The sequence below is a fragment of the Pongo abelii genome, chromosome 5 (assembly GCF_028885655.2).
Source record: "Pongo abelii isolate AG06213 chromosome 5, NHGRI_mPonAbe1-v2.0_pri, whole genome shotgun sequence".
Lineage (NCBI taxonomy): Eukaryota > Metazoa > Chordata > Mammalia > Primates > Hominidae > Pongo > Pongo abelii.
This window is the reverse complement of record NC_071990.2, coordinates 133,808,996-133,953,174: the sequence shown is the minus strand read 5'-3', so window position 1 is coordinate 133,953,174 and position 144,179 is coordinate 133,808,996. Positions and strand designations below refer to the sequence as shown.

At 37.1% G+C, this 144,179-nt stretch overlaps 1 protein-coding gene and 1 long non-coding RNA gene across 2 annotated transcripts in view; one reads left to right on the top strand and one right to left on the bottom strand.

Annotated features, from left to right (window-relative positions):
• Positions 1-2,913, bottom strand: part of LOC129060068 (uncharacterized) — a 9,647-nt gene extending 6,734 nt beyond the window's left edge. Inside the window, exons 1-2 of the long non-coding RNA XR_008526447.2 lie at positions 1,754-2,913; positions 915-1,057 (exon numbers count right to left, since the gene is read on the bottom strand). This is a non-coding gene — a long non-coding RNA (uncharacterized LOC129060068). The remainder of the gene's footprint in view (positions 1-914; positions 1,058-1,753) is intronic.
• Positions 2,914-33,949: 31,036 nt separating this feature from the next.
• On the top strand, positions 33,950-138,420 carry MOXD1 (monooxygenase DBH like 1). Its single transcript, XM_002817366.5, has 12 exons — positions 33,950-34,319; positions 60,236-60,382; positions 62,033-62,200; positions 62,339-62,422; positions 106,007-106,186; positions 106,486-106,588; positions 110,481-110,647; positions 111,706-111,897; positions 113,895-113,954; positions 118,829-118,971; positions 136,518-136,686; positions 137,157-138,420. Exons 1-12 carry the CDS (start codon positions 34,056-34,058, stop codon positions 137,319-137,321), a joined length of 1,842 nt encoding a protein of 613 aa, XP_002817412.3. The 5' UTR covers positions 33,950-34,055; the 3' UTR covers positions 137,322-138,420.
• Positions 138,421-144,179: the final 5,759 nt, after the last annotated feature.

The following is a 144,179-nucleotide window of genomic DNA, read 5'->3' as shown; positions in this document are numbered from 1 at the left end:
CCCAGAGTCTGGACCCACACACCTCTCAAAAGATAGAAATTGATCATGAATAAGGACTAGGACAGAAACTTTTCCCACTCCTTGAACAAATATTTAAGTGTACACCTTGTTGCCAGAAGACCAAGGCCATATTGCCTCTGATCCCTTAAGCTAGGGTTTCTTGAGACAGTTGGTAGACCCTCAATTGAAATAACCTCCTGTGCTTGTTAAAATGCAGGTTTCTGGCTGGGTGTGGTGGCTCATGCTTGTAGTTGCAGCACTTTGGAAGGTCGAGGCGGGTGGATCACCTGAGGTCAGGAATTCAAGACCAGCCTGGGCTACATGGTGAAACCCCTTCTCTACTAAAAATACAAAAATTAGCTGGGCGTAGTGCTGCACACCTGTAGTCCCAGCTACTACTCAGGAGGCTGAGGCAGGAGAATCCCTTGAACCTGGGAGGCAGAGTTGCAGGAAAAAAAAAAAACATGTTCCTGACATTGTAGGAAACCTACAGCATCAGAAATCCCTGTGTTTATGGTCCAGGAATCTTATTTTGCCAAACTTCCCAGAAAATTTCACAGACAGAACTGTGCTACCCTATCATATTCTCTCCTTGCCAGGCTTCGCCCCCCTCCCTTCCTCCTGCATTACTAGTGCTTTGGCTGGCTCTTGCCTCCCTGGCTCTGCATCCCTCCCTGGTTTTGCATCAGGTTTGCCATCTAAGGCCCGTGATCACTAGGATCACTAGGAACCTAGGACCAGAATTTTACACTTTTGCTTTTCCATGTGCTTTACGGCACTGGTTGACTTAAAAAAAAAACTATTAAGAAGCATTCTGCTGCAGTTCTGCAGCTCTGCAGCTCTGCAGTTCAGCAACTAGACCCCATATCCTATGTTTCTCAAACATTCCCCACATTTATCCTCTGCTCACTTACCTTTGGAAGAGGCATGAGGAATTGGGGATGATCGGTAACATTCACTAATGACTTCCCTGCCAAAATATCACCATTCTGTACGTCACGATCCTCTCATGACATATGGTTATGGTCTCTTCCTCTTGACCTGTATTTGTGGCACCCTGCCCCAATTCAATATAGAAAAACAAAAACAAGCAAATAAATTATATGTTAAAGTTATCTTTTTATTTTAATTTACCAAAATACTAAAAAGATTTGCATAACCTCCAGAAAAGGGCATGTTTCTTATTTCTTGATTGAATCATTCATCCAACAATAGTATTTATTTGAAAGAGACTGTCAATTATATTTCACAAATTCCAAATTGGCCTGCCTTTTAAAGTCTCTCTATGAAAAATCATCATCTGTTAACTTTTCCATTAAAACAAACAAAAAATAAGAGAAAAATTTGGCATTGATTTTCTGCATGTACCCACCATGTTCTGGGAAGATAAAAATCAGCATGAAAAATCAAGATTAACACCATATATCTGGGCATGGAAGTACATATTTATATAGTAGGGGTGCTCTAATATACACCTTTCAAATTCAGATGCAGACTGGTGCACAATATGGGCACAATTTATTTTCACTTTCACCAAAAGTTGGCCCAGGACTCCAGAAACTAAATGATCAGAGATTTGATTTTCTCGTCTCCATCTATTAATATATTTAGAAAAGCACTTTACTTGATAACAGAAGATTAGATGAATTGTGATTTGTCTCCTGCCCCCAAAATATTTTTGGGCATCCTAGTCTCTGTGACTGAGGGTAAGCAGCTCCAATACTCCCCTGCCCCAGGGACAAAGGGGACTCACCTGGGTCCCATGACTTGTGCTCTCCCATCTACACATCTTGTGAACATTCCTGTGTGAACATGTGCTCTCTTATGACATCCTCCTTATGTCTTGGTGCTTGGTTGGTGTATTGGTCTGTTCTCATGCTGCTAATAAAGACATACCCAAGACTGGGTAATTTATAAAGAAAAAGAAGCTTAATGGACTCACAGTTCCACATGGCCGGGGAGGCCTCATAATCATGGTGGAAGGTAAAGGAGGAGCAAAGTCACGTCTTACATGGCAGCAGGCAAGAGAGAATGAGCCAAGTGAAAGGAGAAACCCCTTGTAAAACCATCAGATCTCATGAGACTCATTCACTACCATGAGAACAGTACAGGGGAAACTGCCACCATGATTCAATTCATCCCCTGAGTCCCTCCTACACACCTGGCAATTACGGGAGCTGTGATTCAAGCCGAGATTTGGGTGGGGACACAGCCAAACCATATCAACTGGCATTATGGGTTAAATAAGTTTATCATCTCTCAAATAATAATGGTAATAATAAGAAGACAACAGCTTTAAAAAGTGAATCAAACACATTGACCTGGAAGTAGCCCTTGGTTCCCTTTACTTCAAAACTGAAATTTCTTCTCTGGAATATGCTGTCCCACTTGAGAGAAGATTGCTGTGTGTTTAGCAGAGATAAAGACGCTTTCTCTTCTCAGCTTCAATAGGGAGTCTCCCAGGAATTTAGCAGGTTATTGGTTCAATAGAAAGCTTCAATGAGTAAATTGACTCTTCTTTCAATCCAGACACCGGACTTGTGATGTAGTTCGCTAGCCTGTTGTGTGTCAGGCGGGCCCACCTTTGTATTAACCCCTTTGAGGTATGCTTTCTGGCTCCTGTGGAGGTACATGACTGTGGATATGTCTAGCCATGCTTATGGAGATTCATTTATAATCTTAGCATTGGTGTATCAGAAAATTGTTATAACTGGTTTATAGTTTTGAGGGTATTTGTGGCATTATCATTTTTAAACATACTTATGTTCATATTTATGTTCAAAGAATCAACCCCATGCAGAATGGAGTAAACCTAACACATAATTAATACACATTTTAATTTCAACTATAATGCCATGATTTTTCTCTAAAGCAGAACTTGAAACGTTGAATGGCATGCTTATTTGTTTATTCCCAAGCAAAATATTTAAATGTCTTAAATTTTTTTGTATCTCACTCACATTACTTGATATCTAATTTGATTCAATTGAATACAGGAAAAAATGGATATATATACATATATATATATATATATATATATATATAAAATTTCACAGAAAAAAATACAATCAACTAGTCCAGCAAATAGCATATCTAAATATTGAAAAGCATGTTTTAAACCAGTAAATGACAGAATTAAGAGACATTGAATATCTAGAATAAGGACTACAAAGAAGAAAATATTAGGAAACACCAAATTTGCTTTCTAAACCTCTTGACACTTAACTTTTAAAGAAGAATAGAAATAAAGAGACATTTTCTGTTTGCAGCCTCAGATTTTGTTTAAAATTATATTGTACAATGGTGATGACTACACCATTTGGCTCCATCTGAAGAAAGAATATGATTGAGTGAGCAACTTTTGACATTTGAAAATCAACATTGTTTACATTTAAGAAAATTCACTATAGATTGTTTTCAATGAGTTTAGAGATGTCTATAAAGACTTAAGTAAACTGTATTCTATGTTCATATTACTTCTCTTCAATTATATTTTCCCAAAAGTTCAATAAGTATAAACATGCTAAATGAAGCCATATGTCCAAAGCAGACAACAATCTTAACTCTCATTTGCATATACTTAAGTTCAAAACATTTCCCCACTTAAAAATGGTTTTAAAACAAAAAGGTGAACACTTGATAGGTTCATAATTGGGAAATAAGTTATCAATAGAGTAACAAATTGTGAATTTATAGCCAGAATACACAAAGAAAGGAAACACATAAAAATATTTTACCCAGTTAATCTATTGAATTTCTAATGTAAAATAGGGTATTAAATCTTGTGTACAACAAGATACATTATGGATATAGATGTGTGACCTCAGAATTTAAAAAAATTCAAAACAAGCAAAGATATGGAATCAACCTAAATGCCCATCACCAAATGAATGGATAAAGGAAATGTGGTATATATACACAATGGAATACTATTCAGCCATAAAAAGGATGGAATCCTGTCATTTGTGACAACATGGATGAGCCTGGAGGACATTGTTAAGTGAGATAAGCCAGGCACAGATAGACAAATATTGTATCATCTTACTTGTATGTAGAACCTAAAAAAATTTGATTTCATAGAAGTTGAGTAGAATAGTGGTTACCAGAGACTGGGAGAAGGGGGAGAGGGGAGATGAAGAGAGGTTGGTCAATGAGTGCAATGTTACAGTTAGATAGGAGGAATAAGTTCTGATACCCTATTGCACAGTAGGGGTACCACGGCTAACAATAATGTATTTTATATCTCAAATAGCTAGAAGAGAGGATTTTTTTTAGTGTTCTTGCAACAAAGAAACAATAAATTGGTGATGGATATGCTAATTACCACGGTTTGGTTTGATCATTACACAATGTATGCATGTATTGAAACCTCACACTGTACCACATAAATATGTGCAATTACTATGTGTCAATAAAAATAAATTTAAAAAATTCATAGCAGAATGAGGTTGTTCAGTTAGGGACTGAGTTCCTTGTTTATATTTTTACCCTTCACTCTTTACATTCAAAAAGTATTTATTGAGTGAGTAATATGTAGGCAGGCAATACATATTTATTTTTTCCATTTGGAGATAGCAGCAGAGTGTGTATGATGCATATAGTGTCTCAGGCACCCATATTCCAGGACCCACAGTTTAGGAGATAGAGCTAGGAGTGAAGATATGTTGGATGCAATATGAGTAGGTATATGGAGCTACCATCCCTTGGAGTAGGAAATTAACTCTTTTATCCTATATTTCAAAAGATATCCTAAGAAATTAACATACTGAGTTCCTCTCAGGCTTCTGTGTGGAGGAAGCAGGGGCCCAGAGGGATAAATACTCAGTTATTTGCATGTGAAGGCATAGGGTCCTACTTGTCTCTGGTCTTGTCTTGTAGACCTTCCCTTTTCACTTGCAATACTCTACCCCTTCCACAACTTTACTATCTCCAATGGTATAAAAATAAAGAGAATCAGCCCAAATTCATGTTCATCACTCAAGTTTAGGGATTCTCTAAAGGTTAGCACAGTCTTCTCCTCCTCACCTTCCACTGAGACCTGAGTCTCTTTGTCTTCTCAGTGGCTGTTGTCCCTGTGACCTCAAAACAACTGCTTATTACTCTATTATCTGTATATACATTCTTGCATTAATTACTATTAAATTAATATAATTCATATTTCCTAGAAGACAATAGCCTGAGTACTGGAATAGCATATGCAGGCACAGGTGTCCTGGGAAACTTTTCTCCAAGAAATTACATGTACTTAGGTTTTCACAAACTCAACAAAATGTGTTCCATGTGCTAAGAAGATACAAGCTTGCCAGCTCCGTCTCAGGGCTGCATGTTAGAAGGACGGATGAAAGGCAGGCTCATCTGTGCTCCTTCCCTGCCTCCAAGCAGGTTCACATACATGCTGCTGTTTGCCCCTGTACACACCCTGAAAAACTTTCTCCCTAGTGAATTGCAGACTCTAAACTCATTTCAGAGTTGGTCTCAAAAAGACAACATATGTCTATCTCAAAGAAAAGAGAATTTAGTATTTTCACATGTAATTGTGAATTGTAAAAACTATTAACTGTTCTATTTAACTTGAAAATATGATAGTAGTGGCCTCATCATTAGAATACACTATAAAAATTGGTACATGTTTTCTTCTTAAATTTTCTATATTATGAAAAGCATCCTGGAAAACTACAAATGTATTCAATTTTGGTAAGTAGACCATGAATTTCAAGTGATTTTTGAATGTTTCATTGCTCTACCACCCTGACAGCTGAATTCATCTCAAAGCACCAAGCAGTTTCTGTGTAACTGGCAGGGTTCAGTTGCCGTGTGGAGATCTGACTAGTCTGCCAAATGATAGGCTCGTGGCATATTTAAAACATCCATATGTTCTAGGAACCAGAAATAACCTCCTCCTCCATGCTGTGTGTCCAAGTAAGTATTTCTTTTTTTTTTTTTTTCGAGATGGAGTCTCGCTCTGTTGCCCAAGCTGGAGTGCAGTTGCTCAATCTTGGCTCACTGCAAGCTCCACCTCCCGGGTTCACGCCGTTCTCCTGCCTCAGCCTCCCGAGTAGCTGGGACTACAGGCGCCTGCCACCACGCCCAGCTAATTTTTTGTGTTTTTAGTAGAGACAGGGTTTCACCGTGTTAGCCAGGATGGTCTCGATCTCATGACCTTGTGATCTGCCTGCCTCGGCCTCCCAAAGTGCTGGGATTACAGGCGTGAGCCACTGTCCCCGGCCCTCCTAGTAGTATTTCTAAGGGCAATATTGTTTAAATTAACTATTCCTTTGTATTCCTTTGATACAAGAAATGGCCATGCTTTGATTAGTATTGTGTTGGCACAACAAAAATCTGTAAGAGAAGAGGAAGGAATAGGTCTAATAAGATCACATTCTTGTTATTTGGAAACTAGCATTCTTCTCCACTTTCATATTTATAATAGCAAACACACCTTTCTTTCTAGTGAAGAATAACCAATGAACATACTGCTTTTGTGGAATTAAACTAACATAAAAAGACTATTTTTGGCTAAAGAAGAATACAATTCTTAAAAAGCTTGTATTAATTTTTCCTTCTGAAGTTTTCCAATGTTACATTGCATATAAGTCTAATTTTTAAAGTAGAATATTATGAGAGGACCCGCATCCACATTGTTTAAGTTAAAAAATTAGATGAGGTGATGGAGGAAATGTTGAACCCAGGTAAATAAATGCAGTCGTGAAATTTACCCTGATTTTTTTTCCATTTAGAGATCTGGAAAGGGTTAGTTTCAATATGGACTGGTACTCTATCTAAGTAAGATTGAAGAAGCAAAGAAGAGATATTAAACTTGAGCTAAAGCAAGTTCTGTCTAGAAAAATGGGAAACTTGGGGAATTCGACTAGTCAAAAATTTTTAGTGATTAAAAGCCAACTGAGTTGTCTAGACATTAAGAGAAGTAGAAATAAATGGGAGGGAGGGCATGGCACACTGCACCCTGAATCTGGAGGATTGGGGCCTCACACTTAATGCTATTGGGAGTCATGAAAGCTTTGGGGGCATAGCAGAGTATAATAGGGGAAGGTGTTATCAGGATAATCTGATTGAGGCTCAGGCTAAAATTTCATCTACTCCTTTGCTAATTCCACAAATATTTACTGGACACTTAACTATTTGCCAGGTATTGTTCTTGTGTCATGGGATGAGGCAGTGAAGTAATCAGACTAAAATCCTTGCCCTTATAGAGTATATGTTGTAGTTGGAATACAGACAATTAACATAAATGAAGTGATTAGTATGTTCAAATAGTGATAAGTAGTAAGGCAGAGGAAAAAAAGAAGGGAAGGAGAATAGAAAGTATGAAAAAAAAAGACTTGAAATTTTAGATAGGGTGGCCAGAGAAGGTACTAGCTGGTGAAAAAGACTTGAGGCAGGAGAATACCTGATGTGCTTATTTCTTGGCCAATATTTCTGTTTCTAAGAATATGGTAGACTAAAAAATTGTGAACACTCTCTTTGGAAACATCATTAAATGCTGGATACCATATAATAAATGCCACCTGTATTATATTTCTGTTGTTGCATAATAGAATTCCTTAATTAATAATAGCTTTAAATAACAATGAACATTCATTATCTCGCACAGTTTTTGTGGGTCAGGAAGTCAGGAGTGGCATAGCTTGGATCTACTGCCAAGGAGGCTCGCTCACATAGTTGTATAACTGATGTTGGTTATTGACAGAAGCCTCAATTCATCCCCATATGGGCCTCACCATGTTGGCCTCACCACAGGCTGCTTGGGTGTCCCTAACACATAAGGCTCGTTTCCCTTACAGCAAGTTATCCATGAGAGAAGCCAAGATGGAAACTGCCATGCTTTTCTGACCTAACTTTGGAAAACACACTGTCATTTCCACATCATTCCAATGCTCACAGGAGTCCACCATGCTTCCAGGAGACTACACAAGTATGTGAGTACCAGGAAATAAAGGTCATTATAGCTCATCTTGGAAACCAGATGCAACACTGCCACATAAACACAGTTATACACTCAAGAAATGAAGAAAAACAGGTAGAAGAAGCTAAAAATCTTAGTACTAAGCAGCACTCAATTAATAGTTACCCCCAAAAGATTTGGCAGTGTCCATCTTCCTGCGAGTAAGGCATAGTCTTCTAACCACAGCAGTTACTAATAACTAAGGCTTACACCCAGAGAGACAAAGATTTGGAATAAAGAACTAACAATATAATAGGAAGTCTGAAAGTGCTACATCCATTGCAAAAGAAGAACTAGAAAAGTTCGCCCACCAAGAAAAGAAAACAATAAGAAGTGTCATTTATATTGGCCTGGGTTTTGGAAGGGAAAATATTCCCTAAGAATTTGTAGCCACAGCCAGATCTTCACACGGCTTCAAATTTGGATTTACACTTCCTGCAAAATCCAAGAACCCCATACTAAAAAATTCACAGAACATGGTCCTGACTTGGGTAGCCTTGAGGTGCCTGGCAAAAACAATTATAAATCCTCTCTTCAAGCCATGCCCTCCATGATTCCTATGTAGTATATGCTTAGCAAACATGAGAATACACTACTAAACTATAAAGCACACAAGAAAAGAAAGCATTATACATGAGAGTAAAAGGGAACAAGAAGTCACAGAATTGAACACCCAGAAATTTGAATTAAAGGATTGTTAAAATAAGAATGCAGCATAACTTTTGATAAAATAGTGAAAGAATTAAAACTGAAATAAACACATAAAAATGATCAGGCAGATTCAAAAAGAAATAACAATACCAACCACAAACTAAGAATAAGTAATACAATCACCAAGGTTATAATTTCATTGAAATGTCCTACTTGTAGCATGTCAGAGCAAGGAATTAAATAAATCTCCTCCCCATAAATCTGGACAAAATATCATATGAACATTTCAGTAAATGCAGAATAGGATATGACAAAACCAATACCCACTTATGATAACAAAAATCTCAACAAATAAGAAATAGACGTAAATTTCCTCATCTTCCTAAAGGGCAGCTAATATCATAATACTCAGTTGTGAAAGGCTAAATGTTTCTTCCCTAATTTCAGAAACAAGGCGAGAATTTTTATTCTGGTTACTTTTTTTCAACATTGTATGGAGGTTCTGGCAAAAAATAAAAGGCATTGAGACTGGGAAAGGAAAGTAAAGTTGTATTTATTCCCAGATGACATGATCCTATATTTAGAAAACCTCAAATATTCCAAAAATAAAAAATTTAGAACTAATAAACAAGTTCAGCAAGGATGGCTATAAGATCAATATTTATTTTTATTTTTACTATATTAGCAACAATCTGAAAATTTAAGAAAACAATTTCAGGCCAGGCACAATGGCTTATATCTGTAATCCCAAAATTTGGGGAGGCTGATGCAGGAGGATCGCTTGAGCCAAGGAGTTCAAGACCAGCCTGGGCAACATAGTGAGACCCTGTCTTTACAAAAAGTAATAAAGAAATTAGTTGGGTGTGATGCATGCCTGTAGTCCCAGCTACTCAGGACGCTGAAGTGGGAGGATCACTTGAACCCAGGATTTCAAGGCTGCTGTGAGCTATGATTGTGCCACTGTACTCCAGCTGGGGCAACAGAGGAGATTCTGACAAAAAAAAATAACGAAGGAAGGAAGAAGGAAGGAAGGAAGAAGAGAAAAGAAAAGAAAAGAAAGAAAAAGAAAAGAAAAAAAGGGGAGGGGAAAAGATGGCCGATAGAGGCAGCTCCAGTCTGTGGTTCCCACCGAGAAGTACAAACATGACGACTGAATCCTGCTCCATCAACTGAGGTATCCAGGTTGTCTCACCGGGTCTGACTAGGCAGTTGGGGGACCCACATAGAGCAAGGAAAAATAGGGTGAAGTGATGGCCTACCTGGGAGCCTCATGGAATAAGGGGAATTCCCACCCCCAGCCAAAGGAGGCAGTGACTGATTGTGCTACCCTGCCTAGGAAACCATGCTTTTTCCACGAATCTGTGCATTTCATGGATCAGGAGATCACCTTGTGAGCCCACATCACCAGGGCCTTGGGTTTCAAGCACACGGCCTTGGGTTTCAACCTGCTCAGGTTTCAGCCAGCGGTAGCAGGCTGGAGACTGCCTAAGTGACCAAATTCCCATGGGAGGGGTGGCCACAATCACTGCAGCTCCAGTTGGCTGCTTTCCCCTGCCAGTGCAAGGAGACTGGGTGGTCTGGACCAGGAGGAATTTCCCATGGTGCAGCACAGCAGCTGTGGCACATCGTGGTCAGCCTGCTGCTTTAGGTGGGACCCGGACCCATCCCTCATCACTGGGCAGGACCTCCCTGCAGGAATTTCAGCAACTCTAGCCAGGGGTTTACAGACAGAACTCTGATTTCCCTGGGAAGAAGCCCCTGACAGGAGGGGAGGCTGTAGTCTCCACAGTTCAGGGGACATAGTCTTTCCTGCCTGTTGGCAGTACAGATGAGGGATTCTCCCCAGCGCAGTGAACCTGCTCCACCAAGGGGCAGCTGAACTGCTTCTTTAAGCAGGCCCCTGATCCTGTGACTCCTGACTGGATGAGATCTCCCAACAGGGGTCATCAGACACCTCATACAGAGTGTTCCCACTAGAATCAGTTAGGTGCCTCTCAAGGATGCAACTCCCAGAGGAAGGGGCCGGCAGCCATCTTTGCTGTTCTGCAGCTCCCATTGTGACACTTCCAGGTGCAGGAGACACTCAGGCAAATAGACTCTGGAGTGGACCCCCTGAAAACCACAGCAGCCCGACGGAAGAGGGGCCTGACTATTAAAAGAAAAACAGAAAGCAATGACAACATCAACAAAAAGACTCCATAAAAATGCTATCCAAAGGTCAGCAGCCTCAGAGAACCCATGAAGATGAGAAAGAATCAATGCAAAAACATTGAAAATTCAAAAATTAGGAGTGTCTCTTCTCTTACAAATGATTGCAACACCTCCCCAGCAAGGGCACAGAACTGGGCTGAGGCTGAGATGGATGAATTGACTCAAGTAGGCTTCAGAAGGTGGGTAATAGTAATAACCAACTTTGCTGAGCTAAAGGAGTATGTTCTAACCCAATGCAAAGAAGCTAAGAACCATGATAAAATATTACAGGAGTTGTTACCCGAATAACAAGTTTAGAGAGGAATATAAATGACCTGATGGAGCTGAAAAACACAACACAAGAACTTCACAATGCAACCACAAGCATCAGTAGCCAAATAGACCAAGTGGAGGACAGAATCTCAGAGCTTGAAGACTGTCTTGCTGAAATAAGACAGGCAGACAAGGTTAGAGAAAAAAGAATAAAAAGGAACAAACAAAACCTCCAAGAACTATGAGATTATGTAAAAAGACTGAACCTATGACTAATTGGGGTACCTGAGAGAGACAGGGAGAATGCAACCAAACTGGAAAATACACTTCAGGATGTCATACAGGAGAACTTCCCCAACCTAGCAAGACAGGCCAACATTCAAATTCAGGAAATCCAGAGAACCCCAATAAGATGCTCCACGAGAAGATCAACCGCAAGATACATAATCATCACATTCTCCAAGGTTGAAATAAAGAAAAAAATATTAAGGGCAGACAGAAAGAAAGGCCAGGTCACATACAAAGGGAGGCCCATCAGACTAACAGCAGAACTTTCAGCAGAAACCCTACAAGCCAGAAAAGATTGGGGGCCAATATTCAACATTCTTAAAGAAAATAATTTCCAACCCAGAATTTCATATCCAGCCAAACTAAGCTTCATAAGCAAAGCAAAAATAACATCTTTTTCAGACAAGCAAATGCTGAAGGAATTCGTCACCACCAGGCCTGCCTTGCAAGAACTCCTGAAGGAAAAGCCATTACCAGCCACTACAAAAACACACTGAAGTACACAGACCAGTTGCTATGAAGCAATTACGTTAAAAGGTCTGCAAAATAACCAGCAAGCATCATGATGATGGAATCAAATTCACACATAACAATATTAACCTTAAATGTAAATGGGCTAAATGCCCCAATTAAAAGACACAGAATGTCAAGCTGGATAAAAAGTTAAGACCCATTTGTGTGCTGTAGTCCAAGAGACCCATCTCACCTGCAAAGGCACACACAGGCTCAAAATAAAGGGATGGAGGAAAATTTACCAAGCAAATGGAAAGCAGAAAAAAAGGCAGAGATTGCAATCCTAGTTTCTGACAAAAAATACTTTAAACCATCAAAGATCAAAAAAGACAAAGTAAAACATTACATAATGGTAAAGGGTTCAATTCAACAAGAAGAGCTAACTGTCCTAAATATACACACGCCCAATACAGGAGCACCCAGATTCATCCAACAAGCTCTTAGAGACCTACAAAGAGGTCTCTTAGACTCCCACACAATAATAGTGGGAAATTTTAACACTCTACTGCCAATATTAGATAATTGAGATAAAAAATTAACAAAGATATTCAGGACTTGAATTCAGCTCCAGATCAAGTGGACTTGGTACATATCTATGGAACTTTCCACCCCAAAACAACAGATTATACAATTATCTCAGTGCCACATGGCACTTACTCCAAAATTGATTACATAATTGGAAGTAAAACACTCCTTGGCAAACACAAAAGAACTGAAATCATAACAGTCTCTCACATCACAGCTCAATCAAATTAGAACTCAAGCATAAGAAACTCACTCAAAACCACACAACTACATGAAAATTGAACAACCTGATCCTGAGTGATTCCTGGGTAAATAATGAAATAAGGCAGAAATCAGGACATTCTTTGAAATCAATGAAAAGTAAGAGACAACATACCAGAATCTCTGGGATGCAGCTAAAACAGTGTTAAGAGGGAAATTTATAGCACTAAGTGCCCACATCAAAAAGCTAAAAAGATCTCAAATCAACGTCCTAACATCACAACTAAAAGAACTAGAAAACCAAGAGCAAACATATCCCAAAGCTAGCAGAAGATAAGAAATAAAACCAAAATCAGAGTAGAACTGAAGGAGATAGAGACATGAAAAATCCTTCAAAAAATCAATGAATCCAGGAGGTGGCTTTTTGAAAAAATTAATAAAACAGATAGACTGCTAGATAGACTAATAAAGAAGAAAAGAAAGAAGAATGAAATAGACACAATAAAAAATGATAAAGGGGATATCACCGCTGATCCCACAGAAATACAAACAACCATCAGAGAATACTATAAACACCTCTATGCAAATAAACTAGAAAATCTAGAAGAAATTGATAAATTCCTGGACACATACAACCTCCCAAGACTGAACCAGGAAGAAGTCAAATCCCTGAATAAACCAATAATGAGTTCTGAAATTGATGCAGTAATAAATAACCTACCAAATAAACAAACAAAAAAAGCCCAGGACCAGACAGATTTACAACTGAATTCTACCAGAGGCACAATGAGGAGCTGGTATCATTTCTTCCAAAACTATTCCAAACAATTGAAAAGAAGGTACTCCCCCCAACCCACTTTGTGATTCCAGCATTATCCTGATACCAAAACCTGGAAGAGGCATAACAAAAAAAGAAAACTTCAGGCCAATAGGCCTGATGAACATCGATGCAAAAATCCTCGATAAAATACTGGCAAACCGAATCCAGCAGCACATCAAAAAGTTTATCCACCACAATCAAGTTGGCTTCATCCCTGGGATGCAAGGATGGTTTAACATATGCAAATCAATAAATGTAATTCATCACATAAACAGAACTAAAGACAAAAACCACATGATTATTGCAATAGATGCAGAAAAGGCCTTTGATAAAATTTAACATTACTTCATGTTAAAAACTCTCAATAAACTAGGTATTGAAGGGACATACCTCAAAATAATAAGAGCCATATATGACAAACCCACAGCCAATATCATACTGAATACTGAATGGACAAAAGCTGGATGCATTTTCTTTGAAAACCAGCACAAGACAAGGATGGTCTCTCTCACCATTCCTATTCAACATAGTATCAGAAAGTCTGGCCAGGGCAATCAGGCAAGAGAAATAAATAAAGTGTATTCAAATAGAAAGAAAGGAAGTCAAATAGTCTTTGTAGATGACATGATCCTATATCTAGAAAGCCCCATCATCTCAGCCCAAAAGCTTCTTAAGCTGATAAACAACTTCAGTAAAGTCTCAGGATACAAAATCAATGTGCAAAAATAACAAAAATTCCTATACACCAACAACAGACAAGCAGAGAGCCAAATCATGAATGAACTCCCATTCACAACTGCTACAACGAGAATAAAGTACCTAAAAATACAGCTAACAAGGGACGTGAAGGACCTCTTCAAGAAGAGCTACTGCTCAGGACATGAGAGAGGACACAAACAAATAAAAAAAAATTCCATGCTCATGGATAGGAAAAATCAATATCATGAAAATGGCCATACTGCCCAAAGCAATTTATACATTCAATGCTATCCTATGAAACTACCATTGACATTCTTCACAGAATTAGAAAAAACTATTTTAAAATTCATATGGAACCAAAAAAGAGCCCATATAGCCAAGACAATCCTAAGCAAAAAGAACAAAGCTGGAGGAATCATGCTACCTGACTTCAAACTATACTACAAGGCTACGGTAACCAAAACAGCATGGTACTGGTACCAAAACAGACACATAGACCAACAGAACAGAATAGAGATCTCAGAGATAAGACTGCACATGTACAACTATTTGATCCTTGACAAATTTGACAAAAACAAGCAATGGGGGAATGATTCCCTATATAATAAATGATGCCGGGAGAACTGGCTAGTCATATGCAGAAAACTGAAACTGGACCCCTTCCTTATACCTTGTACAAAAACTAACTCAAGATAGATAAGAGACTTAAATGTAAACCCCACAACTATAAAAATGCTAGAAGAATATTTAGGCAATACCATTCAGGACATAGACATGGTCAAAGATTTCACTGTGAAATCACCAAAAGCAATTGCAACAAAAGCCAAAATTGATGAATGGGATCTAATTAAACTAAAGAGCTTTGCACAGTAAAAGAAACTATCATCACAGCAAACAGACAACCTACAGAATGGGAGAAAATTTTTGCAATCTATCCATCTGACAAAGGTCTAATATCTAGAGTCTATAAGGAACTTAAACAAATTTACGAGAAAAAAAAACCCAACCTCATTATAAAGTGGGTAAAGGACATGAACAGACACTTCTCAAAAGAGGACATTTATGCAGTCAACAAGCATATGAAAAAAAGCTCAACATCACTGATGATCAGAGAAATACAAAACAAAACCACAATAAGATAGCATTCCATGCCAGTCAGAATGGTGATTATTAAAAAGTCAAGAAATAACAGATGCTGGTGAGGCTATGGAGGTATAGAAATGCTTTCACACAATGTGAATGTAAATTAGTTCAGCCATTGTGGAAGACAGTGTGGTGATTCCTCAAAGACCTAGAGTTAGAAATACCATTTGACTCAGCAATCTCATTACAGGGTATATACCCAAAGGAATATGAATCATTCTGTTATAAAGATACATGCACATGTATGTTTATTGCAGCACTAGTCACAATAGCAAAGGCATGGAATCAACCCAAATGCCCATCAATGATAGACTGGATAAAGAAAAGGTAGTACATATACACTATGGAATACTATGCAGCCATAGAAAGGAATTAGATCATGCCCTTTGCAGGGACATGGGTGGAGCTGGAAGCCGTTATCCTCAGCAAACTAATTCAGGAGCAGAAAACCAAACACTGCATGTTCTCACTTATAAGTGGGAGCTGAACAATGAGAACACATGGATACAGGGAGGGGAACAACACACACTGGGACCTGTCAGAGGTGGGGCAGTAGGAGGGAAAGCGTCAGGAAAACTAGCTAATGCATGCTAAGCTTAATACTCAGGTGATGGGTTGATAGGTGCAGCAAACCACCACACATTAAGCTATGTAACAAACCTGCACATCCTACACATGTAACCCGGAACTTAAAATAAAATAAAATAAAAAGGAAAAGAAGAGAAAACAATTCACAATAGCATTAAAATAATTAAATACTTAGGAACAAATTTAACAAAAAAAGTGAAAGATCGATACACTGAAAACTATAATATTAAACATTGCTGAGAGAGTATATAGAAGATCTATATATATGGAGGAATTTTTCATGTTCATGGATTGGAAGACTCAATATCAAGATGGCAAATTCTCTTCAAATTCTCCCTAGCAGAAGAATGGCAATAATTGCCAAACTCACCCTGAAATATATATATGGAAATGCAAAAAAACCCAGAATATTAAAACAATTTGAGAAAAAAAGAAAAATTTGCAGAACTTATAATTCCTGATTTCAAAAGATAGTACAAAACTACAGTAAGCAAGATGATGTTGTATTGGCATAAGAATAGGCCTGTAGATCAGTGAAACAGAATTTAAGTTCTAAAACAAACTCTTAAGTTCATGGTCAATTTATTTCCAACAAAGATGCCAAGGCAATTCCTTGGGAGAAAAGATAGTCCTTTCAAAAAATAATCTGGTACAAACGAATATTTACTTGCAAAAAGAGGGATTTAGACCCTTACCTCACACCATACACAAAAAATAATTAAAATAGATCACAGATCTAAATGTAAGAGCTAAATGTCTTACCTTTTGCCTTGTGTGTGTTGTTTGCTTAGTTTTCTTTTTGTTTGGCATTTATCTATCCTTAAACTCTCCCAGATGTATGAAATATCTCAAACACACTCTGTACTCTGTTAATTTCAGGGTTCTGAAAGTTCCCATGGAGTCTTCTGTTCTCTGCAAATGTGGTTCAGTTTATTTCTATGACTGAGTCAACATCTTTGAATCTCTCTTCACCAAATTTTTGGGAAGCTCTCTGTTTCTTTTGTGTCTGGGACTCTGATTCATGGCTCCATAATAATCCTCTTTCTTGCTCTAGCATACCTTAGAATGGATGCATAGAAGATAAGTTTTAAGATTTTGCAAATTCAAAGATTCTTTATTTTACTCTCATGCTCAATAGGTAACTGATATGGTTTGGATGTGTCCCCACCCAGATCTCATCTTGAATTGTAGCTCCCACAATTCCCATGTGTTGTGGGTGGGACCCGGTGGGAGGTAATTGAATCACGTGGATGAGTCTTTCTTGAGCTGTTCTGGTGATAGTGGATAAGTCTCACAAGAACTGATGGTTTTATAAGGGGGAGTTTCCCTGCACAAGCTCTCTCTTTGCCTGCTGCCATTCATGTAAGATGTGACTTGCTCCTCTTTGCCTTCCACCGTGATTGTGAGGCCTCCTCCGCCACATGGAACTGAGTCCATTAAACCTTTTTGCTGTATAAATTACCCAGCCTTGAGTATGTGTTTATTAGTAGCATGAAAATGGACTAATACAGTAACTCAGCTGGGTGTTTATTTTTAGGTTGGAAATCACTTTCCTTAAGAATTGTGATGGCTTTATTCTAATGAATTTGGGCTTCCAATTAGCTTTTGAGAGGTTCCAGCCAACCTGATTCTTTGTTAATGAAAATTTTTCCTCACCTGGCAATCATCCACATGCAGTGATTTCATGATGATCTTCTGTAATTTCATTTTCATTCTTGGCCCAGTGAGATTTTTGTAAATTATTTGATCTCTCTCCTGCTCTTCCCAAATCTTTCTGCTTTGTCTTCTGGAACTTCTGTTATTCGGATAGGAACTACTTGACTAATTTGGTCAAGTAGTTAAAATCTTATTCTCCTGTCTGATTTTTGCTTAACTTTCTTGAGCATTTCTTTTTTCAACATTATGCTCCTAACCTTCTTTTGAGTTTTTCATTGCTGATATTTTATTGTTAATTTCTCAGACTCCTTTCATTATAAAATTGTCCTTTCTTCTAGTATCCTGCTATTATTTAACTGATGCTATATTATTTCTTAACTCTCTGAGTATATCAATGAAAGAGTTTTGTTATGTTTTGTTTTCTCAGGATAGTATCCACTTTTTCAAGTTCAAATTTTTGTGTTTTTTAAATTGATATATCATAGTTGTGCATATTTTTGGGGCACATGTGATATTTTGATACACGTATATAACACATAATGATCAAGTCAGGATAACTGGGATATCCATCACCTCAAACATTTATCTTTTCTTAGTGTTGGGAACATTACGATTCTTCTCTTCTAGATATTTTGAAATATACAATAAATTATTGTTAATTATAATTTTCCTACTGCACTATCTAATATTAGAATTTATTCCTTTTATCTAAGTGTATATTTGTACCTATTAACAAACTTCTCTTCATTCCTCCCTCCCACTTTCCTTCTCAGCTGGCTTTTTTTTTTTGGATGATCTACTTCCCTTTATTAGTTTTTCATTGCTGTTTTGGTCGCTGACTTTCATTTTAAAACAGTAGAAGATTTCCTCTAATACCTAAAGATCCTTTGAAGTTCATTCATACTGAAAGCTGGACAGCAAAATAGGAAATTCTAGGGCCTGCTGGGACTTGTACACTGTGGGCTTCATCCTGGGATTGGACTTGGCACTTTTATTGAGGAGTCTCCAACATTAATATCTTTAGGCTGAGTAGATCCTCCAGTGAGTAATCTATCTCCTATTTGGAGGGTTTAAGTCAGCTCTCAACATTCTAGGAGCTAGTGGAGAAAAAGGGGCAGTCATTTGATATTCAGCACTTCATTTATGCTCCCTTTTTCCTTTATAGGACTCCTGTCTTCAGTGTTGCATGGTCCCTTTCTCTCCCAATTAAAATTTCTCTGTTATCCTTTCTGCAGAATAAACCTTCATTTTGGCCTGGAATTGAAGAGAATCATTGGAGCAGCTGAGTGGAATAGAGGTGTAACCACCCAATGGGTTCTTCTTGGCTGCTGCCCAGATAGAGCCAGTTAATTAAGACAGGGGAATTGCAATAGAGAAAGAATTTAATACACATAGAGCCAGCTGAATGAGAGACCAGAGTTTTATTATTACCTAAATCAGCCTCCCTGAAAATTGAGGCCAGAGTTTTTATTTTATTTTATATCGATACTTTTAGTTTTTTTCTGGTAAGACTCCATGGAGCCAAGGGTTTTTGTTTGTTTGTTTGTTTGTTTGTTTTTAAAAGATAGTTTGGTGTGGAGGGGGCTAAGGAATGGTGAATGCTGATTGGTTGGGTCAGGGAGGGAATCACAGGAAGTTGAAGCCATCCTCTTGCACTGAATCAGTTCCTAGGTGGGGACCACAAGACTAGATGAGCCAGTTTACCTGTCTGGGTAGCACCAGCTGATCCATCAGAATGCAGGGTCTGAAAAATAACTCAAACACCAATCTTAGATTTTACAATAGTAATATTATGTTTTGGAGCACCTGGGGAAGTTAGGAATCCTGTGGTCTCTGGCTGCATGACTCCTAAGCCATAATTTCTAATCTTATGGCTAATTTGTTGGTTTTACAAAGGTGGTCTGGTCCCTAAGCAAGGAGGGGGTTTGTTTTGGAGAAGGGCTATCATCTTTGTTTCAAAGTTAAATTATAAACTAAATTCCTCCCAAAGGTAGCTGGTCTTTGCCCAGGAATAAACAAGGGCAGTTTGGAGGGTAATGACAAGACAGAGTTGGTTAGGTCAGATTCCTTTTTCTGTCATAATTTTCTCACTGTAATAATGTTTGATAAGGCCATGTCAGAGGGGGGAGTTTGATTCCCTGACTCCTTCTAAAGTTTTCAAACACTTCCCCACTCCCTCACCTTCACTTGCAGGGCCCTCTTGAGTCCCCAGTGTTTCATCATCTGAAGATCTTTTGACTTAAATCACCTTTCTCCTGAAATGTTTCTACTACCAAGTTAATATTTAGTTTTCTCAACTTGCCAAGTAGGTTGCCATCGATCCATAGGCTTTATAGCTCCCAAAAAGTTTGCTGCTCCTTTCCTCCTTGTATTCTCTTTTTCTTTATGGGTTTAGAACTCCAAAACCTTACGTTGGTGGGTTTCAGGAGGGAGTCCATGCAAATCAGGTGTTCAGCTGAACACCTTTATTCGGAAGTAGGTTATAGTATTCCTTATATCTTTTTATGTGGCAGAAAGTTTTCATAATTTAAATTAGTTCGAAAATTTTATGCTAAATAATAGGGACAACAAGGGCAAGGCCAGTGGTTGGCTGTTGGTAAAGGGAAGAACGACACTGCATAGTTAGCATAGCCATATGGAACCACCTGTCTCTATCACACAGAGAAATCACATTTGTCTTGATCTCAAGCAAAATTACTATCCTTTTAAAATACAAATATAAATAAAAATACTTCTTAGCCTTTTGCTACACATGTTCACATTTTACCACTCCTTTAATTTTATTCATTTGTTTGTTTTTTAAGGAGAGTAGATATTAAATAGCAATTTAGTAAATGTAGTAATTATAGAGCAATACAAAATAACAAGATGTATTCACATTTTAAATTCTCAGAATTAATAAGTAGTTCAAAATGATTTTCTAAGCCCATAGACTTGTGTTTGAGCTTTCTTACAAATGAATAGCCATCTCAGAATTCTCTCAGGAACTAGGTCTTTCCATTTGATCAGAGGTCAGCATGATTCAGCTGATAAGGGCGAGTGCTTTGGAAGTGATGTCAAAACCCTTAGGGGGAATCTGCAAGTCTGAGAGGGCCTTTATTCATCCAAGTCAAATTCAAGGATCCCAAGCAGTCAACACTCAAGAGACAGGGGAATAAAAAGTCTGTCTCTAATTTCAGTGGGCCCCTTGGTCCCCGGAGTAACCACCTCTGATGCCACTTACAGGCTCATCTGCCAGCGATGGTGAAAATTTCATATTTAAGGTCGACGCTGCTTGTTTGGTTAGTCTGCTGGAAAACTATGTTAAGCTAAGCTCATCCAGGGAGGTTGAGTGGGGCGCCTTCACCCATCCCACTTTCCCTTTGCCTTTGATGTTATTTGCCCTGGACCACTTTACCTCTGTATTTATGGCTAACGACATGCTGGAGTAGACCATTTCTCTTGTAACCATGTTATTGGAGTCAGCCGAGGTTAACAGGACTCTGTGCATGCTTTTAATTACGGGGTTTTAAAATGTTTTCTTCTGCTTCTTGTATTTCACTTTTAGTCACTTCTGCTGCACTTTTCTCTCTTTCCAGTTGACTTCCCCACTGTTTAATTTCAGAGAGAATCGTGCCTTTCATCAATGACCCATGGCATAGAAATAATAGAAAACTTAGATGGACAAAAAGGAAGGCATTTCAACTTCTTGAAATAGAATGTGTTTGTTACGCAAGAACAGGTGCAATGTGGGAGGTAAACAAAAATTAGGTGCTTAACTCACCTTCTATTGCTTTGTTCTGGAGAAATTATTTCTTGAAATGAAGAAGAGTTTTGTCTTTAGGCTTATTTATTTATTTTATTACTGCACACTCATACAACTCGTCTTTGTGCCAGGCTCTAAGGACTTTACAAATACAAGCTCCTTTAAGTCTATTAATCCTATGAGATAGTTATTAATTTATCCACATTTAAGAAATGATGAAAATGAGGCACAGAAAAGTTAACTAACTTTCCTAAGGTGGCATAGCTGGTAAGTGGCAGGGCCAAGATTCAATTCCGGGCAATCCCCTGTACCAAAGTCCATGTTCTTTCTTTTCCCCAAAAATGAAGTGTTATTTTTTTTTATACTCTGCCTATAGAAACTACAAAGGGGAGAAAGAAAAGCGGGAGATGGGGAAGGAGAAAAAGAGGGAAGGACACAGAGGGAGAGGAAGGGATGGAGGAAGAGAGGGAGAGAGGAAAGAGAGAGAGAGGCAGGAGAAAGACAATCATAAATTTCAATGATCAGTCACTTTCACCACTATCATTGGAAGCTGGGTTTATTTAATTCAAAATAAAGTATGTGCCCGTTGAAAAAAATGCTTCCAATGTAATCTTATATGTGCTGCAAAATAAAGTGTGCCTGCACTTGAAAACAGAGAAATGATTCATTAAAATCTGCGTCTGCTTTAAATCAGACATTTTAATTTGCTTGGTAGACTAGGAGTGTGGAGTTATAAAGAAGTTATTTCATCATATTTTTCAGGATATTCAAAAGCTTCTCAATATCTAAGGAAAAAATCTATATAGAAGATTTCAGTTTCTACTATGATCCTAAAAATTATATTCTGTTTCAATATGCTGACTCAGTAAATGAGTCTTAACTTTTGCAAAAAAATGGGTCAAATAGATATTAGAGAGATGCTCTGTGAGAATGTGTGTTTTCTAAGTAAATACAGCTTTTCCATAACATGTGGTTATGAAATATACTACACAATTGGAGATGTATTTTAACTCTGTGCTTGTGTGGGTGGTGGAGCCTGGGTCCTGGACAGTGATGTCACGCTACAGAGGAAATAAAGCTGGGAAATGAAGCTGAAATAGTGAGACTCAAAGAATGATTGTAATGCGTAGATTACATTGAGTGAATGCAAAAAGGGAGGAGGCTGAGAATATTTATGCAACAAAGCCAGTGATTCAAAATGTTCCATACTTGGATCCCACAGGGGAGCAAAAAAAAAAAAAAAATGTCCCATACATACCCAAACATTGATTTTGTTGACTGAATTTGCTTCCCAATAAATTAAGTTGATAGGTTTAAACATCTATGCTTTAGGTATCTGGGATATCACATAATGAAATGCACTGGTATTTCAGACCTTCATGAACACCATACTCAAGCATTGCTCAGAATGATACATCTCTATTCATTTCTTTAGTGCGTGGATGCATTATTTCTTTATGGTGGTTTAAATTTTGTGTCTTGGCTCCATAAGAGTATCTTGATACTGTTCTCTTTTATATAAATACTCTTTCCCCAGATTTTTGCTTTGTTTTAGTTACTTTGTTCCAATAATTCTTGCCACATGGAGAAAACACACCATACTTTATTTATTTAGGGGAATGAAGGCCCTTATTTTGTTCTTTCTTTTGAAGGAGCTCAAAATAACAAAGTGATACTATTTCAAAAATGGTTTTATATTAAAGAAAAATGTTTCATGTCCAACTCAAAAAGGGAAAAAATCTGTCAGGTTTGTGACTACCTCTATTTTGATTCTACCTCTAATATTTCCTGAGTTACTTAAATTACTAGAATGCAAGCTCCACAAGGGGAACGAATGAGTATTGTTAGCACATCTCCAGTGCCTACAACCTATAGGTACACAATAGATTCTCAAATGAATTTGCAAATAAATGAATAAAGTAAAATCCTGCATTTCAATATCTAAATGAACATTTCACAAATTTCAAGCAAACAAAATATACAAACAGATGAATCCCAATGAGTTAAGGAAGTGGATGGTTTCTTAGAAAGGTTTTGTTTCACAATATACTTGAAATTTTTAAATGTTTTCTTGCTTAGACACTCTCTAGTTACATGAAAATCAACTGCTTTAATAATTTTTAATAATTGGTAAAAGTAGAGAGATTTGTAAATCATGGTAAATATTTACGAAAGGGAGATTTTTTAGAAAACAATATTTTTCCATTATAGAATGAATCCTGTGAACATTTCCTTCTATTAAATATTTGAGTACTATTTCTTAAAGTGTTCTTTCCATAAAAATCACAGCGTTCTTAGACTTTCTGGTTTTAAAGTTGTGGTGCTCCCCCAACTAAAATTTGTTCTGCAGATGAAGATCATTCTTCTAATCACGACCACATAGAAGACTGCTCACAAATCTGACATAGTATCTCATGTATATTTAAACTGTATTTTAATTTTTAACTTTCCTTTTTAGGCTGGATTGTTAGGTCAACTCTACTGCTACTATCATCTCTTTGCACTAGCTTGTCTTGCCTGTCATCAATGTCTATGTCAGTTGGGCAGAGCTTTCCCGGGTAATCTATTTAGGTTAAATTCTGTTGTCTGTTGGAAAAACCCAAGCCCTTGTTCTCCAGGTTTAGAAGCTCCCTTGTGAAATGCTACGAACTAGCCAAATTAATGCAGTGGCCATAACTGACGGAAATTTACCTTGAAATGTGATATCCGAGAGAGGTGGAGGTCACATGGGCTGAGGCCATGGGACTGATGTAGGTAGGACTCTGGTATCCCGCTGTCACCCTCGTCCTGATTTTTACACATCTCCCACTCTTCTGACTCATTCAGAGGAATTCAGTCTGTTGCTTTTTCTAGTTCTTTTTCTCTTTTCAGCCAAAAGAAACATGCGGAATTGACATTATCTTAAATACATGCTTTTCAGGTAATTTCTTTATATTAAAGGAGTCATTTGCTCCATTAGGTAATGCAGAATGGACAATAAATATGCTTTAAGAATACCTACCACATGATCGATCAGTTTGTCTAACTTTACCACTCATTAAATAACATGCAGTTTACCACATGGCATTTGCTCTTGTTCACTGTGAATTAAAGAATTAAGAATGAATGTGCTTTCCTCACTATTACTTATTATTTCCTAGGGAAATAGATCGATCCAGAAATTTCTGCAACACTGAATTAAGAGATCACTTTTAAAGAGGAAGTTCTCAGAGCTGGACATGGTCTGTGTTGGGTGGCCATTTTGCTTCCTCTTTCTGGGAGGCAGATGAAAGTAATTCCTAGAGGTCAAGTCAAAGTTCCTTTCCTTGAATATTTAGGCCTCCTAAATATTCTTCACATAGATGAACCTACACAAGATAAGTCACAAGAGTAGATATTTTTGAAATATTTTCAAATCAAAACGTTGGTTCTGCTAGTCAAAAGGATTTTTTAACAATATGTTAAATATACAAATAATATTGGATTTCTCTGGTTTAGATACCAAATCATGGTATCTTTTGACTCTCTTAGGTTTGATTATTTTTCTGATTTAACAGTCCTACAGTGTAATTAGCAAAAATAAATAGTATTTGTCAGTTTTTAAAAAGAAAACAAGTTTCCTTTCCTTTTTCCTTTTCTTTTCCTTCTTTTCTTTTTTGAGACATGGTCTTTTTCTGTCATCCAGGTTGGAGTGCAGTGGGGTGATCATGGTTCCCTGCAGCCTTGACCTCCCAGGCTCAATTGATCCTCCTATTTCAGCCTCCTGAGTAGCTGGGACCACAAACATGCACCACCACACATGGCTAATTTTTTTAAAAAAATGTTTGTGGAGATGGGGTCTCACTAGGCTGTCCAGACTGGTCTTGAACTCCTGGGCTTAAGTGATCCTTCTTCCTTGGCCTCTCAAAATGTTGGGATTACAGACATGAGCCACCAGGCCTGGTAAATTTTCTTTTTAAAATTAGATTTTCAAAATATTTTGTGCCCACTAATTGGTTAATGTTATGTTTGTAGTCATGATCTGAATTATCTAAGTGCCTGTACTCTCTAATATCACAAGGGGTCACAAGATAAACTCACAATTTAAAACAAATGTAATCATGGCAATTTTTTCCATAGCTTTCTGTTGCTGTATATTCTAAGCACTGACGATATACTTGAAAAAGATAGCTAGATCACTTTTTTCTAAGTTTCTCCTTAAAAAATATCCATTCTCATTTTATGTTACATAAAGTTTAAATTTTCTGCATGATTAGTTCTCCTTTTCCTAACATTTGAAAAGAGGGGAAAAATGATTATTACCATTTCCTCTAACAAGAATAATTGAACTTACTTTAGTGTGTGTGCGTGTGTGTGTGTCTGTGTGTGTGTGTGTGTGTGTGTGTGTGTAGACAGGATAAGAGAGAAAAAGAAAAAAGATGACTCTCTTTCTTCGATCTCACTCAAAATCATTTTCCTTCTCCACAACACATCCCCCACGATGCCCTTTTTAACACTAAATTTTTATATGTCCCATTGCTATATAACCAATTTCAGTATATAGCCACTCCTCTGGGAACTCAGTAAGCACATAAAAATTTAGAAATTTGTGTCAAGAAAAACTCCAAACATGTGTAGCAAATTGACTAACTATGGTTTGTTTATTTGTATCTACAAAAACACTACCAATAGAATTGTTTAATAAGATATGGAATAACTTGTGAAACAGTTAATTTTTTTTTCTTTTTTACAGACAGGGTCTCGACATGGTGAGACCCTGGCCTCAAGTGATCCCTGGTCTCAAACCCCTGGCCTCAAGTGATCCTCCCACCTCAACCTTCCAAAGTGCTGGGATTACAGGCACAAGCCACCATGTCCTGCAACATGTAATATTAAAAAAGAATTCCTTCACAATTGAGAAAATATCTTGTTGTCTTTGCTTTTATAATAACTGAAAAACAATTTTCTCCCTTAGTTTCCTCCAAATGGAGAGAAAAACACTGACCTCATAAGGTTGTTGTAAAGATTAAATGAGACAATCTATGTACCATACCTGTACCCCTCAGTAAACATATTATGACTATGGTCATGGTTTTATTCCTAATGCTAACAATGCCTGACTCCTTCCATATCCTCCTCTTAAAAGTTATTCTTTATTCTTTTGGTATCTCAGTTTCACTGTTGGGATTGGTTTTGCCAAGTATTAATTTCCATAAACATTTGAGAAGGAGAAAGACTAAAGAGAAAGAGGGCATTGTAAATATAGTGATATTCTTCCAAGTCTGGACTCCTTCGAAATTATCATTCTGGTTATGTTCCTATGTTATCATTATTATTGATGGCTTAACTTCTAAGGCTAATTTTCTAATGGTCTGGGGTTTTGATAGACCCTGTCTTGTCAATACTATTTTAAGGGAAGTAACAGAAGTTATCTGATCAATTATAGCAGTGACAGTCACTGCTATAGATTATTTGGTTTAACTTGTGCAGTCTTTTATTTAAGTATTTAAGTAAGGGAAAAGATGCCTTTGAAGATCAAATAGTATTTCTGTAAAGCTGAGTTAATTATCTAATTTGGATTTTTTTAATTATACCTTAAGTTTTAGGGTACATGTGCACAATGTGCAGGTTTGTTACATATATATACATGTGCCATGTTGGTGTGCTGCACCCACTAATTCGTCATTTAACATTAGGTATATCTCCTAATGCTATCCCTCCCCCCTCCCCCTACCCCACAACAGGCCCCAGTGTGTGATGTTCCCCTTCCTGTGTCCATGTGTTCTCATTGTTCAATTCCCACCTATGAGTGAGAACATGAGGTGTTTGGTTTTTTGTCCTTGTGAGAGTTTGCTGAGAATGATGGTTTCCAGCTTCATCCGTGTCCCTACAAAGGACATGAACTCATCATTTTTTATGGCTGCATAGTATTCCATGGTGTATATGTGCCACGTTTTCTTAATCCAGTCTATCATTGTTGGACATTTGGGTTGGTTCCAAGTCTTTGCTATTGTGCATAGTGCTGCAATAAACATACGTGTACATGTGTCTTTATAGCAGCATGATTTCTAATCCTTTGGGTATATACCCAGTAATGGGATGGCTGGGTCAAATGGTATTTCTAGTTCTAGATCCCTGAGGAATCACCACACTGACTTCCACAATGGTTGAACTAGTTTACAGTCCCACCAACGCTGTAAAAGTGTTCCTATTTCTCCATATCCTCTCCAGCACCTGTCCATGCTCATGGGTAGGAAGAATCAATATCGTGAAAATGGCCATACTGCCCAAGGTAATTTATAGATTCAATGCCATCCCCATCAAGCTACCAATGACTTTCTTCACAGAATTGGAAAAAGCTACTTTAAAGTTCATATGGAACCAAAAAGAGCCCGCATTGCCAAGTCAATCCTAAGCCAAAAGAACAAAGCTGGAGGCATCATGCTACCTGACTTCAAACTATACTACAAGGCTACAGTAACCAAAACAGCATGGTACTGGTACCAAAACAGAGAGATAGACCAATGGAACAGAACAAAGCCCTCAGAAATAATACCACATATCTACAACTATCTGACCTTTGACAAACCTGACAAAAACAAGAAATGGGGAAGGGATTCCCTATTTAATAAATGGTGCTGGGAAAACTGGCTAGCCATATGTAGAAAGCTGAAACTGGATCCCTTCCTTATACCTTATACTAAAATTAATTCAAGATGGATTAAAGATTTAAATGCTAGACCTAAAACCATAAAAACCCTAGAAGAAAACGTAGGCAATACCATCCAGGACATAGGCATGGGCAAGGACTTCATGTCTAAAACACCAAAAGCAATGGCAACAAAAGCCAAAATTGACAAATGGGATCTAATTAAACTAAAGAGCTTCTGCACAGCAAAAGAAACTACCATCAGAGTGAACAGGCAACTTACAGAATGGGAGAAAATTTTTGCAATCTACTCATCTGACAAAGGGCTAATATCCAGAATCTACAAAGAACTCAAACAAATTTACAAGAAAAAAACAAACAACCCCATCAACAAGCGGGCGAAGGATATGAACAGACACTTCTCAAAAGAAGACATTTATGTAGCCAAAAGACACATGAAAAAATGCTCATCATCACTGGCCATCAGAGAAATGCAAATCAAAACCACAATGAGATACCATCTCACACCAGTTAGAATGGCGATCATTAATTTGGATCTTTAAATGTGGAAATTTTCAAAGAACTGAGATGAGAGCTTAGATTTAGAAATAAAAGAAAATAAAATCTTGCAGCATAAAAAATAAACATACACATTTTCTTTTTTATTCATGTATTGATTAGAAGCTTCAAAGGCTTAACACCCATTCCCAGAATATGTCATATCTGCCAGTTTCCATGTGAAAAATAATTGCTAATTATTTCAGCTTTTCAATTAAGGGAACCCCTAGTCATTGTTTATTATTCCTAGTAATGACTGTAATGACTTCAATTAGGTTTTTGGAAAATTAAATTTTTATATTTATGTATCTAGTCCTTATGTTTTATCATAGTAGAAATTTCTTTGAAGCTCCCCAAAACCACATGTGGTATTTTTGAATCAAGTGAGTAGTACTGAATCCTCTTATTCTCATTGTGGTGTTCAATTTGTTTTTAGTTTTGAATTGATGCTGGTTGCTCAATTTGACTAAACCTAGGCTTTTCTTTAAATTAACGGCCATAGAATTCTAAGCATACAGAAGCACAAGTATTTAAGGGCCAAGTCTACAGAATAATCAAAAGGGTGGTTTCTAGGGAGTTCTACTTGGAGAGAATATCACTATTTTCACAATGCCCTCTTCCTTTCTACTTTTTTCTCTCAACATGTATATACAAGATAAAGCTTGGTAAAAGTAATTCCAGTGGTGACCTGAGACACCCAAAAGAACAGCTGTTAAGAAGAGCATGTGGGGGAGCCAAGCATTGTTGTTAATTGTGTCAGGCCACCAACCTTCCTGCTTGTATCTATTAAAAATACTGTAGGCTTAAACAATTCACTCCTCTCTAGGACTCTATTTGCAAGATGAGGGTATGGACTAGAGAGTCTCTACCCTTGCAAGACTGACATTCTTATAACTAATTCAGCATATTTTATTACTCCTACTTTCTCTTACTATAATCACTGGCAGCTTCAGTTGGCTTGCCCTCTTATAAGTGAGGTTTGCCAAAGTGTGAGGGCACTGATATTTATTTTGTGCCACAGATCACTCAGATGAGTACAATGTCAGCATCCATTACTCTCATAAATCCCCTAAACAACATTTTAAACATGGCTTTGCATTAATATAGACTGAGTATTTAGTAAATGTATTTTTCCCTACCACATTTTTAATACATATTATGGTTCCCTGTAAAGGGAAATTATAACAGATGGTCATTAGTGATAAAAAAAAGAGCATTCCTTTTTTTTCCACAGACTATTTTTAGTTAAACAGTTTTATTTCAGAGCATAGTTTATAGATACTACTAAAGTGTAGGATTTGCACAGAGAAAGTGGTTTGCTTGCTGTGATTTTCATAAGGAAGAACCTAGGAGTGATTTTCAGTGCCAACTGGCACTCAATTTCAAAGAAACCTCAAGAATTCAGTTAAGCAAGTCTCAGTTTCCTGATAATAGGAGTAAATGCACTATATCCTCACCTTCTCCATCCACATGACTATCATCAATATCATCTGTTATTAAAATGAATATATAACATTGAGCTAATAGTAGATCATAGCATCTTGCTCATGTAAAAAATATCAGCCCTGCTGAAAGAATGTTTCATGATGATTATCTAATAGCTTTAATTTTTTTTTTATTGGAGATGAGGTGAGAGCTGGAGAAAGTATGTAGTTAAAAAACACCTCAAAACACCGTAGTTCTATTTTTGGCTTTTCTGCCACTGACTCATAGTATGAACTTGAACCAGTCACCTGTCCACACAAGTGACTTAGTTTATAGACTAATGTGAGAAAATGCTTCAGCTTCCCTATTTTGGAGAACTGCTGAGATCACTTACATAAATATTTTTCTCTGAGCTCCCTAGAAGACAGGAACTTTATAAATATTTAGTATTATTGTTGAACCTTAGGTACAAGTAGGCAGGAAAATTATGATACTCTCAAGAAGAAACACTTTAGCTCATCCTAGCTCATATAGGGAGACTGCATTGGCTTATAATCGTCCCTTGGGTTTTCTTTTTTCCTCAATCCTTCCCCCAACCGCTTGCAGTTGCTTTATGTAGAAATACAAATAAACCTTAGCAACAGAGGGTTTGGAGGTAAGGAAACTCAGCATGGGGGCAGTCACGCTGGCAGATTGCAAGCTATGTATCAAAGTGAAGAGTTAAAATAAATATAACATTTCAAATCCTTGATTGAAAAGTGTGAGAAAATGATTCATTTTAGGAATGACTAATTTGGTTGAATGTTCTGAACTTAAGTAAGACCTCAATGAATCGCTAGTTTTATCTATTTGATTTCTTTTGTCTATTCATGTATCCAAAGGATGTATGTGGAGAGAAGAAGCCTAAAAAATGTGCTTGTAACTAATATGTTTAAAGTCGCTCTGTTTATTTCAAGCAGAGTCTTACAAAGCTAATTCACCTGTTTCTCTGGAAATGCTTGCCCAACAGACTGCTCCTCCAACCTTTTAATGGAACTGGGTTCTGGAATGATGTTCCCGGAATGCATACAAGGGTTATTTTTGGATGGTGGAATTTCAGGTGATTTTTTAAGTTTACTTTGTTATTCACACTTTTCTGCATTCCTGACTTTTTTCTTTAAATAACCAGCAAGTTTCAGTTTTAACAAAAACAGTAGTTTTAAAAACTAATTTTGAAACCCTTTACCACTAATTTCATTCTCCTCTCTGCCATATTCCCTAAGTTTTCAACAGACCTATGTGTTCTTCCTGCCTTCGTTACAAATTTAAGACAAGCAGCAATGCAGTAATTGATTTCCAACGTCAGAAAACTGAGTCCTCTATGCAACTGAAGTGTAGAGTTGGTTTTGATCCAGAGAACTCAAGCAGCGTACAAAACACACATAGATAATATTTTCTATTCTGTCTCAAATTACTGGGTGATTCAAGCCAAAGGAGTATGAATTATGCTAATGTTCTGTTTGTTGACCTGATCTCAAAATGGTTATATTAGTTTTAATGTTTCTTGAGTGCTCAGGGCGTTTCGGATGCAATGCCAATCACAACAAAAGACAATAACTTTACACTCAATGAAATAATAAATGAAAACAATTTAAAACTTTCTCCTTTGTGTATTCATGTGTGGTCTTTTCTATGTTTGCCTCAATACCAATGCAGAACACTCAATTACATCTGGGGCCAAGCTTTCCCCCACAGAACAACTTTGTTATGAGGATGCTTACAGGAGGATCTGGGCATGCATCTGTTCACTCTTCCTACAGGTATTCATTAAGCACCTATTGCAAGATGTCCACATGCTAGGCAATGAGAAACCAGATGTGGTTCTTGACCTAAAGAGGCTACTGGAGGAAAACAAGCCTGTAGACAAAAAGTACATCGAAGTGTCAGGGGTGCCATATGGGGTCTGGCAGAACATTCCATGGGGACTACCGTGGATAGTATTCACAAATAGGATGCTATCTTACAGTGAAATGTGAGAAGGAGGACAAGAAAATACTTCAAAGGAAGGAGGGGAGAAGTGACAAACTCTGCGAATAGGCACAGTGATGCAAAATAGCACGGCTCTCCATTGAGGATTCCAGAGGGAGTTTTCATGTGGTCTAGAGGCCGATGGGTGAGTGAGATGGGAGTGATGGAAGGTAAAACTATAACAGTTAATGGGGGGAGAATTCTGGAAGGCATGACCTCTTTTTGTTTCAATAAGTAGACAAAATGTCCTAATAGATGTGAATGTGGGGTTTATATAACGAACCCCAGGAAGCAGATGTAGCAATGTGCTTGTTCCAGGTTCCTCCACACTAGGAATAAAACTAGGGTCACAAAACAGAAAGTTTGCCTTTAGTCACTTTGCAGTAATTTAACTTCCCTGAAATACCTGCCCAGGATAGTGAGAGGATAGTGAGTGTGTCCCACCCGGTGCCATGAGCCACTCCTCTGGGACTCCATTCCCCCTATTTTGTTCCTCTTTCTCTCCATATCCCCCTTCCTTTCTTCATGCCTGAAGCCACGTCCCTGGTACGGTGCTTTTAGAAACCCAGTTCTAAGGTTGCCACCCTTACATTGCTGTACGGCTGTTACTGCCCTTGACATTTGCCCAGTGGGTCCTGGTGGAGGTGAGGCACCAGCTACTTATATTTCATAGTCTCCATGCCCAGTTCTTGAAAGGCTTTGCAGGCTCTTTTATTTCTCATTTTATTTTGAGGTTCCAATATCACTCTTCTCTGATGCTGGCCTATTGCCATTGGCCAGCCCTGCGGACCTTGATCCAATCTCTCCTTGGGAAAAGTCCCTTCCCAGGCAAGTCCCTGAGCACTTTGGTAAGCAGATCCACCTACAGGTCACCTTCCAGACATGGTCAAATATTCCCGTATCCTTAGAAGAATATAAATTAGATGCATGACGGTAACTTTGGAAAAGTTATGGGAAAAGATAGGCAGGGGGAAAAACAGGCTGAAATACGAGGTGAGGAGAGAGAATGAGTAGTGTAGGGTAGCTAGTGTGGAGCCTGCTCTTCTTACCCATATTTCTCATCTGATATTCTCTCTTATTTGTTTTTCTATTTTGCATTGTTTGTATTTTTATAAAGACAAAATTTCGAACTTTTTTGGAAACTTGGCAGATTATAAATAAAGGAATAAATAAGCAAGGTAAATTTTAGTGGCCATATTGTATTTAGCATTCTGAAGACAGGAGTGGTCAAAGGCAGAGGCAAAACCAAAACAAAACAAACTTTTGATAAACATGGCTATGGCCAGAACTCGGAATAGCAAGAAAAGAGAATGTTAAATTAAAATATAACTCTCAAATGACAATTCACCCCTTACCTTCTCTGCTGATGGCAAAGTAGTTTGGCTGACTTTGTCCCATCAACGCCAAACCAAACCAAACAAAAACTAGGTGAAGGCAAGCGTCAGGGCTGCAACTCCTGCCGTGAGGAGCAAGCTCTGCGGCCCCGCAGGGTGGGAGGGTGAAAGAAATGCTCGAGGGGGAGTGGGGGAAGGTGAACTTTGTCCCTCCATTGAAATAGGGACGTCAGTGGGAACAAAGGTTCTGGAAAGTCGACAGCAACGGATACGGAGACGTGAAGGTTACCCTGGACGGGCCTTTCTGTCCATCGCACCCCAGACTACCCCCTTTGCTCACTCAATTCCTCCTCTCCAGGCTAAACTTGCTCTCTGTCGTCAATGTCCGTTCTTTCCCCAGTAACCTCTCGCCCACGTCCCGCAGAGCCCACGCTCTTCCCGCTCTAGGATTCTCTTGCCCTCCTCCTTTTCCCTCTGCCTCTGGCCTCCTTTTCTCCTCTCTCGGCGTCTGCCTCCTCCTGCCTCCTCCTCTCTTTCTTTCTGCGAAGCCCCTCGCTTTCCTTCCCACCGAGCCCCGACCTCGGGGACCAAGTCAGGGGTCGGGGGCTGCAGGTGGATCCGCTGGAAGCGCCGGGCAGGGTGAGAGTTGGCGGGGCTGGGACCCGACGGGATGGAACCGAACGGGACGGGACGGGGCGCGCCCTGCAGGCCGCCCGGGGCGGGGAGAGCGGGTCCTGCCCCTCCCGGGCGGGCGCGCGGCCGGCCCGAGGGGCGGTCCCTGGGCTCCTGCTCGCCGCCGCCGCTCCTCGTTCTGCTCCTCACTCCCCAGCGGCTGGAGGCCGGTACCGGCGGGCAGGAGGCGCCCGAGGATGTGCTGCTGGCCCCTGCTCCTGCTGTGGGGGCTGCTCCCCGGGGCGGCGGCGGGGGGCTCGGGCCGAACCTACCCGCACCGGACCCTCCTGGACTCGGAGGGCAAGTACTGGCTGGGCTGGAGCCAGCGGGGCAGCCAGATAGCCTTCCGCCTCCAGGTGCGCACTGCAGGCTACGTGGGCTTCGGCTTCTCGCCCACCGGGGCCATGGCGTCCGCCGACATCGTCGTGGGCGGGGTGGCCCACGGGCGGCCCTACCTCCAGGTAAGCGCGTCTTCTCCCGGAGCCCGCCTGGCCGAGCCCGGTCCCGTCCGGACCCCAGAAAGGGCGCAGGTGCGGGGCGTCCCTGGGGCCCGCAGCTCCCTCTCACCTGGCGCAGCCCGGCACCCCGGCCACGCTCACTCTCACCTCCGCGGGCAGCGCCTGCGCTCCCGGAGCCCCAGAAGGCGCGCGGTAGGGAAGCCCAGGCAGGTTTCCCTCTTTGAACACTTTCCTGTCCCCAGCGCCCCACTTAATAGACGCCCCCCCGCCTACACACCTGCAATACACCCCGCTTCATCCCTGATGGGAAGGGAGAAGAACCTAGGCTTTGGCTTTGGGGACCTAACGGGACAGCTCTCAGAGGAGGGAAGGGACAGAGCGCTTTAGTACTTCGCGGACTTGCTGTCTAGGAGTGGAAATCTCAGAACTTCCCAAATCGTGGCTATTTTGGAGCCTCCAGGCGCGGAGCTGATGTCAGCGACACCATTCCCCAGAAGAATGAAGGGTCCCTAAGAATCGCTTAGGGACTTTCCTATTCCGAGAGCTGTTCAGGAAGCCACATTTAGACACCAAAATCGAAGGTCCCCAGGCAAAATATCCTATGAAGTGGCAAAACTTTGGCTTACTTTAATAACCAATAAAGTTAATTTGACCGCTGCTGATTTGCTTTGAAGGAGCCTAAGTAACCACCTTGCCTGTTCATGGGTGCCTTACTAAATAGAAAGAAAAAAAAAAAAAAAGGAAGAAGAAGATTGTGAGATGACCGGAATGATTAGGTGGTTAGGTTTCCTGGACATGCTTGCTTGATCGTGACCAACGTTTGGATGGCGGTGAACGTACACGCTTTGTTACTTACAAAAATTCATCCGAACATACTGCCCTTTGCTAAAAGTCTTGATCCAGATGAAGACTCCGAATTGTTCTGGCATTGCATTAAGGCTTTTATAGTATTTAAATCAGTGTTCTCGGTGGATTTAGAGTGCGCTTCTTAGTAATTTTATCCCCAGGTTCTTTTCGACTGAAATATGCCATCAAATTTGAACGCTGATTCTGGCGCTGAGCTGTTAACTCTGGCAGGAAATAAAGTGACAACAATAAAAAGTTCAAAACCACTCTATTATCTACTTTTTCATAAATTAATCGTTTCTTCCCCCAAATAAGTAACTTTACAACTCCAATAAAATAAAGTTTTATGAGGATTGCATTCTGCTGAAGTCACTGATGTATAAATATTCTCCTGCAGCATCTCAGACATTAACTTTATGAACCAAGTATTTGACCACAAATGCAGGCCTCGCTAGGGGAATGACTCATTCTCCTGTGATATAAAGTAGACAATACCTTATTTAAATACCTATTTAATGTTTTTTATAAAAAGAAATTTTGACTGTTTAGGGAGAGGAGTATAGTATGCCCCTTAACTATCCTTGCATGTTCTACAAAAGGGAGCATAACTCTTACTATGCTAATATTATAAAATGGGACATACTTTGAATGTTAACTCCATATTATTTTCCCCCAAAGAGTAGCATTTCTAGAAAGCCCACCCAATTGTATGTCAAATGAAAAGCCGTGAGTAGGATTCTGATTCAATATGCCATAATAGGCCCACCACAAAGATAAACTTGGTTAAACTACAGTGTTTTCATCCTGTTTGTGGTTCTTCATAAAGACTGCATAGGACTTAGTTAAGTACTCTTTAGACTGACTTTGAAACAGAGAAATTTTCTTAAAGTAATTAGTGAATACACATCACTATGGGATAAATTATGGCTGGCTGCATTCTCAATACATTTAATGAGCAATAAATAGGATTTCCCCTCCATTTTTATTCCTAAGGAAATAAAATCATTTTTACATGTAAAGGATGATCGTTTTCTTACTTGGCTGACATATTTTACCATTCCATTTCCATAAACATTCTACTCATTTTAGGACATACAAAATGCATTAAAATTATGCTATTCAATTAAATGGAAAGACAGTTTACTTAAAATCTCTTTAATAAGATGAAATACACCAAATACTATAAATGAAATAAATGTATCAATTTCAGTTTTATTATTCAGGCTGAATGATTCCATTCTCCAATGCTCGAAATTCAATCTACTGTCTAGAAACTATTTATTTAAGATTCTTCATACACTAGTGTGAGAAGGGTATTTTCAGCAACTATACCAAAATGTGAATAGGATTCTCTCTTTCTTTTTTTTTTTTTTTTTTTTTGAGACAAAGTCTCTCTTTATTGCCCAGGCTAGATTGCAGTGGTGCGATCTCAGCTCACTGCAACCTCACTTCCCAGGTTCAAGCGATTCTCGTGCCTCAGCCTCCCAAGTAGCTGGGATTACAGGCGCCCGCCACCACGACTGGCTGATTTTTGTATTTTGGTAGGGACCTGGTTTCATCAGGCTGGTCAGGCTGGTCTCAAACTCCTGACCTCAGGTGATCCACCTGCCTCGGCCTCCTAAAGTGCTGGGATTACAGGCATGAGCCACCACGCCAGGCCATAAATAGGATTCTTAAATGTAGCATATTTGATTCTATTAGTAGACTTCATGTTTTGTGTAATTTTGCTCCCGGTGAAAACAACATTTATATAGAACAATGACACAAAAAACATTGGCTCCTGGGACATCAATATATGCACAGCAGCCACTAAGAGTTGGACAATTACACCAGGGTGTATGATAATAACCTAACTTGCTATCCTAGTCACCTCATCATGTGGCTTTTTTGCATGTATTTTATTTTATCCTTTTAAATTTAATTTTAAACTAAAACTTTAGTTTTTAAAAATTATTCTGACTTTTATTTTCCTAATTATATTAAACTCTTCTTTTCGAAAGGGTGTTAACTCCTTGAGAACTATGTAAATGTAAATTTTTATCAATCAGGTAGAGAATCATTGGCTTAATAGATGTCACAAGCCCAAATGTCTATAGATGTCGGGAAATAAATCTAGGAGTGACTGGAGGCCATTAACTTAAGTCAAACAAGCTAGATGCAGAAAGATAAATACTGCATGTTCTCACTTATAAGTGGGAGATAAATAATGTGTACAAAGGATGTGGAGTGTGGAATGATAGACAATAGAGACTCAAAAGGGTGAAGGAGTGGGAAGGTGTGGAGGAATAGAAATTACTTATTTGTTACAGTGTATGTTATTTGGGTTATGGATACACTAAAAGCCCTGACTTCACCACTGTGCAATCTCTGTGTGTAAAGAATCTGCACTTGTAACCCATACATTTATACAAATTAAAAAATGAGAAAAAGAAAAGAGTGATGAGAGCTTGAATGGAACAGGCAAGATGTAATACAACAGAGAGGAGATGGTACTGAGGGAACTGGGGGTTTTGTGAGTGAATTACTGTTAAAAGGGAATGTAAATTCAGTATTGCCAGATCTTCTGTTTGTTCTTTTTTTTTTGAGAGAAGACAAAAATTTAGATTCTCTCTACTCTTTCTTTCTCTCTCTCTCTCTTTCTCTGTGTGTTTATATAAAAATCTAATTACTAAATACTGGCAACAATTCGACCGTCATATAGTGTGCATGCACACACACTCACACACAATTTCAGCTGGGATATATCTTATAGACAGCCTAATCTGGGACTCAGAGAGAAAGTCTAGTGTTGATAAAGAATCAACCCAAATAATGAAAATTCATGAAAGGCAGAGAGGCAAGTCCCATTTCTTTTTAGGCCAGTTCTATTCTATGCCAGGAAATGGGTCCAGTATTGGGGGCCTTGCCCATTGTTTTGGCTGTCTATTCTTGGTAACAAACCATCTCCATACAGAGTAGCTTAACGCAATGACAAATTTCTTTTGCTCAGAAGTCTGAAATTTGGTAGGGACAACTCCAAAGTGGGTGATTGGAAGAATATGAAGCCTTGTTTCCTTGAAGTTATGGCTGGCAGTTGATGTTGGCTCTTGGCAGGGGACCTTGCCTGGTGCTGTGGTAGGATCATAGCCTCTCTGTGTGGCTGCTTGACTTCGTCACAGCATAGTGGCAGGTCCCAAGAGGGAACCAAGAGGCCAGGTGGAAACTGTATAGCCTTTTATGACTTAGTCTTTCACTGTGGTCACAAGCCCACTAGATTCAAGAGGGAATGTAGACTCTATCTGAACATCACGTAAGAAGACAGTCACGTGGGAATTCAGCAGTAAAGCCCCAAGTCTTGGACTTTCTATGCTGGGGGAGACTTTTTATTACTGATTCAATCTCATTACTCATTGTTGGTCTATTCAGGTTTTTTAGTTCTTGATTCAGTCTTGGTAGGTTGTATGAGTCAAGGAATTTATCTATTTCCTCTAGGTTTTCTAGTTTGTGAGTGTATTGTTGTTCATAATAGTCCCTGATAATCTGTTGCATTTCTTTGGTATCAGTTATACTTGTCTATTTTTTCATTTTTGATTTTATTTGGGTATTCTCTCTTTTTTTCTTGGTTATTCTAGCAAGTTATTTATCAAGTTTGTTAATCTTTTTAAAAAACTAACTTTTCCTTTTATTGATCCTTTGTATTTTTTTTTGGTCTCTGTTTTGTTTAGTGTTGCTCTGATCTTTATTATTTCTTTTCTCCTACTAATTTTGGGTGTGGTTTTTCTTGTTCTTCTAGTTTTTTTAGGTGAATTATTAGATCGTTTATTTGAAATCTTTCTACTTTTTGATGTAGGTGTTTGTTGCTATAAACTTTCCTCTTAGCACTGCTTTTACTGTACCCTATAGGTTTTGATATGTTATGTTTCCATTTTATTTAAGAATTTTTTTATTTCCTCTTTAATTTCTTTCTTGACCCATTGGTCATTCAGGAGTATGTTGTTTAATTTTCGTGTATTTGCACAGTTTCCAAAGTTCCTCTTGTTATTGGTTTCCAGTTTTATTTCATTGTGGTCTGAGAAGATACTTGATATGATTTCGATTTTTTAAAATTTATTGAGACTTGTTTTGTGTCCTAACATATGGGCTGTCCTAAGGAATGTTTCATGTGCTGATGAGAAGAATGTATATTCTGTAGCTGTTGGATGAAATGTTCTGTAAATGTCTGTTAGGTCCATTTAGTCTAATGTGCAATTTAAATCCAGTGTTTCTTTGTTAATTTTCTGTTTAGATGACCTGTCTAATGCTGAGAGTGGGCTGTTAACGTTCCTAACTTATTACTGTATTGGAGTCTATCACTCCCTTTAGATCTAATAATAATTGCTTTATAGATCTGGGTGTTTTGGTGTTGAGTGCATATGTATTTAGAATTGTTGTATTTCTAAATATATATGCAGCTCTTGCTGAGTTGATCCCTTTATCATTACGTAATGACTTTCTTTGTCACTTTTTAGCGTTTTTTACTTAAGGTATGTTTCACCTGATATAAGTATAGCCACTCATGCTCACTTTTGAATTTTGTTTGCATTGGAAGTTCTTCTCCCATCCTTTAATTTCAGTTACTATGTGGCTTTACAGGTGAGATGAGTATGGTAAGCAGTGTATAGTCAGGTCATGTTTTTTAATCCATTCAGCCAGTCTGTATTTTTAAGTGAAAGTTTTAATTTGTTTACATTCCGGGTTATTATTGATATGTGAGAGCTTATTCCTCTTATTTTATTAACTGATTTCTAGTTGTTTTGTGTATCCTCTGTTCTTTTCTTACTCTCTTATTTTTTATTATTGTGGTTTTGTGGTTTTTGTGTAGTGGTAAACTTCTAGTCTTTTCCTTCTTTGTACGTTTGCTCTAGTAGTTTTTATATTTCATGTGTTTTAATGATATTAGGTATTGTTCTCACTTTTGGGTGTAGGATTCCCTTGACATCTCTTGTAGATCTGGTCTAGTGGTGATAAACTCCCTCAGCTTTTGCTTGTCTGGGAAAGACTTCATTTCTCTTTCATTTTATAAAGAATAACTTTTCTGGGTATGGTATCTTTGGTTGGCAGTTTTTTTTTCCTTTCAGCATCTTGAATATATCAGCCCATTCTTTCCTAGTCTATAAGGTTTCTGCTGTTAGTCTAGTCTGATAGAGGTACCTTTATAAGTGACTTGATGCTCTTCTCTTGCTTTTTTGAGTTTTCTCTGTGTCTTTGACCTCTGATATTTTGACTATAATGTGCTGAGCAGAAGAACTTTTTGAATTGTATCTGTTTGAAGACCTTTGAGCCTCTTGTTTCTGGATGTCTAAAGTTTTTTGCAGGACTTGGGAAGTTTTTATCTATTGTTTTGTTAAATAGGTTTTCTAACTCCTTCATTTTCTCTTCGCCTTCTCAGATCCTAAATTCAAATACTTGGTCACTTTATGATGTTATATAGGCTTTGCTCATTCTTTTTTTATCCTTTTTATTTATTTTTGTCTGAGTTATTTCAAAATACCTCTCTTCAAGTTCTGAGATTCTTTCTTTTGCTTCATCTAGTCTATTGTTGAAGCTTTAGAATGTATTTTGTATTTAATTCAATGAATTCTTCAGTTGTAGAATTTCTGTTTGGTTCTCTTTTTTTATGACATCTATCTCTTTGGTAAATTTCTCATTTATTTCCTGAATTTCTTTTCTGGTTTCTTTGCATTATTTTTCAGTATTCTGTTGTGTCTTACTGAGCTTCTTTGAAATCAACATTTTGAAATCTTTTTTGGGGGGGGGTATTTCTTAAATTTCTTTTTGATGAGAATCTGTTGCTGGATAATTATCGTATGCCTTTGGAGATACCATATTTCCTTATTTTTTCATGCTTCTTGTGTCCTTACATTGATCATTTATGCATCTGATACAACAGTTGCTCCAGTTTTTTGAATTTGCTTTCATAGGGGATGACATTTCTTGAAGATTTATCTATGGTGTTGGCTGGGTAGGGCACTTTGGCCTTGACTCTAGGTGTGGGTGGTTGTATGGTCTCTGTGTAATTTTTCCAGCTGAAAACAGTGTCAGTGGTGTCTGTGATTTCCTCAGTGGTTTAGGGTGTGATTATTAGTGGAGGTTGTGGTGAAGTTTTGCTGGGAACTAGGACATTAGGTGGGCCAGTCTTTGGGCCTCAGTGGTGGCAGCAGTGGGTTGAGCATTAGCCTTTCCAGGTACTGGGAATATCATCGTGGGTCAGGAGGATGGGCAGGTTATCATGCTTCTGGGTAGCAGGTATGCTGTGGCAATGGCAGTAGCTGTGATGGGACAACTTTCTGGAACCCAAGTGGTCAGTGCTGGTGTTGGTGATGTCCATGATGAACTGGGCAAGCTGGTCCTCCGTCCTGCAGATGGCACATGAAAATGTACAGCTGCCTTTTTGTTGGGGTGGCAAGCTCACTTCCAGTGGCTCCTGCCTCAGCCCAACAGTGGTGTCTGCGGGTGATGAGTGTCGGTTGGGCTCCAGGGATATGGAGGTGCAGGGGCTCTTGGGCCCCCAGGCAGGACACATTCTGGCAGGGTCGGGGCTTTCATAATGGCACAGTGCTGCAGCTGCTTAGGACTTGGGGGTTTGTAGGACTCAGCATGAGCTCCCTGTCTAGAACAATGCCGTTATGTGATCTCTAGGCAGTTCTCTGTGAGTCTCAGGGCCCATGAGAGTCCAGGGGGCTCTCCTATGGCTAGCATTGTAGAGTTATGTGGCAGGAATGTGGACCACTTGGTGTCTCTCACTTACCCTTTCCTCACATTAAGGAGCCTCTCCGGGCTCCCAGCTGATCCCAGCTAAGCTGGCTTCCTTGCTTCCCTCTCCTTCCTTGCTTTCGGTGCTTCCCATCACTTCTCTGTTGAATTCCAGTATTCTCTCTCAGATGATCTATTCAAAATGTGATTATCTAATTGCTATTTTAGCTCCTCCCCCTGGAAAAGGTGAGTACCAGATGCATTTAGTCAGCTGTCTTGAAGCTTCCTGTCTACATGCATCCTTTCTCTCTTGGCACTACTGAAATTAGGGGCAATCTTTACTTATTCTCTTTTCCTTTTCCCACCCCCTTCTCTGTCTGACACACACACACACACACACTCACTCCACTCACAAGGAGTTGGAAGCAGTTGGTAATTTTTCAACTGTCCTCCTATTCTATACCCTCTCCACCCTAGAAAAAGACTTCTGAAATTCAGCAACCATATATTTTTCAGTAGCTGGCAATCGCTAATTCAGGGTTAGGTCCAATGAGACTACCTCCAGAGGGCAGTGTGACATTTACCTGCAGACCTGTGGAGTTAAGAAATCAGATTTTACTTAAGGCCACAGGCCCTTTAAAGCTATATCCAGGGACCTGGCATATGGAAATCTGCGCTGCCCATTTTAACCTTTTTGACTCCTTCTGGAGATATTTCCGCAAAGAGGATATTAACAGGTATGATCAAAATGGGAAAGAAAAGAGAGAAATGTGGTTGTAAAGTGAAGCCTATCTCAGCATAATCCATTGGATAAATTGTTCTGGAGCAGCTCATGCTTGTGGAAACATTTCCCTTGAATGCTGCCGAGGTCAGTTTCTACACCGTCTTTCACAGAATTGTAGGGGTGAGGTGGGAAGCCATCTCCTTTTGCACTGGCTTTTCAAAACCTCACTATTTTGTCTCAGTGAATCAGTTCAACTCTCATTGCCCTGGTGGATTCACGTCCTTTCCTTGTTCTTTGCCCCTTTTTGACACAGAGCAACTCCACCCCCATCTGAATCATTTAGCAACTGTGAGTGCCCATTTGAGGCAAGTAATGCAGCCGATGAATGCTGAGTTTGTGTGAATTGCAGAAGAGAGCAACGTTGTTGAATATGCCAGTTGAATTTGCACAAAAATTGATTCACCCTTCTTATGGGGGTATAAATCACCGGTGAATGGAGGCTGAAACATATGTTATCATTTCTTACAGCCTTGCTTGCTTGTCTCAAAAACTGAGGCCTTCTGTGATGCGAAGTGTCTTCAGCAGCAGGATAATTGCTGCCGGGCCACTTGCTGAGGAAGTGCTTGGAACTGATTTGAAATCACAGAAAACAGTGAGCATTCTTTGTGGTTAACGATGTGCTTCTTTTAAGCACACCCCAGCCAATGGCAACAAAGAAATGTTTGGAAAGCAAATTGAAAGGCTGTAAGGGAGAGATGAAGAGAGTGTGCAACCCTGACACAGCTCAGCTGGTGCTTTGTTAAGAGATATTTATAAGTCTTTAGATTATGCCCCCCAATTTCCAGGCAACGAAGAGACCTCTCCAAGTGTCATGCTTTGTGCATTAGTAATAAGGACACATGCTCCACAGTAATGCTGGAACACAGGATGATGCTCTTCAGCTGTATGCTTCTCCCTGGCAGAGCAGATGATTTCATAATTAGCCTGAGGAAACAGGCAGACCTAACAGCCAAGGAAACAATGCACCTGAATTGACAAACGAAGTTCAAGGCTTTAGGCAACCGATGACATATTTCTAGAGTGTTGGAAGAAGAGGCAAGAGTCTACTTCAAAGAAACTGAATGGTGGTTTATTGATTTTTCATTTGTAATAGAGCCATATTAAAATAAAGTTACTGGTGAAAGGGATGAATTCATTACACATTGTCATGTTTCTGGAAGTATTTGATCCACATGTAATTAAAAAAAACTGCGTATGGATGACTCACAATGCTTTTTATTGTAACTTAAAAAAAAACTGGTAAAGAACTTTTAAACAGGAAAAACATTTCTCCAGGAAGCTTCTTCTAAATCTATTTCTTTTTAACTTGTTAAATTTCAGTAGAAAAAAAAGCTGTTCATAAGAACACCATACAGCGTATACGCAAAAATGTCTGCAAAAATAATTTCAAATGGATAATTTTTATTAAATGTAAGCTAGAGATTATATATCTGAGTATCATACAAATAATGTATAGATCAGATTTAATTTATTATGAAGGTCTATCTTATTCGTCTAATTTAGCCAAACATTGTGAGAAAATCTTGACGCCATTCTTTCTTTTATGAGCTAAATATTGATGTTTTGCGTATTTACTCACTGCCTCTTAAGAGCTCATACTTCAGTTGATTCCCCTCAAACCTCCTATTCTTCCTTGCCTCTCCCCTTAATGTTTCAGGTGAGAAAACTAAACCTTAGGTAACTATTAAATGGCTTATTGGGCCATACAGATCAGCAGCCTGGATTTATTCCTCTGAGTCCCAGTTTGGTACTCTTCTTCTCCTGAAAGCAAACTGTAGCTTACATAAAAACATATGTTAATTTTCCTCCTAAATAGTGAAAGAACATGTATAATCAGATACATTTTAAACAAGTTGATAAAATGAAATCATGGCATTTCTCTTACTACTTTTATTCCACTATAAATGGCACACTGACACATTTCCATAATATGATTTTTATGATTTTTCATTCATCATATGCCATACCTTGTGATAAGTCCTTACAGTGTGTTCTCATGCAATTCTCATGATAGTCCTGTGAGGTCAATATCTTATTACTCTCATTTTGTAGGTATATAAACGTGGGCCTTCATGTCACACAGCATGGAAATTGTCTGTGGCTATCATATGACTGTTTCAGGAAAGTACTCAATGTTGGAATGTTCATTTATTGAATATTCACTGAATGTTTATTGAACACTGCGAGATGCTGGGGACACAACATTGAATGAGATAAAACCATTGATATCATGGAGCCCGTATTGTGGTGGTGGGGGTAGCATTAAACAAATAAATAAACAAGAGAAACATCAGAAAGTGCTAAGTGCTAAGTGCTGTGCAGATAACTAAAACGGAGTGATGTGATAAGCAGTGTGTCTGTGTGGCTATTTGAGATCAGGATGCTGATACTCAAAACATGAAAGAAAACAAGTGTCCCAAGTTTTGAAGGTTGTCTTTCGACGTTAACCATAGTGTGTACAATTCAAAACATTATGTACTATGAAGAAGATGATCTGGCATAGGCATCAAAGAACTCAGTAGACCTTGAATACAGGAAACTACCTACCTGGGGAAAATATAATTAATGTTTTTTTCAAATGTGTCTGAACCGCATGAGCTCTCTTTTCTATTTCTGTGGCATTGTTACACAGATGTTTTAGTAAGCTCAGCTAGAGTCTTTCAAGCTTTGATCTAGGGACTTGGTGATTTTATAGAAGTTTCTTTCTTAGTACTAGGCGTGGATGTATTTCTCTTATATTCTGTATTCTTTCTCATCTTCAATAATATTAGAGAGCTAAAGGCCTTTGAGAAGATAGATCAACAAAAAATGTATGTCTGGGGAAGATTTCCATCTTTCATGCAATTTTTAAACTAAAACTTTGAAATCTCAAGTTTCTTAGGAAAAACTAAATTTCTGTCTTTTTTTCCTATGAAGTTTATACATTGAAACCTCACTTATAAAAGGAAATTCATGATAGATTTAACCAGGTAGACACTAGGCCTCCTGGTACTTGGTAGACCCAGATCCTTTTGGATAGGGCCAAGATGAGTTCATGCTATGGCAGATTGTAGTCCAGTCATGAGCAGGCCGAGTTAATAGAGAAGTGAGAACTGGGAAAGATACTTTTTATTCCTATGTCAAAATTTCAAGCTCATCTGCACATTAGAATCACTTGGAGATGTTTCAATAATTCCAGTGCCCAGACAACCCCATCCCCCACCAGTCAAAGCACAATCCCTGGGAGGTGGACACAGGCATTAATATATTTTTCAAGTTTCTCCGTTGATTCCAATGTGGGGCAAGTTGAGTAACTACTGACCTTATATGGTTAGGTTCTTTGGTAGGAATCAGGCAATTCGACCTGCAGAAGCATGGAAAATTGCAGATATAGGACATGGGGATACAAAGCAAGATTCCATACACAGCCATTCAGAGTGACCATCTGATGTTTTAAACAACGGCTAGCATGTGCTTGCACATTTAAGATTATTTTTTAAGATAGGAAAATAAGCTGGGTTTTCCTGGCATGGAAACCCTTCTGGGATAAGCTTAATGAGTAAGTATTTTCTCTAATTTATATAGTGAGGGCTGGGCACAGTGGCTCATACTTATAATCCCAGCTACTTGGGAGGTTGAGACAGGAGGATCACTTGAAGCCAGGAGTTTGAGGCTGTAGTGAGCTGTGATTGCACCACTGCACTCCAGCCTGGGCAACAGAGCAAGACTCTGTCCCCCAAATAATAATAGTAATAATTTATGGACTGACACAGAAATTGTTGAACTGAGGGTAGAGGTGTGTTTCAAAATTTTCTGAACTAGGAGCCTTTCTTTCATCCTCATAGCCCTCTCCCATTCCTACACACCTTTTGTCAACCGGTACCAGCTGCTGTATTTCTAAGCAACACGAATAACTGCACACACAGAGTTTAAAATTTAACAGTTGTGTGTGGTCACAGGGCGTCAAAGCAATGTTATTTCATTTCATTAGTAAATGAAAGTCCTAGGTAATTCTAGGCTTGTATTTAAGCCAAGAGAAGTATTCTTCTCCAAAATCTTTTATTAGAATTAACAGTAACAAAATGGACCCCCGTTTTATCCTGAAAAATTCGCCAGCATCTTTCCAGTTATGTAAATAGATATCCCTTCCCTTCCCTTTCCTCTCCATTCTCCAAGGTTACTAATAAGCAGTGAGATGCCCTCAAGCTATAGTTGCAGAGGGGAGGAGGAGGAAGAGTAACAGCAGTGGTGGATAATTAGTATCTTATTAGAGTATGGAAGGAACATTTGCAAGTTGATGACTGTATCAATGCTGCCAAATCTAGAGGTACCAGGAATGATTCCATGTGCTTGGCAGATATTCAATAAATATCTGCTGAGAAGTAAAGAGCAGGAAATCTTCTAGACGGGGTGTGAATCCCAGCACTGCTTGCTGCTTATTCATTGTGTGACCCTTGGCAAACTCCTTAACCTAAGTGACAGTTTCTTTCTGTGAAGAAGGGAGATCATATTTAATGCATGAGCTTTTGTGAGGATTAAATGAAATAGGCATGTAAAACTCTTAGTAGAGTACGTGACACACTGAAAATACTTAATAAATACAAGATATAATGAATCAATTGCTTAGTGTAATGAGAGGATGGTCAGAAGACCACATGAAGACAAATATTCCAGCTTTTGAACTTAGGGAAAAGGTCTGCACTAAATGTATAGGTGGGAGAGATTATGGTAATTTTTGAAAAAACTTTGAAGTCAAACTTGAAGTACTTGGTTTGTGAACACCTTGTAATCATTAATGACTAGAGACCGGCATGGTTTCAGTACACAGATTATACAAGACTGCATTTTCTTTTGCATTTGATTTGCTGGACCTGTAGATTAGGGCATTAAATATAGGTGCATCTGAGTAATAGCAAGGTATTTTGCAGGGTTTCTCACTATATCCTTGTAGAGGATGCACTAATAAAGTTGAATTAGTTATAATCCTAAATATTTTAAACCCATACCCCAAACTCTTTTTTTTTTTTAGACGGAGTTTCACTTTTTTGCCAGACTGGAGTGCAGTGGCACGATCTTGGCTCACTACAACCTCTGTTCCCCAGGTTAAAATGATTCTCCTGCCTCAGCCTCCAGAGTAGCTAGGATTACAGGTGTGCACCACCATACCCGGCTAATTTTTGTACTTTTAGTAGAGATGGAGTTTCACCATGTTGGCCAGGCTGGTCTCAAACACCTGACCTCAAGCGATCCACCTGCCTCGGCCTCCCAAAGTGGTGGAATTACAGGCGTGAGCTACCGTGCTCAGCCCCAAACTCATTATTAATAGACTGGCTACATTAGGTTACATGATGAGGACTTAAAAGATAGCGATATTCTAAAATAATAAAAGGAAACTAAAAGTTAAAAATTCATTGGGAATACAGGTAAAGTTCAACAACTCTTAAAAAATGATCTGTGCATGTACACAGTATAAAATTGTACTTAACTGGAATTCATATGAAAAAGCTCTACGTATTAGCTATATTGTATTAGCTCAATACAATGTGGCTGCCAAACAGATAAATGCAATATTAGCCTAAAATTCTACTGTTCATATCAAAGGAAGTAATATTGACATAGCACCCTATCTTAGGCTGACCACACCAGAGGACTCCTTCTGGAAATAGCTTTTAATGGACATATGGATAAACTGGAGCATATCAAAGAATTACAAGGATAGTTGAAACCTTGGGAAATCTGAGTACCTGAGGAAAAAAAACAGCTGGCAATATTTTGCCTGGAGAAAGAACAATGAGAAAGACATGATCATTGTCTTTGGAGTAGTAGTGTACAGTCTTGCTCAGGAAAGCTGGATTAGTGCCTACTTATTAAGCCCCAGAAGAAGGAAGAGAAGACCCAATAAATGTAATGAAAGAGTAGAAGAATTTAGCTTACTATAAGGAATACATTTCTGACAATCAGAGATATTAAAATTGAGTGGTTGCCTTGTAAGACTGTGAGATCATGAGCATTGTCACTGGAAGTATTAAATACTGTGTGTTCATTTCTTAAAACATTTTTGAGACAAATTCTCCTTTGGTGGGAGCTGGGATTAGGTTTCCTTCAGCCTGTCTTCCAACTTATGTGTGATGCTAAAATTACTTTGCATTTACAATTTCAGGTTATTCAAGAAATGAATGGAAGGGAAGACATTAGCAACTATAAAACTGTCTATATTGTTTCTTCACCTGCCTCAAGAAGTTTTCCTGGTCTCTGGATAGATATACATTGAATCATTATCATTACAGTGGTTATGAGAGTATTTCATCTCTTTCATCTCTCTTCCTGTTTTTTTTTTTTTTTTTTTTTTTTTGAGAGGGAGTCTTGCTGTGTCACCCAGGCTGGAGTGCAGTGGCGTGATCTCGGCTCACTGCAAGCTCCGCTTCCCGGGTTCACACCATTCTCCTGCCTCAGCCTCCCGAGTAGGTGGGACTACAGGCGCCTGCCACCAAGCCCGGCTAATTTTTTGTATTTTTAGTAGAGACGGGGTTTCACCGTGTTAGCCAGGATGGTCTTGATCTCCTGACCTCGTGATCCTCCCGCCTTGGCCTCCCAAAGCGCTGGGATTACAGGCGTGAGCCACCGTGCCTGGCCTTTTCTTTCTTTTCTTTTCTTTTTTTTGAGACGCAGTCTTGCACCGTCGCCCAGGCTGGAGTGCAGTGGCGCGATCTCGGCTCACTGCAAGCTCCACCTCCTGGGCTCACGCCATTCTCCTGCCTCAGCCTCCCGAGTGGCTGGGACTACAGGCGCCCGCCACCACGCCCAGCTAATTTTTTGTACTTTTAGTAGAGACAGGGTTTCACCATGTTAGCCAGGATGGTCTCGATCTCCTGACCTCGTGATCCGCCGGCCTCAGCCTCCCAGAGTGCTGGGATTACAGGCCTGAGCCACCGCGCCTGGCCTCTTTTCCTGTTTTTAATTTCAGTATATTGGTTGGGCTCAGTGGCTCACGCCTGTAATCCCAAAACTTTGGGAGGCCAAGGCAGGCAGATCGCTTGAGGTCAGGAGTTCCAGAGTTTGAGACCAGCCTGGCCAACATGGTGAAACTCTGCCTCTACTAATAATACAAAAATTAGCCAGGCATGGTGGCAGGCACCTGTAATCCTAGTTACTTGGGAGGCTGAGGTACGAGAATCGCTTGAACCCAGGAGGCGGAGATTGCAGGGAGCCAAGACTGTGCCACTGAACTTCAGCCGAGCCAATGGAGTGAAACTGTGTCTCAAATAATAATAATAATAATAATTTCCGTATATTTTGAATTCTCTATAGTTGTTATGTATAAGTTTTGAAATCTGAAAAAATAATTAAAAGAGGGAAAAGAATGTTTTCTGACTGGTATATACTCAAAAGAAGGTGGAGGGCTTCAAAAGCAAAGCTTAGCGTGAAGTTTCTGAGGTCCTGAGCCCCTCCCCTGGTGGTGCATTACTTTGACCTAAGAACAGTCTACATGTTCTGTGCCTCCTGGCCTTCCCTCTAGGTAGGCATGTTAAACTTAACCTGACTTAACTCCAACCTGTTTCCTTCCCAGACTTCCCCATCTCTACAAATGGCACTTCTTGTTAGCTTTAGCTCCAGTCAAAAATTAGAAGCTATCCTTCTTTCTGGTCCTTTCTTCACCCAATATATAAAACGCATCGTCAAGTTCTATTGACTCTTCCTCGAAACTAAATCTAACACCTGCCCACCTCTTTCCAGTGATACTACCACTCAAGCTTGAACCTGCAGGACCACTGCCAGTCTCCTGAGTGTCTTCCAAGCACCACTCCTATTCCTTCTTCTCCTCATTCCTCACATGGAAGCCACAGAAATATAGAGATACAGACACAGATACACATTATGCCACTTGCTGTTTATAGCTCCCTACAATGGCATGTAAGTTATCACAATGTTTGGGGCCTCATCTGATCTCTGCTGACCTCAGGGACCTCTTTGGGCACTGTAATTCAGTCCCACTGGCTTTTATTTGCTTAATCACACTGGATAACCCAACCTCCTGTCCAGGCCCTTTTCAATAGCTACTGTCTCTTCCTGGAAACTACTTTCTCCACACATTACATGGATGGTTCCTAATTGTGGTTTACTTCTCAGCCTAAGTATCATTGCCTCAGTGGTGACTTTTCTGATCACTCACCCTGAAATAGCCTTCTGATCCCCCTGTTATCTCTGTTTTATTTTTCTGTAAGTATTTATCTAAAAATTGTTGGATATTTTATTATTTAAATTTCTTTAGAAATTGTCTGCCCCCCCAACTAAACTATAAGTTCCATTGTCTACTGTCCAGTATAGTCATGTATCCTCGACCCTACACAAGGTCTGAAGAATAGTAACTAAATAAAGTATATGCTGGGGAAAGAAAGGAGAGGGGAGAAGGAGGAAAAAAGGAAGAATGAAAGGGAGGGAGGGAGGGAGGAAGGAGGAAGGAAGGAAGGAAGGAAGGAAGGAAGGAAGAGAGGGAGGGAGGAAGGAAGAGAGGAAGGGAGAGAGGAAGAAAGGGAGGGAAGGATAAAAGAAAGAACTAGTTTTAACTTCAAAATTTATTCCTTGCAAAAAATAGACATAACCAGTTAAGATAATTCATTTTTTTTTTTTTTTGAGACAGAATCTCGCTTTGCCGCCCAGGCTGGACTGCAGTGGCATGATCTCGGCTCACTGCAACCCCCACCTCCCGGGTTCAAGTGATTCTCCAGCCTCAGCCTCCCAAGTAGCTGGGATTACAGGCGCCAGCCACCACAGCCGGCTAATTTTTGTATTTTTAGTAGAGATGGGGTTTCACTATGTTGGCCAGGCTTGCCTCAAACTCCTGACCTCAGGTGATCCGCCTGCCTTGGCCTCCCAAAGTGCTGGAATTACAGGTGTGAGCCACTGCGCCCAGCCATCATCCAAATTTTTTAAAAATTAAGGTGATGGGATAGGATGAAGGCAAAGTAGTATCTTATTCAGATGGTGTAGTCTGAAATTGTTTTTTCCACTGAAATATGTTATTTCAAATGAAGAGTCAAAATTTTGATTTTACTCTGTATCTTTGATGATTCTATAATTATAGCAAGGTATTACATTATCCTACGTGACAACTGAAATGAGACAGTTGGCATGGGAGAAAATTCAGGGTGTTTGTGTTTAGAAGTTGACACTTAAAGAACAAACAGGTTGCTCAAGTGGGCCTCTTTCTCATTGGAACACTAGCTACAGGGTTCATTTGGCATTTTGGTAGGTATTTAACAGATCCCTTATTAGACATAGACAGTTTCAGCTTTATCTGAAGTGGTTTCTAAAAGGTAAGCACCTTCTATTTTGACATTCCACTTAAATTTCTAAGATTAGTGAAGAAATAACTTATTAAGATCAGCTTATATTGAACTCTGAAGATTCTGTTTATATAATTTGTTTATACAGCTCTAAGATTTTTTAGGATCAAAGATTCCCTTTAACACAAAATATTTATTATTATCCTATCAATATTATTAAACCACCATAACACTTATTATAGAAATTGATATTATAAACAAATGTTTGAAGTAACGAGGCTTTTGAGATTTAGAAAAAGAAAAACTACAAGCACCTGTTGAAGAAAATGATGACAGATGGTAACATTTTTCTCAAGAATCTCCCTGCAGCTGTGCTTACATTCAGTTTTCCAAGCTCAACCAAGGTCTATTCATATCTTTTATTACACCCGTAAGAGTTTTTACTTCCTCCTGTGTAACACAGCACCAGTCAAAGATTTTATTTGAGAGAAAAATAGACTGACAATGAGTGAGAACCAATTTAACATCTGTGTCATCGTGCTTTTAAACAAGAGGTCATAGCAAGGTTTTTTTGGTATATGTTATCTCAGTTTGAAAGTGACAGCAAGTACTCAGGCTATCATGCTAAATAACAGATGTCAACTTACTATCAGCTTCTAATGGCAATTTGTGTTATTGTTGCTACATAGCATTTTGAAACCTCAAGTATATATTTCATACATTTTTCAAAGCACGAAGTGTTCAAAAGAAAAAATATCTTGTGACAACATGTTTCAGAAATAATAGTCTATGGTACAACTGAAAATTAGCTTTATTATTGGAATTGAATTATTAACTAATTTTCAGGTGTAACAAGTAATTTTTTATCTAAAAATATATAAACAAGCTAAAAACATAATCAATATAATCCACAAAACCAAAAAAAATACCTCAGTGATGATTCATGTTGAAACTGATCTAAATCAAAGTGTTTGAATTAGAATATGACTGAGATCCACATAAAGCCATTTATATAGAATAACATTATCTCAAGTATATTTCACTTTGCAGATCATTAATACTGTATAAATGTGAGAATGACTTCTGTATATCAGCTTTTATATTTACATTTTAAAAAACATCTACTTTTTTTCTTAAATTCTTAAAAAATTTATACAGAATCATGATTCTCTGAATCCTCTCCATCCTTCTTACCCACATAAAGTCTAATTTTAATGATTCTTAATTGGAGTGACTTTTATCAATATTGTATATTTATGACATGTATATATGATATGTTAAATACGTATATTATACAATTACATTTTTATAATGACTGTGATATCAGGCTATGACAACGAGAGTGCACAGTGATCAATATTTCTATTTTTATTTTTTAAATCCTGGAATGTAAATCACCATAGGAAGATAGCTGAGGAATGGCCTTTACCATGAGTGCATAATAGAGCTGCATTTGATTCTATTCGCTAAATAAAATGAGGAGTTGGTGAGGATCTCATTTGGTTCTAATTCTAAAGGTGAAATCAGATGTAGTGAAAATGATGTAGGAAGTTTTCTTAAGTATCTCTTAAGTACTATACAGTATGGTTTTGTGAATATCAACTTCTAAGTGACTTTACCTGTATTCGAACTCTTAATTGGTCAATATTTTACTGTGTCTGTTTCATTCTCTAGTATTTTTCCTAGAGGATGATAGTAAACACAATAACCTATCCATTGATTATCCACTTGAATAACATTTATCCCTTTGTCAGACTGTCAGGAGACTTAAATTCATTTAACACTTTTTTCAGGTTTAACCAATCTGAATCTCAAGACTGATGGTTTTATTGCTGACTGTTCTTTCAGTGGCTTGCTTTTTTTTTTTTCTCCTTCTATTTCCCTCTTTTCTTTTCTGCTTTTCATCCTCCAGGCAAGAATAGTTGAATGCTATGAAGTTTAGGATCCTAATTTTTTTTTGCCTTTTTCTCTTCTTTTACTTCATTTAATTGTGCTTTTAAGATTGGCCAATGTGCCACTTCTGTTGTATAATATTGACAGCATTAAGGCTGTGTTTGATTACAGTCCATGTATTTTCTTAATACAGACAGAAGAAATAAGGTATTACTGGGGAATACTTTGGTCCCATTAAGTTAAACTATTTCTATACTACAAAGCTGTGAATATCAGATGATAGGTTCTTGTGTTTTATCTTTTATTTTCAAAATTATCTCCTTATTTAGATTTAACGGAAAGAAAAGCAGGATGCTCCTTTTCAAAGTATATGCATGTATTTCACGAGCATCTTCAATATGCCAGTCTCTTTGTTAGGTACTGAGGATATAAATTAACATAAGAAAACCTTCTGAAACATGACTTCTCCTTCTTAGGTCTATTTTTTTTCTTATTTATTTAAAATAGGTAGGGGATTATCTCCTCGTGTAAAAGGATTTAAAATAGTTGTTGCATGTATAAACTCTTTGTTTTTCTGAATACTAATGTCAGTCTCCTAAGATTCATGTGCATGTAGGGGCTAAAAGGTCACAACAACATTCCCAGATTTCAGTGCCAGATGTGTCTGTATGACAGATCATGCAGACCCAAACTCATTCTAGCATCTGGTTAAACACATTCCACATCCGATCTTAACCATGTGTAAATATAATTAAGAGCAAATGGGAAAATAATTGTCTTCCCCCCTTTTTTTTGTTCCATTGACAATGTAAATAAGTATTCTAAAGGCACAAATTTATAACTGAAATACTAAGATTAACTTTTGAATTCTAGGAAATTATCACATGGTTGAAAAGATAAGGCAATGCCTAAAATAGATTGCATGCTACATGGGAATGTAAATAGAGGAATAGAAATTCAGAGAGGGAATGATCACTTCTGGTTGGAATGATCAAAGGAAACTTCATAGGGGAAGTAGAATCATGAGCCTTAGCGGGAAAAAGAGATTCAGTAGGTGGAGTTAGTGGAGAAGATATCTTAGTTGAATGAAGAGAGTAGGGGGGATAGGGAAGAAGAATGTGAACAAAAGTGAAGAGCTGGGAAAAGGCAGAGTAATTGAAGGGAGCAATTAGTACAGGTCCCGTGGTGAGATTGATAATAGGTAACCTGGAAAGCCAGGTTAGGCTCAACGTGAGGAAACCTGGACTCTAAATTATAGACTTTGTACTATATACTGTTGAATAAAATGCAATGGCACACTGAGAGTGATTTTTCAAGGAAGACTATGACAGAGTATGTAAACGTAGAGTGTGGGAGATAGGAACAGTCAAAATGAAATAGAACTAAAAGGTAGGTTTGTTTTCAAAGGAAGACTTGATAGAAGCAGGGGCTATGTGTGGAGATGTGAGTCACAGGAAAGAAGTTAAAGAAAACTACAGGCCGGGTATGGTGGCTTGCACCTGTGATCTCAGAACTTTGGGAGGCTGAGGCAGGCAGATCACTTGAGCTCAAGAGTTTGAGACCAGCCTGGGCAACATGGTGAAAACTCGTCTCTACAAGAAATAAAATTGAACCCAGGAGGATGAGGCTGCAATGAGCTGTGATTCCACCACTGTACTCTAGCCTGGATGACAAAGTGAGACCCTGTCTCAAAAAAGAAAAAGAAAAATAAGGACTACAGTTTTGAATTTAGATAGCTAGGAGAATGGTAGTATAATTAAAGAAATTCAGGAACACGAGTAAAATATGAACACAATTTTGGATCCATTGCATTTGAAATGACAATAAGACTTCCAAGTGAAAAATACTTTTGAATATGTGATACTGAATAAAGGTGATAATTTGTAACTATTGGAGCAGATGAGATTCCCAAGTGGTGAAATATGAAGACAGAAATATAATTTTAAGGACAGAACTTTGAAGTCTTTAGTTAGAGAATGGGAGGTGAAAATAGAGTCAGGGAATAACAGAAATAAACTGTTCAAGGTGGACAATCACTTGTAGGGCTTTCCACGTGGAGAATGTGCCTTGCCTCGTTTCCTGGACTTGTTCCTAAACTTAGGGGGAAGAATTCAGTCTTTTATCATTAAGTATGTTAGCTGTAGGTTTTTTATAGGTGCCCTTTAAAGGGTTGAAGAAGTGCCCTTCTATTGCTAGTTTACTGAGCGATTCTGCAGTGAATGAATGTTATAAATTATTTTTTTCTGCATTTATTGGGTTCATCATATGGTTTTTCGTTTTTAGACTTTTGATGTGCTAAGTCGTATTGATTGATTTTCTAATGTTAAGACAACTCTGCACGATCATGCTGTATTATTCTTTTTTTATGTTGCTGGCTTCTATTTGCTAAGAAATATTTCTATTTCTATTTTTAAGGAAATACACATCTAGGTCCATGAGTGACAATGGTGTGTATTTTTTTTTGGTAGTGTCTTTAATTTTGGTAACAAAGTAATGCTGGTATAAAAAAAGGAATTAGGAACCCGGGAGGCGGAGATTGCGGTAAACTGAGATCACGCCAAGCTGAGATCATGCCATTGTTCTCCAGCCTGGGCAACAAGAATGAAACTCTGTCTCAAAAAAAAAAAAAAAAAAAAAAAGAGTTAGGAAGTGTTCTGTCCTGTTTCATTTTCTAGAAGAATTTGTGAACAGTTGGTATTACCTCTTCCTTAAATATTTGGTAAAATTCCAAGTGAAAGCATCTTGGCCTAGAATTTTCTCAGGAAGGTTTTTTTTTTACCTGTGAGTAGATTATAGAGCTATTCAGAGTACCTCTGTTTTTCTGAATGACTTTGGCTGGTTTTTGTCTTGTAAGGACTTTGTTTCTCATCTAAAGTATCCAATTATTTGGCTTCAAGATGAGCATAATATTATTAACTTTTTAGTGTCTGTAGGATCTATTGTGATGTTTCTCCATTTCATTTACATCTATTTTCTATTTATTCCATCTTCTCTTTATTTTTTTCTCTTTTTCTGCTTTCTTTTACAATCAGTATTTTTATTTTGATTCCATAAAGTAGATTTTTTTAGGCTAGAAAGAATGAAAATGGGAGCCCTCATGTATCATAACTGAAATTCTCTCAATAAACTGAGATGTGTGATCATAAGCTGAGGGTGGGGAAATGTCAGAATCTTGCATAGAGAAGGTTTAGACTATTTGTTTTGGGAGGTGTCTTCAGAAAATAGCAAGAGATTAACATGGATTTCCAGCCATTAGTGAGGGCCCAGCTGAAGTAAACATGTTAAATAATAATATTATTTGGATAGCTAAGGTTTATTATAATCAAATCTGAAGATCTGCCTCCAAAATAGGACCTCAAAGTTGGAAAATATGAAATTTTTTTTTTTTTTTTGAGATGGAGTTTCGCTCGTCACCCAGGCTGGAGTGCAATGATGCAAACTTGGCTCACTGCAACCTCCACCTCCCAGGTTCAAGCAGTCCTCCTGCCTCAGCTCAGCCTCCTGTGTAGTTGGGATTACAGGCACCTGCCACCACGGCCGGCTAGTTTTTGTATTTTTAGTAGAGACGGAGTTTCACCATGTTGGCCAGGCTGGTCTCAAACTCCTAACCTCAGGTGATCCACCCCCCTCGGCCTCCTAAATTGCTGGGATTACAGGCATGAGCCACCGAGCCCAGCCTGTGAAAAAAATTATAGTGGAATTACCATGGTGGTTAGGTTAGTTCATATTTAAATTTTATTTAAAATAAGATCCAACCATATTTTCCTTCAGTAAGGTTGAAGATATGAGCTTCTTTTAGACAACTGCATTTTTCCAGGAGTTCAGAACTTTGAAATAATTGGCAGCTGTCTTTTCTAAATATTAAGCACTCGCTTGATTACATAGGGCAGATGGCACAAGGGGTCACCAACATAAGTTGAGTGAAGTTTCTCTCATTTTCTAATAACTAAGTTATCTGAAAAGCCAGAAAAAGGTGGAATAGCTGGAAGGAGTTGGTATTGTTGAGTGGAAATAGAGTGAGTGGAAAATTGGCAAACCAGCCAGATATTTTGTGGAAATAATGGTTTTGGAAACATATTTGCAAGACTCGGATAATTATTCTACTCTTTGAACTGATTACAGTTTGTATTGTATTGCAAAAACTGCTTGGATCATGTAATGAAATATGAGTTCAGTGAAAAGGCACAGTTAACTGATCTAAATTTCTCATTGTCTACAGACATTGTTTCATTTACATATTGAAAATCTGTGTGATGAAAAATGGGAAAATCACAGACTCACAGGAGTATTTCATTTAAATTGCTTTCACAATTGCAACCCAGTTCTCAAAATAAGAATTTTGACAAACCTCAACTTTGGCAGAAGAAAAGTAACATTTTATGTGAAAAACTGACATAGCTAATTTCTGGAGACAGAAAAAATAAACAAAAATAAATGTACCCATCCTATCCCAGCAGTGGCCACTACACTGTAGAAGAGTGAAAAAGGATCCAGACTCTGGGGCCAGAGTGCCAAGGTTTGAATTCTGCCTTTCTGTTTACTAGCTGTAAATCCTGGGCAAGTCGCTTAGCCTCTTTGTTCTTTGATGTCTTCATCTGTAAAGTGGAAAAATAGTTTTATCTAATAGATTTGATTTGAAGATTAGTTTAGTTAATACATGTAACAGGTGTAAACAGGGCCTGGTGCGTATAAGAAGCTGTAGTTATTGTTACTGTTGTCAAGAAAGGTGAGTTAGACTCTGCATTGCCAATAATTTGGGGTTTTAACATGCTAAAGAAAATCTAGATGTAGTACCCTAGACGGGAAACATATGCACACTTATAATTACCATACAAAGGTGCTAGGAATAAAAATGCCAAATGCCATCTATTTGAGTATGACTTTTATAGACAATGGGAAGTTTTATCTTGTATATTGCATTTTCTCAGTCAAACATAGCTATAAATTCTTCAAATACAATTTTACTGTTAGTAAAAGTAATTATAATTATGTTTCAGCATGTATATTCTAAATCAACTGTACAACTTCTCAAAAATAAAATATCATCAGGTACTGAAAAACCAGAAAGGCAGTAATTAAGGCAAATTTTGTGTCTTTTATAAGTGACAAAAATTAATACTGTGATTTTGATGACTCAACAGAGTAGGCGAATGGTAAAAGGCATAAGAAGATATTTTTGGGATAAAACCAAACTATGGTGCAAAAGAGAAAATATGTATCGAATGGGTGCTAACCATGTAGGCAGTTATGCCCCCGCCCATGCTATCTCATTTGTTTATTTTTCAAAATCTATAAAATAGGTATATATCATCCCCATTTTAGTAATGTTAAAACTTAAGCTTTCAGAGTTTTACTTCAACAATTCTTCAAGGCTGTTTAGGAGTACAGCTGGGAGTCACATCCTAGTCATTTTCTTCCAAAGCCCATGTTTTCTCCACTGCACTGGTCTGCCTTCCAGAAGTGATAGGTACACTGGCTGGGCATGGTGGCTCCCACCTGTAATCCCAGCACTTTGGGAGGCCGAGATGGGCGGATCACGAGGTCAGGAGATCAAGACCATCCTGGCTAACATGGTGAAACCCCATCTCTACTAAAAATGCAAAAAAATTAGTCGGGCGTGGTGGTGGGCGCCTGTGGTCCCAGGTACTCGGGAGGCTGAGGCAGGAGAATGGCGTGAACCCTGGGAGGTGGAGCTTGTAGTGAGCAGAGGTCCTGCCACTGCACTCCAGCCTGGGCGACAGAGCCAGACTCCGTGTCAAAAAGAAGTGATAGGTACACCATTGAACAAGTTTAATACAAAAATTATGGCTAATCCCCCAAAACAAAACTTCCCTAGTTTTTCAATATCGTGTAATTCAACTAGTTTTGTTTCCTTGCATATTTCCCGTTGCATTTTATTTTAATAAGGATATGCCATTAAAAGTCATATTGAAACAACCTATAATCCGCACTTGCCCACGGATCTCTTTGCTCTTATGAATGGTGAAGTGGAGCTCCACCAGGAGTTGTAATGGAAAGAGTGATGACCTTAGGGCTGATTCTGGCTTTGCTGCTAACTAGTTATCAAACTTTTTTTGTATAAATGCAAACTTTGCGGTAAGACATTTCGTAGCGCTATAGTCCCTCTTTTAATTTTTCCAAAGAAGGAAAGACACACAATGGTATCAAATGTTCATTCATTCCATCTCTTGATGCTCTGTGATATTACCAATCTACACTATGCTTTCCTGAAAGGCCAGAAGTTCAAAGATGGACTAGTTTCCCAGGGACCTGATTCCCCAGTTGGAGTACTCCAGCCCCTTGGAAATTCCCGGGATTTATAAAATAACTCTAGATAACAAGACTTTGTTTTTAAAGGTCCTATAAATTCTTTTCTCTCTGTATTTAGGTATCCTGATTTTTCTTTTCCATATTTTCCACAGGATTATTTTACAAATGCAAATAGAGAGTTGAAAAAAGATGCTCAGCAAGATTACCATCTAGAATATGCCATGGAAAATAGCACACACACAATAATTGAATTTACCAGAGAGCTGCATACATGTGACATAAATGACAAGAGTATAACGGTAAGGCATCTATGAGTGAATGCATGCATGAATAAATTGTATATTTACGCTTGTGAAGCACTTTAAAGAATAAGAAAAACAAGTCATATAGTCTTTTTTCTAATATTTTTGAAATCTTTTTTGATTTTTTTTAGGTTTTTTTTTTAGTTTTTTCTGTTTTACTTTTTTAGAAGCCAAAAATGTATAAGACTATAAATTTCAATAAAATCCATTTTTGTGTGAGTTTAACATTTTGAAGATCCCTTTAAAATTTGTATGATTTAGCCATAAATACATTTTACTTTCTTCTCCATAAACTTTGAAAATACACAACAGATAAATGTTTGAAGAAATGTATTACACAATAAAGAATTATGAATCTGAACATTAGGATATAATTCATCTGATTTCTAATGGACTCATCTTTGTGAATTTCTAAAATCAAGATGAATAGGTGGCTGATTATAATTGCCTATTGGCATATTAAATGAGATTTCTTATTTTCAGACTTCATGCAAAAATTAATATCTTTATGTGCATTCAAATTAAATATTTAGAAGATATGTAATACTTCAGAAATGTCCATGAATTGTTTGGATTAATTTTATTTTGTGTAGACCAATACAATTACCTTTTTATTTTGTAAATCAAAGCTTCAAAAATAGGAATGTAAAAAATATGAAGCAGTTCTGATTAACATTCAGCATAAAGAGTAAACGAGGCAGAAAAAATGCAAGCAAAGAGAGGGATTACTTTTTAATGCAATATACAGTGCAATTATACTTTAATTGGAATAATAATTATAGTCATTTGACTTATTAAGAAAGAATATAGCAAAGAGAACATTTAAAATAAATAGCTTTTGCTTTATTATTTATTTTCAAAGTTCTTATTACAAAGATCTGGCAAAAACACTTTTATCTGTGGGAAGATTGAACAATTTCTTTACACCCCAGCAAACCCTCCCCAACCCATAGCCCTTTGGGCAATCTCTCTTGGTTGCTCAATGGAAACCAATTTCATCTGACAGTACTTTCCGTAGTTGCAGTAAACCAGTCCCTAGGAAATTCCCAGGATTCATAAAATGACTGTAGATTAACTGTAGTATAATTAAAAAACTCAGAATCAGAAATCCTTCTATATTTATACTTTCTGTAAATTTGTATGTGTGACTAGGCTAGTGCCTAGGAAAACATCTAAACATCTACGGTAAAAGGAAAAGTCTTAGGTAATTTTAATTTTTATTCTATTAATTTATTTTTCCCTAAAATCTTCCATGGCATTTAATTTTCCAAAGTCGCTGCTGCTGAACAAGAATATTTGTTTAGAGGCTACCAGTTGCAGGTTTAAAGTTTTGGCGTGACAATGATTTATTGTTGTCATATACTTAAAATATAATTACTGAGTCAATTGTCCTTCAGTATGTTTTGGAACACATAATCTTGCATGCTGAGAGATGATTCCTTCCAAAAAGTAACTCATGTATTTGGATCCTTAGTGACTTAATCAAATTTGTGCAATTAATATTAGAGACCATGTTGAGAACTCCAAATGTCATTATTGTCTTTTCTTCACTTCTATATCTTGTTTACAATAGAGTTCTTTGAACTCAACTCAGTGGTAAGGAAAGTGCTCTCATGAGACCTAATCATGCCCATGTCTGATCCCCAGGATAGCACTGTGAGAGTGATCTGGGCCTACCACCATGAAGATGCAGGAGAAGCTGGTCCCAAGTACCATGACTCCAATAGGGGCACCAAGAGTTTGCGGTTATTGAATCCTGAGAAAACTAGTGTGCTGTCTACAGCCTTACCATACTTTGATCTGGTAAATCAGGACGTAAGTGTTTTGAGGTTTTATGATTGTAGGGATGGGCTTATTGAAAGTGTATACGAGCATTTTTGCTTACATTATTGTATTCAGGAGCATGTTAAGAGAAGGTAACTTTGTGTCTTCCTCCCCTTTTTATTAAGACAGGTCCCCATCCCAAACAAAGATACAACATATTGGTGCCAAATGTTTAAGATTCCTGTGTTCCAAGAAAAGCATCATGTAATAAAGGTATGTGACTCATTCATAGGCTAAAATTAATTTGCATGAATGGAAGAAGAAATTGATGTTGTTAATATAATGAAAACAGTAAAAGTATAGAAGTGTTTTTCAATTATTTGAAAGTTTTTTAGAGAAAAAAGAACTGGCTTGGCTGACCTGCATACTTTTTCAAGAGTCTGAAAGCTTGGATTATATCTAATATTTTGGTTATCTCCTAATTTTACATGTCAAAGGTACAAGTTTTGGTATGAACATGAACACTGCTAATTATTATTTTAGGCAACATTTCTACAATTGGAATTACTGGAATTGCAATTTAAAATAGTACGTTTACATATTGATAAATTATACCCATAAAAGTTACATTCCTCACCAATAATGTTTGAGAACATCTGCTTCATTGAAAACACTGGATACTGTCATAAAAAAATAGTTATAATATTTTTTTGAAAATAGAAAAAAGAAAATTAGTGAATTTCTACAGAAATAAAAAAACACAGAATTGGGTAGTAAATAAACCCAGTTTGCCTGTGCCATACAATTATTTTCCACCCTTCTGGAATGGGCCTCCCAGAACTTTTGCATCTACTTAGCAAATGAACAAATATTTTTAAAAAGTTACAAGTCCTTGGCTGTGTGCTAGTAGTTGTTAATTCCACAGAGGCCAAAGGTATGATCCATGCTCTCAAAGAACTTACAGTGAGATTGGGGAGACATGGCCAAGACACAAGAAAGAATAAGATAGAATTAAATAGTGCATACAGAGTACTGTAAGCATTCGGAAGGCCAGACGTTTCTGCCTTTCTGTCAGTCCCCAGACTATGTAATGAAGCGATGTGGATAAGGAATGAATTGCCAGACTCTGGAATCTAGAGGGAAATACATAGGTTTGAGAATCATAAGTCCACCCTTTAATTAAACTATGTGCTCTCAGGTAAGTCACTCTGGGGTAATGCTGTAGCCTTAGGTTTTCTCATCTGTAAAAGGTGGACAGTCATAACACTTTTCCTATCAACCTCAAGACATTTTAGCAGAGATAGAAACACTGAGCACATTCTATAAGTTTATTTGTGGCTAAAATTTGTTAATTTCTAATATATTTCCCTAGTTTTCTTTTGTTTACAAATATTTTTGTTTACAGTTCTGCCTTTGGTTTACAAAATGATTCATAACTACATACAGAGGCAAAGGGAGTGGCTTTAGGGAATGTTATTGAGTTAATATGTAGTCCTAAATATTTATAGGTTATTTTTGCAAACAGGAGACTTACCAACAGTGTGACTGCAGGTGAATCATTTACCTCTGTGCAATAAGTTATTTTCTACTTTGTGTATGGAAAAGGGGAATGCAAATTCTAATTTTGTATAATTAATACCATGCCCAAGTCCTTCCCTTGTACCAATGAAAAGTCTTCCTCAGGAAAGAGAATATTTCATTTATATGTACTGTATGTCATTTGCAGTAAATTTAATTGGAACCAGGTTTAAGAGACAAATGTAAAACTGTAGATTCAGAAGTAAAAACAAATGTTTCAAACAATCGGTCCTTTATCCACTTTTTGGCAAACATTAATTGTAAATTTCTTAACCACTTACTGTTAATGCATTTTTATTCTTGCCATTGTTAATGCTAATAATTGAGTTGAATGAAATAAAATAATTATGGATGTTTCAGGGAGGTCAGTGTATGTTTCAACCCTCTATGTAAGATATTTGCTTGGTACCTCATCTTTCTTCGCTAACTTTCCTGTATGAAGCATATTAAATGATACTCAGATAAACTTTCCTATAAGAAGCATATCAAGTAATTCTTAGATACATGAACTTAGAATTAAGTGCTTTTGGGAATACATAGCTGTCTTCACTAGAAATTTGCATTAACATGAAAGTCATTGGAGCATTTTTTGCAATGTTTGGAGGTCTTCTAGACAACAAAAGTTCTTTACCTTGAACAAAAGAGATTTGAGGGAAGGACAGTAGGTCATAAGGGAGTGCTCATACAAACTTTTGTTGTTACAGGGGACAGAGATTTGGTGGCTAGAGTTTAAAATCCTATTATTATGTGAGAATACCACTTATAGGATAGATTCCTTATCTTGCTAAACCTTAAAATATTTTAAAGTTTATTAAGTATTATGAAACATTTTTCTTGAAAATTAACTAAAATAGGATATTATTCAAAAAACAAAGAAAACTCTACCAAAAAAATTCAAAATATTTAGTAATATGTAAGTGGTTTTAAGGCAGCCTTTCAAAACCAGTTTTCATTTGCAACTTATTCAAGGTTTCAACAAAATTTTAATGATGTAGAATTTATAAATCTAGGACTTGCCTTAAGTTGTCTGATTTCCATGCTCTTTTTTCTAGTAGAGATGATTTCTAATAATTTAAGAAAAATATGTATTCTTTCCATAAAATCAAAGACTGCTATGTTTTGAAAAGCCATCAGTTAAGAGCTTCTCCTTATTCTTTATTTTATGTTCCATAAATCACTGTATCAAAAAGCCTCAGTCCTTTTCTGCTGCAAACAAAAAGTACTTTCACAGAAATGAGAAGATTGATTTTATATCATATTGTGTGGTGTGTCATTTGCAGTGAGTTTTAAGAATATCGATTACAGTTGAATTGTGAGAAATCAGTTTCATTTTCTGGTGTCTAATTCGCACAAAGAATTCGTCTGTATTTGCAGTTTAAATGTCGATAGTGCCTAGACCCACTTATCTGTGGTTCCATGGGTTAAGTTGCCTGTGGTCAACTGTGATCTGAAAATATTAAGTGGAAGATTCCAGAAATAAACAATTCATAAATTTTAAGTTGCATGCCATTTTGAGTAGCTTGATGAAACCTTGCACTGTCCTGCTTCATTCCAGCTGGGACGTGAATCATTCCTTTGTCCAGCATATTCACACTGGAAACGCTGCCCATCCGTTAGTCACTTAGTAGCCATCTCAGTTATTAGACTTACTGTTGCAGTTATCAGATTGTCATGATATCAGAGTTCTTGTGTTGAAGTCACCCTTATTTTCTTTAACAATGGACCCCAAAGCACAAGAGTAGTGATGCTAGCTAGCAATTCAGATGTGCCCAAGAGAAGCCATCAAGTGCTTCTGTAAGTGAAAAGGAGAAAGCTCTCCACTTAATAAAAAAAAATGATAAGGTTGTTAAGACCTATGCTAAGAATGAATCTTCTCTCTGTGAAATTGTAAAGAAGGAAAAAGAAATTCATGCCAATTTTGCTGTCTCACTTCAGACTGCAAAAGTTATGGCCACAGTGCATGATAAGTGCTTAGTTGAAATGGAAAAGGCATTAAATTTGTGGGTAGAAGACATGAACAGAAACGTGTTCCGATTGACAGCAACGTGCTGCGCTAGAAAGCATTGAGCCTATACAAAGACATCAACAAGGGATTGCCTGAAATGAGCGACACCAAGCCATTTACTGCAAGTGAGGAATAGTTGCAGAGATTCAGGAATATAGATTCTGGTCAGTAGTAGCCTCATACTATGTCACAATGCCTACGTTATTCATTACACTCCATCTCATTATGTAGGGATTGTATCATCTCTCATCACAGGAAGGGTAAGTACAGTATGATAAGATACTTTGAGAGAGAGAGAGACCGTATTCACATAACTTTAATTACAGCATATTGTTATAATTGTTCTGCTTTATTATTAGTTATTGTTGTTAAGCTCTTAGAAGAAAGTATTTGGAAATCTCCTAATTTATAAATTAAGCTTTAATGCATGTATAGGAAGAAGCATAGTATATATAGAGTTTGTAGTTTCTGTCATCCACTGGGGGTTTTGCAATGTTTTCCCCTCAGATGAGGGAAGACTACTGCACACATTTTATACTTATAATAACTATAACACTAAGCAAAGAAAATATATCAGTAGTTTGATAAGAATGACTAAATTTAAAAATATTTATTACATTTAAAATTTAAATTTTAGCCATGTAAAAATTATTTGCTTCTAAAATTATAAAATAAGGTAAATAATCTCTAAAATGACTAAAATATAAAATAAACATAAATGATTTTCTCTCTAGAAAAGATTGGATTATAATACAATTATTGGCTGTTGCAACTCGTTTGTGATCTCAATTTACTGATTTGTATTTTGATTCTTAAAAAAATGTTTAAAATTGTGGCTTGAAAATGTGGGTATTATCAGATGACAGCATATCACATTGCAGGTGATTATGGAAATTGTAGAAAAGAATATTCTTGGTAATTTATATTTAAACTGTACTTCTCATGTGAGATCATCTCTGTGTCAGGTACTCGAGACTGCTCTGCAGCCCACCTCTCCATATTTCAGCATGACTCTTTTTAAGCTTTATTTTAGATGTGACTTTACCGTAAATTTAAAATTTTTTAAAGAAGGTTGATTCTAGCACTCTCTGTAGTCAACAGTAATGGCATTGTCATGACTGTTAGTCATGGCTGGATACACTTTGCTAGAAATGGGGGTTATTGAATTGGCTTAACACACTGCTTTTTTTGAGGGGCTTTTATTGTCCGGGAATTCTCATAGATGAACTACACTCCTAATATATCTGTTTAAATGCAGTGTGTCTCATTCCATTTAATAGAAAACTTGCTGATGGCGTATTATGGCAAACGGGAGAAAAAAGAAAAACAGCCAGCCAAAATCATCATCCCTTAGTCCTCTCTCCTTAAAGGACTAGCTCCCTAATAGGGAGGCAGTACACCTCATACTACAGTAGGTGGGTTCCGTGACTGGGTGGATAGTTCAGGTTTGAATTCCTTCTTTCCATGTATTAGTCATGTAACTTACAGAAAAGTTGTTAGCCACACACAGTTCAGTATTTTCATTTAAATGGAAATGGTGCCTCCTAATGGAATTGCTTACATTAAGGATCAAACAGGAGTTGTTGTTTTTTTAAGCACTTAGCACACTATCTGACACTTAGAAAACTATTAATAAACTCAACTATTATGATCAGGCAACTATTTATTTTCAGTGTTGCTCCCTGAATGACTTTTCATTGAAAACTACCATTTAGTGAGAAGGCCTGGAAAAGGATGCAGTATCAAGCTTAAAAGTTGACCATTGCTGAGTTTTAAGAGAGGATTATACTTACTAGTTGTGTGACCTCAGGCAAATTAATTTACCTCTCTGTGCTTCAGTTTCCTTCTCTGGAAATTGGCGATAATAATAGTTCTTACCTAACAAGATTGCTATGAGTATTAAGTGAATCAAATGAGTTTAATATTTGTAAAGTATTTATAACAGTGCTGGGAACATAATTTCTGTTAAACAAAGTAAGTAAATTCAATAAAATTTTGTAGATCACTAGCAACACGCAATTGCTAATCTGTTGATCATCTTGTTAGGTTTCTGGATTACAGAGGGATCCCAAACAAGTCAACCCTTTCTAGGCAGTCAGAGTTCCAAAGAAAACCTAGCTTGTCCATCACTTCATTTAGGGAGGTCACCTTGAAAGTTTTCAGCTTTGGAGAAATGTGAAGTTGAGGTAAAACACTATCATCATCCTCTTCATCATCAATTGCTACAGGAAGAGAAATGCTATGCTTTATTACTTGATACTGAACAGAACATCTTTTTTTTCCATGAGATATCCATGCTTCTGTTCTCTTCTATTGGTAGCACTCGTAAATCTCAATGATTTCATTTGGGGAGTGTTTCCTAGAACATGAAAATTTAAGAATAATTGACATTGAATAACCGTGGAACGTCCTTGAAGCCAGATTACTGTAGAGCCATGAAATAGCCACTCGAAAATTGATTTTCCTATAGTAGGCACCTAACATGAACATTAGGCTTAATACAACATGTCAAATGGACATTGCTGCCCGTTTTTCTACTGTGTTCACTTAAAAAGACACAGTCACATGGAAAACCTTATCATTAACACATTTCTGAAATGTTAAGTGCGATAGAGGGTTTCTATTTTCTGAGAATGTGTAAGTTTTTGGGGTTAAATTTAGTAAACTGTGGGAATTTGAGCATTCTCAATGTCAAACTACATGCTTTTATGGCTGTCAGAGTTAGCTCTTCTCTGACAGTATATCTCTTTCCTTCTTTCCTGAAATAATATTTCAAGACATATTTTAATTGATGCAGTTTTTCCCCCTGATGGAAACAGCATTTTGGTTTGTTGTCAGCCTGCATTTGCACAGACTGCTCCATCTAGTTCTCATTGTTTTTTCATGTGTTCACCTTCTGTTTCACTTTTTCGTATGGGAGACTAGGTGTTTGCTGTAACTACTGACTTAATGGTTATTTGTGTTTTTAACCCATATCCATTCCAACTCTAGAATTTTTTCTTCTTACTTATTGATGTTTCCCTTTTATCCTTTCTTACTTAACTCTGTTTATTTTCTAAAGGCAAATCTTTGGATTTTTAGCTAGATTCATGTTGAAATAAATTAACTTTCATAATCTATCTTACGTGAAAATACTTTCCATTTCTTTTAAATATTTTGCAATACTCTATTTGGTTATTAAATTATTAACACCAATGGATTACCCCTACACCTCTGGGTTTTGCCATCAATTGATAAAATAGATGATTCTTGATCTTCTAGAGAACAAGTTATGCCATAAAAATAAAAAAAATCTTTTCCTTTAATAATTTGTGGTACAGTGTTTATGGATGCCAAAAATTATTCCTCATTTCTAAGTGTATCGTAAGTTTTATCTATTTTTTATCTACTAGGCAAGAGATGAAAATACAGGGGCATTTACTGTGGCTGAAACTATAACTTTGTACAGAAAAGAAGTTGGTAGGAACACGTCCCCTAAAAGTAATGATTTGACTCAAATTAGTGCATTTGAAAGACTGCTGACTTAGATTGTTCAATGTTGTAAAGTTCATTTAAGATCCTCTTGAGTTACATCTACTTCACGGAAACACTGGAGATCGTCTAGCTACATGGGTGTTCTTATTAGTCACTTGAGAGTACAAGGTAATTAAATTTGCTTTGAAAGCATGTCTTTTCATGGAAGTGATTTATTGCTAACTCTGTCACTAATTAGCTTTCTGACCCTAGAGAAAGTACTTAACCTTGCCTGGTCCTCAAATTCCTTGTCTGTAAGATAAAGGGATTGGACTAGATGACCTCAATAGGCTCTTTCTACTTCTAAATATCTGTGATTTGACGAAAACAAAAAGAAAAGTCTGCGCTGGGGTTTGGCTGCTGCCCTGCGGTTTGAGTTCCTGACATGCATGCTTTTCAGTCACAGGGCATGCTGAGGTGAAAATACTGAGTATGCCACTGCCTCCCTTGAAGTTAAAAGGCCCCTTTATTTAGCACCTCGAGCATGGACTTGGAGGATAAGTTTTGAGGCATCTTAGTCCTTTCTAGAGCATGCCAAAGTGCCCCAGAATCCCCAGGAGAATCCAGAATGTCTAGAGACATGTGTGGCTGCTTGGTCTGTTGACAGAAATACTTGATTTTTTAAAAACAGACTCATAGACTTTCTTATTTCTGGGCTATACAACACTCACTTTTTGATCTTTAAATTCCCACGCACTTAACTAAACTTGTTACTGATATTATTTAATGGCTATTAAGTTTTGGGAACAGCTGGTTCTAAACACAGAAAGGCTGCAAATGTAAAGTATTCACAACAAATCAAATTCTGAAACCACAGATCTTTATAATATCCATATTATCTAGTGGTTGTACCATGGCCTACAGGGTCAGAGCAACTGGTTTGAATCTTGGCTCCTCAGCCTACTAGTGTGGAATCCAGGGCAAGCAATTTAACTTCCTTGAGCCTTGGGTTCCATCTGTACGTAGGGCTGATAACCGTATTTGCCTCGTATGTTAGCTGTCATCAAATGAAGGCAGTATCTGTAGAGTGCTTATATGTTTGGCAATGTATTAGATAGCTCAATAAGTACTGGCTATATTCCCAATTTGCTTTAGTTTTCATATACCTCTTAAGTCACAGAGATAATGTCATTTTAAAATAAAGATAAAAATTAGGAGTGCCAGGGTGAGCAAGACTTTACTGAGATAAGTTTGTGCAGTGTACAAGAATTGGCTCTGGAGGTAGTTAGCAGTTGTGTTCAAACTCTCTTTCTCATTCACTGGATAACCTTGGGAAGACTAAATGCTCATAGCTTGCATCTTGGCTTGCAAAGTAAGGAAAATAATTTTCAGCAAAGATGAAATGAAAACAAGTGAAAACACCTGTTGCATAATAGGCTCGTCATTGCTTGTTTTCTTCCCTTGAAGGGGATTATAGAGATGAATGACTAAAACTTCATCTAGTGTTTTCTCATTCTTGGAGTCAGGGCTGCACTGAAACAATGGTAGGCAGTAAGTCTCTATTTTATTTTGAAGAAAATATTCCCTGGGAATTAGATTTCATAGCTTGCTTCCATTACTCTAACCCAAATGAAATTTAAGCTAATTTCCTCCTGTTCTTGTCTAAGTAAGGATAAAAACCAACTGGTGACTATCCTCTGGGAAATAATCTTTGACATTCTTAAGTCACCCATTAGTCTTCCATTCTATAGCCTTAAAATAATTCCATTTTCAACTGACATGAAACAATTTTTTTTTTATTTTTCAGTTTTTCTTCTACCACCCAAGTCTACTCCAACCTTGTACATCTTTTTCAGGTAGTACAAAAGTTTAGATGAGAAAATTGAAAAGCACTAGCACATTTCTTGGTAATTATTCATTATAAAAATTAGTAAATAATTTAATTAACAGCACTTTATTTAAAGGATACTAAGATATTTATGTTGAATTCTAGATGTTGATAGCACAATGGGATTAAGAGGTGTGGTAACATTAAATTATGAATGACTTTTACTTACATACAAGGAAGTATGTAGGTAAAATACTTTCTTGTTTTTTTGATTCTTTAAATACGTTATCTGACTAGGTTTTCACAGCCTCCCACAAAGTAAGTTGAATAACCACCACTTTCCATATGAACACACTGAGACATAGCAAGCTTATGTAGCTTGCTCAACATTACACAAATTAGGTGAAGTAGAGCCAAGACTTGAATTCAGATCTTCTGAGCAATACTAATGGGGCTTTCTCCATACAATTTTGCTAGCCTTCTACTTCTAAATATCTATCCAGGCCTTATTATTTTTTTCAAGATGCGTATGTTACAATGAAAAATAATTTGTGTGGAAGATGTCTGATAGCTTATATCCAGCCATGAGTTCTTTAAGTAAACTTGTCAGGACCTGAGCTACTTTTTATTTTTTGACAGCTTTATTGAGGTATAACAGATATACAAAGAACTGCACAGTTACAGTGTGTACCATTTGATGAGCTTGGAAATATGCAAACACTTATAGTGACACCACCACCCAAGGTAATAGACATATTCGTCACCTCCCTTGTTTCCTTGAGTCTCTTTTTTTGTTGTTGTTGTTGTGGTAAGAACATTTGGCATGAGATCTACACTCAACAAATTTGGAAGTGCACAATACTATATTCTGCTGGACTACTTTTGAGTCCTACGGAATTAATGCATAGACACAGGACACAGGACTGTGTGAGCAGACCCCACCAGAATCTTCCAGAGACATCAGTCCAGAGATCCTGGAAAGTGACTTAGATCTAGTCACATATGAGTACACAGAGGCTGGGTGATTTCACCCTTGGGGATTACAAATGCTCATTAACAATGGATGACACATACAAAGTTTCATTTGTGATTTAGGAAGTCGTTTAAGTAAGATTAGAGTTAAGATGATTAGGCTAAAGATTATGGCTGCAAAAAGGGTTCATGTTAAATCTTAGAGATGATATTAGGGAGAAAGGAATTGGAAATAATTTCAGTGGAAAGAAGTTAGTGAGCCTGCTAATCTTATTGGACACGTCTTGTAGCATAAAGATTGCTGGAAGCAAGCCAAAAGCTTTCTGTTTAAGCTGAGCTAAGATCTTCTTTGGAGTTAAGTGAAAATAATGGTAATGGACTGTTTGATTCCCCTTTGCTATAATGAACTGTAGAAAGCTACTCGTGAGAAGAAATACTAACATTTTTCACTTGGCAGTTAAATTTATGACAAAATGCCTAAAGTGCTCTAAAACACGAAGAGATATATATTGTTGGGGAGAAAACTAGAAGTGTTGGCATCTCAGAAAAGACCTAAGAACCAGACTGACAGTCTGGGTTCTAATCTTACTTTAACCTTTGGTCAGCTGAAAATTAATGTGACTGCACCACAATGCCTCTCAAGAGACCAAATTCATGTTAATAACACAACTCAAAGACTATAAATCTGTATAACTGAGAAGTTGTTCTAAGTGATCTTTAACCCTTAAAATTCTATGACTTCTTTCATTGTATTATTGGAATTGACAAAGTTGGAAATTTATAGAATAAGTGTATAAATATATATGAATAAAATTATAATAAAAGATTTTCTTAAAATTGTGAAAGGACTTCAGATAATTTTTGTGTGTTGCCATAGGATATCACAGGTCAATTTTATTTTTATGTTTTCTATTTTCAGTGTAAACAATTGTATACTTATCAAAACAGGAAGATGTCTATTGCCCTATGATACAACAATGAAATTTTCAATAATTTTGATAAATGGAGATTTTAGTGATTAGCAGGAAAAATATGTGGAAACTCACTTTTGATAAGCGAGATATTTTGTATTCAAGCTTATAAAACTCATAAATCAGAGGATACTTTTTCACACCTTTACTGAGTTATCAATACCTTCTTTAAGGTTTCAAGACTTTCTTTGGGTCATTTAACATGAATGTATTTGTGCATCAAAAATCCAGATTATATATAAGAGCTTAATAGTATATCTATTTTATGAAGAGAAATACTACACTAACATATCAAAAATGTTATGGTTGAGGTTTGCTTCATTGAGCTATTACTGTATTTTTCTTGATTCATAACCTAGGGTGCATATTAGAATCAGAATCTTTAGGGAGGGAGTCCAGGCTTTTGTGATGATAGTGGTTGTTGCTGTTTTTTGGGAAAAGTTCCCCAAGTGACTCTGATATAAACTCTCTGTTTGAAAATAACTGTTTTATATATGTTAAAATTTCCCAGGAGATTGCATTTGTCAAGTTACATTTTATAGCACCTAGTAAAATGCCCTTCATATTAGGTAGCACTAATACATCTTATTATAGTAATAAACTATTTTATTCAACAAATATTGTAAAGGGTGAACACATATTGAATGTCTGTCGAAATATACTATGTTAGTTGCGTGCACATGAAGAAGAGTTAAGCAGTTTATGGTTTTGAGATAGTTTATTCCTTGATGCATTGCTTGCTGTTTTTTTTGGTGAAAATGGAGAGGCAAAAACACCAGCTGTTTCCTGGAACCGCAGCTGAGTTTTATGATAAATTTGAACTAATTCAGATAGAAGGGATAATTTCTTCTATGAAAGAAAAAAGATTTATGTTCTAGTGAAATATATACATGGAGGTTAATGCTATACATTCATGTTTATAATGTAATGCGTTCATTTTAGGAACCATACACTGAAAACCACCTCACTGACTTTAAAATGCATCCCATTACCAATAAAGAGAGATCTTTGCACCACTGAAATCTCACTGAATTGCTCTGTGTGGAATTTTAAAAATTAGTGAAGGCAAGACCATGTAAATAACTGTTAATAATGCTCCCATAGCCTCTTGGTCTTTAGCTTGTCCTGAGGAAATGTCGAAAATATAGGAGAGACACTTTGGTTTATGGTATGTTTCAGAAATCAGATGTGTACTCCATATGCCCACTATATATCTTAATCAGCTGGACACATTCCTTCACACTACACCTGTAAGTCGTGAAGAAGAATCAGAGTATCTAGTGAGTGTCTGCTTTGGACAGCGTTCAGTGCAATGTCTTGTATATAGAGCAATATAACATGTAGTTTTTCAGCTCAAAGACCTCACAGTCTGGATGGGAGGAAGAGATGTACACATAAATAATAGAGAGCCCCCAAAGCTGCCGAATGAGCATTCATGTCAAGCTATGTGATAGTGGCAGTAAAGGAGAAGAAGAAAGGAGAAAGCAGTGATTGTTTGGGCACAGTCCCATGCCATATGGAAAGAATAATTTGGGGAAAGCACAGAGTAGATGAATTTTAGGTAGGTGGAAGTAGTGCTGTGGTGAGGATGACTGCAGAGGCATAAACAGAGGCAACCTCTGTTGATGTGCTCAAGCATCAAGATAAAATTAGATGATAAGAACCAACGTTTGTTGAGAGAACTGTCCAATTTGGGGATTGTCAGTCCTCATAAACAACCTATGATGTAGGCAGTGTTACTATCTTCGTTTTACAGATGAAGAAACTGAAGCCCAGAAAGGTTAAGTCATTTGCCCATTGCCAGTAGTTTTCCTATGAGTATTCCTTTCCCTGGGGAAGATGATCTATTTAAAAAGTAAACAGACATAAACACTTTTGCTGGTTTAGCCTCCAAACATGACTGTTAGGTCTGCAGAAAACAGCATTCATTGACTAAAAAAATAGGATGCTGACTTCAACATTAACATTCTGAAGTATTACACATTGGTCTCTGAGGAAGCTCCACTTGGTCCCACATGTGGCAAAGAATACTTGATACAACCAACATCTGCCCATACTAAAGCCAGCTAACAGCTGCTGGCTAAACTTTAAACCCATAGTCTAACACATCAAATTAGAATGCAGAATCCCTGCAGTTACTTGTTGTCAGGATAAATGGATTTTTTGATCAGAGAATACCTTAACCATACCAAAGTCCCCATTGTATAATATTGAAGGGGGGACTGAAGTCTGAGGCCTTTAATACTTAAATGGGGTCACTAATTTTATCTTGAGTATTACTCTTGTGTGGCTTTAACAAATTTTATTTATTGTTAAAACTCTGGCAATTTGTATCATATTCTCTAAAACAGAAATAAAACCAACCTCTTAATTGCACACATATGCATGTAAACATTTAGTTCTTTAAAGTGAAGCTAGGCGGATGCAGTGGCTCTCACCTGTCATCCCAGCATCTTGGGAGGGGAATTCGAGACCACCCTGGGCAACAGAGGGAGTTCTTGTCTCTACAGAGAAATTTTAAAAATTTAGCTGGTACCAGCTAGTTGGGAGGCCGAAATGAGAGGATCACTTGAGCCCAGGAGTTTGGGGCTGCAGTGAGCCGTTTTCTCACCACTGCACTCCAGTCTGGGAGACAGAGCAAGATCCTGTCTCAGAAAAAAAAAAAAAAGTAAAGCTGCAGGCAGTTCCTAAGAGGACAATGGCCTTTCAGTTCTTGTGGAAATGACAAGGTCTTCCCTAGAGCCAGTGACTTGACAGTGGAGTTTGTTAGAGCCACGTCCATTTCCATCGCTAATGTCAGCTGTGTTTTCTTAATAATTTAAACGTATGTGATATATGTGGGTTTTTTTATAGAAAAGGTTTGTCTCATTTTGTTTTCTATTTTACTGAAACATGGGCCTGAAAAAAGTTCTCAAGGAATTATTTATTTATTGCCCAAGCTTTGAAAAAATACTGCTTTAAGATCATCCTCCAAAGAGGTATGTTTGTTTCTCTTAGTCATCAAAATCTTCCATAGTCTTTATAAAATTACCTTTATTATTAAAATTGGGTATTTTCTCCATAATAGCAGATTTTAGCCTCATACCTTCAACATAAAATTGGTCCTTTAGGATGGAAACTAAACACAGGGTTTTTGAATATGCCCCTTTACTTTTCCCTTAACTTTTATGATTTTGGTGTTAGTATATACCCATATATAACATAAAAATAACAATTCATATCTTCTCAAGATTACTTTGTAAATGCTTTTAAAATATTGAATTTTAGAAGAGAAGTATTTATGGATTGCTCATCATGTACCAAACACTGTGCTTTACTTACTACCTATGCCATTTTCTAGATGAGAAAACAGGCTCAGAAAAATGTAATGTCATCTCTAATATCATGGAGCCAGATGTGATAAACATGGGGTGGGAACCTAGCCTTGTTTAATTCTAATGCCCGAGATCTGAATTACTGTGCTGAACTCTTTTCAGTGCAAATGTGCTACACACATAGATGTTATTAGTACGGGTATTATGAACACCATTTATTTAGTCTAGTAGGGGGAGCTTTAACACTTTATTTAACCTATATGAACCTAAGTTTGAAGGGCCCTTCCTGTCTTTCTGGTCACATAGACCTGATTTCAAATCTGGGCTCTACCATTTACCACTTATATGACCTTGAGTAACTTACAGAAGTTTTCTGAGTCTGTTTTCCCATTGGCAAAATGGAGATATGACCTATCATAATACTACTGTAAAATTATTTGGAAAATGTTTATAGAACACCTGAGGCACAATAGATGTGAAATATTGTCATTTTATAGTAATCCTTCTTTCCTCTAACAGTCTAAACCTTCTGTTTGCTTTTGTCAACATTTTATTTCATGGTTGCAGAAAATGAAGTCCAGAGGAAAAAACTGCCTTTCTCATCCAGTTAATTAATTGAAATTGAGATTCAAATTTAAGTCATAAATTTTTGTTACTTATCTCTATCTCTCCTTCAAAATATGAAATATAAAACAATTTCAAAGTAAAAAAATACACCTAAGATTTATAACTCCATTTTATCATCTCTTAACAATTTATAGTTAAATAATTTTTAAAGATTCTCAAAAAGCTCTAAATTACTTGGATATTATCATCCAGTAATTTAGAACAGCTGGACACTCACTTTGATTTCAATGACTTTTCTGAGACATTTAAAAGAGGGAAAAATTGAAATATTTATATTTAACTAGATTTTATATGGTATATTAGTTCCTTTATAACTCGGAATTCATTACTTTTGCTATCTTTCCTTTTTATTTCTGTACTTACTTTTAAGATAAAGTTTAGTTCCTTTAAGAACTAGATTGCCAAATGAACCTGATTTGTTTAGTAAGGCAAACTCTTATTGTAAGCGTTTGTAAGATTCACAGTTGAATTACATTTACAAGGTTAGAGAACTAAGTTCTTTTTTCAGTGATAAACAGGAAATGTCAGTACTCTGAGTAATATTTTCCACTCATATAGCAAATAGAATTTTCCAACAGATTGTTGGTTCAGTCACACTTTTTTCAAACTATATTTACTCCAAGTGCTAAGAGATATTTTATGGGATAATTTATTTCTTCTTCAGCTTGAATTAATAATCAGATAAAATTCATATGTGATATGATGTGCTTCTGGACTGGCTTTTAACAATCTTGCAAAGAGATCACGACTGTTGAGTTTTTATCTCTCATCATTTGAAAGATTAAGGAGTTTGTTTCTCTAGAGAACACTTTATTTTCCAATATGAGAATATTTTCTAACGTGTGTATTTGTTTCATTTCCAGTGTAATATATACTTGTCATAACAAGTAAAAAAGTAAAAAAATATATAAAATAAAAATTAGTAGTGCCCTCTTTCTCCAAATTCTACTTTCCTGAGGTGACTAATGCTAACAGATTCATTTGTATTTTTCTAAAACTTTATGCTGAAGAAAACATTTACAACATTTATATAGGATTTTTTTGGGTTAATCTCTTTTATTTTTAAACAAATTAGGATCACTCTATATCTATTACTTTGAATTTTGCTTTTCAAATTAATGCCCTTATCATTACTGGACAAAATATTATAACACATTATTTTTAATGTTCACATAATTTAATGTCCTATTATGTATAAACCATAATTTTTGCAGCCATCCACTTTTGATGCACATTCAAGATGATGTAAGTTTTTTGCTACTATAAACATTGCTTCAGTAAATGTTCTTGTAAGTATATCCTTATGTATTGTTGGTTTCATTTCTATAGGCTAGATTGCTAAATGGATTGAATCAAGATTACATGTATTTCAAACTTTAATATATTTGTCAGATTACTTTATAAAATTCACACACTAGCTATATGTGAATATTTTCTCATCCCTTCTTGAGCACTGGATATTTTAGTCTTTTAAATTTATTGCCTATTAATGGGCAAAAACTAACATTTCTGATTGCTTTGGCTTGCTTTCCTTAGACTACTAGTGAGGCTTATGCTCTTTTTATGCTCTCTTCTGTCAGTTTGCTGTTCGACCCTTTACCAATTTCTTTTTAAAACATTCTTTTATTGAATTGCCTAGATAAAAGTGCACAAACAGTATAAAACTCATTGAATTTTCATAAGGTGAACTGACTCATGAAACCAGAATCAAGATCAAGAATACAGTATCAACTCAGAAGTGTCCTCTGCGTCTCCTCCCAGGTACTGTCTATCCCCAGAGGTCACCAGTTTGCTGACTTAAATCACTCTTTACTAATTTTACCTGTTGTGAACTTTTTGTAGATAGACAGAAACACTAGTGCTCTTCTGTGCCTGGCTTTTTTTGCTCAACAGGATGTGCAAGTTGGCCATGTTGTTTGTAGAAAATAATGTGTTCATTTTCATCTTTGAATTTCATTTTCTGAACATACCAGAATTTTTTATTTATTTTTATTGGTTAGCTATTTCTGTGAACCAAACCAACCCGAAGTTCAACAGCTTTAAATAAGCTTTAAATGAAGAAGCACATGTTATAGTTTACAAGTCAGCTTGATGGTTCTTCTGTTTGTAGCTGGGCTACAAACAGGTATGTAACCAGCTTGGGTTGGGTATGCAGCTTTCTAATAGTGCCTGGGCTCTCTCTTCTGGTTGGGAGTCAGCTTGTTGTAAGCAGGTCCTGGAGGCCTCAGCTGAACAAGTGGGCTCTCCTTTACAGTATCTTGTTCTCTAGAAGTCTAGATTGGGCTTGTTCAAATGGTGATGGCAAAGTTCCAAAAGAGAGAGTAGAAACTGTAAGGCCACTTGAGGCTTGGTTTGGGATTAGCACGCCATTACTCCTGCCATAAGAAGCAGGCCCAGCCTACATACCAGAGAATGGTGATAGACTCCAACCCCTGAACGTCTAGTTTGTGGGAGAACTTTCTGACCTTACCTGGAGTTGAGTCAATTTAGAGAGCCGAGCAAAATACAGGGATAGAAGAAGCAGCGGGAAAGGACCTGGGAGCTCACTGGGTCCCTAAGCATGCCATCCCTGCTTGGTACCACAGGGGTCCTTTGGGAGGGTGACCAGAGGCACAGGGTAAAATGCCACAGGGAGAAGGAAGTCCCCAGCTGAACTCTGTAACAATTTGAACCCAGCAAGAAGCCTCCTGGCCAGAACCCGGGGGAGGGCACGAATCTGGTGTGCAGACTCCACAGGTGAGGGAAGAACCAAATCCCTTTTCTTTTGCACCTGGGAAGTGGCTAGTCTGGGGCAAGTTCTGAAGCCCTGCTCATTTACTGCCTGGAAACAGGATGTTGGGAGAGGGGCACGGTGGGAGGGAGACTAGCCCTTCGGATTGTGTGGGAGCTGAGTGAGGCCTGTGACTGTTGGTTTTCCCCCACTTACCTGGCAACCTGCATGACTCAGCAGAAGCAGCCATGATCCTCCTAGGTAGATGACTCCATTGACCTGGGAACCTCACCCCCATTCCCCACAGCAGCTGCAGCAAGACCCTTCCAAGGAGAGTCTAAGCTCAGACGCACCTAGCCCTGCTCCCACCTGATGGGCCTTCCCTACCCACACTGGTAGCTGAAGACAAAGGCTATATACTCTTGGGAGTTCTAGGGCCCCGCCCACCACCAGTTCCTCTTCATACCACCACAGCTGATGCTCTCTGGAAAGTGCCACCTCCTGGCAGGAGGCCAACCAGCACAAAAATAGAACATTAAATCACCAAAGGTAAGAACCCTCACAGAGCCCATTTCACCTCCCTGCCACCTCCACTGAAACAGGTGCTGGTATCAATGGCTGAGAGGCTCATAGACAGTTCACATCACAGTACCAGCCTGGAGCCTGGTAGACTTGCTGGGTGGCTACACCCAGAAGAGAGATAACAATCACTGCAGCTTATCTCACAGGAAGCCACATCCATAGAAAAAAGGGGAGAGTACTATATTAAGGGAACATCCCCTGGGACAAAATAATCTGAACAATAGCCTTCACCCGTAGACTTTTCCTCTGACAGAACCTACCCAAATGAGAAGGAACCAGAAAACCAACTCTGGTAATATGACAAAACAAGGCTCTTTAGCACCCCCAAAAAATCACAGTAGCTCACCAGCAATTGATTCAAACCAAGAATAAATCCCTGATTAACCTGAAGAAGAATTCAGGAGGTTACTTATTAAGCTAATCAGGGAGACACCAGAGAAAGGCAAGGAAATCCAAAAAACAATACAAGAAGTGAAGGGAGAAATATTTAAGGAAATAGATTGCTTAAAGAACAAACAATCAAAACTTCAGGAAACCTTGGACACTCATAGAAACGCAAAATGTTCTGGAAAGTCTCAGCAATAGAATTGAACAAGTAGAAGAAAGAAATTCGGAGCTCAAAGACAAGGTCTTCAAATTAACCCAATCCAACAAAGACAAATAAAAAATAAGAAAATATAAACAAGGCCTCCAGGAAGTCTGGAATTATGGTAAATGACCAAACCTAAGAATAATGAAGAGGTATTCCTGAGGAAGAAAAGGAATCTAAAAGTTTGGAAAACATATTTGGGGAGATAATCAAGGAAAACTTCCTTGGCCTAGCTAGAGACCTCAACATCCAAATACAAGAAGCACAAAGAAAATCTGGGAAATTCATCACAGAAAGATAATCACCTAGGCACATCATCATCAGGTTATCTAAAGTTCAGATGAAGGAAAGAAGCTTAAGACCTATGAGACAAAAGCACCAGTTAACTTATAAAGGAAAACCTATGAGATTAACAGCAGATTTCTCAGCAGAAACCCTACAAGCGAGAAGGAATTGAGGCCTTATCTTCAGAATCCTCAAACAGAACAATTAGCAGCCAAGAATTTTGTATCCAGTGAAGCTAAGCATCATATGTGAAGGAAAGATAAAGTCTTTTTTAGACAAACAAATGCTGAGAGAATTCGCCACTATTAAGGAAGCACCACAAGAGCTGCTATAAGGAGCTCTAAATCTTGAAACAAATCCAGAAACATATCAAAACAGAACCTCTTTAAAGCATAAATCACATAGGACCTATAAAACAAAAATACAATTTAAAAAGCAAAAACAAAAAACAAAAAATCCAAAGTACACAGGCAACAAATAGCACAATGAATGCAATGATACCTTACATCTCAATACTACATTGAATGTAAATCGCCTAAGTGCTCCACTTAAAAGATATAGAACTGCAGAATGGATAAGAACTTACCAATCAACTATCTGCTGCCTTCAGGAGACTCACCTAACACATAAGAACTCACATAAACTAAAAGGGGTGGAAAAAGGCATTTCATGCAAATGGACGTCAAAAGCAAGCAGGGGTAGCTATTCTTACATCAGACAAAACAGACTTTAAAGCAACAAGCAACAGCAGTTAAAAGAGAAAAAGAGGGATATTAAATAATGTTAAAAGGCCTTGTCCAGCAGGAAAATATCACAATCCTAAACATATATGCACCTAACATTGGAGCTCTCAAAATTATAAAACAATTACTAATAGAACTAAGAAATGAGATAGAGAGCAACACAATAATAATGAGGGACTTCATTACTCCACTGACAGCACTAGACAGGTCATCAAGACAGAAAGTCAACAAAGAAACAATGGATTAAAACTATACCATGGAACAAATGGACTTAACAGATATATACAGAACATTTCACCCAACAGCTGCAGAATGCACATTATTTTCAACAGTGCGTGGAAACTTCTCCAAGATAGGACACATGATAGGCCATAAAACAAGCCTCAATAAATTTAAGAAAATTGAAATTATATCAAGCACTTTCTCAGACCACAGTGGAATAAAACTAGAAATCAACTCTAAACAGAACCTCCAAAACTATGCAAATACATGGAAATTAAATAACCTGCTCCTGAGTGAGCATTGGGTCAAAAATGAAATCAAGATAGAAATTAAAAAATTCTTTGAACTGAACGACAATAATGACACAACCTATCAAAATCTGTGGGATACAGCAAAGGTGGTGTTAAGAGGAAATTTCATAGCCCTAAATGCCTACATCAAAAGGATTGAAAGAGCACAAACTGACATTCTAAGGTCACACTTCAAGGAACTAGAGAAACAAGAACAAACCAAACCAAAACCCAGCAGAAGAAAGGAAATAACCCGGATCAGAGCTGAACTAAAAGAAATTGAAACAAACAAACAAAAAACAATACAAAACATTAATGAAACAAAAAGCTGATTCTTTGAAAAGAGAAAGTTGATAGACCATTAACAAGATTAACCTAGAAAAGAAGAGAGAAAATCCAAATAACCTCACTAAGAAACAAAATGGGAGATATTACAACTGATAACTGAAACACAAAAGATCATTCAAGGCTACTATGAACACCTTTATACACATAAACTAGAAAACCTAGAAGAGATGGATAAATTTCTGTAAAAATACAACCCTCCTAGCTTAAATCAGGAAAAATTAGATACCTTGAACAGACCAATAGCAAGCAGCGAGATTGAAAGGGTAATTAAAAAATTACCAACAATAAAAAAGTCTGGGGCCAGACAGATTCACAGCAGAATTCTTCCAGGCATTCAAAGAAGAATTGGTACAAATATTTTTGACATTATTCCACAAGATAGAGAAAGAGGGAACCCTCCCTAATTCATTCTATGAAACCAGCATCACCCTAATACCAAAACCAGGAAAAGGCATAACCAACAGAGAAAACTACTGACCAATATGCCCGATGAACTTAGATGCTAAAATCCCTAACAAAATGCTAGCTAATCAAATCCAACAACATATCAAAAAGATAATCTACCATGATCAAGTGGGTTTCATACCAGGGATGCAGGAATGGTTAAACATAGGCAAGTCAATAGATGTGATACAGCACATAAACAGAATTAAAAATAAAAATCACCTGATCATCTCAATATATGCAGAAAAAGCATATGACAAAATCTGGCATCAACCTTTATGATTAAAACTCCTAGCAAAATCAGCATACAAGGAACATACCTCAATATAATAAAAGCCATCTACGATAAACCCACAACCAGCATAATAATGAATGGGGAAAAGTTGCAAGCATTCCCTCTGAGAACTGGAACAAGACAAAGATGCCCAATCTCACCACTCCTCTTCAGCATAGTACTGGAAGTCCTAGCCAGAGCAATCAGACAAGAGAAAGAAATAAAGGGCATCCAAATCAGTAAAGAGAAAGTCAAACTGTCCCTGTTTGCTGTTGATATCATTTACCTTGAAAACCCCAAAGACTCCTCCAGAAACCTCCTAGAACTAATAAAAGAATTCGGCAAAGTTTCTGGATACAAGATTAATGTACACAAATCAGTAGCTCTTCTATACCTCAACAGTGACCAAGCAGAGAATCAAATCAAGAATTCAACCTCTTTTACAATAGCTGCAAACAAACAAACAAAAACAAAAACAAAAAACTTAGGAATATACCTAACCAAAGAGGCCAAAGATCTCTACAAGGAAAACTACAAAACACTGCTGAAAGAAATCATAGATGACACAAACAAATGGAAACACATCCCACGCTCATGGATGGGTAGAATCAATATTGTGAAAACGACCGTACTGTCAAAAGCAATCTCAAATTCAATTCAGTCCCCATCAAAATACCACCATCATTTATTCTTCACAGAATTAGAAAAAACAATTCTAAAATTCATATGGAACCAAAAAACAGCCTGCATAGCCAAAGCAAGACTAAGCAAAAAGAACAAATCTGGAGGCATCACACTACTTGATTTCAAACTGTAAGACCATAGTCCCCAAAACAGCATGGTACTGGTATAAAAATAGGCACATAGACCAATGAAACAGAATAGAGAACACAGAAATAAACCCAAATACTTACAGCCAGCTGTTCTTCGACAAAGCAAACAAAGACATAAAGTGGGTAAATGACACCCTTTTCAACAAATGGTGCTGAGATAATAAGCTAGCCACATGTAGGAGTGAAACTGGATCCTCATCTCTCACCTTATACAAAAATTAATTCAAGATAGATTAAGGACTTAAATCTAAGACCTGAAGCTATAAAAATTCTAGAAGATAACATTGGAAAAACTTTTCTAGACATTGGCTTAGGCAAGGATTTCATGACCAAGAACCCAAAAGCAAATGGAATAAAAACAAAGATAAATAGTTGGGACCTAATTAAACTAAAGAGCTTTTGCACCTCAAAAGGAATAGTCAGCAGAGTAAACAGACAACCCACAGAGTGGGGGAAAATTTTAACAATCTATACATCTGACAAAGGACTAATATCCAGAATCGACAACAAACTCAAACAAATCAGTAAGAAAACAAACAAACAAACAATCCCATCAGAAAGTAGGCTAAGGACATGAATAGACAATTCTCAAAGGAAGATATACAAATAGCCAACAAGCATTTGAAAAAATGCTCAACATCACTAATGATCAGGGAAATGCAAATCAAAACCACAATGCAATACCACCTTACTCCTGCAAGAATGACCATATATATATATGTATACAGATATATAGATATATGAATATATCTATATATATATGATGGACTATATCTATATATATGATGGAATACTACTAAGCCATAAAAAGGAATGAATTATCAGCACTTGTAGCAACATGGATGAGACTGGAGACTATTATTCTAAGTCAAGTAACTCAGGAATGGAAGACCAAATATTGTATGTTCTCACTGATACATAGGAGCTAAACTATGAGGACGCAAAGGCATAAGAATGATACAATGGACTTTGGGGACTCAGGGGAAAGGGTGGGGGTGGGCAAGGGATAAAAGACTACAAATAGGGTGCAGTGTATACTGCTCAGGTGATGGGTGCACCAAAATCTCACAAATCACCACTAAAGAACTTATGTAACCAAATACTACCTGTGCACCCGTAACCCTTGGAAAAATAAAAAATAAAATAAAATAAAAATAAATAAGGAGAAAATACACACAAGAGTTACTGTGGAGGTAGAAGATGAAAGACTTGGCACCTTCTTTGATGTTAGGGGTTAGGACTTTAGTAAAAATCCAAAAAGAAATGCTGGTTTAGTGAGGAGTGAAGACAATGCAGTCTTTTTTGGAACCATTATCATAACTTGATTTATATGATCTTTTGTTAGATTTCTTCCTTTATCTGCCAAGAAAAGAGATTGGCCACATTCCTGAAACTGTAAATTTTTCTTTGAAAACTTATGCAGGTTGTGAATTACAACATTTAGATTAAGTGTGTTTTTTATACAATATGGAATAAATCACCCGTGTTTTTTATGTTTTCTTCATATGTACATCCATTTTAATGTAGTTTTTATGGCTGCATACCTGAGAATATTTAAACTCTGATAAAAAGTATTAATTGCAAAAGTTATTTTAGGCTTAACTTAAAGTAGATGTTGACAAGTTTAGGGAAAAAAACAAATCAGACTTGTTAAGACTAATGACCCCTGCGTTTGTCCTTGGCACCCACCTTGATCTTTGAGTTCGGCAGGTAACTTCAACATTTGAGTACACAGTGGGAACACTGAAGTGCACTGAAATGTACTGGATTAAGTCAGGGTGAAGATAAATAGCAAAGTAAAAGTGACAGAATCCTGGGTGGTTGTTATATGAATGGTTGTTATATGAATGATGTTACATTATTTTTTCTGTTAACTTTGCAAATTAAATAAAATGCAAACAATCAAATAAACCCAAAGATTAATAAGACAGTTGCCTTCCTCTCAAGAAACCTACATCTATAGGAAAATACTTTTTTATACAGTATCTGGAAAGCAACAGGAGATTTAGGACCTTTGAAAAAGTAAGTCAGTGTGAACCTCTTTACTAAGATAAACAGACTTCCTGGAGTCGGGGGTATCTACCTAGGATGCAGATTCACCCACGGACTTGAAGGCCAGTGTTTATTTAATGCAGCCATAGCCTGAGTTTAGTTTGTTTTCTCTTTTTCATGGAACTGTTCTATAAATGAGAACTTTTTAAATGGGGGCCTCATGTTCAAACACATGGAGAATAAGAAAGAAAAAAAAAGAAGAGTGAGAACTAAAAAAGTCATCCACTCCTATTCATTTATTTGTTTAACTTTCATGACTTATAAAAGACTGTATTTCTTCATTGTAGCAATGGTTCACCACAAATTCTGCAAGAAGTTAAGCATAGTCTTTTAAATATTTTTGTTAACCCTTTTCCTACTAGAGGGCAACACTCCATAAAATAAATCAAATAATTTTTTTTTTTTTTGAGGCAGGGTCACACTCTGTCCCACAGGCTGGAGTGCAGTGGTAGAATGTTGGCTCACTACAACCTCCACCTTCGGAGTTCAAGCGATTCTCCTGCCTCAGCCTCTCAAGTAGCTGGGATTACAGGCACCCGCCAACACACCTGGCTGATTTTTGTATTTTTAGTAGAGATGGGGTTTCAGTATGTTGGCCAGGCTTGTCCTAACTTCTGACCTCAAGTGATCTGTCTGCCTCGGCCTCCCAAAGTGCTGGGATTACAGGTGTGAGCCACTACACCCAGCCCAAATGACATTTTGAAACAGTCCTACAAAATTAAAGTACAAAATTATTTTGAACCTTATTTTAATTCCTTTTCTGACCATAGCTCCCTCCCTTGTATCTCCACTGTATCCTGTACAGATAAGAAGGGTAGACAATCAGTCACCCGGAGAATGAAACTTAAACCAGTTGGACCAGGGTGCAAATCTAAGCCTGCCACTAAGAATATGTGTTAATTTCTTCAGTTTACTCAATTGTGCCTCAATTTTCTTGGTTGCAAAATGAAGACAGTAATACCAGTCTCAGTGTCGTATAAAGATTAAATGTGATAACTTGTGTAATGTCCTTGGTACGTATAAACACTCACAAATGATAGCTATTATTGGTATATTAGCACCTTTTTTAGTGGAATTTATCTTTTACCTGACCATAAAACTTTTAACTCCTTGACAATTGATCCAATTGTGCCTTAGATCTGCAGCCTTGGGTACAGTTTCTTATAGTGTTTAGTAAATGCTTGTTGGATGAGAGACTCAAATCTAGACTCAAGCCAATAATGGGGAGTTGTAAACAATGTTCAAAAAAATTATTTTGTTCCTGGGACAAATGCATTTTGAATGGGTGGCACTGTGGATTATGCATCTAGTTAATCAAAAAACAGCTCTGCTGTGCTACTTGCAGATAGTTCATGGAAGGGGCAAAAAAAAAATATGATTTAAAGACCTGGACTTATTATCGGTTCTAAAGCAAATTTATTTTGTGTCTTAGAGACCACTTATCATAAATTTCTCCTACTTTCATTACCAGATAGAACAGAACTTACTTTGCAGGCATTTAAAAGGCCAGTGAATTCTAGACCTTTGGATAAAAACCAACATAGAATTCTGCATGAAGCAATATTATTAATTTGTATTGCCCACAATTAGATTTAGCATAGATTTCTCTATGCTCAGAGAAATAAAAAATGTCATTGATGTTATTCCCCTGCTCCTGGAAAAAAAAGATGGGCCATTTATTACATTTTTTATTAAATAAAATCCTTAAATTATGATGAATAAGTGCTAAAATAATATACTTTATTTAAAATTGCCAAAACCATGACAAATTACTTATAAACACAGGTACTAGAAATTTCAGGATATGAAGACTTTTATTAAAAGGAAGTTAGTTTAAAGACATGCATATTTAAATTGGTTATTTTTATATGTAAGTTATATTTTACTAAGTAAAAACCTAAGTTTTTTTCTTCTAATTTGGGCTCTGGTATTTTATCATGAGAGTCATGTGTTAGTAATTAAGTTCTGCCCTTTCTTGGATAGAATTATTAGGCCTTGAAATCATTAAAAAAAAAAAAAAACCCCATCCCCCGCAACAACAACACAACAACAAAAAAACAGACCCACAGCTATAACTTCAAAGGAGACCAAAAAAGCAAAATATAATCCAGAGAAACAGAAAATGTTTGATACAGAACCAAAGAAGGGTCTTGGTGTCTTTGCTGGGATCCCCCCGTCAAGAGACGTAACTGGGTGGAGGTAAAGCCACATGTACTGGCATCTGTCATTTGGTCTGTCAATCTTGACAGCAGATTTAGGTTAAAAAAAAAAAAAAGACTCCTTTAGTTATTCTAAAGGCCTAAAAACTCAGAGGATATAATTGGGTTTACAGAAGAAAACTCTGTTGTTCTAGAAACCCAGCTCAAAATCCTTCCTAGTCAATGATTACTCTAAATACAAATTTTACATTAAAAAATAAGAGGAGATAAATTATGTTGCATTGACTCAGTAATAGGGAAGTAAATATTTTCAAAGGTTTTTGGAGACTATTATCTAATTAAGTATGATAGCTTACCACAAATATAAAATGAATGTAATTTTCAAGGAAATATTATAGACAGATAATGGATGGGGATTATGAGAACTAACATTTTGAGAACTAATAGGATAAATGCTTTATATATATGCCCTGCACTATATGGAATTCTTTTCTTTTCTATTCTTTTTTTTTAGAAGAGGAAGAAAAACTTACCAATTTATTTTATGAGGACAGCATTATGCAGATAATATAGCCAGACAAAATCATCACAAAAAAGAACCTACAGACCATTATTCCTCATAAATGTAGACACAGAAATTCTCAAAAACACTATAACACTGAATCCAACAACATGGTAGTATTTTTCTATGTTATCTGCTACAAATGTTATTTTAGGCTTTTACATTTAAACCTAAAATTTACCTGGAATTGACATTTTATAGTTTATAGTGTGGGGTAGGAAATGACACAAGATGTTTTTCGATGCCACTTCGCAAGCCAGAAAATTCTGTGGCCGATGGAACCTCTGCTCATTTGTTCCCATTGCCCCACTCTGGACCGTGGCCCCTGGGTTGGCCTGGCCCTGCTGCTGCTTCCTGTCACATGGGGCAGCTGTGTTACAGCTCCTTTTGCACCTGCTGTTTGGCGGGTCTCGGGTGCTTGTCCCATGTCCAAGAAGAATGAGATTACTTGGACAACTGAAGAGTCAGCAGGGTGGAGAGTTTTACTGAGTGATGAAACAGCTTTCAGCAGAGAGTGAGACATGAGTTGGGCAGCCCATTTACCCAAAGTCGGGTAGTGCTCCCGACTCAAAGGTGGTCAGTGCCCCAGTGTGGCTGAGTCTGGGACTTTTATGGGTTCAGAATAGGAGAATGTGTGTGGATTGGTTTGTGAGTATGCAAAAAAGGCTAAAATAAAGACACCACTCAAAGGTGGTACAACAGTGTAAAACACCAATTAGGGAAGGGTAGATATGTGTAAAATAGGTGAAGGGTGGGGATCAATCAAAGGAAAGTGCGCCAAATGGGAACAGAGGTTCTAAATCCAGTCCGTGGATTTATCCAAGACTTGTGGCTTGGTTTTCAGGCTTTAAATTGTCTTTAGTTTGAAGGTCAGGTTTCACCAGGCACCTGCCCCTATCTGCCTAGGAATTTGTCTGCCTCCTGCCACTATCAGAGTCAAGATTGACTTTTTTCCCCCATGTGAATAACCAGCTGACCTCAGGTCATTTACTAAGAAGACTTTCTTCTCCTTTGTGGAATTTTTTATCTCATGCAATCCTCATGATCACCTTGTGTGGTAGGAAACAGAGACTCATACAGCTAATTAAGTTGTCAAGTTGTCATGGGCCATTCAGTTAGTAAGCAACGAAACCAGAATTTTTAAAAATACACTATAAAAGTAATATTTGCTCACTGTAAAAACTCAAATATAAAAGATTGTAAAGTAAAAAGTAAAATGCCTTAACTTCTATTAATACTACTCAAGTGTCACTGCTTATAAAGCCATCATAAATATTTTCTTGTATTTTTCTGAAATTGTCTATACATATGAAATCAATACCTTTATGTCTATTTCTGTTTATATTTTCATTCCTTTCTCTTAATAGATATAGAAAAAACTTCATATATCTTATATGTATATCTAACTTTCTTGTTTTAACTTTTAGATCCCGATAGGATAACACTATGTATTTTGACACTTGCTTTTAACATTTGACAGTACCTTTTGAAAAATGTTCCCCTTCAGTACGTATAGATCCATTTTATTATTGTATGAATATCTGAATTTAATATAATTTAAATAACAATATTAAATTATTTCCAGTTTTATACTATTATATTCTCTCTATTCAAATTGCCTATTGACAGACTTTTTAAATGTTGCCAAACTGATAGGTGAATATTGCCAATCTGATAGGTATGTCATTATTGTTTTCATTTCAGTATATTGAATTCAGTATATTTATTTAACACCTTTTTGTCTGTTTGTAACCATGTGGATCTCTTTTCCATGGACTTTTATTTATTTATTTTTTGATACAGGGTCTCACTCTGTTAACCAGGCTGGAGTGCAGTGGTGCAATTTCGGCTCACTGCAACCTCCGTCTCCTGGGTTCAAGTGACTCTCCTGCCTCAGCCTCCTGAGTAGCTGGTATTACAGGTGTGCACCACCATGACCAGCTAATTTTTGTATTTTTAGTAGAAACGGGGTTTCACCATGTTAGCCAGGCTGGTCTTGAACTCCCAACCTCAGGTGATCTGCCCACCTCAGTCTCCCAAAGTGATGGGATTACAGGCATGAGCCACCATGCCCAGACTTCCATGAAGTTTTGATTCATGTATTTTGCCCATTTTCACAATTTTGTTTTTTGACTTGTTTTATCAGAACTTTTTATATTAAGGGAATTAAGCCTTTTGTTTGATATAAGTGTTGCAAATAATTTCTCCATTATTTTGGTAATTTAATGTTTATTTATCTTTCCTTAGTTTAATGTTGCTTTGAATTTCTTCCGTTAATCTTTACTTCCCCAGGATAGGAGGATGGGTCACATAAAATAAAGTTGTAGTATTCAAGCATTTTTTTACCGCATAGTTCTGTCTGCCTTGCCGTTCTGTGATGTGGAGTTATGTTCCTGTATATTGCCCATTTCTGCAGTTTTTCATCCTCCATAAAACATGTTGGTCCATGTGCATCTATCTATCCTGCATAAGACTGGCAGAAATTCAGATATACTCACCCCTTTGATGTATTGCTGAATTGAAGCACATGTATTGACCGAAAGAAACAAACAAAACCACCAAAAAACTATTGGAAAAGTTATCTGAATCATTTTTTCTGCAGCATGAAAAAGCAAAATAATATATATCTACTCTGTATGAACTGTATGTGCATTTGACTCTATGAAATGCTGGTATTTGAAATACAGGTTAAACTAAAAAACAATTCACGTATCATTTAAAAACAGCTCATACCTATAGAGATGTATGCAATAGCATGTCAAAGAATAGCAAGATCTAATCTTCATGTTATGTTTTCTTAATTACACACACACAGACACTCATACACAAATAACAAAGGCTTTAAAAAAGTCAGCCCTATGTAATGAATTGGCAGCAAGTAGTAAAACAATGAATTGTTACTCCAACTAAGGAGAAAAAAATTTGCATATGAAATAATTGAATTCAGTAAAAAAGTTATGTATGTGATAAACTGTACAGAACTTAGTATAGTTTTAAACTAATGTTTACAACAGATTATGTGCTAGACACATTTCTCCTTTAGTTTTTATAATAGATTAAAAGTTGATTTGGGCCAGACGTGGTGGCTCACACCTGTAATCCTGGCACTTTGGGAGGCTGAGGCAGGCAAATCATGAGGTCAGGAGTTTGAGACCAGCCTGGCCAGCATGGTGAAACCCTGTCTCTACTAAAAATACAAAATTAGCTGGGTGTTGTGGCACATGCCTGTAATCCCAGCTACTTGAGAGGCTGAGGCAGGAGAATCGCTTGAATCCGGGAAGCGGAGTTTGCAGTCAGCCGAGATCACGCCACTGAACTCCAGCTTAGGCAACAGAGTGAGACTCCATCTCAAAGAAAAAAAAAGCTGATTTGTATTTCTATTTTATAACTAAAGTAACTGAGTTTCAGTAAGGTTAAGTAATTTGCCTCAAGTCACACAACTAGTAAGGGGTAGACCTTGGATTCCAAACCAAGTCTTTGGCTTTAAGCTACCACATAGTACTGCCTCCTGAAAGAAGTTCTGAGCAACAGGGCAAATGTGAGCCAAAATAATCACACAAGCATCCAGGAAAAACAAAAATTGAGCTTTCAAAAATGAATAGGATTTAAATAAGCAAAGTTGCATAACGGGGACTTATTGGATGGGAAAAACAGCATGAATGAAATCGTGAGTGTAAGAATGAACATAGTGCATAAAGGGAAGGGATTTCTATGACTGAAATTCATGCATATGGGACCACGGGGGTAACATGCAGCTAATGACAGTGGGCCCTGAATGTCAGAAAAAGAAGTACTGACTTTATCAGCTACAGGATGGGCAGTGTGGAGCCATTGAATATAATTGGTCAGATTAACAAGGTGAAAAGTGCGATTTGGGAAGATCATCTGCTTGGGATATAGAGTGTTCTCCAAAAGGCAAGTTACTAAACATGTCTTAGTCTGTGTTGCTATAACAAAATACTTTAGACTGGGTAATGTATAAAGAACACAAATGTATTTCTTACAGTTCTGGAGACTGGGAAGTTCAAAGTCAAGGCACTGTCATTGGTGTCTGCTGTCTGGTGAAAGCTATTGTCTGATTCCAAGATGACACCTTGTTGCTGTGTCCTCACATGGTAAAAAGTAGAAGGGCATGAGAATGAACCCAGTCTTTCAAACCCTTTTGTAATAGCCTTAATCCCATCCATGTAATCACCTCTTAAAGACCCTACCTCTTTTTTTTTTCTTTTTTTTTTTCTTTTATTATTATTATTATTATTATTATCATACTTTAGGTTTTATGGTACATGTGCACAATGTGCAGGTAAGTTACATATGTATACATGTGCCATGCTGGTGCGCTGCACCCACCAACTTGTCATCTAGCATTAGGTATATCTCCCAATGCTATCCCTCCCCCCTCCCCCCACCCCACAACAGTCCCTGAAGTGTGATGTTCCCCTTCCTGTGTCCATGTGTTCTCATTGTTCAATTCCCACCTATGAGTGAGAATATGCGGTGTTTGGTTTTTTGTTCTTGCGATAGTTTACTGAGAATGATGATTTCCAATTTCATCCATGTCCCTACAAAGGACGTGAACTCATCATTTTTTATGGCTGCATAGTATTCCATGGTGTATATGTGCCACATTTTCTTAATCCAGTCTATCGTTGTTGGACATTTGGGTTGGTTCCAAGTCTTTGCTATTGTGAATAATGCCGCAATAAACATACGTGTGCATGTGTCTTTATAGCAGCATGATTTATAGTCCTTTGGATATATACCCAGTAATGGGATGGCTGGGTCGAATGGAATTTCACCATCACATTGATGATTAAATTTCAACATAAGAATTTTTGGGGGACACATTCAGACCAATAGCAACATCCAAGAAGATAAGTAGATGACTATTGATATAATTCCTATAGGATTAATGAGAGATGTGGATTAGGATGATAGCTATGACTAAAAAACAACTTAAAGTACACTTTGGAGATGAAAAATGGGAAATAAGATGAGTCTTGTTGTTTTAGCATGTTCTAAATACTCATTGTTCTCTTAAAAAAGTGTTTTTCAAACACATTATAGAACCAGGCTTAGCTATTAGTTATTTTGGGAATGCTTTGTTTTATATGTATATTTTTCCAGATAGCCAAATTAAAATTTCCACCTTAACCTATTTCCCATTTAGAAAAAATAAAAGAAAGTGTTGCTTGCTGCCAGTGCTCATTTCTCAGAGCAAACAAGAAATGGGTTAATCCAGATTTGAGTAGTCACCTCAGCCTTCATTGCTTGTCTGAAGACGGGAAGAAACAAAAAAAGGGTGATTGAAGAAAATAATTGTCATTGACAGTTATTATCATCATCAAACCCATTTTTATTTCAACTGAATGTTGCTTGGATTTATTTGAAGCAAATCCCTTAGCCTAGAGGTTCATGATATTTCAAGAGCTGTAACTTTCGCCAGGCGCGGTGGCTCACACCTATAATCCCAACACTTTGAGAGGCTGAGGCAGGTGGATCACGAGGTCAGGAGTTTGAGACCAGCCAGTTTGAGACCAGCCTGGCCAGTATGGTGAAACCCCGTCTCTACTAAAAATACAAAAATTATCCAGGTGTAGTGGTGCGTGCCTGTAATCCAAGCTACTCGGTAGGCTGAGCCAGGAGAATTACTTGAATCCGGGAGGCAGAGGTTGCAGTGAGCCGAGATCATACCACTGCACTCTAGCCTGTGTGACAGAGTGAGACTCCATCACAGAAAAAAAAAAAAAAAAAAAAAAAAGAGCTGTAGCTTCATTTTGAGCTTGCCCTTAATATTGTATTGTCTTCATCCTTAGGCTATTTTGCCTCATGGTAGAGAAATGGCAGCACAGACTTCTGATGTAGCACAGTTTCTCTTTCACATCCAGAGGAAAGGAGAGGATAGCTTTTAGCTACCATGTAAAAGTCTACAGATTCCTTGTGATTGGATCAATTTCAGCTCATATCAAGGATGGGATTACATAAGTGGGTTTAGGCCACCCAAGGAAGTTAGGGATCATTCTTAGCCAAAAGATGTAGCTCGGAATTTCAGGATTCCTGATAGGAAAATATTGAGGAATTGATGCTGGAAAGCAACAGAAAATGATTATTCTCTAGCTTTAGCTTCTCTACTGTTCTAGAATTTGATCCATAACTCTGTCAGATTCACGTGTGATGCACCATTATTTCCTCCCTCAGCACCTAACAAAGAGCACATAGTATGTAGATATAAGTGGGGCTTTTGTTGGTGGGTGAGGAGTTGTCAGTTGAGTCCAAGAATGAACATTCATTCATTCATAGGAACATCTCTTGAACGAAAACATTTTTAAATCAAAGTCATAAGGAAAATTTATACTTAAAACTATATATAAACATACACGAGTGAATGTAGATGTTTCCTTTGAGAAAAGAGGGATGCCATATTTCTGAAAAAGATCTCTGTAGAGAAAATATAGCTAAGTCTTATACATAAAAATTAGAAAATCAAATCCTTAATATATTGAGATGGCAATCACCAATATATATTTCATGATTACATAGTTTGCAATAACATTAATATTTATGGAAATATTTTTGCCTGAATATTTGTGACATACAAGCCTTAAAATTAGATTTTGAAATATTGGAACTTGTGAATGGATTACTTGTATAGATTTACTTGTTGTCTGTGAGTGTAAAATGTTAAAATTGCGTTTAAAAACTCAGGATCCAACTTAAGATAGTAATACTAGTACTGTTGTTTGAGCACCTACAAGGTATCTGTTGCTTCACATGGACCAGCCATTGAATGCTTAAATAATCTTATAAGTAAGCCTCATTATCACTAATTTACTGCTAAAGGAACTGAGTTAGTGAGAAGTTAAACAACAAAGAAATAGAGATAGAAAATAATAAAGCAAGAATCAAACCCAATAAAATGTGTTCCAAAAAAAATGTTCCACCATTATGCTGCTTGTCTTATTTGAAATGTATCCCCTTGAGATGTGGATTTATGTGCAATTGATTTACTAAGGAAGTGAAAGGAGAAAACACTGGATCAGGGATTGGCTGGTGGGGAGAGTAAGGCTAGGGAAGAAGAAGCTGACCAAGAGTGTGATTCTGTTGCAGTTCCAGCCTCAACCCAAACCCATGGAGAACATGTCCCATCTGGGCAAGGTTGCTGGACATCCCCATCTCCATACCTTTCACCTGCCCCAGGGGAATGTATACTTTGTGGCACTAGTTCTCTGCAAGATAGTCCTCTGAGGAAAGTTGCAGATGCAAGTGATTAGAAATGAGGAACCTAGAACAGAACCTGGTGGTGGGTGCACAGAAAAGGCTCCAGGGATCTGAAGTGTTCTTGGTAGAGCACTGATGCTGTCCCATCCGTGACCCTGCTAATAAAGATACGAGTATATCACGTGGTGGTTAGGAGCACATTCTTGATCCAGACCGCCAGCGTCAAATCTGGACTGTGACACTGGGGCAAGTTTCTTAACTGATATGTGCTTCATTTTCTGTATCTGTAAAATGTGGAATAATTCTTTTACCTAAACACATAAGGTTGCTTTGAGGATTAAATGAATGTATATATTCATCTAGTCTGTACATAGACTAGAGCTGGATTGGAAGCACAGCGATTATCATGTGACTTACTTATGGCATGTCCCATAGCTGGTTAGTTGCACAGCCAAGATGGGACCTCTGGGACACTACTACTTCTTGCTGGCTATATATGTATTAATTTAAAATTAACTACTTCTTGCTGGCCATAGATACATTAATTTCAAATTTTCATAAAGTTCTAGGTGATCGCTGGTGTACTGAATATCTCAAGTAATTGAAAATTAATATATATGCTAATATAGGGACAGAAGGTACCTTAGAGTTCACTAGTAATCTATCAAAAATTCAAACAACAATATATACACTAAGCATGCTGTGTTATAAACTGTCTTAAAAGTAATGTTCTGTTTTGTTTGTTTTTATATTCTTGAAGTGTTTGGCCAAAGGACCTAATTCATTCATATTTAAAAATAAATGACTGTAAATCATAACATGTTACCTCTTTCATCAAGTCAAATAGGCTTAATCCTAAGTGCCTAGGTGGAAATTCAGAAGTCAGTAAGCAAGGGAGAAAGACATTGGTATGCAGTAGAGGTATGTAGTAGAGGAAGTGATTCTCTCCCAACATATTACTCTTCAAGGGCATTTACTGAAGTAACTATTTTTAACTTACGCAGGTCCAATTAAGAATAGTAAATAAACTGGAAGAGTAAACAAAAGCAAAGTATTTTATGTGGCAATGTTCCAATGTGAAGAAAAAAATTTCAGGTAGCACATGCATGATTGCACATACATATTGATGAATTGATGATTTATACTTATTTGTGTTTGATTATTAATCAGGACTTTTATTTGCAAGTAATAGAAACCCAGGATGAACTAGTTTCAGAAAAAGAAAGGAATGTATCAACTCATTTATTAAGAGGAAAACTTGAGTAAATAAACCACAGTTGGCAGAGATGCAACTGGTTTCAGGAACGGCTTCAGTGAAGTGTTCGAACTCTGCCAAACCTGTCTTATCTTGTCTCTGGTACCTCTCTGTGTGCTTGCTTGATGGTATCTCACTGAATGCTGGCTTCTTTCATGTGCTGAGAAACATCATTCCTGGAGGTTGCTGAACCTCACAGCTCATATTCAGCTTCTAGAGGAGGTTGAATTCTTTTTCATCGTTTGAAAAGTTCCAAGATAGGCTGGGCACCCTTCCCTGAACTGACCAATTGTGGCTGGCAGGGCAAGGTTGTGTTTGAAGATGGTGGACGCATGAGAATTCGGGATTGCAGTAAGGGGTGAGTTATTTCCCAGAAGCCTCCTCACCCTCATTTCTTCTCTTTTTCCTTTTCTTCATCTCTTTCCCACTTCATCTCTTCTTGCCATCACCTCGTGCGCTTTAGCTGACAGGTCCATTCATGCTGTGGCCCCTTGACACCACATCAGCAAGTCAGGATTTGCGTTGCACCCTTACCTTCTTCAGAGTGGAGTGTCTGTGGTGCAAAGATGCCATTTCCTTGTTAATTTTGGTTGTCTCTCATACCTCGGATATATTGTCAGGCTAAAAGAGCCATTCCTGTTAGGGAGGAGGATATGGCAGGAGACATGGAGAGAGGGGCAGATACCTCTGTGCTCTCATTGTCACATGAGCATGTCAGCATGATCATATGCTCATCCATCTACACGGTTAGTTCTGGCTGAAATGTTCCCATAAGCAGCATCACTTTAGGAGCTAGCTGACCTCTGGATAACTTTTTTCAGAGATGGATTATGAGCTTTTATGTGGGCAGCAACTTGTGCCTCAGGTAGGTATATAAAGCTGGGTGCCAGGAACAAGAACAGGCAGGAAGAAAAGTGATGGGAATTTACAAAATTTCCAGTTCATTACAGATTACACCCATCACCTCTCTCCTTTTGTTTTAGTTTTGAATTTATTGAGTCACAAGTTGTTTTTGAAGAGCTATGTTCCACTCGTCCACTCATGTTTTAACAAGCAAGGAGCCACAGGTTAAATGGGTAGAGTTGGAAGAATGAGTACAGAAAAATTGTTCAAAAGGGTGCTAGTAACCTCCCTGTGTTTCTCACATATTGCTGAGTATAATCAGACAAGACAAGAAAGGTGCTTTCTCCCACTTTACCCCCAAAATTAATAGCTAAAGCATGACACACATATATTTAGCTATAAATAAAAAAACCTATTTAACTTCAGTCATGTATGAGAAATGTGTATTTGTGATGAGTTGATGAGTTCGTGTCACAAACAATGACAGGGACAATCATGACCTAGGTATAAATGTACAAATCTCCAAATTTTTGGTTTGTGGTAGAAAATTGAGGATGTATGGATTTCCTAGGGCTGCTGTAATAAATGGCTGCAAGCTGGATAGCTTCAAACAGCAGAAATGTATTCTCTCACAGCTCTGGAGATCAGGAGTCTGAAATCAAGATATAGGCAGGGCCAGGTTCCTTCCAAAAGCTCCCCTTCCTTGCCTCTTCCAGCTTCTGGTAGCTTCTGGCATTCCTGGGCTTGTGGCAGCATCACTCCAATCTCCGCCTCCATCTTCATGCCTCCATCTTCTCTCCGTACGTATCTATGCTGAATCTCTCTCTCCTTTCTCTCATAAAGACACATGTCATTGGATTTAGATCCCACCCTAATCTAGTATGATCTCCTCTCAACCAATTACATCTGCAAAAACCCCATTTTCAAATAAGATCCCCTTCTGAGGTTCCAGGTAAACATGAATTTTCAGGAGATGCTGTTCAACCCAGCACAGGGGAATCAAGCAAAAAAAAATGTTTCTTTCAGCCAGCATTATTGTTTAGGTAATTGGCTATTTGAAGCCTCCAAAACCATATGGATTTTTGTTTGCCAGTACTCAGTGTCTTTCACAAAAAGCCCTTTCTGAACTGAATCTGTTTTCAGGGTAGGTGCTGGTGAAGAAAGATCAGCAGGTAGGCACAGTTTTGTCAAAGATCTCATTCTTTCAGTCACTGAAGGGAAGTATACATTTCCCCTAAGATTTTCTTGCCTCAAATTCTGAAACATTTTCTTTGTTCTAAGTTCTAGGAAATTCTGCAACACATAGAATTTTTTGGTCTTATCTCTGTACCCAGTCACTTGGTCTTCGGTTCTCTATGTCTCATCCCACCCTGTATAGCTGAAGTTAAGTAGAATAAGATGCCACCAAGTGTAGATTCTTTGAATCATTTCATTACTTCTACATTGTAAAAAATGAATATATAGAATGGGTTGCTGACATTTAAGATTTTTTCAATCACATTGTGTCCTTTGCATCAAATTCTATCCCCCCAGCTCTGCCCTCAGGCAACTACAGAGTGGATAGAAATGCTTTCCTCTCTCATCAAAATAATGAAGACATTTGCTGAAAGCTGATTAGGAGGTGTGCATAGATTGGGAAAGGTTTTAGGATAGCCACTTCAGGGAGATGAACAGAATGCAGAGCAAAACCCAAGAAATTGACGTTCTGAGGCAAAAGTGTGAGTTATGAACTTTGAAGTCTTATGCGAATACTTGTATAAAGTATATCTCCAGTGTCCTTAGTGGAGGATGAGAAGGAGCAGATTACAGGAGAGATTCACCATTTGAGCATTTGGGTCAGTTGTGAGTGCTGGTGAGTGATGAGTTCCAGTGACCTCCCAGGAGAAAATGGCTGGCTGAGCAACTGGAAAAGTGTGAAAGAGCTAACAGGAAAGGAAAGAGGCACAGAAAGAGAATTTCAGAGGTAGTGTACTCATGGGCAGGGTGTGACAATGGGATTCAGTAGCTGAAGTGGAATGCAGTATAGTGGAGATAATCAAGAAACTAAGAGGCAAATGAATTTAATGATTCAGCCTCATTGATGTTGGCTTCATGGAAAGGATAGTATTCATTTTGTTTCAATTCAATAAATAGTTATTAAGCACTCGTTGTGCTGCAGGGGCTATGTGAGGCATATTTGACCTGGATAAAGTGCGTAAGAAGAGATGATGAGGTTAGGAGAAACGGTCATTGCTAAGGTCAGCTTTATGGTCAGTGTTAATTTCCACCTTGGTTTTGGCTACTCTTGAGCAACTGTTTACTGTTGTTCTCTTCTTTTCTTGCTGAGATATCTCAAGTGTATCCGAAAGCTCCAGTTACTTGATCTAACGGGGGACTGTTTTCCTCTTTAAAACATTCTTTCAGGTTGAAGTCTTTCCCTTTCTATCTGTGTTCTGGTTTCTGGGCTGTTCCTTTAATACACACAGTAGTTAATAAATAACCCACAGCTGCCAGGCCCTCCTTGCCTGATCTGTTTTGCCATAGGAAGGTAAGCTCACGGGCCTGTCACCATTCCGGGTCTGTACACCCCACCTTTGTACAAGAATGTGGGATCAATAACAGTTTGATGTCATCATGGGAATTTCCATGTTTATGTCTTGCCTCCTCTTCCATATGCACTGCTTTGTATTTCTTTTTATTTATTTCTTCTGCCATCATACAGCCAGGCTACAAGCAAGATTAAATTAAATGTTCATTCCAGTGTCAGGAATACCAATATATCTATATTTGTATACTTTCTATGGCCATGACTTTCTTTAATAATTCCTACAATTTTAATATTTTTGAATAGAGGCAACTTTTGGCGTTCCCCCTGTGATTGTGATAATAATGTGAATGTGTGAAGTAACCAGAATAAGGAACACTTTTTAAATGCTACCTTTAATGTACTGATACATTACAGCGTCAGCTGTTTTTTTTTTTTTTTTTTTGAGACGGAGTCTCACTCTGTAGCCCAGACTGGAGTGCAGTGGGGCGATCTCAGCTCACCGCCAGCTCTGTCTCCCGGGTTCACGCCATTCTCCTGCCTCAGCCTCCTGAGTAGCTGGGACTACAGGGGCCCGTCACCACGCCCAGCTAATTTTTTGTATTTTTAATAGAGACAGGGTTTCACCTTGTTAGCCAGGATGGTCTCGATCTCCTGACCTTGTGATCTGCCCGCCTTGGCCTCCCAAAGTGCTGGGATTACAGGCGTGAGCCACGGCTCCCAGCCCAGCCTCAGTATTTTTAATTAAAAAATGTATAACTCTATCATCATTACAAATAATGTAATAATACAAAAGCAAAAGTCTTGTCTTTCTGTGGACAGTTACCCAGCACATCAGAAAGTCGGGTTAGTGCAGCATTCAGCCAACAAGCAGGAGGGGGCATGGAGCTCTGTGTGTGCCTCACTCTGCTTACTCAGATGCTGCCTTGGCTAAAGAAGAATATCATAACAGAGTTTAAAACACAAGTTTGTTGACTGCTTAAAATGTTTGTAGAACTTGTTGTGGGAGCAGAAAATAATGAGCAGCCTCCATCAGGGGATTGGTAGCAGTGCCCTGGCTTGATCAGGCTCTGTAAGCATGGCATGAAACATCGTGGGCAATCCTATCCTGTGCTAAGCATTTGAGCCAATGGCCCTGTCCTGCACTGATCATCAAAGTACTCCCATTTCCTCAAGTTGTACCCTCCACTAAATAAGTTATGTCCATCCTTAAGGACATTCTTGGTTTCTCACTTAATATCCCCATGGTGGTCTGAAAATTTCCTCTCTAGAAATTATTCTTCTATTTTTCAGGAGTTTGATAGGTAATTTTTTCTCCCATATTATCAGCCTCTTAGTTTATATTTATCCTTACATATCATTTCCTAGCACTTCTTTTTCTTTCTTTTTTTCCCTCTCTTTGCTCACATCCTTTCTATTTTGCCAAGGGCTTGCTTCTTCCAAGACTTTTTATCCTCTCCTCCCGTGATCAGTACCCAACTTTGCAGCAAGGTTCCTTGTTGTTTTATGGGTTGGTGTTTTTGCTTAGGAAATCCTCATGTTTTAGGCTGCACCCTCAATCTGTAATCTGAAGGTCAGATTACTGTTTAATTCTTCTTGAAGCCCTCATCAAGTTTCAAAGAGAAGCCTTGTTATTTGCCCTTTGTAAGAAGGAACACCTTGAAAGGCCATGGGTCTGTCTTCTCATCCTAGAGGCCAAGGGGCACTGGGACTGGAGTGGCAGGGAGGCCAGGAGCCCCCTCCCCAGGTGTAAGACTCCCAGTCTGGCACTGCACCTCTGAGGGCATCTGCATGTGGGGGTCCCTGCTAGTGGCTTCCAGAAGCACCTTCTGGCATTGGCTCCCGAGGTCATCACCCTTGTTGATGACAGCTGTCGGCAACTTGCCTTACTGAAGCCTTTCATCCTCCCTCCCACTGGCAGCAACTTCCAGGGTCCTTGATGCATCTCCAACATGCTTCCTGCAATAATGTGTAGTCAGTAGGAAAGTACAGACTTTGGGGTCAGACTAGCCTGGTTTAAAATCCCATCACCATTTCCCAGCTGTGGTACTTTGAGCTTGTTGTCTAATCTCTGAGTTTCAGTAAATCTATAAGATAAGGATTATAACATCTTTCTTATAGATTTGTTGTAAATATTAAATGAAGTACATAGAATGATTCATATGTGGCTAGTAGATAGTGGGTCTAAATAAAAGGCAGATGTTATTATTATTCCAGGGATAAATTGGTAGCTTTGCAGTTTGGTGTTAGTTTTAGCACTTCCTGTGAAGACAGAAAAAAAGCACTTGCTCTTAAAAGTTTCTTTCAAGCTGTTTATTTGAAGCTCCCCAAAGTCAAGCACCACCCAGCATCACACACCCTTAACTCCCTCTTCCTCTACTTCAGTGAAGGCCACTAGTTTCTGAAACTGTCATGACAGTAACCAACTCTCCTTTGCCCTAATGGCTTCTTCCCAACATCTACCTTACAGAGCTCAGTACAACCTTAAGGTTCTGCCTGAATTTATGAGGTACTTAGCAAAAATCTCACATGTGCCTGAGTATTTTACTATTGACATCTTAGCAGTGCCCTGTCCCCCGTGGAGGACTGAGGAATCCAAAAACGTCAAGTCTCAGACAGAAGCTCAAACTAGACATAAATATGAAATTCTTATAGAAATTCTGGGTTTTACTTCTGTGCAATCATTGTTATTATGCAACCATGCTTGAACAATAACTACCCTTTTCAAGCAAAATAGAAAAATTTCTGCCTTCAGGCCTCACGACATTTTAGAGACAAAACAAGTGCAAACAAAACTGTGTGCAATGTTTTTTTCATGAATGTGATGTTGAAAATGTACCTGAGGCTTAGGTGTGGCATGACTCACTATGTAACACAAAAGAAAACTGGATTTAAAAACTGGAATTTCTTGGCTGCCCATTCAGACTCGACCCACTATATACCATTTCCCCCCTTGCTTAGATTTCCCTACAGAAAAGAGAAAAAAACTATGGAGAAAATGGAAAACAAAGCCGTAGGAGAAAACAGCTGAAAACACTTCATGTAAATGTGCATGCTGAAAGTAGAGAGCAAGCAAGGATTTTAAAATGCAGTGCCTGAATTTGAGTAGTTAGGACTAAACACAGAAGTGTTGATGAACTCTAAGGCTAAACTCTTGGATATTTAGCAGCACACCAGGGCTACTTTATCAGCTGAACAAAGATTCCAAGAACTCTGAGGGGAAAGAAAAAAGAACCCTGTAACTCTGCGGTCCCCAGCCTTTTTGGCAACAGGGAACTGGTTTCATGGAAGACAGTTTTTCCATGGACTGGAGGATGGGGGAGATGGTTTTGAGATGAAACTGTTCCACCTCAGATCATCAGGCATTAGTTAGAATCTCATAAAAAGCACACAACCTAGATCTCTCACATGCACAGTTAGTTCATGATAAGATTTGCACTGCTGTGAGAAGCTAATGCCACTGCTGATCTGACAGGAGGTGGAGCTCAGGAGGTAATGTGAGTGCTGGAGAGCAGCCATAAATACAGATGAAGCTTTGCTCACTTGCCCATTGCTCACCTCCTGCTGTGCGGCCTAGTTCCTAACAGGCCACGGACCAGTACTGGATTGGGGACCCCAGCTGTAACTGATGCAACACCTATAGCCCACCTACACCAAGTACGAGGCTCCATTTGGTCTGCATATAGAATCTCTGGGATGCTAGGGTGTGCTTTGCTCATTCTGAGTTGATTCCTAGGTTCTTGGACTAAAGTGGGCAAGTGTTATGAAGGGAACTAACAGAGCAAACAGTGGAAGGAGCATGTTCATGTGGACCACACTTTCCACATTAGGACCAATTTCACTGCCCATTCTACTTGTTTCTAGTTTTCCTCTTTTAATTTGATCAGTGTCACAAGAGCACATAGCTAACAATGTTTTTTTTTCTCTTCCAAATTCTAATAATAAAATTGTTATTGGCTTTTGATCTTAATCATTAAAATAAAAATAAAATGTGCAAGGAAACTTGCAGCAAGTTTCCTTGTTGTTTCATGGGTGGATTTTTTTTCTTAGGAAGACCTCATGTTTTCGGCTAAACCCTCAATTTGTAATCTAGAGGTCAGATTACAATTTAATTCTTCTTGAATTTTGTTGATGATAAAATCACCAGTAAAAATAATTGAGCCCTAGCCTTCTTCTCAGCACCATGCATTTATAGAGATGAATGAGATCTCACCTCTTACCTCTGGTAGGGATGGGTAAAGATAACATTTTGAGATGGGAGAGAGGAAGACTAAGAGCATTTGTGCCCACAGCCTTGACTTCTTTTTTTCTATGTGAAAAAAAATGCTATAAAGACATATGCACACGTATGTTTATTGCAGCACTATTCACAATAGCAAAGACTTGGAACAAACCCAAATGTCCATCAATGATAGACTGGATTAAGAAAATGTGGCACATATACACCATGGAATACTATGCAGCCATAAAAAAGGATGAGTTCGTGTCATTTGTAGGGACATGGATGAAGCTGGAAACCATCATTCTCAGCAAACTATCACAAGGACAGAAAACCAAACACCTCATGTTCTCACTCATAGGTGGGAATTGAACAATGAGAACACTTGGACACAGGGTGGAGAACATCACACACCAGGGCCTGTCATGGGGTGGGGAGAGGGGGGAGGGATAGCATTAGGAGATATACCTAATGTAAATGACAAGTTAATGGGTGCAGCAAACCGACATGGCACATGTATACATATGTAACAAACCTGCACATTGTGCACATGTACCCTAGAACTGAAAGTATAATAGTAAAAATTTAAAAAAAGTGGGAGGGAGGAGGAGGAAGAGCAAACCTGGGAAAAAGCAAGCAATTTTCAGAACAATTGCTCTGCAGAATGGGCAAGGGACACGACAGTGAATTAACAACCAAAAAAAAGCCGATTAGTAAAGTCCTGTTTCTTGGAGTAAATGGTTATCTCATCTTTGTTGTTGCCGTTGTCATCATCATATCTTTACCATTGTCACTGTCTCCAAAACAAATTAGACTTGAACTACGCAACCTTGACATAATTGAGAAGAATATCCCTTTGAGAAACTGATAATAATTTATGCTAGTTTCATGTTTGTTGTGGGATGTTGTAGGGTGGTCTTATTTATTGTGTCCTCCCTCTCATTTATGTTCGTGTAGGTTGAGCCAGTGATACAGAGAGGCCATGAGAGTCTGGTGCACCACATCCTGCTCTATCAGTGCAGCAACAACTTTAACGACAGCGTTCTGGAGTCCGGCCACGAGTGCTATCACCCCAACATGCCTGATGCGTTCCTCACCTGTGAAACCGTGATTTTTGCCTGGGCTATTGGTGGAGAGGTGGGGCTAATGATTACTGAGATGTAACTCAATTAACTGATCATATTTCCCGCCACAAATATGATTCTAATTAATACTTAGAAGTAAAGCTTTAACACTACTTTTGATATGAAGGTGGCTTAACTCCATTTTCATAGGAAGGGATTCTTTCTTTAAGTCATTTTTATTTTATTTCATCAGTTGTAGATGAATGGGGTTCCAGAGGATTGAAATATCCTTGAAGATGGCTGGTTTTTGAGTGGAATAGAGCTCTCAGGGACTTTCACAGGACATTGTCTCATGGCATTTTCCATATTTAGGGCTTTTCTTATCCACCTCATGTTGGATTGTCCCTCGGCACTCCATTAGATCCGCATTATGTGCTCCTAGAAGTCCATTATGACAATCCCACTTATGAGGAAGGTGAGTTTATTGTTCATATGTTTTACCTATGATTTTTATAAACAGTTTTGTACCTTGTAAGTCTTGTCTTTAACAGAGTTGAAACAAAATAGCAGCCAGTGTTAGAAGGAATTAACCTATACATTTGTCATTCAAATTAGGATACTTTTTAAAGTGAAAGTGGGTACTATTTATAATTATACTGTAACAGCAGGCATTAACCAGCACCAAACCAGGTAAATGAGCACACGCAGTCGCTAATCTTAAAAAACACACTTGCATGCTACCTACCAGGAAATAGAATAATAGACTTTTCCTTTGTGATGTAGATTAGTCCCAATACATGGTGTTTATGGAACATTTTCTTTCTAACTGCACGTAAGAAAAAGTTACCATTTATTATACTAAAAAGTGTAAGCATTTTGTTGTGTGGTAAGCAAACCATAGATATACTCAAAAAGTACTTATGCAGTGACACCGTGTAATATGATACTGAAGTAAAGAAATGTAAGGATGTACATTTTGTTTCTGAAATCATTTGTATGATATTCCAAATCTCAACATTGATAGATTTAACATGAAATTATCAACAGAAGTAACTCCAAGTTATTATTTTATATTGACTCATGCAATTTTTCAGCAAATGCTGAGCTCCAACTATGTGCCAGATCTGTGCTTGAGGATATAATGTGAGTGGAAAACAGATGCTGTTCCAACTCTTATGGAAATTATAGCCCAGTGGGAAAGAGAAACAATCAAATAATCACAGCAATCATATGAAATTATGTATATGCCAATTGGTCCAAAGGAGATATCTGACACTATGAGAGTATTTAATTGGTGACCTAATCCAGCCAGAGGTATTGTGGTGGTGGGGATGGGCTAGAAAGTCTTCGTTAAAGAATCAAACTGTTCATCTGAGTGACTGCAGATGCTGAAGGGTTAGGGTGCAGTGAAGAAAGATGCCGATGAACCTGCAGAAGAAGGCTGAAGCAGACCGTCTAAAATCTTGTAGGGCCCATTAAGGATTTTTACCCCAAAGACAATGAGAAGCAATTGAAGAGTTTGATACAGTGGAGTCAAATATTGAGATTTGTATTTTGAAAAGACCACTCTGGCTGCTGCAGCATGAATAAGAGATTTTGAAGAGAGGACACGTGGCGTGATATTTAAAGAGTGATGTTTCTATAAAAGTAGATGTTAAGCTATTCTATTTGTGAGCAAGCCAATAAAGTATCTTTTTTTTACCCTAAAGTAATTAATAGGAAATAGTTTCTCTCTGAATTCACTTTGATTTCCACCCACCAATTATATCCCATACTCTGAACCATGAATCTATGATAAAAGTTTAAAGCTTTCATAAACCAAGCAAAATAACCTATTAATAAATTCTAAAAGTTAGATTTTCCATGAAATCATATGTGACTATAAAACATAAAAATTGTCATCACAATAACAATGGGATTAATTATTGAATATGTCTTATATTGCAACTTTTAAAAAATTTTTACATTTTTGATTTTAAATTATTAATAGAATATTTTATATAATGTATAATACTTCTCCAATTGGAAATACTATGTGAACTACTTCTTCCTTTTAGTCTTTATTACAAAAGTAGAAGGCTTAATTTATTTGCCTTCTCTGTTGTCAATTAAGTTGACTTTCTCATAGTTTCAATGTAAAAATGAAACATAAGCTTATTTTCCTAACAGGTTAATAGAGAACTCAGGATTTTTAGTACTTTCTATTTTTATTCATGTACATAATTAGACCAAACTTTAGATTATAGTAATTTTATTTTTATAAATATAATATAATACAAATTTATGTTTCCAGAAAAGTTTTTTAATAATCATTTTATATTTGCTTAAGAAATTATTACTTTATTTACTAGATTATCTATTAATGCTCCAAACAGCTAATGCAACTAATGAACCTAACTATACAAAATGCAACTGGAATTTCTACTTATATTTTTTTCCCTGTCAAACTTATAAGGAGGTAGATCCCAAAAATATAAAATACAAAACAAAATTTTGCAAGATGTGTCCAGAGAAAATTCTAAGGTCAGTATAGATGTTCTACATTATCATGCTTATTTGTATCTGCACTGATAATAACACAAAAGGAGAATTGATTTTTATGATTTATTTGTTTAACAATTGATTGAAACCCTGGTAGATGTGTGACCACTGTATGTGTGATTAGCTGCCATTTATTGAGCACCTCATTTGTGCCAAACACTGTTCTTAGAACTTGGTGTTTAAGCCACACATCACCCTTATGAGGTAGTAGTGCTACTATTATGGCCATTTTCCATACTGGAAAACTGAAGCACAGATTAGGTAACTTTATGTCTTCATCTGTTCTGTGCTGCTATAACAGAATACCACAGACTGGGTAATTTATAATGAACAGAAATTTATTCCTCACGGTTCTGGATGCTGAGAAGTACAAGTACAAGGTACTGGCATCTGATGAGGGCCTTCTTACGGGTCATAACATGGAAGTAGGCTTCACATGGTGGAAGGGTAAAGACAGCAAGAGAGAACAAAGCCACTTCTGAAATAATGGCATTAATCGATTCACAGGGGCCAAGCCATCATGACCTAGACACCTCTTAAAGCTCTCACCATTCAATATCATCACAATGACCATTAAATTTCAACAACATTCAAACCTACTTTTTGGAGGGGATAGACATTTAACCATAGCATTTGCCCAAGGTCACATAGCTCATACTCAGCAGAGCTGGGATTTGCATCCAGGTTGGTCAGCTCCAGAGTCAGTGTCCTTAATTGCCACTTCACAGTGCTTCCTTGTGATGACCCTGAATATCTGAATAAGCTGGAGTCAACAAACACATAGCAAATTATTTTATGTTCACAATTACAAACTCATGAAGCAGGAAAGGAAAGCTTGGATTTTTTTCCAAGGCTGTTAGGGAGGTTGAGAGGTAAGAATTTCCTGGGATAATTATTGAAATACTTAATTTAACAACTTATTACATCCGAAAAAAATTAAAAGTAATGGATATCTTCTAAATGTGTGTGTGTTTGTGAGTGAAGGGTATATAACATGCAATGAGGAATATTTGATATAAAGACCTTGTGTTTAAAAATGTCTTAGAAATAGATTAAGCTGATTGATTTAAATGAGACAAGAAAGGAAACTGAGGGGAAGGAATCAATCTGTTAGTTACTGCAGAAAGAAGCCAATTAATTTCCAAGTTAGTGAAATGAATTTATGAAATGTTTGGGGCTCATACTCTCCCTCCCTGTAATGAGTATGTCATAACAACAAGTGTGTCTTATTCATCTGTCATCCCCACAATGCCTAATGGAGTGCTATTTACATAATGGATTCTTAATGACTGTGTGTTGATTGAATGGCTGTTGAATGAAGAAGAAAATTGTGACAAACTTTAAAGAAATAAAGTGAATCTTTAGTAGTGTTCTTCATCAGCAGATGGTTTCTAAACTAAGGAGTTTTTACCTCAAAGTAAATGTTATAGAACTTCATCTCGAAACAATAGAAAATAAAAGTTTTATTGAGTTATTTACTCTATATTCTAATGAATGACTTTAGAATCTTCATTCTGTCTTCATGTTAGATAATTGTGGGGTATAACAGCCAGATAACTGAAACATTTCTCTTGTGGTATGCTGTGTGAGTTCACAAAGGTTGCAGGCAATATGGCTACTCATCTTTTAACTCTTGTTTGTGAAACTGAATGTTGTCTGCCACTAATCTCTGCTTGTATTCCTTTCCCTCATGACAGTTTATGGAAAATAAATAAACCTATTTCAACAGAATATGAAAACTTTAAAAAATTCAAACCAAGAATTTTCTTCGGAATGAAAACATTTTAAGAACTGAAACTCACTTTAATTATGTGCTTTTGTTCTAGGCTTAATAGATAATTCTGGACTGAGGTTATTTTATACAATGGATATAAGGAAATATGATGCTGGGGTGATTGAGGCTGGCCTCTGGGTGAGCCTCTTCCATACCATCCCTCCAGGGATGCCTGAGTTCCATTCTGAGGGTCACTGCACTTTGGAGTGCCTGGAAGAGGTATGCAGCATCTGAGTCTGAGCTGCTCTCTGCAGATTCATCAATGCTCTTAGAAACTGTGGTGTGAAAAATTCCGTGCATGTTTATTATCAATTCCTTTCTTGTTGACACACTGTGAAACCATTATTGCAATTTTAGTGGGACTTTTGACTGCTTTTTTAAATCTTGAAGCTACAGGAGTAGAACTCTAAAGACAGAAATAGTTGGCAGGGTGTTTTTCTTCTTACTCCTACCTTTTTTGTTTGTTGCATGTTGCATGCTTTATATCATCTTTTACAATTTTGACCTTTGTTTATGTAGTCTTTTTCCTTTCTCTAGTTTACCTTTTATTCACATTGATTTTTCCATCATTTATTTTCATTTTTCTCTGCCTTATAGTTTCCTTCCCTTCCTTCACCACAGAGCAAAAATAACTAATATAAAAAAAAATTGGATAGGAGAAAAGTATAAGTATTTAGTAATGACAATTTTCACTTAAAGTTTTTTAATGAAAATATTTCAACATGGATCATACTCTTTATGAATTATACGATATTGTGGTTGAGGACAGTATGGCAGACTGGCAAAGTGGAAAGATTATGCTCTTCTGAGTTATTTAGGCCATAGTTCATAATTCAAATTGCCATGACCTCATTTACAAGCTGTAGGACCATGGGCGATTCACTTAATTCCATTGACCCATTTTCACTTTCTTATCTGGAAAAGTGGGAATAATATTTCCTTTTAAGAATTTGGGTTTTCAGGTTACTGACATACTGGAATCTTTTTGCTAAGAGTGTTTATTGCCTCTTATCCTCCCGAAAGAAGGAAAAAGGAGGATAACATGTAGAAATGGTCTGGGAGGCCCCTTATAAGCATCAGCTCCCCTACTTTTCTCCCAGCAAATGTTGCTTCACAAGGAGAACACTGAACAATCCGAATTCAAACTGTCAGTTCAAGCATTCATTTAAATTGGTTTAGCTTTTTATCTCAGTTGTCCCTCCAAGTGTGTTTGAATGTGAACTGTCTGAACATGCATTAATGTGGGCTAATCAGGTCTTCCTCGATGTCCCCTGCAGGCTCTGGAAGCCGAAAAGCCAAGTGGAATTCATGTGTTTGCTGTTCTTCTCCATGCTCACCTGGCTGGCAGAGGCATCAGGCTTCGTCATTTTCGAAAAGGGAAGGAAATGAAATTACTTGCCTATGATGATGATTTTGACTTCAATTTCCAGGAGTTTCAGTATCTAAAGGAAGAAGAAACAATCTTACCAGTATGCATGTTTTTGTTCTTTTTCATTGACTGTTATAAAAGTCATGAGACATATCTGCTGAGATGTGGCAAAGTTTCTACTAGTGAAATGAATTTTTCCTTGCATCTGTATTCTTAACACCACCCACTGTGGGTGTTGTACAACCTAGGTGGAATGTGTTTGATCTGTTTTCCAAAATTGAAACTCATTTTTCTTACGATTCCTGGGAGCAATTCAAGTTGTTGACTGAAAAATAAAAACAACCCCAAACAAAAATCTCAGGTTCTGAGGACTAAACATTACCCTTTTTTTATACTTGACATTCCAGTTAGTGATTCTTTGGGTTGCAATTCCTGCGGTGGTCAAATCAGGGATGTCTTTATGCTATGTTGAAAAGATAGGATATTTTTAGAAGTTTCATTTTAGTAAAAAGGAATGTAAGGATAATTCTTTTATCTGATAAAGCTATTTGGATATAGCTAATTAAACTATGCTGTGTGATCCAGCTTGACACAATACTTGGGGTTATGGTGAAGGAGAGAAGAGAATGAAGGCTTTAAAAACGTTATAATGCTTTGTTTTCTCAAAGTTTTATTCCACGACCATCGAGCTCAATTGTAGTATAATTTTCTACCCTTATTTTACTTTTAAAAGTCAGATCCCTATACCATTTATGAAATGAGAGTAATGGCAATATCTTTTCTACATGATGCTGAAGACAGGGTTTTTAGATAGGATGAACTGTCAGGGAGAAGACATGGCACAGTAAGATGTAAAAGGAAAGTTGAAAAAACAGAAGAAAGTGATAAAGAGGAAAGAGATCTTCTTTTTACTAATAGCTATCCCTTAAATCCATAGCTTTGGATCTTAGAAATTCTTTGATACATCCTGAGAGTAGAAAGAAGTTTGAGAAATGGTGATCTTGTCAAGGTTCTTAAGGACTACACTCTATTTTATTATGATGTCTCCAGGGCTTTCCAAACAATGTTATCTCAGAGCTTCCTAACTGATGCACCACGATTATGGCATAAGTACGATGAGATACTGATCTCTGGACCCTTTGAGTGGCGTTGCAGGGGGGTCAAATTTAAGGGCAAAAGCCCAGAGATGATGGCCTCAGGTCCATGAATAGCTTCATCTGCTTACCTTAAAGGGGAAACATAAAAATGTTATCATTTTCCATGTGCATTGTAATGTACAAAAGGCTGGAAAACACTAGAACAATAAACTTCTATTAATTTGCCTCACAATTCTAGCGTAAGGAAATAAAGGCATGACTAGAGAGCTTTAAAGAAAATAATGTAAATGGAGAGGTGATCACAATAGCTACTATCTATGTCTGAGGTTTATTAAGTGTTCATTTGCTACTAATGACTATGTGTTATATCATTTAATCTCCTCATAACAGCTGTGAAAAAAATAAGGACTTTTTTTTTGTTTTTTTGAGATGGAGTCTCGCTCTGTCACCCAGGCTGGAGTACAGTGGTGCGATCTCGGCTCACTGCAACCTCCACCTCCTGGGTTCAAGCAATTCTCTGCCTCAGCCTCCTGAGGAGCTGGGATTATAGATGCCCACCACCATGCCTGGCTAATTTTTGTATTTTTAGTAGAGACGGGATTTCACCATCTTGGCCAGGCTGGTCTTGAACTCCTGACCTCGTGATCCACCTGCCTTGCTCTCCCTAAGTGCTGGGATTACAGGCGTGAGCCACCGTGCCATGGCCAAAAATAAGAACAATTTTTATCTTTAGGTTTAAATGAACGAATTGTGCCTGGGTTATACGTAGGTCATCCAGCTAGAATGTTGTGGAGTCTGGCTGAAACACAGAGAGTCCTATTTATTTGCTTGCTTGTTATATTAGCAAACCTAGAGTTAAACAGATCAGAGGTCTTCTGCTGAATCAAATTACTTGGTGCATCCATTCATACAGCAAATATTAACTGTTGACGTACAAATGTATTTGATAAATAAGCCAGCATAAAACTTCAATCTGAAAGCTTTTACTTTTATGTTTCAGGGAGATAACCTAATTACTGAATGTCGCTACAACACGAAAGATAGAGCTGAGATGACTTGGGTAAGAAAACTTTTATTATTATTAAAGTTCATTTATGGAGAGAAAGAAAGAAACTTGATTTTAGAAGAAAAAAGTAAAAACCATTTCCATTTGGAAAGAAAAGTTCTAAAAATCTTGAGCATCGAGTATCATAAAAGTGACATCAGAGATGTTTTAGCATTTTCTAAGACTTCAAATTAACTAATGATATTATAGTATTAAATAATATTTGGAGTGTAATTTATTGACTCTTTCATGAAAAGCTATCCTTAGTCTTTTAATTTTTCTTTTAAAAGAACTATGGCCATTAATTGACTGTCTGCTTGAGTCTGGCTTAGATAAATCCAGACTTCCAAAGGAGGAATGAATTTCATGACCTTGAGGCCTCTGACTCAAAGAGAAATCTGGTCCCAACAGATTTATTGGGGGAATTCCACCAAGCGTTCAAGAAATAGATAATTCATGTCTTACTCAATCTCTTTCAGGAATACAAAAAGAGGGAACACCTCCCACCAAGTCATAAAATGTAGTTAACATAATCTTAAAACTAAAACTTCACAAGGATAGTATAAAAGGGGCCAGTAGTATGCACCTGATGGAAATAACTTGGACAAGAGTTTGACAAACCAAATCCTTTTTTATATACAAATCTAATGATAAGACCAACTTGAGTTTAGCTAAGGAATATAAAATTGATTTAAATTAGAAAATATATTAAAGCCTTCTATATGAAGATACTGAAAGAAAAAGACATATAATCACCTCAACAGAGGTAGAGAAAGCATTCATAAAATTCAAGTTTATTGTTGACAGGGGAGACATTTAGCAAGCCTGGAATAGGAGGAAATTGTCTTAACTAGGTAGACGTTAGCTATGAAAAAGCTATAGCAAATATTAAATTAAATGAAATACCGTAAGTGTTTTTTTTCAAGTTAGGAAGAATATAAGGGTATTTGTTATCACTACTTGTATTCAACATTGTACTGGAAAAGATATGAAAATGAGATATAAGGATCAGAAAGAAAGAAGCGAAGAAGCAAAACACATTACTCACAGATACTGTAATTTTCTGCATCAAACCCTCCTCCAAATTGATACTATCTAAAATTAATTGCATTTGAGTGTACAAGAAATTATCTCAAGAAAATACAATTTAAAATAAAAATTAAACAGAAATAAAATCTAACACTAGATGTGTTTGATCTCTATGAAAAAAAATATAAATCTTTATTGGGAAACATTAAAGAATGCCTAAAGACAGTAGAGATACCATGTTCATGGATAGAAAGGCTCAGTAAAATAAAGAAAATACTTTTATTCATATTGGCCCATAAATTTGATATTATTCTAGTAAAAAAATTTCAGAGAAATTTTACGATTTGAGGTTTTGATATCCTAGCTAAGAAATCTTCACCAGACCAAGGCTGCAAATATTTTCATCTATTTTTTTATTTATATAAACATTTTGCTGTTTTAGCTTTTACATGGAGCAAGTTGATTCCAAAATTTACATAGAAGAGCAAAAGGTTAAAAATAGGCACGACAAAACTAAAAAGAACAAGATAGAAAACAATCTACTAGATAAGAAGGCTTATTTTAAAACTGGCGATTAATACAATATGCTTTGAGTCCCAAGTTAGAAGATTTGGAACAGAAGAGGCATCTCAGAAACAGACCTACAAATTCTACAGATGGAAACTTGGTTTATGATAGACATAGCATTTAGATAAATGGAAAAGGATAAACGTTTTATTAAAGGATGCTGGCGCTAATGGATATCCATATGACATAAATAAAACTGAGTCTTAATTTCACACAATGCATAAAAATCAATGCCAGATGTATTAAGTATTTAAATGTGAACAGCAAAAATTTAAAACCACTGGAAGAAAAAATACCTGAATATATCTTCATGACTTTGGAGTACTTAAGAATTTTTTAAGCAAAACATAAAAAGCACAAACTATAAATAAAAGATTAACAAATTTGACTACATCAAAGCTTTTGCTTACCAAAATAAAACACTATTAAGAAATTAAGAACGAGTTTTAAACTGGGAAAAATATTTGCAATACATAGATTAACAGGACATTATCATCTAGCTTATAAAACAAAGTCCATAAATCAGTGACAGAAGAGAAGCATACAATAAAAGAGGATAAGACAAAAGCATTTCAAAGAAATAATAACCCATATAGATACTATAAATATATGAAAAGATGCTCAATTTTTTTTAAAACCAAAGTCATGCAAATATAAACCAGAGTGAGATATTTTGAACTCACCAGTTTGAGAAAATTTAAAATAGCATTTCCATTGTGCTGAAACTGGAACACTTATACACTGCTAGTAGTGATTTAAATTTGTAAAACCATCTTAGGGTAAAATATGGCATTATCTAGTAAAATTAGAGATTCATATATACTGTACTCAATTCCATTCCTATGTAGATTTAACCTTGGAATTACTTTTGCAGAATGTGTTTCAGGAGAGAAATATGTAAACTATTCATAGTAACATGTAATAATATAAGAATGAAAAAATTCTGGAAATATCTCAAATACTCATCAAAAGGAGAACAAATAAATGTGGTATTATATAATGAAACAGTGTAAAGTTATGAAAATTAATGAATGAAAGCTGCCTATATTAACATAAATGTATCTGAAAAACAAATGCTGTTGACTGAAAAGAGCAAGCTTGTAGCAGAATATATACAGTGTGATATTATGTGAGTAAAGTTCAGGAAAGTTAAGCAGTATATTATTTAGGGATACATACTTCAATAAACTGAATGTTAAGTGTAATGAAAAGCAACAGAAAGATAAAATATTAAGATAGTAATCACCTTTGGTTGAAATGGGAAGAAGAGGGATAGAAGCTGGGCACACATGGAGTAGTCAATGGACTGGTGTTGGTTTATTTTTTTCTCATGCCTTATGTATAATTTTTGTTGTTGAAATATTTTGCTAAAGACATAACAAATGAGTTATTATTATAGTGGGTATTTTGGTGCATGCACTGTCTTGATACCCTCTTCAGGGCCAACACAACCAAACCTCAGCCACTGGGAATATCAGATAATAATATGATATGATAGCTCACAGCTGTGTACCTCATTGGGAATTCCCCTTGGTGTTAGAGAATAACTTCTTAAAATTATACTCCCTACAGTAGGAGAGCCAGCAGTCAATGACTAGTTGATAAGAGGCTGCAAAGGCCCAGCTTTCTTTCTACAATTTGGTACAACTCTGAACAGCCATCCTAACTTAAGGATAAATTAAATACAATATTTACTGAGGCATCAGATGCAACTTCATTTGCAGACCAGCATCTCCCTTTGCCTAATCCTGCCTTGCTCATCAAGTGCAAAACATCATGTTTTTGCAGTTAGTAAAATCATTGTATATTAGCCCCTACATTAATTTAGAATATAAACAATATTAAGTTTTTCATCTTTGTTTTCAAAAGTTGGATTTTGCTGGATACGGAATTCTTGGTGGGCAGTTGCTTTTCCTTTGCAACACTTGTGAATATATAATTCAATATCTTTTTGTTATTTCCATCATTTATGATGAAATGTCAGCTGTCAATTGTATTCTTGTTCATCTATATATGATGTGTCATTTTTCTCTTGCTGCTTTCAAGATTTTCTCTTATGTTTGGTTTTCAGCAGTATGACTGTGATGTGTCTAGATATGGCTCTTTTTGTATTTACCTTTGGCTTTTGTTGAGCTTCTTGGGTCTGTAAGTTAATGTTTTTCATTAAATTGGGGATTATTTCAGGCATTATTCCTTTGAATATTTTTTCTACCTTTTTGTCTTCTTCCTCTCATTCTAGAACTCCAATTACATGTATTTAACATGCATGAAAACATATATATATGTTAGACATAAATGCTAGAACATTTAATATTGTCCCATAGATCTCTGAAGTATTTTCACTTTTCTTTAGTCTTTTTTCTCTCTGTTATTTGAATAGGACAATTTCTATTGATTAATCTTCAAGTTCACTGATATTTTCCTTGCTCATTTGAAACCTGCTGTTGAGCTCATCCTGTGAAGTTTGTTTTGTTTTGGTACCTCTCAGCTCTAGAATTTCTACTTTTAAAAACGTTCTTCTTTCCTGACATCATTCCTTATCTGTTCACTCATTTTTAAGATATTTGCCTTTAATTACTTGGGCATGTTTTTCTTTAACTCTTTGAACAGTTTTTAAAACAGCTTTATTGAACATATTTTTATCTGTTTTCGAGTCATTGTCTGATAAATCCAGCTTCTGAATCTTACAATCCATTTCTACTGACTTTTCTCCATTGAAGATAGATAATAATTTCCTGTTTCTTTTCCCACTTAATAATTTTCGGTTGAAATTAGACATATTAGATAATACGTTGTAGTAACTCTGGATTCTGTTCTTTTGAGGGTCTTTAATCTTTTTCCAAATTTTAGTAGATAATTAGCTACCTAGATTCAAAATATTAAATCTTTCTCCCCTGTGGTATGCAGCTGCTAATGTTTATACACACGAAGACAAGATTCTAGAAAATTCAATTAAATCAGAAAAATTTCCTGCAAAAATTCCTGATTGATTGGTATTATGCTAACCAAACATCTTTATGATTCTCTGAAATGTTCACTGTGTTGAAAAGTTTACATCCCATCAGCAGAATTTATTAGGTTATTTAAGAAAGGCAAATTTTAAAAGTGGAAATAATTCTATTAATTTTTAATTGTGTCACTACCTTTTAAAAAAGCCAGTTTTTAAAATTTTCAGCTTTAAGATGTATTAAATTTTAATACTGGAAGGAACTGTGTGACATTAATGACTTGTGTGCTTTAAATGTCAAAGTTGGTAGAACACATATTTTGCTAAATAAACTATCTGTTTTCAGGGAGGACTAAGCACCAGGAGTGAAATGTGTCTCTCATACCTTCTTTATTACCCAAGAATTAATCTTACTCGGTGTGCAAGTATTCCAGACATTATGGAACAACTTCAGTTCATTGGTGTTAAGGAGATCTACAGACCAGTCACGTAAGTAGTAAATGTATTTCATGATGGGGTAATGTATTTCAGAGAAAGATGGGCTTTATTGTCATACTGGATCCATTACCACTTTATAGAAATTTTTATGCACTGTTTGTTCTATTTGATTACTTTTAACTGGGGAGACCCAGTAACCTTTTTGATTACTATGTCCAGATTCCCCAAGACCACCCTCAGGTTCTGTGATTTGCTAGGAGTACCTACAGGACTCAGCAAATAGTTGTATTCATGAAAAACATTTATTATGGTGAAAGCATACAAAGCAGAAAGAATAAACGGAAAAGCTACATGAAGCAAAGTCCAGAGGAAACCAGGCGCACGATTCCAAGAGCCCTCTTCCAGTGGATTCCCACAGAATGCACCAAATTCCACTGTCATCAAATTGTGACAACATGTGTGGAATGTTGCCTATTGGAGAAGCTCATCACAGATTCAGTGCCCAGAGTTTTTTGGGGGAACTAGTCATATAGGTGCTCTCTGCGTACTGCTTACTAGAATTCCATACTTCCAGATGGAAAGCAGGTGTTCAGCATAAACTGCGTTGTTTGCACAGTCTAGGCACAATGAGTCACTCTTATCATTAGAGAAAGTTTATGTCAATATAGGAAATCGTTTACTATTTCAGTTTCCAGGCACCTGCCAAGGATTATCCTTGCAAGCAGGCCTTTCTGGGGTGGGCCTATTATGTTAACTCTTTAGGTACAATTATAGGAGCTATTTAAGATATAATAAACAAGATTCATATTATCCCTGCCCTCTTGAGATTATATTCTGGAGTGAGGGAGAGGTAATAAACAAAAAAGATATTTTAAATAGTAATAGATGTTATGAAGACAAAACAGTGAAGGAAGTATGTAGTTGTTGTCAATAGGATAAAGAAAGCCTCTCTGGATTGGTGATGTCTGAGCAGCGACCTCCATGATAAGGAGCCAGCTATAGAGATATGCAAATTCTGCACAGGAAAGAGCCAGTGTAATGACCCTGTGGTTAGTCTGAACCTACTGTGTTTGTGGAGCAGCAAGAGAGTGCATTTGGCTGGAGAAGAGTGAAGTATGGTAGAGAATAAGTGAGGATACATGAGAGCAGGTGGGACCAGATGATTTAGGACTTTATGGGCAACATAAGGCCTTGGGGCTTTAAGTGCAAAGGGAAGCAATTAAAGGATATAAGTAAAGTCAATTTGGCTACTATGTTGAGAAAGGACTCTAGGAGGGCTAGACTGGAAGGAATATCAATCAGGAAACTATTGTGATTGTCTAGTTGAGGGATGAGGGTCACTTGTGCCAACGTGGTGACACCAAGTTGATGAGACACATTCCATTCAGGTTACTTTTTGAAAGGAGCACCCACAGGCTTGTTGATCAATGGCATCTCATGGAGGCAGTGAGGGATAGAGCAGAGTAAAGGCTCAGTGATGGTGTGTGAATGGTGTTAGGGGAACATGCCTGAGGATGATATTGAGAATTCTGTTTTGGATATATTAAGGTTGATGTATCTATTCTTACTGATGTCAGTGAGAAGAATTAGAATGGCTGGTGGAAATTTGGGGATGGCTGAATTTGTTTTAATATAAAGAAGAATTTTCTAATGATCACTACTATTCAAAATGAAAGGCACTGATGTAATTATATAATTAGAGAAAATATACACATAGAGGTTTTTTTTTTTGTTTTTGTTTTTGTTTTTTTGAGACAGTTTCGCTCTTGTCGCCCAGGCTGGAGTGCAGTGATGCGATCTCAGCTCACTGCAACCTCTGCCTCCTGGGTTCAAGTGATTCTCCTGCCTCAGCCTCCCGAGTAGCTGGGATTACAGGCACTCGCCACCATGCCCAGCTAATATTTTGTGTTTTTAGTAGAGACAGGGTTTCGCCATGTTGGGCAGGCTGGTCTCGAGCTCCTGACCTCAGGTGATCCACCCGCCTCGGCCTCCCAAAGTGCTGGGATTACAGGCGTAAACCACCATGCCCAGCCACACATAGAGTTTTGAGACATGTATTTAAGGAGAGAGTGAAAAAACATTCAGTGAGGATATGGTAAAATGCAGATGATGAAGGAGAATAGAAATATGGCGAAGTTTTTGTGCCTAAATATTACAGGATTATAAATTATGAACTGAGACCCAACCCTCTTTTTGAATTAAATTTATGATTCATAGATAGGTTTTACTGAATTTTTTTGCAAACAGCAAAATGACCACTAGAAGAAATGCCTATATCTAATAAAATACAAATAACAAAATGCTTACATAAATTGGTTTATAGCTTACTAAGTATTTTCAAATGCATGATTTTATAATTCATTTTTACACAATTCCAACAGGTAGAGCAAGACATGCAATCCCAGTTTTATAGGGGAGGAAATAGAAACCAAGAGATTAAGAAATTATTCAACATTATATGGTACATAATAAAAGGGAGAGTTGGGGTTTATATCTAGTCTCTGATCTCTTTCTCTCCATACAACATGCACATATAGGCCAATATATAAATATACATAAATATATAACAAGTAAATAATTACATATGTAAACAAATTAAAACAACAAAAATCCAAGCATCACATAAAATATCATTTTAAAAACACTAGGATATAATCTTGATTTTCAAATATTGATGTTATATTGTTCCTTACTTAGCCATGAGTAGTCTTTTTCTCATTTAGAATATTTTTTACATATTGAATGGAAATTTTCTAATCGATGGTTAATTTGAGAGAATGTTAAAAACAAATGGATATTAAAAGCTGTATGTTTGCAAGATGAATTGAAATGCATTCTATGGCCTATTTTTTTTTTTTTTAAGTTTAAATGGTACGAAGCCTCTAAAAATGCTCGGCTCTCCTGTTTCCCAATGAGCTCCACCAGTGTCCATACCTTTGGTCTCCCTCAGGAAATACTCAAGTTGGGTTTTCATAATTTGGAAAGACAGGGAGAATTGCTTTACAGAACAAGGCTAGTTTTGAGATGTCATTCTCCCCTGCCAAAAAAAAGAAAAAAAGAAAAAAAAAGGACAAAACCCATTTAACTTCATGGTTAAATTTATTCCTCAAAAATATGAGCACAAAAGAGCCTCTATTTAAAAATACATGTTTAGACTTTAAATTAGACGTTCAAATCTAGTTCATCACAACAGTGACATAAATGATAGTGAAGGCCAAACTAACAAGGTGCTGGCTCAAACATCAGAACGAAAAATGGCTTAGGTGCTTTTTTCTGTTTCGCTTAAAAGAATATTACCAATTGGTATTCAGCATATAATACTAAAAAGGAGTATCATATAACATATGAACAAAACTCTTCTATTCTGTGCTTTTCATATAATGATTAATCAGGTTCTATATTTTATTTTAAACATTCTATAGCAATCCTAGGAAGGATTGATAGAAAAAATGAGACAACTATGTCTTGTCTCAATTTTATTGTCTGTTCTCGGGGGTGCTATTTCTGTCTGCCTCCTACAGATCTGGCAAGTCTTAAGGAAAAACAAAAAACTCACAAAGATCAAATAACAAAATAGATAATGAGTTTAGATAAATTGTGTATTCCCTGTTGTACCATAAATCAAGACTGAATATGCAGGTCTGGTGAGATATAAGTAATGGAAAGTTCCTGTGTTATTGGTTCAGTTCCTAAAAAAGCATCAATAGCTGTTTCTCTTCCTCTTTGCAGGAAAAATCACTTTATGTTTTTACTATTTAAAACTCACACATGCTTATTATAAAGAGTTCAGGTAATGCAGAACAAGTTGTTACAAAGAAGGCAAAAGCAACCACCTCAAATTCTACTCAACATAAACGTTGCTAACATGTTGATTGAATGTTATTATAAACATCTTAATATGTATATATTTATCTAAAATGAATTGATTAAATACTGTTACAAGATTACAATTTATGCACTATTTTTTAAAAACTGTTGAATTTTAATTTTGTTTCAACTTATAAGAAAGAAACTAAAGTAAAACTGAACATTTATTGAAGTTCAAATAAATGTTGTTGGTGTTGTTTTAACCACAAGAAATAATATTTTATGAAGAGGATCTCGAATGTTGACAAAATAGATCATAAAATCATCAAGTTGTTAGATTCACTGTATGTTTCAATTTTAGGCCATGAAAGATGGAGACATTTATACTTTCACATTTTTCCCACTTCTGCTTTCTATACCACCAAGTATTTATTATTTATATTATAATTATTATATTTTCAATATTTTTAATGTTTACACTTAATTACGAAACTATAATTCCCAGAATATTTAACATGACTTGATTAGATAAATCGATTCAATGATAACCCTAATCTTCATGATTTCTACATTAATGGGTTTTTTAATTTGAGTCATTAGGATTTTATCTTCAAGTTGTTTAATCAGTAAGGGCTTCTGAGTGCCTTATGCCTCAAGTTCTTTCACATTTGGGAATTTCTACTCTTTTATTTGGATAGCAGTTTGGCTGGATATGATATTTGAGAGTCATATTTCTTTCCCTTGGGTGATCTCTCTGGACGAATGGAGGAATTTTTCCTTTACCTGTAGGATTCATAAGTTAAACTGAATACACTTTAGTGTTGAGCATCTGAATTAAGTTTTCCTGGAACACAAAGTGTTTTTATTTATTTATTTATTCTAAACAAACAAACAAACAAAAATGGGATACATGTGCAGAATGTGCAGTTTCGTTACATAGGTATACGAGTGCCATGGTGGTTTGCTGCACCTATTGACCCATTTTCTAAATTCCCTCCCCTCACCCCCCATCCCCCAACAGGCCCTGGTGTGTGTTGTTCCCCTCTCTGTGTCCATGTGTTCTCATTGTTCAACTCCCACTTACGAGTGAGAGTATGTGGTGTTTGGTTTTCTGTTCCTGTGTCAGTTCACTGAGGACATTGGCTTCCATCTTCATCCATGTCCCTTCAAAGGACATGATCTCATTCCTTTTTGTGGCAGCATAGTATTCCATAATGTATATATACCACATTTTCTGTATCCAGTCTATTACTCATGGGCATTTGGGTTGGTTCCATGGCTTTGCTATTGTAAATAGTGCTGCAATAAACATACAAGTGCATGTGTCTTTATAGTAGAATGATTTATATTCTTTTGGGTATATACCAAGAATGGGATATTGCTGGGTCAAATGGTATTTCTGGTTCTAGATCCTTGAAGAATTGCCATACTGTCTTCCATAGTGGTGGAAATAATTTACATTCCGACCAACAGTATGAAAGCATTCCTATTTCTCCACAGACTCGCCAGCATCTGTTGTTTCTTGACTTTTTAATAATTGCCATTCTGACTGGAATGAGATGTTATCTCTTTGTGGTTTTGATTTGCATTTCTCTGATGATCAGTGATGTAGAGTTTTTTCATATTTCTTGGCCGCATAAATGTCTTCTTTTGAGAAGTGTCTGTTCATATCCTTTGCTGACTTTTTAATGGGATTGTTTTTTTCTTGTAAATTTGTTTAAGTTCCTTGTAAGTTCTGGATATTGGACCTTTGTTGGATGGGTAGATTGCAAAAATTTTCTTCCATTCTGTAGGTTGTCTCTTTGCTCTGATGATAGTTTCTTTTGCTGTGCAGAAGTTCTTTAGTTTAATTAGATCCCATTTGTCAATTTTGGCTTTTGTTGCAATTGCTTTTGGCGTTTTTGTCATGAAGTCTTCACCCATGCCTATGTCCTGAATGGTATTGCCTAGGTTTTCTTCTAGGGTTTCTATGTCTTGCAGTTTTACACTTAAGTCTTTAATCCAGCTTGAGTTAATTTTTGTATAAGGTGTAAGGAAGGGGTTCAGTTTCAGTTTTCAGCCTATGGCTAAGCAGTTTTCCCAGCACCATTTAGTGAATAGGAGTTCCTTTCCCCATTGCTTGTTTTTGTCAAGTTTGTTAATGGTTGTAGATGTGTGGTGTTATTTCTGAGGTCTCTGTTCTGCTCCATGTCTGCTTTTGCACCAGTACCATGCTGTTTTGGTTACTGTAGCCTTGTAGTATAGTTTGAAGTCAGGTAGTGTGATGCCTCCAGCTTTGTTCTTTTTGCTTAGGATTGTCTTAGCTATACAGGGTCTTCTTTGATTCCATATGAAATTTAAAGTAGTTGTTGCTAATTCTGTAAAGAATGTCAATGGTAGTTTGATGGGAATAGCATTGAATCTATAAATTACGTTGGGCAGTATGACCATTTTCATGATATTGATTCTTCCCATCCATGAAAATGGAATGTTTTTCCATTTATTTTTGTCCTCTTTTATTTCCTTGAGCAGTGGTTTATAGTTCTCCTTAAAGAGGTCCTTCACATCCTTTGTTAGCTGTATTCCTAGGTATTTTATTCTCTTTGTAGCAATTGTGAATGGAAGTTCATTCATAATTTGGCTCTCTGCTTGTCTATTGTTGGTGTAAAGGAATGCTTGTGATTTTTGCACATTGATTTTGTATCCTGAGACTTTGCTGAAGTTGCTCATTAGTTTAAGAAGTCTTGGGGCTGAGATGAGGGGGTTTTCTAAATATAAAATTATGTCATCTGCAAACAGAGATAATTTGACTTCCTCTCTTCCTATTTAAATACCCTTTGTTTCTTTCTATTGCCTGATTGCCCTGACCAAAATATCCAATACTATGTTGAACAGGAGTGGTGAGAGAGGGCATCCTTGTCTTGTACCAGTTTTCAAAGGGAATGCTTCCGGCTTTTGCCCATTCAATATGGTATTGGCTGTGGCATTGACATAAATAGCTCTTATTATTTTGAGATATTTCCATCAATACCTTGTTTATTGAGAGTTTTCAACATGAAGGGATGTTGAATTTTATCAAAGGCCTTTTGTGCATCTATTGAGATAATCATGTGGTTTTTGACTTTGATTCTATTTATGTGATGGATTATGTTTATTGATTTGCATGGGTTGAACCTGCCTTGTATCCCAGGGATGAAGCCATCTTGATTGTGGTGGATAAGTTTTTTGATGTGCTGCTGGATTTGGTTTGCCAGTATTTTATTGTGGATTTTTGCATTGATGTTCATAAGGAATATTGGCCTGAAGTTTTCTTTTTTTGTTGTGTCTCTTCCCAGTTTTGGTATCAAGATGATGCTGGCTTCATAAAATGAGTTAGGGAGGAGTCCTTCTTTTTCAATTATTTGGAATAGTTTCAGAAGGAATGGTAACAGTTCCTCTTTGTATTTCTGGCAGAATTCAGCTATGAATCCATCTGGTCCTGGGCTTCTTTTGGTTAGTAGGCTATTAATTACTGCCTCAATTTCAGAACTTGTTATTGGTCTATTCAGGGATTCGACTTATTCCTGATTTAGTCTTGGGAAGGTGTATGTGTCCAGGAACTTACCCATTTCTTCTAGATTTTCTAGTTTATTTGCATAGAGGTGTTTATATTCTCTGATGGTAGTTTGTATTTCTGTGGGGCCATTGGTGACATCCCCTTTGTCATTTTTTTTATTGTGTCTGTTTGATTCTTCTCTCTTTTCTTCTTTATTTTCTAGCTAGTGATCTATCTATTTTGTTTTTTTTTTTTTCCAAAAAACCACTTCCTGGATTCATTGATTTTTTTGGAGAGTTTTTCCTGTCTCTATCTCCATCAATTCTTTTCTGATTTTAGTTATTTCTTGTCTTCTGCTAGCTTTTGGATTAGTTTTCTCTTGCCTCTCTATCTCTTTTAACTGTGATGTTAAGGTGTTGATTTGAGATCTTTCTAGCTTTCTGATGTGGGGATTTAGTGCTATAAATTTCCTTTTTGACACTGCTTTAGCTGTGTCCCAGAGATTCTGGTACATTGTCTCTTTGTTCTCATTGGTTTCAAAGAACTTGATTTCTGTCTTAATTTCATTATTTACCCAGGAGTCATTCAGGACCAGGTTGTTTAATTTCCATTAATTGTATGGTTTTGAGCGAGTTTCTTAATCCTGAGTTGTAATTTGATTGCACTGTGGTCTGAGAGACTGTCTGTTTAATGACTTCAGTTCTTTTGCATTTGCCGAGAAGTGTTTTACTTCCAATTATGTGGTCGATTTTAGAATAAGTGCCATGTGGCACTGAGAAGAATGTATATTCTGTTGATTTCAGGTAGACAGTTCGGTAGACGTGTACCAGGTCCACTTGATCCAGAGCTGATTTCAAGTCCTGAATATCCTTGTTAATTTTCTGTCTTGTTGTTCTGTCTAATACTGACAGTGGGGTGTTAAAGTCTCCCACTATTATTGTGTGGGAGTCTAAGTCTCTTTGTAGGTCTCTAAGAACTTGTTTTATGAATCTGGGTGCTCCTGTATTGAGTGCATATATATTTAGAATAGTTAGCTCTTGTTGAATTGTTCCCCTTACCATTATGTAATGCCCTTCTTTGTCTTTTTTGATCTTTGTTGGTCTAAAGTCTATTTTGTCAGAGACTAGGATTGCAACCCCTGCTTTTTTTTTTCTTTCAATTTGCTTGGTAAATTTTCTTCCATCCCTTTATTTTGAGCCTATGTGTGTCTTTGCACGTGAGATGCATCTCCTGAATATAGCACACTGATGGGTCTTGACTCTTTATCCATTTTGCCAATCTGTGTCTTTTAATTGGGGCCTTTAGCCCATTTACATTTAAGATTAGTATGGTTATGTGTGAATTTGATAATTTGATCCTGTCATCATGCTGCTATTTGATGATTTCGCACACTAGTTGATGCAGTTTCTTCATAGTGTCATTGGTCTTTACAATTTGGTATGTTTTTGCAGTGGCTGGTACCAGTTTTTCCTTTCCATATTTAGTGCTTCTTTCAGGAGCTCTTCCAGGGCAGGCCTGGTAGTATCAAAATCCCTCAGCATTTGCTTGTCTGAAAAGGATTTTATTTCTCCTTCACTTATAAAGCTTAGTTTGGCTGGATATGAAATTCTGGGTTGAAAATTCTTTTCTTTAAGAATGTTGAATATTGGCCCGCAATCTCTTCTGGCTTGTAGAGTTTCTGCTGAGAGGTCTGCTGTTAGTCTGATGGGCTTCCCTTTGTAGGTGACCTGGCCTTTCTCTCTGGCTGCCTTTAACAGTTTGTCCTCCATTTTGACCTTGGAGAATCTGATGATTATGTGTCTTGGGGTTGATCTTCTCGTGGAGTATCTTAATGGTGTTCTCTGTATTTCCTGATTTGCATGTTGGCCTGTTTTTTAGGTTGGGGAAGTTCTCCTGGATAATATCCCAAAGCATGTTTTCCAGATTGTTTCCATTTTCCCCATCTCCTTCTGGTACTCCAATGAGTCATAGGTTAGGTCTTTTTATGAAGTCCTATATTTCTTGGAGGCTTTGTTCATTCCTTTTCATTCTTTTTTCTCTAGTCTTGTCTGCATGCCTTATTTCAGCAAGGTGGCCTTCAAACTCTGGTATCTTTTTTTCTGCTTGGTTGATTCGGCTGTTGATACTTGTGTATGCTTCATGAAATTCTTGTGCTGTATTTTTCAGCTTCATCAAGTCATTAATATTCCTCTCTAAACTGATTATTCTTATTAGCAGTTCCTCAACCTTTTATGAAGGCTCTTAGCTTCTTTGCATTGGGTTAGAACATGCTCCTTTAGCCCAGCATAGTTTTTATTACCCGTCTTCTGAAGCCTGCTTCTGTCAATTCGTCCATCTGATCCTCCATCTAGTTCTGTACCCTTGATGGAGCGATGTTGCAATCATTTGGAGAAGAGGCACTCTGGCCTTTTGGATTTTCAGCATATTTTCATTGATTCTTTCTCATTTTCATGAGTTTGTCCAGTTTTGGTCTTCGAGGCTGCTGACCCTTGGATGGGGTTTTTGTGGGTGCTTTTTTTGTTGTCATTGATGCTGTTGTTGTTGCTTCCTGCTTGTTTTTCTTTCAACAGTCAGGTCCCTCTTCTGTAGGGCTGCTGCAGTTTGCTGGGTGTTCACTTCAGGCCCTGTTCATCTGATTCTTTCCCACACCTGGAGATGACACTCCAGGAGGCTAGAGAACAGCAAAGATGAGTGCCTGCTCCTTCTTCTGGGATCTCTGACCTCAAGGAGCACCAACCTGATGCCAGTAGGATTACTCCTGTACAGGGTGTCTCACAACCCCTATTGAAGGGTCTCACCCATTTGGGTGGCACAGGGAACAGGACTCATTTTACAAAGCACTTTGTCCTTTGGTGGAGGGTGTGTGCCTGGCTGGGAGAAAACCCACTCATCTGGGCTGCCTGGATTCCTCAGAACTACCAGGAGGAAAGGCGAAGTCTGCTGGTCCACAGAGACTGCAGCCACCCCTCCCCTTAGGGGCTCAGGACTAGGGAGATCCAGCTTCTGTCCCTGAGCCTCTAGCTGGAGTCATTGGAGTTCCTCCAGGGAAGCCCCACGCAGTGAGGAAGGGTGGGTCAGGGTTAAGCCTGAAGAGGCATTCTGGTGGAAGACTGCCACAGCCAGTGTGTTGGGCTGTGGTGGACAAGTCTTGTGACCAAGCCATCCAGCCTCTCTGGCTCCAGAAGGGGAAAAGCACAGTCTGGAGCTATAGAGATGGATGCCGCCCTTCACTCGCCCAGGGAGCTTAGTACGTCAGGCAGTTTCGAGTCCCAGTGCTGGCTGCTGCTCCTCTCCCAAGGAGCTCAAACAGCTTAGACAGCAGGCAGCTGTGGTGCTGGTCGATCCTGCTCTCGGGAGTTCGGTAGGCTTAAGCAGATTCCAGTTGAGAGACTGTTGGCTAAGTTTATGTTTACTTCATAGACTCTCAAAATGTTCTTAATATATTTTTCATTCTTACCAGTGATGTGTAAGAACTCCTGTTACTTAATATTCTTGGCAGTATTTTGTATTTTCAGTATTTTGCGTTTTATCCACTTTAATGTGTATCTAGTGGTGTTTTCTTATGGCTTTATTTTCCATTTTCCTTGTGACTAATGATATTGAGCCTCTTTCACATGTTTATTGGTTATTGTAAAGCAGGTTTGCTGTGCAGGTTGTCTGAGTCCAGTAAGAAAACTCATACTTATACACAACAAGTTACATTAAATGGGTATATTGCTTACAGATAGGCAGCGAAAACAACAGAATCCTAGAATTTATTGTAAGCCAGTTCTCCAAGGCTCAGGAAATCTGCCTGGAATAGATGGAGCCTCTACTGTACATGTCCCAGTTGCATGGCAGCTGAAAGACCTTGAAAAGCAGCCCATTCTTGGTTTTATATCCCGGGGCAATGTGAGATTCAAGGCTAAAGCATTGAAGGACACTCTGTTTTCAGGGGAGTCTCTTAGTTGGCTTGGGGTGTGATAACAAAATAGCTTAGACTGGGTAATTTATAAACTACAGAAAATTATTTCTTATTGTGAAGACGGGGAAGTCCAAAATCAAGGCACCAGCAGTTTCAGTGTCTTCTGAGGGCTTGCTCTCCACTTCCAAGATGGCACCTTCTTGCTGTGTTCTCACAGGTCAAAGGTACAATTGGAAGGTTCCCTCAAGCCTCTTTTGTAAGGGTACTAATTCCATTCATGAGCATGGAACCCTCTTGACCTAAAAACCTCTTCAAGGCCCCACCTCTTAATACACTGCAGTGGAGATGAGATTTCAACATGAGTTTTGGAGGGACATGAACATTCAAACCCTATTGGGGGTACTGGAACAGAACCTGGGCTATGCCAGTCAGTCCCTTCCTATCTCAAGATTTTGTGTTTCCAGCACATTCTATAGTTATTCTTGAGAACTACAAGCAAAAATGAGAATGGATTGGATTGGTCCAGGGCCACCCAGAGAATTGTCCTAAAGTTTTATATATATATATGTGTATATATGTATATATGTGCATGTGTATAAATAAATATGTGTGTGTGTGTGTGTATGTATACAGTCAGCCCTCTGCTTTCCCAGATGCAGAGCATGGATTCTGCATCCATGGATTCAACCAACTTCAGATAAAGAATGTTTGAAAAAATTGCATCTATATTGAACATGTACGAATATTTTTATTGTCATCATTCCTTAACAATACAGCATAATAACCATCTACATAGCATTTACATTGTATTAGGTATTATAAGTAACCTGGAGATAATTTAAAGTAGATAGGAGCATGTGCATAGGTTATATGTAACTACTACACCATTTTATATAAGTGTCTTGAACATCACAGATTTTGCTGTCCTCAGTCCCCCATGGATACCAAGGGACAACTATGTATTTCTTTTTAATTATTTATTAGAATTTTTGTTCGTTGTTAATTGAATTACTTGTTTTCTTATTATTGAGTTGTAAGGGTTCTTTATACTTTGGTTGTAAGTTCTCTGTTGGATGCATGTTTACAGACAATTTCTCCCAGTCTGTGGTTTGACTTTCATTTTGTAGCTGTATTTATTGAAGTTTGTTTCATCATTTTTTGGTTTGTTTTGTGCTTTTCATATCCTGCTTAAAAAATCTTTGCCTACTCAAGGGAAGACTTTCTCTTGTTTTTCTCCCTGAAAAGTTCACAGTTTTAGCTTTTACATTTAGATGGATCCATTTTGAACACATTTTTGTGTGTAGTGTAAGGTAAATCCAACGTTCATTGTTTTTCATATAGATATCAAGTTGTGCAAGAACCATTTGATGAAAGAAAACTACCTTTTTACTATTGAATTACTTTGGAATATTTCCTGGAAACTCATTTGTCCATATATTGGTTCTTTCTGGATTTTCTATTCTGTTTCATTGCTCTATATGTTTAGCCTTACTCTAAAACCACATTTAATTATTATAGTTTTATAGGAAGTCTTAAACGTAGATCTCCAAAACTTTGTCATTTTTTCCCAAAATTATTTTGATAGTCTAGGTTTATTCTATTTTCATACATATATTTAAATCAACTTGTCAATTTCATTTTTAAAAAAGGACCTGCTGGGATTTGATTGGGATTATATTGAATTTCTAGACAATTTGAGAGAATTGATATCTTAACAATATTGAGTCTTGTATGAACATGGTATGCCTCTTCACTTATTTACTGTTCTTTCATTTCTCTAAGCACTTTTATGTGGTTTTTCAATATAGAAGTTTTGCACGTTTTGTTAATAATATGTTTTTTTTTAAGTTTTAGTTATCCTTGTCTGCTAATTCTTTAATCTCTGTCATTTCAAGATCATGGAGTATTGACTGATTTTTTCTTCTAGTTTAGATTCACATTTACATACTTGTTGATGTGTTTAGTAATTTTTGACTAGACATAGACAACAGGACATTATGCATGTTGTGTTAATTAGTACTAAGTTGTTTTTATTTCTTTAAAGAACCTTGTGAGTGTGAGTCTAGAATAGATGTTTACTCCGTGTAGTCAACAGAGACATTCCACTCTGGCTAGTTTGAGCTCAAATGTCTGCTAGCTCTATACAGGCTCTGGGAATTGCTTAGGTCACAATCTTCTAGTTGTTCATTGCCCAGTCTTGTGGATTTTACCCTAAATATAGTTGGCTTATTGCTTAGTTACTGACTCAGAGCATCCTTATACAGATTTTTCCTCTGCAATCGTCTACCTTGAATACGTAAGTTTCTTCAGACTCCCTTAACTCTGGTTTTCATCTCCTTAGCTTATTGAGATTGTCATTTTCTGTTTCGAAATTCCCTTTCCTGCATTCTGGTCCAGAGAATGCTTCTAGGCAGAAAGCTGGGATGAACATAATATTCAAACACCTTATTTGTTTCCTTCCTTTTGGGGATCATAGTTCTGTGCTATTTTCCAATGTCCAAACCAGCTGTTTCATATGGTTTGTCGAATTTTGAGTTTTTTACAGGAAGTTATTGTCAGTTACTCCAACATGGCCAAAAGTGGAAGTCTGTTAATGAATTTTTGTTCCTTTTGCTGGTTTTTGATCACATGTTTACTTGCTTGATGGATGGAGAGTCTGTAATATAGTTCATTTAGCTATAAGTACATGGACATTGTTTCTTGGTTACATCTTCCATCTCTCTTCCTTCCTTCTCCTTCTCTACCCCAAGAAAGGCACTAGCAACAAAACTTTTAAAACAGGAGTCCAGAGAGGCTCAGATAAGAAATGTAACCACAGATTATTTTTCTCCATCTGCTTTTCAATTTATGTAGAACAGAGGGACCAAGTATAAAAATCATTAAACTTTTAAAATTTCCATTGATCAGTTTGAATTTATAAGAATAAATAGCTTTATGTTTCACTTAAAAATTTAAAAAATTACTCTACCATGGTGTATTGCAGTAAACTTTGCTATCTTCTTAGAAGAACATGTCTCAGAGTTTAGATGGAATTTACAAAGGAAAATTACCCATCAATATTAAAGCATAATAATAACACTGTTTTTTACTGGCTACAGTAATATATATATATATATATATAAAATACCATTCGTTTACATGTATGTATGGATAGACATTTACACACTGACAAGATATGCAGAAATGTAACTTTTTATTTCTGTAACATTCCAAATTATTTCCAACTAATCCCTAATCCCAGTAAAAGCAGAAATACTTGCTACTTTAAGGTTACCTGTTTCTGGTTTAAAGCTTAGTCTTTTTGAAAAAAAGTATTCAGGATAAACATTCACTTTTTCTGTCTGCCCTTTTCTCTAGGAGATAATTTGGAAGTGTGTAGGATAGGCTAGAAAGGTTAGAGATGACAAGTAGGATGTTTATTAGTATAAAGTTATCATAGAACAGAGGCCTAAAGCAAGTTAGTGGGAGTGGAAAGGAGATGATAAATATGAGACAAAGATGCCATCTCAGAAAGGTTGGTGACCACATCCCCAGGTCACCCAGCCTCAGTCATTCTGTCTCCAACATACGAGCCATTGGGCCTGGCCTTTCTACATATCTGTTCTAAAAACTGACAAATGGGGTTACACCTCTTCTGTCACTTTATGTTGGACAATCTCAATAATAGGCAATTTACTAAATTATTATAGCAGCAAAGCTTTTTAAGATTTCATCTGTGTATAATGTTCACACTATGCACTCTTAACAGCGAGGCACCAGAGGCTTTAGGCCACCTAAGCACCATAGTAAAGACTGTCATGCCACCTTGTGGTGTTTCAGATGGTTACAGACTGATGATTTTCCCCTAGCATTTCTCTGGTTATAAAATTGATTTTCTCTTTTTTTCAAATTAGGCATTTTATCTTTTTGAAAAGTAAATTTTATTTTTAATAATTGACTTAAAATGATCAATAGCTGTAGCTTTTAGTGCTTTTAAAAGGACATTGTATGCAAATATAATAACTTCTTTCAAGTCAAGTTTTTGCTTGATACTAATTCTGGATTGTGTCTCTATAAAATTGTCACAATATATTTAATTTTCAAATGCTATAGATTTTAGGTCATTGTTAGGTATGTTTATGTAATGTGATGCTGATTGCTCTTACTTTATGGGGCTTCACTTTAAGGTCTTTGTATAAAATAATGCATTTAAAACTCAACAAAGGTATATATTGATTCTAATTAAAGGAAATTATTTAAAATGTAAAGATCTATATATATTACCTATTTTCCTCATTGTCTCACTTATTAGATATGGAAGAAATATTTCAAATTTAGACATAAAAAATTATCTTTGTAACTCCAAGAAATTAATAAGGAACTTTTAATTTACTTAAAAAGATGATATTCAATGTGCCTGAGTGGGTTATGTATGTCAGAGAGAGAAATGACATAAATAAATTTTAAAAATGTGAAGATTAATGTATATTCTTCAGCTGAGATTATTTGATAATTATAGAAATTACTGTAACATATTGGGATGTTATGGGTGCCAAATACTTTCTAGTCACCATGATAATTTCCTGCAAGGTCCATGGATTAATGTAAAATTTTGTGACACGCCAACACTTACACTTTTCCCTTTTTCAGGAATCAGTAATATAAAACTTATATTTAATGAAAGACAACACCTGAAAAGTATCTTTTTAAGCAAGTTATGTCATTCACTTTTTCACTTCACTTTTTCTGTCACCTTTTCTGTCTGCTCATGTCATTCTTGTGATTTCTTTTTCCTCTCTTGGATATTTGGCATGTGATTTTTGGAGTGGCAGGTGAAGGCAGAGTGTATTCTATATAGGGTATTTTTTTTCTCAGTACATTTTTAAAATTTCAACTTTTATTTTAGGTTCAAGGGATGCATGTTTAGGTTTGTTACAATGGTATATTGTGTGAGACTGAGGTTTGGGGTATGAATGATTCCATCACCCAGGTAGTGAGCCTAGCACCCAACAGGTAGTTTTTTCATTCTTGTCTCCCTCTCTCCCTCTCTCTCTAGTAGTTCCCAGTGTCTGTTTTTCCCATATTTATGTCTATGTGTACTCAATGATTAGATCCCACTTATATGTGAGAACACGCAGTTTTTGGTTTTCTGTTCCTGTGTAATTCACTTAGGATGATGGCCTCCAGATGCACCCATGCTGCTGCAAAGGACATGATTTCTCTCTTTTTTGTGTGTGGCTACATAGTATTCCATGGTGTATATGTACCACATTTTCTTTATCCAGTCCACCTTTGATGGACACCTTGGTTGATTCCATGTCTTTGCTATTGTGAATAGTGCTATGATGAACATACAAATGCATGTGGTCTTTTTGGTAGAACTATTTATTTTCCTTTGGGTATATAGCTAGTAATAGGATTACCGGGTTGAATGGTAGTTCTGTTCTAAGTTCTTTGAGAAATCTACAAACTGCTCCCACAGTTGGCTGAACTAATTTACATCCTCACCAACAATGTATAAGCATTGTCTTTTCTCTGCAACCTTGCCAAAAACAGTTGTTTTTTTTGTTTTTTGTTTTTTTTTTTTTTTTGCATTTTAATAATAGCCCTTCTGACTGGTGAGATGGTATCTCACTCTGGTTTTTATTTGCATTTTTCTGATGATTATTAGTGATGTGGAGCGTTTTTTCATGTTTTTTGGCCTTATGTATGTCTTCTTTTGAGAAATGAGTAAAATTTTTGAAGCATTGATCAAATCACGTTTTTTGTTGTATTTATCTTCTCACTTAGCTAAGCCAAAACAGATCAGCCAGCAGGGGTCAGGCTTTTATAGTGTATGGGTTTGAACTTTCCATCTCTCACAGTATCTTTTAGGAAGCTGCAGGTTTCTTGATTACACTATTAGCATTGTACTTTTCAGAAATGAATGCTTACCAGTTAATTTTTTAACTAGAACCAAACCAAATTAATGTAGAATTGTGAGACTCTGTAGAAGCTTTCTGAGACAAAATTATTTGTTTAAATTTTGACCGGGCATGGTGGCTCACACCTATAATCCCAGCACTTTGAGTGGTGGAGGTGGGAGAGTTGCTTGCGCCCGGGAGTTCCAGACCAACCTGGGCAACATAGCGAGACCCCATCTCTATTAAAATATATAAAATTAAAAATAAAATTAATGCCAATCTGCTACTAAAAAAATAAATATCATTCTTTAAAAATCTTTTATTTAGTATTTCTTCTAGTAATCGCTGATGAGCTCATCAACGTTTTGCATTAGGTTATCTATGTGTATGAAAATGAATAAGTGTGAGATCTATTATAGGATGCTGAAAAGTAAAGGAAACATGTAATGCATTTGTTCTGAATATGACTAGCTGTGTCTTTTAAATTCAGGACCTGGCCTTTCATTATCAAAAGTCCCAAGCAATATAAAAACCTTTCTTTCATGGATGCTATGAATAAGTTTAAATGGACTAAAAAGGAAGGTCTCTCCTTCAACAAGCTGGTCCTCAGCCTGCCAGTGAATGTGAGATGTTCCAAGACAGACAATGCTGAGTGGTCGGTAAGCTCTTTTTAACCCCTGACAACCCAGATGACACATTTTATCTGAATCTATTACAGGAAAACCTAAGGAGAAGACAAATATCCATAAATCCAGGAGTCCAGTTGCCTTTTAATGTCTGATAATTTCTGTTCAATGATTACTTGGATTGACTGAAAACTCCTCATTCTACCCCCTTTCAAGAGAAAAATTAGTTCTAAAATTAAAGTTGGGGTAGAGCAGGAACAGGCCGGAATGAGTGCTGCAAAAAGCAATAGAGCCTGCTTTGTATTCTTTTCCAAAGGAGTGCCTGGCCTTCTTTTCTGTTTCCTCCTAAACCCTAGGTTTCTGACTCCCCCAGTGTGTGACTCCTTTGGTAACCACTCCTGCCCCCTTTATCCCCTGCAGAAGTGTGGGCAGCTGAGCGTGCTTGGTCACTGTGCTGCTTTAAATCAGATGTTCATTTGCATTGTTTGTGCTTCCATTTTCAGATTCAAGGAATGACAGCATTACCTCCAGATATAGAAAGACCCTATAAAGCAGAACCTTTGGTGTGTGGCACGTCTTCTTCCTCTTCCCTGCACAGATATTTCTCCATCAACTTGCTTGTGTGCCTTCTGCTACTCAGCTGCACGCTGAGCACCAAGAGCTTGTGATCAAAATTCTGTTGGACTTGACAATGTTTTCTATGATCTGAACCTGTCATTTGAAGTACAGGTTAAAGACTGTGTCCACTTTGGGCATGAAGAGTGTGGAGACTTTTCTTCCCCATTTTCCCTCCCTCCTTTTTCCTTTCCATGTTACCTGAGAGGCATCAATCAGGTTCTCTTCTCTTTCTTAGAAATATCTGATGTTATATATACATGGTCAATAAAATAAAACTGGCCTGACTTAAGATAACCGTTTTAAAAAATTGGGCTGTCATGTAGGAGTAAAAGAACTCTTTATTTCCTACTACATTCTGTTTTATTTAAATACTCATTGTTGCTATTTCACTTTTTGACTTGACTTTTATATTTCTTTAAAAAATTCCTTCCTTTTAAAAAATATAAAAGGGACTACTGTTCATTCCAGTTTTCTTCTTCTTTATTGTTCTTCTAGTGTGACTTTTCGAGTGTAACAGCCGTTCTTCCTGACTTTAACATTGTCCAGTTCTGGTCTTTTCTGTGAATTACCACTGGGACCCTTACCTCAATGCTTTTTGTTGATGCCCACTCTGGTTCCCTTGTTTATCTGAGTCTGTTGGTACCCCAAATGACCCCACACCCATCTTAAAGTACTTTTTTCCACCTTCCCTGTTTAGTACTGGCCAGATGAGTTTTTTCTAGAGCTCTGTCACTATCTGAAAAGAAAGAGGCTATGGGAAACGTAGAAATGGTATGTATTAATAACTGATCATAGGCTGAGGAGAAAAAATGTAGCTGGCTGCAAACCCAGTGCTGTGAGGTGACTTGTATGAGGTTCCAGGTCAAAGACAGACTGTGTGAGCCAGTCCAGGAGGGTGTAAGTTCTGAATGGTTCCTTGCTGACTGTTGGGTGACACATGTACCACATACTGGCTCAATTTAAGTCATGGTTCTATTGTAGATTTATTTTTATATTAGTTAATAAATGACTTTAAATTGTCACGAATTGAAAATCTTGTCACTCTTTTGGTTTTCTTTATATAGCTCAGCCAAATCTTGTTTTATGTCCTGTCCTCATCTCTTAAGCTAAATCTGTTTGGATCATATTAATAAACTAAATGAAATTACATTTTTGTGTGGTATTTTATACACTCCTTAAGAAAAGTAAGTGGTTCAGTACTAGTATTGACAGTAAAAGTCAGTTAAGAATGTTGCATTTTCCATTCCATTTTGAAGCCCTTTTTGCCCCACAATGTCTTCAACACAAACCATATTGCCTTTTAAATAAATATGTTTTGGAGTATTTCCTTCTTGATTCTTAGAACTTGTACATTTGATGAAATGTTTTTCATATTTATGAGGCATATTTTTGAGTTTACTTTATTTCTTTTTATAAGTGCTATTTCACATTCTATGATTTTCCATTCAAATATTTATATGAGAAATATAATTCCAAATGCTCCCTATTTGAAATTTTATGTTGATTTTTACTTCAGAATTTCTGAATTTGAGGTATCAAAGTCAAATGATTTCCTCCTGAGATTCTGTAATATTATATTTGTTCTTACCAAGAACAAATATTCTGTAATATTATATTTGTTCTTGGTAAGGAAGGTGAACATACCAGCTAGAAGAGGGTAAACAGCTTTGGAAGCTTAATTTGTGGAGCCAGGCCAGGGAATCTGTTCCATTGATGTTACTAAGAAGAAAGTTGACATTATTCTTCTGGAAATTCTCATGAATATATGTGATTTCAAGGAATAGACTCTATTTCAAATTAGGATAGGTTATCTGTTGTAAGTTCTATAGAATTCTGATTATATTCTAAATCATTTGGTCTTATGTTGAGCACACCTTCCTGAACAGCCGGGCTTTTTATTACTCCTTTTTCAGAGAGGCTTTTAATTGCTTTCCTGGATTAAATAGCATCACCTGACATCTAGACTGTCAGGCACAAGTCCCTGAGACTTCGGGGAGAATGGGGTCTCCATGTATGATGGTCCCTGGTTGGATCCTTAGGTTCAGAGAGTGTGGAGAAGACACACCTGGTGAAACCAACATTCATCAATGCCATGTAAAATTGAGGGAATCCTGGGTGATCATTTTTTTTTTTTTTCCTGAAGGGGGCTCAGGCAGAATCAAAGGAGTCCTAGCAGAGATAAGAGTGATGTAGTCAATAGAGGTAGACACATTAAGAGCTTTGGACTTTGTCCTAATGGCTCCAGAGGCCAATGATGGGTGGCAAACAAAAGGACATTTGGAAGCAGTATGTTAACGGCTATTGCTCAGCCAAACTCATTATTGGGTATAAAAGTCATTTCAATTTTTAATATAAGTATTGCTGATTTAACAACTTTGAAATTAAAACTTTTTCATATCCCTGAGTATTTTCTTACATCTAGGTCATAATAAGTGGAATTACAGAAATAATCATTGCGTATTTCAAGAATTTTGATGAAATATTGCCAGATATCTTTAACTTTTTCTCAAATGGTTTGGAAAAATATCTATCTGTCTGTCTATCTATCATCTATCTATCTATCTATCTATCTATCTATCATCTATCTATCTATGTGGCATCTGTCTGTGTATCTACAGAGAGAGACATGTAAAATGATAATAATGGGTGAGTCTGGTTGGAGAACATAAGATTTCTTTGTACTATTGTCGCAATTTTTTAAGTTTGAAATTATTTCAGAATAAAAAGCTAGAAATGCAAAAGACATCATGAAGGATCCAGCTACAGCACAGTGATCCAGGTAGGTTTTCTTCCCTTTGCAGTATTCCTACATTTTGAGGTGGTAAAGAGAGAAACTAGATGGTGCTTACTCCTCAGATACCCCTGAGAGAGGGCAGAGATGACTGCAAGTTTGTCAGTTCTGACTAAAGATAGGATGTGCTTCCAGTCTGGAAATAAAAAAAAAAGAAAAAAGAAACCACAAAACAAAAAACAGAAGGCTTGAGGGACCCAGGGAGTGAGGAAAAAATCCCAAAAACTAAAAAAAAAAAAAAAAAGTAAGAGGTCTTGCAGGCTGGAAATCACTTAAAAATAATATATTTATTTTGCTCTCCCCCGATTATAAACCTAATGTGTGATAATGCCCATTTGCTAAAGAAAACTTAGAAAAGTATGATAATTTTTTAAATAATAAAATCTGTTAATCCTATTGACCAGAGAATAAATAAAACCTGTTAATAAATAAAATCTGTTAATTCTATTTCCCACTTCTGACTTTTACGTGCATATGCTTCTAGTATATGTCTGCAAAGGTGTATATCTGTGTGTATTCATATATAGATGGAGATACAGATGTTAGGTAACACTAGCTTCTGAAACAAATTCCAAAATATCAATGCTTTAACACAATGAAGTTTATTTTACATCAAGTAGTTGCTCAATGTGTGTTCATTTTGTCATTGGCTTTCCTTCTTGTGGTGATTCTGGGACCCAGGATCGTGTGGCCTTATAATTCCTAGGGCTCAGGGTCATCTGCATTCAGCCTGCTAATGGAGAAGGACCTGACCCACAAGGGGCAGAAATCACTTCCACTTTCACCACGTTGGTTAAAATAAGTCACATGGCCTCACTGAAATGCAAGAGGGGCTAAGAATGTCATCTCTCTTTGGGTACCTGGAGAATGACAACACTACAGAAAGGAAGCCATCTCTGCTGCAATATATGTTTTTAGTAAAATTGACTTTCATCTATTCAAATGATTCCAAGATTTTTGAGTTTTAAAAACAATGATCAAACCAACATAGGGTTGTCAACTTATGTTTGGCAAAATAGGATACTAAACAGAATAGTTACTATTTATTTAATAAATTAACAAATTGTATTGAGCCTTTGTTGAGCCATGCTCTGTACTACAGCGTTGGGCTTGCAATTGTGATGAAGCCCATAGCTGAGTACACTAAACCTCTTATCACCAACATTTCATTTTACAAATTGGAAGGATTCAAAATAAATATCAGTTCTTCAAATTGAATAAATTTAGCTTTACAGAAAGCTTACATCATTGTCATGGACCATCCTTTCTCCATAGATTATTTGGACTATGAACTTGGTTTATATCATTTTGATCATCTTAGCCCTACAAGATTTTAATTGACAGTTGTATCTAAATCCAACATAGTCAAACTGGTGCTTCATGAGCAGAAAATGTTCAATTGAACAGGCTCATGGCAGCATCCATTACTCCCCAGGCTGGAGCTGTGATCCATGGAAACTATGAAGAGTCATGGAACATTGTTACAAACTTAAAACAGGCTTACTGCATAACGTCTCTGTCTTAAATGTAATAATGTGCATTTGAAAGTCCAAGAAGAGTTATATAGTATGGAACATTTCTCAAACTCATTTCACCAAACCCCTGTTGTGGTGGAGCAATGTTCCCAAAGGAACAAACTCTGGGGCACACAACTTTCTGAGCAGAGCATGTCCAGGTTTCTTTAACAAGTTCTTGGAAACTGCCAAACTGTTCATGGGCAACTATAAAACAGCCCAACAGACATAAGCCTTTCACTTGGGTTCATGGTCTATTCCTTATTTGCTGTGTTATTTTGCCAATAAACAAACACACCCTCTTTTTTTTTTTTTTTTTTTTTTTTTTGAGAGAGAGAGCAATCCTCCCACCAGAGCCACCTGAGTAGCTGGGACCACAGGTGTGCACCACCATGTCCGGCTATTTTTTTTTTTTTTCTGTTTTTGGTAAAGACAGGGTCTCACCACGTTGCCCAGGCTCGTCTCAAACTCCTGAGCTCAAGCAATCCATCCTCCTCGGCCTCCCAAATTGCGGGGATTATAGGCTTGAGCCATTGTGCCCGGCCCTCTGTTTTTTATTAATCTACAGTGGTACAACTTACAGAAAAAAATGAAAAACAATTTACCATTTTCTAAAGGAATATGCTAAAATGAATTATTTGACATCAGTAAGGTATTTAAGAAATGTCGACAAGGCTGCATATCTTTGGAACATTTCAGACCTATAGATAGAGACTACCTTTATTTCATAAGTAATTTTATTCCTTAAGAGAATGCTAAATTTCAAAATCCTGCCTTATTTCCCAACAATGAAAGCAGAAAAATTAAAAAACAAAATTCATCAGATGAGTTATAAGTGACTGTCTTTGACCAGTCACAGCTTTTGCACTTTCTAAAGATTTTCCATCACAAATAGCAAAATATTTGCAGTGACTTGTTTGGTCATCATGATGTTGCTAAATTGCTTTACCATAAGGAAGACTTTACGTTAAAAAGGCAACTTTTAATGAAAGTTGTTTTGTAGAGTTCTCTTCATTGTCCTTTGATTAACAATAGCATGAGGACTCTGTGGCCTCAATCTAAGGCTTATTTAATAAAGACATTTCTTTTCCAATTTCTTTAATATTTGTTGTGGAATTGATATAATGTGAAAAAAGGAATTTGGGGGGAATAATATACAAATGTAGAATGAAAGCCTGAATTACACAAGTTTCCCTCTTATTTTTTAATAATCCATTAAATATTGCTAATCAAAATAATGCCATATATTTTTATATGTTTTGGAATTTGCAAAGTGTTTTCACAATATTCTCAATAATGCTTAAAACTGCTTTTACAAGTGAATAGTTATATTCAGAAAAGGTAAGTAGACAGCATGTTGTACTGTGGTAATTATGGGAGACCTAATTTCCAATTGCTTTACTTTAAACTATGTGGACATAAACTATATCCAAAATGACTTAGTAAATTTCTCTTTTCCCATCAGTAAAGTAGTGATAATAATTTCTAATTTTAAGTTTCTTGTGGATTAAATATGGTAATAAAGATACAGCATCTGACACATTGAGCTCAGTCAATATCAGTTTTCTTCTTTCCTTTGCAAGACGCCATGTTTAAGGTGCACAATTCCTGGCAACAGAGGCAGGTTTCCTATTTTATTTTCTATACCATTTTCCAGATACAATCAATTGAAATTTGTTTTTAACTGAATCAGTTTTTCCAAGTGAATGACACTTAATCAAATGAAATTAGGTCTGAGTGAATTTGGCAATCACTCTCAAAAAGAAAAAAAATTAATGACTGGCTACTTGTCATTTCTCATGTTTCTGAAAAGGAAAGACATTATACTTTGCTCTTTTTCCTCCTGGAAATAATCTGCTGTCACTGAAACTAATAAAGTTAAAATGAACCAATCTACCTTTCTCTTTTTTTTATGATTTGCAAAAATGGAGTTATAGTTTTTTATGAAGAAAGCTTTACAATTTTGGCCTATTTTTCACTGCTTCATGAGACTTTTCCTTCCACATTTGGTTAATGTATCTTCACCTCACTTTGACTATTTCATAAGTTGTCTTCTCTTCTTAGAATATATTTAAAAGACAGACTTTTTGAAATAATTCTGTCAAATAAAACTATATTCTATTAACTGAAAATAAGGAATCATATGGGAAATAAAGGGGAGAGGGGGGACTTTGTGTAGTAAACAAGGGATGTGTTTCTCTCCTACAGCCATTAGACAGCTTATTGCATATCTGGTATAAATCCTGCCAACACTGGCTTGGAGGTGTTAGACTTCTCAAAGAACCTGCACTGGCCCTTCCCAGCCTACCTACTTCTTTCCCTATTGCCTTTATTTTTTTGCTAATTCTAAATTCAAATTACCTTAAGCTTCTTAAAGATTTTTAAATCTCCCATTTTTATGGTTAACAGAGATTTCCTAATGTCTGTTCTTTGCTTAAGTGACATGTGGTTGTACAGATGCGTTCTGTAGGAAGTCCATATGCAGCCTGTAAATAATTTTAAAATAATTCTTATTGAGGGTTGAGCTTTAAGATCAACATTAAGTCTCCTAACCTTTTACTGTAATGATTCTAAGCCTCTTTTGAAATTTTCCAAATTGTTAG

Bases quoted from the DNA above. Each gene is read 5' to 3' on its own strand.
- MOXD1 (XM_002817366.5), top strand. From the start codon at position 34,056: ATGTGCTGCTGGCCCCTGCTCCTGCTGTGGGGGCTGCTCCCCGGGGCG. The intron at 62,201-62,338 runs GTAAGTGTTTTG...TTATTAAGACAG, and splicing joins TTGATCTGGTAAATCAGGAC to GTCCCCATCCCAAACAAAGA. The intron at 111,898-113,894 runs GTATGCATGTTT...TTTATGTTTCAG, and splicing joins AAGAAGAAACAATCTTACCA to GGAGATAACCTAATTACTGA.